The sequence below is a fragment of the Agelaius phoeniceus genome, chromosome 3, assembly GCF_051311805.1.
Source record: "Agelaius phoeniceus isolate bAgePho1 chromosome 3, bAgePho1.hap1, whole genome shotgun sequence".
In the NCBI taxonomy this organism is placed as follows: domain Eukaryota; kingdom Metazoa; phylum Chordata; class Aves; order Passeriformes; family Icteridae; genus Agelaius; species Agelaius phoeniceus.
The window spans coordinates 100,871,082-101,012,838 of record NC_135267.1 but is presented as its reverse complement, the minus strand read 5'-3'; the positions used below and the strand labels follow the sequence as shown (position 1 = coordinate 101,012,838).

Sequence of the window (141,757 nt, the reverse complement as noted above, 5' to 3'; positions counted from 1 at the left end):
CAAAAGCTTCCAGAATAAAAGCAAAAAAACTTAAAAGCTTTTATAAAGTTCCCAGAAATCTCCCACGTGTGCCAACAACACCTTAAATAAACCATCAAAAGTAGCCAGACAAAAACTAAAAATATTCACAGAAGCCAAAGTAGTTCTCTAAGTGTGGATCAACTTTGGACAAATTATAGCTACTGTGCTTGAAAAGCAATTTTTTTTTCCTACACAATAACAAATCCTCCTTTTTTTTCTAATTTTCTATCAAGACATGAAAATTTAATGAAGAGATTGATTGAAAACCCGCCAGGCTCGACACAGATGGAACTCTGACCTAAGCAGTTTTTATTGATTCCAAACTCTGAACTTTTTCTAAAAATAGACCTATAGGAAATCCCTGTGGATTGGCAGGGTATGTTTGTGGTTGGTGGGAGGCCTGAGCTATACAGGTATCTTGAATGAACAAGACCTGATGGCGAGAAAAATATTAATATTATGAATGAATCTGAACTGGAGCATTCCAGCTCTGGAGCCTCATCCCATTTTGTGTTTGATCCTCTTCAGTGTCCAGGACCAGACAGCTCATAAGGCTGAAGCTCCTCCAGTCACTGGACTTGGATTTCTGAGAAATTCAGTTGAAAAGACAAGTTAATTCAAGGCCAAAGAGAATATTTCTCATTTTCTATATCCCGCTTCCCTTGTTTTGTGAGTTGTAAGGAAGATTAGACAATTTCCTGTCGACCTATACAGTTGAAGAGTTACTTGATCACTTATTACCCAGGCACTTGCTGCCTGCTTTTTCTATCTAGAAGGCATTAAAAAAATAAAAGTTTTTGCCCAAGTAAGAGGTTAGATATTACTTTAACATTTCTTATATTCAAAATCTGCCAAGTTGGGTCAAGCTGTAGGGTTTATCCCTGCATCTCCTCTCATTCCAGACACTTTTCCATCAGAAGAAAAGGAGGATATTAAAAGCAAAGTCCACAGGTTGTGCTTCTTGTTTGCTCTGCAAAAGGAATTTCAAGTGGGGCTGACATCACAGAACAACCAAGGAAGGATTCCATAATCCATAGGCCAGGAGTGAAATGAGGACTGCAGAGCAGCATGTCTTTCTCTTTGGGCTCCTTATTGAGCTGAGGTTTTTGTCAAAGGCACAAACCCTCAGCCCCTTGCAACGTCAGACATTTGTTTAAGTCATGGTGGCTGCCAGAAGAGAATAGCTGTCAGTGTAAAATTACAAATCATTCTGCATAATGCCGTGCTGATTACCATGAAAGCAATGGCGGGACTGGAATTTTACTTTTTTTTTTTTTTTTTTTTTTTTTTTTTTTTTTTTTTTTGCCTTTGTTGCTCAAGGAGGCAGCCTCACCAAGGCAGCATTTTGTGCTCAGGTCTGCGTGGCTGGCCCGACACCACTTCTGCATCTCCCTTTTGCCGTTTGACAAAAAGGTTCAGCAGGTACCTCAGGGCAGGGGGATGATCCAACAGCAAAGCATCCTTATGGAAAGGGTTCCTGCTCAGATTCCCTTCAGCAACAGCATGGGGAAAGCAATTTTCACCTTCCTCTTCATGGAGAGCCCAGAGAAGGGAAACACAAAAGCCCAAAGACACTTGCCCTTGCCTGCATTCACAAGTGGCAAAAAGAGACTTTGCACTTGGATGTCTGGAGCCATGGGGAGTGACACACCCAGCCACTCACCTGGGGGTCCCTCAAGTGCCTGTAGCATCCAACAGAGCTCAGCTAACATCCACCACCTCAAGTGTTTACCCTAAGTATTACTCCGTAGTCGTGGCTACCCTTCCCACAAAACCTGATTTAGATTGTTTAAGATGAGCTCAGGTTAAACCATGACATCAGTGTCATAGTGTTTTTGCAGTAGGAAGGTCCTGGAAATTTTGACCAGGGGGATAATTAATGAGGGAAGGTGGTTGGGAAGGTGCTATTTTGTGATGAGCCTTTATCCAAAGGGAATCCTCGGCCCACAGAGAATGTTTTGTAGTCATGACAAAAGCTGGCACTTAATTCTACTTGATGTGAAGAAAAAAAGATCATTGTCAACATTTATTTCTCTCTGCTAGAGAATAAGAGACTGCTTGACTCGGGACTCTGCTGTGGGGAATCATCTGGATTTAAAAATAATTAAGAGAGATGTAGAAATGAAGTATGACAGGGGGCATGGTTATGAAACAAGAAGCAAAAGATGACCTGGTCTTTTCACCTTAGCCATCAGTAAACCCAGCTAATCCAACCACAAACAAAATGTGTTTCATTGCCTCTCTGTGCCTGGACAGCTGCAATCATCCCTCCTGCAAAAAGCAAGAGAGTCCCTGGGGCATCAGCATAGTGCTTGTCCCTGGGGCAGTTGTGCCTGCTGGCTCCACACTGAGCCCTGCCTTGGGCAGAAAGGTTCTCTCAGAACATTGTGGAGCTGGAGGTGTTGTGCTTGCCCCATTTCATGCAGCTGGACTCTAACCCAAATTTGTTATATATGTGCTCCACTCAGTAAACATATACATATCTTATAGATGTCTCCTTCCTTCTGTCCTGTAGCAATTTAGGTGGTGAAACTGCAATTCGTGTGTGTTGATAAAATTCTGTCTTTGCTGCACACAGTGCTGCTGATGTGAGGCTGGGTCTGAAGGGGAATTATAGATGGGGTTTAGGGTGGTGCTCAGGTGCTTTGCCGATCCCCATTCCCAAAAATTCTTCTCAAAGAAGTCTGAAGGGTCTTCGTGAAGAGCCTGAAGATGAGATTTTTGGACTTCGTGGGGGGGCGCTATGGGTCACAAAAGCATATGGAAAATGTGACAAAAATGGGGTCCTGTAATAAATAATAATAAAAAAATAAAAGGCATCAGGCCCTCAGAAGAGCTGACATGTCACCCTCCCACGCAGGGTCCTGCTCTCTGGAAGTGGAATTCCTAAAGTGGAATTCCTAAAGTGGAATCCACCACTGGTTCACCTTTGGGCTTCCTAAAGACTTAGAATACACTGTAAATGAAGCTCTCTGCCTTTTAACCCACCCCTGGAAGTGCTGTCTTCCCTCTTCCTGGCACCACAGAGTTGCCAGCAGCGCCATTTCAGAGAGCAGAGAAGAGATGTTAATCTTCTTCTGTGACACCCTCAGTTTTTACTTAGGTCAAGATGTGCTCATCTACCATTTTCTGGTGAATCACAAGCCAGAAAAAGATTCTAGATGCTTCAGAGAAGGGCTGCATGAAGCCCTCAGTCACCATGAGTCACTTCTCTGCCAAATGCTAATTTTGCATCAGAAGCGTGTTTTACTTTTGAGAGGACTTTTTTTCTTTTTTTTTCTTCTCATTTCAGTCATTTGAGGACACATCCTGCCTGGGAGGTGGTGAGCACCCAAAAATCCTGTGAAATTTGTGGGTGCCAGAGATTCTTATGTGGGATTTGGGACTAGAGCTTCTTTGGCTGTTACTTAGTGTAGACATCCTGATTTCAGAGGAGCAACTTAATTTTGTAATCTGTACAGTGGTATAAGCAGGACGTTAAAAACTAATCAGAAAAGGGGAAGCTTCACATAGCAAGGAGGATGATTTCTTATGGAGGTCCTTGAAATCACATCTTTCAACTATTTTCTGCCACTGTGCTTGAAAAAAATCTTATTCCAAATGGCAGCAATAAGGATGCCTGGCAGGTTTTATGGCATTTTCAGGACTGTTCCTCTCTCCCAATCTGTATGCTTGTGTCCTTCTCCTTTTCTCTTTCTTCATTTCATCAACCTAAAGCACGTTCGTATTAACTGCCATGGCTAATACATGTCAATGAGTTCAGAGGAAATAGAGCAGTGGTACCATCACAAGCCTCCATTTTCCTTGTGGATAAAACTTGGTAGGTCTTGTTGGATCCACATATGCTGTCGTGTTTAAATGCTTCAACATCAGCCCTCAGTGGGCAAAGCCTCCGGAAGCCATTGTACAGGAAGATGAAGCTTGTAGAGAACATCTCTCCTCAGAAATGGAGTCAGTGAGGATGCCAGAGATATGACCCAACAAACAGGATAGATGCTGCACCACAAGCAGCCACATGGAAGTTTCTCTTCTTTCTGTCTTTCCCATCCAGTTGGAGGTTAGGGGTTTCCACCTAATTGAGTGTTGGGGTGAAGGCTGCAGATGGAGGACAACCTGCAGAGCCAAGCTGTGCTTGCTTGGTAGGGCAACGTGGAGCAGCTCCTCTGCAGAACAGAAAGCCAAGGTGGACAGGGAGGCAGACAAAAAAAAGGACAAAGAGGAAGCAGAATCCAGAAAATTCTTTGATCCCCCTCTCCCACCATGAGCATAATCATTGTGCACTCATACAAACAGTTAAATACCTGCTAAAAAGCCTGAAGCACCAGAGAAAACACAGGCTGTAGCCCCAGAGGCAGAAGGAAGAACGAAGCGAGATATCCACCCTCCTCCAGGAGGTGTGGGACATAACCTGGCACAGGGAAACATGCTCTGCTTCTTGCTTGAAACATGCCTAAATAATGTTTTCAGTGCTGAGACCCTGAGTGAGGGTTTCTAATGATTTATTTACATCTGGGGCTGTCTCCCCTTGGTGCTCACATATCTGTGTGCGGGGCTGGAGCTCACTAGTGAGAGGTGGGAAAGCTCTATTAAATCATTAAACCTCTCCCCTGAAGCGTGGGCCTTGTGCTCTCCATCTGATAGAGACTGATACTGCAGTTTATCTCTGTCAGAAGTCTTTGAACACTTAGCATCTGTCTCTTAATCTAGTTGTTTTCTTAAAATACCAGATCCTTGGGCTCTGCTGTTATTTCAGCAGAAAAAGGGAAAGGCCAGGGGGAAATTGTGCTTAACCAGCTCGAAGGAGGTGACGGGGTGGACGTGGTGGGAGTTGTGGATATTCTTTACCTCAGCTTCAGAGGGGCTTTGACACTGTCTCCTGTGACATCCCCCTGGACAAAGTGCAGGTTAGAGGAGGGGATGGCAGTGTGGGTTAAAAAGCAGCTGAATGTCTGGGTCCAGAGGGTTGTGGTTGGTGGCACAAAGCCCACTCGGGGGAAAATGGTGCAGGCAGGGATTGACATGGAGCCCTCCAGTGCTGCCCCACATCTCTGTTAAGGACCTCAAGGAGAGAATAGGGATGCATCCACAGGGAATTCACAGATGATACAGGACCACATGACCTCCAGAGGTCTCTTCCCACCTCAACCTTCAATTTCCTTTCTGACTTTTTTCCCAATGAGGAAGCCTTCTCTCCCTCAGGTTGCCTATATTCTTCTGGGAATCATCATCCAAGTCATGTGGCATCATCAGCCAAAGATTTCCAGCATGGGGAAACTGAGTCTTATTCCCAAGGTTTCAAAGGCAGATATTCAGCAAACAGTACTAGCTTTGATCAGGTATTTCACTGCTCTTTCCCAAAGAGATGATATATTAATCATAATCTTTGGAGGGTTTCAGCAACTATGGGATTTTTTAATCCAGTAAACCAGAGCTGTGTTACAGCTCTGTGATATTAGCAGAGTCTTTCTGCATTACACCTTGCCTATTTCAATAGGGAAAACCATTTGTTCCCTGCCACCTCCTGAGTTGGTCAGACATTCACAAGTCTATTGCTAACCTGCTTTCTCTAATGAAAGCATCAATTCCCAGCAGCAATAGTTGTCATTAAATCAATAAGACACACAACCCATTCTTCTGGTGCCTCACAAAAATGCTCAAGCAAATTGTTAACAAGATTTGCTAATGCTGAGGTCCCATGGTCCGGAAGTCTCTGCTAAAAAATAATGGTATTTGGCTCACAGAAGAACTTTCCTGGTTTGCTTTGTTCTCTGAAATATTTTAACCCTGTTTTCCCTACAATTTTTCAGTGTTTGAAACCTGTGGAACAACTTTGCTTGGGTGGAGGCAGTTCAGGCTGGAACAATGCACTGACAGCAAATATCAAGGATAGTTTTCTGCAGGTAGTCAAACACTGCCTCAGAGACTGTCAGTTCTTGGTTTGCCCAGCAATTTATTTTTCCCCCAGGAAAGCACTAAACTGGCTCCTAGTAATCCCCAAGGGGTTTCCTTCTCTCCCTGGGATCTATTCCTGATATTTTTCCTAAATCACTTGAATGTAAAAGTATGGCCTCTTGTCATCTCCCAACACTCTTCAGGGTAGTAAAAAAACCCCGTTCCTGGAAATCTGGAGGCTGACTAATGCCTTAAGGATGAAGAGATGACCCAAAGGTTGGCAGGTTGGCAGTTTTGCCTCCTGAATATTTCTGACATTAAAGTACAGCTGACGTGGCTTTTCTCTCAAGCACTGGGCACAGCATATGCTGACAAGGGAGTGCTTCTATGATAAGAATCAGCCTTTTTTACTGGTTTTACAGAGTTTTGGTGTCCGGGCCTGACCATCTCCCTGAAAGATCTTCATCCGTGTTTGTGTGTGCATTGACATAGTGGGATTGAGGGCTGCAAAAATAAGGATCCTACTGCTGACCTTCTGGCTCGCAGACCATAATTAGTTTATATCTGAAAAGCATGGCAACAGCAAAACACATCATGTGTGTCTGTTCAGAGAGGCAAGCAGGGAAGCAAGGAGGGTGATGATACTCGAGGAAGAAGAGAAATATCAAAGGAGTGAACAAGCTGGCAAAGGGGCCAGGAGTGCTCAAGAACAAGGGCACAGGGAATGAAGCTGATTATGAAGAAGCAGAGGCTGTGCTTCAGAGCATAAAGGGGAGCAGCACAGAGGGACAGGAAGGAGCAAGACTGACAGGAGATGGATCGGATGGGCAAGCTGTGGATAGAAGGCAAAGGCACAAAAGGGCAAGGACAAATACACACAGCTTTGCAATTAGCAGCTGTGATTTATGGTGGCTTCTTTGTCTTATCATGCTCCCCTGGCAGATGTCCTGCCAGCAGGGGCAGTCGAGGGGTGTCTAGGAAGGGGACAGAGGGGGTTTTAAATAGTCAGACTAACAGAGAGATATGGAAGGGACTTTCTAGTAATCTGTACAGCCTACCCAGGCAATTCTCATTAGCAATATCTAAATTAAATAGTAGCTGATTTTTGCAATTTTAGGAAATTTTCCATTTATCCCAACATCTGGGCTTCCCACAGCAGGTTTCTGTTCCCTCAGACAGAGCCTGAACACTGAAAGCTGGTTTTGGACTTCAGCTGGTGGCTCGTGAGGGGCTGGGGGGAGTTAAACAGGAATGAAAGTGACAGAGAGGAAAAACATCCTTTGTTGGCACAAATCTGCTGCACTGCTCTCTGATCCTTTCTCCTCATCCTGATCATCCCCTTTTCTCTGTAGATACACACACAAATTTCTGTCCTATCCCTGTGCCAAAGCTCGAAGCATTGTGATGGCATGGCCATCATGCAAGGTAAGACCATGAAGCTGATGGAGAAGTTCCAAACCCAGAAGGGGGCTCAGATATTTAACTTTGATTTACTTTCACTGAATTGTTTACATCTCTGGAAGATGAACACTGTCAGTTGGGAGCAATGGGCTAACCTGGGGCTGCCCCAAAGGGAGCTCCATCACTGCCAGTGCCCGCCACATAGGAAGGGGCATCTGAAGGAGGAACTGGGGCTGCACAGAAGGAGGAACAGGAGACAAACAGTGAATTTGGGAAAGGAGGGGTGCACTCCCTTGGGAGCAGAGGTCAGAGAGGCTCCAACATTGAGAGGGAGCCAGCTGCAGCCACAGCAAAGGCGAGTGGTGGGGCAGGAGGGAGGCACGGCTGACCACAAGCTCCTCTGCTGGGTATCCCTCAGGGAGTGAGTCAGGACATGTGGGCTCACTCTTTCCTATAATAGCTAGGGCCAAGGGTGTTTACCCTGTCTGCTTGGGCAGCTTGAGCACAGGCACCCTTTGTAGTCCTGCAGGAACCCACCTGCAGCTCCAGGCTTAAAGGCTTCATGCCCAGGGCACCTCAGGACTCGTGTCCCAGTCAGGGGAATCAAGAAATAAAGCTCCTGGTATTGACTGTGTTAATAATGACACCATAGACATTTATGTAAAGGCAACTACATGAGCATATTAACTTTGCTTCACTGTTCAATGGCTCCAGGAAAGCTGAGGTTTGGAATGAGCACACTTCGGTAAATCACTCCCAAACACCTGTGAGTGAAATGAGATTAATGCACTTTTTTTCCTCCCTTAAACTGCTTTTGAAATTTCTGTTGCTGTTTTTCTCTTATCTGCAGGTCCTTTAGATGAGCTGCAGATACCTGCTTGTCCAGCTTGACTGCTTTTTCTTGATATCCCACACTCTCCCTCATATTCCTTGGAGTCTGTAACAGCTCCCATGCCCATAGAGGAGCTCAGGAGGAGATTCGCCTGGGAAATGGGGATTTGCTGCCTCTTAGGCTGAACAACAGCACACGCTGTGGTAGTAAAGCATTAAATCTCCTCTGGCATTTTGTGTAAGAGATACAACCCTGAGGTTTTCTGTCTGGTCTGGGGAATCAGGACATCCCTGTTTCTCCTCTAAGGGAATCTATGAGTGGTGATTTAAAAATGCAAGTCAGGTGAAAGTCATTATCTGAAGTCAGGTAATCCCCATTTTGAGTAGACGCTCTTAAAAGAGTCAGAATACCCAAAAAGGGTGCAAACATCTGCAGGGGACAGTGTCCCAGGCTTGCTTCTGACAAGAGCTCATCCCTGTGCTTGGAGGTAACTTCTACCAGCTGAGTCCTGCATCCTCCTGGAGCCAGGAGCCTGCAGCATACTCTTGAAAAGATGCCTTGTTAGAGGACCCTCAGTCAAGCATCCCTGGATCTCAAATTAAGAAGGAAAAGTAAAGTGAATCAATTTTTATCCTGGAAAGCAGAGGTTATTGGCCCTGCCTGGCTCAGTGGGGTGCTTCCAGCTCTCCAGAGGAGAGCTGGCATTTGCCCTTTGCCTGCTTGGAGCAGTTTCGACAAGTTCAGGAGAGAGGAAAGCAGTGGGAAAAAGGATGGGAATAAATAAAATAAAGACAGGAGAAAGAGGAATTATTTATGTTAATACTCACTGCCCACCTGCAGAAAGGGAGAGAAACATGCTTGGGTGTTTGTTGCCCTTTCAAAAACACATAGAAATGAAAGTGCATAAATCGTTTAAAAAAACAACACCTGCCAAACTGAAGGGGAGGAGGAGGAGGAGGGGAGAAAAGAAAAAGACATCAATTGGAGGGAGAGTGGAAAATATTTTGATTGAAAAATGTCAACAAGCTCCCCTAGAAGCAACAACAAGCAGCAGTGATTGTGTTTGTAGAAAACAAGCCCTTCTCCCTGATGTAGAAGATTGATTTTAGTTTTCCATAGGAAAGCCAAATAAAGCCCCCCAGACATCCCATCTCCATCCGCTGAACTCCCCAGAAAACTTCGGGTTGCAGAGAGGAGAAAATAAGGGGAAAAACCCTTAGGCACAAAATATGACAGCAAGGTCCAGATCCCCATTGACCTAAAAATAGCCCTGAGGGCTGGACTCTGTGTTGGCAGTGACGTTTCAGGGGAGAAGCTCTTCCCGCACATCCTGGCTCATAGCTCAAATCCAGGCACAGAAAGGGATTTTTAAGGTGTTTGGGTTGTTTGCAGGTTTAGTGCCTCGCCAATGACTTCTAGGTTTTTTTATTCCCTAATCCTATGTGAGCATTGTAGGCCAAGAGAGACATTATCCAGACTCTTGAATGAATCTCGCAGAGTTTTGTTCTTAGACAGAAAATGAATTAGGTTAAGCGGGGATTAGAGCAGACACACCACATGCCCACTTGACCCCATGCAATCACAATTGTTTATGTGTGAGCTGGAGGAAAAATTGGTTTGGGAAAAAGAGTAAGTGAAAAAATTAATGGGTTTTGCAAAGGAAAAAAAAAGTAAATAAAAAGTAAGTTGGAGGGTTGGCACATTTCGTGGTAGTGAATAGGCCTGGAGGTGTGGGGGAAAATGTATCTAAGATGGAGACAGTATCCATGGAAAGATGGAGGTTCAGTGGCTGTGGATAAGTCTGGGAATATTGAAACAAAGCTTCCCTGAGCTAAGAAGGCTGGATAGGGAGGGGATACCTTTAGACAGCAAAAATCATGAAGATTCAGGTGGTGTTTTACAAACTGCAGCAGGGGGTGGTGATGGCCTGTGGGTCATCTTCCTTAACCCTGGCATTTCTCTGGCCCTGTGAGGCCAGATCCTGCCCTGCCTGTCATGCTGGAGCTGGGCTTGCTGAGCATGGAGCACAAAGCTTGCTTTCTGGATTTTCTATTTTAAGCAGCTTCCGTCAGAGGTGAGGAGTTGAAAGTTGCCATGCCGACAGGGAAATTTCAGGCCCTAAAATAGTCAAAACTTGCTCCTGCATCATGTGAGTGTGTGTGTGTGCTTCCTGCAAGGGAGGCGAGGACCCAGCTAGGAGGGTGTAGGGAGGCTGAAAGGGTGCAGGGAGGGAAGCCATCATCTCAAGAAAACATCTGTAGGATGCTATCTGTCCCCTTTCCTATACCTATAGGGTATCTGGATAAATTAAGCAGCAGTGGGAAACAGACTGCATCAGCAAGGGGGGGGATCTAAATGATCACAGTATTAAAAACAACAGTTCTTCCAGTTTTTACTGTTACTGACACTGCTGGAGGTCTTAGGCACTGGATCTTGATAAGGAATTCAGTCCTCAGGGGGAGACATAGAGAGAAGAAGAAAATGAAAAGGGTGGTTTTTAAGAGGGAATATGTATTTCTCAAGGAGTTCTTGCAATGTGCTTGTGGAGCATTAGTGGTTCATCAGGATGTAAAAGATTTGCAGCTGTGTGCTGGAGATACCCAAAGGCTGCACCAAGCACTCAGGTGCCTCCTGTTGATCGTGGGCCTGAAGTCTCCTGACATGCTGGGCTAAATGGTCACAGATTTGCCTTTTCCTGCTGTTCAATCCCATTTCACCAAAAATTCCCAAATGTGGAATTTTTTAAACATTCTTTAAAACTGGAGTAGACCCTGAAGAAATGCTCAAAATATTCAAACCCATGACACAGATCTGCCAGTAGTTAGGGGGCATTTTTGTCCCTTGTACATGCTTGGGTGAGGTTATTATCCAGCCTCAGAGAAGCACGAACACAAATGCTGTTTAGACATCCCAGAATGAGGAGAAAATCTATTCCCTACACATGCCCTCACAAATGAACCCCGGAAGAGCCCACAAAGCTCCTTGCTGCATTTTGTCAGGGAGAAATCACAGTTCACCTTCCATTTCCCACATTCTGCTTTTTTTTCCTCCCTCCCTCTCTCCTGTTGTTTTTCCCTGCTCGCCCCTCCAGCCAGTTGTCGCTTTGCAGTCCACGCTTACAAATGTAATTTCTTCTGATGTATGAATATTTCACAAGCACTCCCTCCCTGGGGATGCTGCCTGTGAGGAGGAGGCAGCCTCTGTGGAGATGGAAACGGTAGCAAATGACAATCTTAATGAAAGATCTCTTCTCCAAGGGCGTCTCTGCAGAAGAGAACACCATCCTGCAAGAGCTCTCTGTTCACCAAAGCACGCCCTGCTCTCCAGCTGCTTGGATTGCCTTTGGCCATGGCTGGTGGATGTATAGAAAAATAGAGCTCAGTCTTTTCCCAGAATACACAGTTCTGTAGGCTTGGAGGGTCTTGGGATGCTCTGGTCTGAGCTCCTCATAAAACTGTTGGAAATATCTTCCCTTCTGTAGATGCAAAGTGGCATAACCCAGAGAGTGACATGGTGCTTTGGGTGAAATATTTTCCACTCAATGTTCAGACAGAGGATATTCATCACATAATTCCATCTATCCTGATACACATAAGTAGCTGATAACCAAATATGTATCTATTGCAAACAACAAATTAAGCATCTTCATTGAAGCATGCACATGGGTCCCTATTTCCCTGCACCATCACATCTCCATCCCCTCCCAATCTCCTTGACTATCCCTTCTAATCCTGCAGGCCACCCAGGGGGGTTGGCACCCACCTATGTATTTTACCAGACACTTGTGACCTCCAGACCCATCCAAAGTCTTTCCAGAAAGGTCTCCTCCTCACTGGATCTCCACTCACTTCAGCTCAGCTTTCTGTGACCCATCAAGACTCAGAATGGTACACAGACATAGATTGATGTAGACAATATTTATATCTCTATCTATATATATACACACACAGCTCACCCCAGCAGTATGTATATATCTGTGTGTATATATCTTACTGTATGTAGAGAGCTGCCTTATAGACGTCTGGCTCTCTTAGATCTCAGAATGGTCGATCTCAGATAAATATCTTTGTTACTGATGGGAGCAGCAAGCGCCGCCCATCCCGCGCAGCGGCCCCTGTGCCGTCTGTCTCTCCGACAGTGGGTGGCACTGTGCAATCAAAATAGCTTGGCTTTCCCTTTATTCCACTGCCTTCATCTTCCAGCCCGCTAAGGTTTGAGCCTGCGGGGCTCTGCAGGGACAAGGGAGGTCAGTACCGACAGCATCTGAAAGCTGAGGTTCATAGGATGGGAACTGGAGGATACTTCCTTATGAAAACCAGAAAGGGTAAATTTTCTCCAAAAGGCTGAGCTTGGTTTGAGCTATGCTCTTCATTACTTCTTCTATTATTTAAGAAACAGTAAGTGTTTATTAGGAAAATCAAGTAAGATTGCTGCTTCTCCCTCCCCTCCCCTTTTTTTTTTTTTAATGTGGAGAATAATTTCTAGTCTACTTTTCCAGGATGATGTTATTTTTTGACACTCCCTATCTTATGTACAACTTCAAATATTGCTCCTGATAAGAAGACGTGGAACTTGATTGGCATCTGTTGCAATAATTTTTATTTGGGTTTCACTTCTGTTAGAGGTGCAAGGGAGGTGGTTGAGCCTGACTTTTGCCTGCCCTAGTATTTTCTCATCAGCAAGCTTTCCCTAATTAACCCCCATTGCAAAAATTCTGCCAAAATGAATGGACCTCATGTGAAAAACAGTAAGAGTGTGGTTTGTGAGTCCCTGAGCAATGGCACAGTCACGTTTATCATGAGGGCAAAGGACACAGAAATGTTTGCCCGGACTGCTGGGCTCACCAGCTGGGCTGGACTCATATGAAAATGTTGTTCTCAAAAAAATTAAGAAAATTTCTGCAGTAATAGCAAACACTAAGCTGTATGGCAAACTGTATTTAAAAGCTGAATGGATTTTTTTTAAGCTAAACCACAACCTTGGCAGGGAAACCACAAGTTGATAAAGAAACAATGAGAAAACAACCATGTATTCATGACAAAAATGCAGAATCTCCTGACACTTCAAACCAAGACCAGGTTCCAAGGGGGCGCATGCAGCAGAGTAAAACCCAGTGTGTCGTGTTGGGTATAGCCCAAAGCAGAATTTCTCAGGCAGTGGCTGGTGAGTCTTTTCCCAGTGATACACGATACCAGGAGGTGTCAGTGTCTCCTGCCTCTGCTCTGTGTGCTTGCAGAGAGTTTATGGTAGGAGCTGCTCAGAGTTTGCAGCTCTGGGACTCTGGGATTTGTTCAATAGAAAGCTGCCCCTGCCTTAAGCAGAGGAATGGGACCAGCTTTCAACAGCAGCATGGTCCACAGAGAAAAGCAGCAGAGTTTATAGGGGTCAGTAGGGGAATTAAAACTTTTCTTTGGCTCTTCAAATAGAACAGGGGGGATACCCACCTGGGGGGATGTAAGTCCTGGCCTCACCCTACTGAAAATGATCCCAAAATAGGAGCAAAACACTTTAGTCAGGTGGCCCAAGTTAATGTGGTACCCTGCTGAAGGAGGGTTTGTAAAACAACAATGCATCATCTCTCTGGAGGGTATTTTATTCAAGGGCCCTTCCACTCTGTCAGTCTTGGCCAGTTCAACTTCCCTGAGGCAGATGAGGACCCAAGTGAGGAAACTGCAACACAAACATCTTCTGAGCAAAAACTGCTGTGTGACCCCAGGAGCTGCTGGTTGTGCCCGCAGCAGCTTGGGCTCAGTTTAGAGGACAGGCTGTGCCCAGCCTGGCACACTGACTGTGGACAAATCCATCAGCGGGGATATAAGCCATGCCTGGGCAATAAAATGCAAACAAAGTGAGACTGCTGAACTGGAAATGCTCAATGTCATGCAGTGGGGCTGTGCTGGTGCTGGCAGCCAGGAAGGCTTAGGGTGACCCTGCCTGTGGTGGTGACATGGGACCAAGCTTCTTTTCCCAAAGAGAGCACCCCCAGGACCTCAGAAAGCTACAGTTTACTTTGGAGATGTGCAGCAGCTAATGATTCTCTTAGATGTTTGGAGGAAGCCTTTGGAAGAATAACAATGCTCCTTTTGGAGGCCCAGACTAGAGAAAAGACTTTCATAGGGACTCAGAAACCCAGTCCCTACATGCAGGGAGAGTAGCAGATGGTCGTAAAATCCCTCTGAGGTGCAGTGAGAGGCTGGGCAAGCATACACAGGATTGGTGCCACATGGTGGACACTCACTGCAGACCCCAGAAGTGCGACACCACCAAAAGGACATGAATGTGCTGGGAGAGTCCTGCTTTTTCCACTTCCAGAAGATACCTCTTTGGCAACTGCAAAGCACACTCCACTTTTGCAGACTACAGCAGGTGACTTTTGTCTCAATGTCCACCTCAGGGGATGACAGCTGCTATGATGCTGGCTCGTGACCAATCCCAAACCCTCTGTGCACACAGTGTGTGTCTCCTTTCACAGCCATACCCTGCTTTTCTTTATTTTAAAGTAAATGATTCCGTGGGCTTTATACCAGCACTTCAGACTCTACAGTGTCTGTACATCAGTCAGATCCCAATGCAGTGTAGCTCCAGCAAGTTTCATCTTAGTGGGACTGGAGGGAAAAACAAGAGGCTCTTGTCCCAGGGGAGATGCCTGGGTGTGAGAAAACACCAGTTTCCCTGAGGCAGACTGACTTTGTACACTGCAGGATCCAAACAGGCAAAGACCTCACACAATGTCAGCTCCCCTGCTCCCTCTTGCAGAGGACCTGGGGCTCAGGGGGCCAGACCACATGGGCCAGACCTTCATCCTCTCCTTCACAGCATCTTCTCTGCTTGGGAGGGCAGTGCAATAGAACACTGAGTGACAACACCTGCTGCTGTGGTTGCTGTCCATATGCTTATGGGTTTTGTATATGCTGGTGGAAAAGCCAAAATCTGCACTGGTAGTGAAATCTGTGAGGTTTTATGGCAAGTCAGGCAAGTATGGCCCTGTCATCTATGTCAGAGCTGGAGGTGTCCTGTAATTTTCTAGAGTTTCCCCTGAGATTCCCCCCACCAGTCTCCCATCTTTCTTACTCCAATGGGAGCAGAAGCCCATTGCCCAAGATCTGTCCCCACCATCCCCTTCCCATACATCATGTGCCTCAGTTCCACGTGCCTTGAGTGGCAAAATGAAATTGTGCTTCTGGAGCTGGGAACTGTCAGGCTTTGCCCAGACCTGCGCCTGTCCGGTGCCCACACAGGTGGCAATGCTTGGAAAAGCCCAAGGCTGAAGCGCTTGGCTCAGACTTGTTCTCCTGGCTTTGCTCACCACCACTCCTCATCATGTGTGGACATTGTGGTTGGTGTGGCAGAGTCACAGCCCTGGCCTGAAGTCCTTGCCATCAATAAGATGCCCTTTATGAAACTATTTCAGCCAGGGTCATTTAATGAGAAGTGCTTTGCCCTGTTTTACCTCAGTCAGATGCCTCACTGGGACTGGCGGGAGCTTTGCTCCAGCGGGGCCAGTGTCTCATCCAGGAGCCAGAGGCTCTCAGAAGTGGCTTTTCTGAAATTAGTCTGCTTGTGACTCACAAACTTGTGTCTTGCTCTCAGATGAGAAAGAGAGATAGAGGAAGGATGGGTAAATAGGCAGACTGGTGCAAGTTTCATTCCAGGCTCTGCAAATTGCTTTAGCTACATTAGAGACGCTGGTGGTGGCTTTAGACAAGCAATTCCTGCCTGCTCCTTCCCTCTGAGCAGAAAATGAGAGGATTTCATTTCCTTACCAGGACCAAGGCACAGTGCTAGGAAGGGGAAATGACTCCTCCCTCTTGTGTGCTGTGGGAGCCTGAGAAGCAGCATGGCCATGAGAAGTGCACAGGGCTCCATCACTGGGGCTCCTGGGTTTGCCTGGGAAACCTTCACCGAAATCTGTTGCATTTCTCACCAGCTTTCCCACATGCCTGAGATCTGCAGGAGGAAACTCTGCATGAAGTAAGCAGCCACAGGGAGGAGTAGGCAAGGAGCCAGCAACAAGAAGCTGGGTAAAACTTCTTGTGTCCCATGTCCCTTCCTGCTGGATACCTGCTTCACACATGGTGAAGGAAAAGGTCCCAAGAAATTATTTCAGAATATGCACACGATTAAAAGAAAATTGTTGTTTTCCTGCTGGCTACAAGAGAGCCAAGAGTACAGCTACACACCTGGCTGCAACCTTTTAATTACTGGAAATTTGATTATTGGAAATTTGTATTTCACTGGATGCATTTAGAAATAATAGCTATATTTGCTAGTGAGGCTTCTGATACAGTGACAAGAGAAGATCCTAAGATACTTGTGGGGTTTTCATTTCTGGAATTGGTTTATCTGGTGTTAATGAAAATCTAAGTCCCTCCATTGCCAGTTGAAATTGTTTTTCATCGATTCCAGGTCCTGGGGAAGGGCCCAGAGTCATGAATATGGCATTTCCTGTCTGGGAGTTGGACCCATGTACCCTAAGTATGTGTGTGTACCCTCACGCAAACTAACACATCCCTTCTTGTTTATCTAGTTCAGCCTCTTGTGAAATACTTCTACCAGATTCTGTGCATTTTCAGCCCAATTGCTCTGAATTTAATTACCCAATCTCGCTAAAACTGTTTAAATGCAATTAGCCAATGCAATTATCCAATAATAGAATAAGTCCAAAAATTAAAAGCAGCAGAAAGAAAAAAGAGAGGAGGACAAACAAAAACAGAGGCATTTGCATCAGATTTTTAAAAATTAATTTTCCTCTTTTACAGTATGGTGGGAACAACACTCTGCAGCTAGAAAAAGATTGGTTTCAGAGTGGGAAAAAAACCAAACCCACCTTATGACTAGAATTCATTCTTTGAAAACAGTTTCCTGTCTGAAAATGCTAATGCAGGGAAGATTCTGTGCCATTTTCCCTGAGGTCCTCTTTGGGCCGCTGGAGGATGAGAGATGGTGTTGCCTTGTTCCACATGAGTGGGAACAACAGTGGTCAATGTCCCATGAAGAAAAATGCATCCAGAACCTGCTGGAGCTGGCTGGTGATGCTCTCCTGTGAAAGATGCTGAGGTCTGGGGGAACCATTTGGGGTTGAAGTGGGAACTTTGCTCCAGATGTGCGGACAAATGCTGTGTCATGCACAGCAGCAGCACCTCAAAAGTTTGCATCCCCCTTCACCCAAAATGGCCCTTCCAAGGACATCATATGGTTACTGACTCAGCCTTCCCTGAGAGGCCCTGAGGTTGAGGGCTACTGATCAGCTCAGTCCCTTTCTTTGCTGATTCCTCACCATTTTTCTGAACCATGTGAACAACCACATTAAACATCCAGACACCAAATGAACACGGCTCTCCCAGCTCAGTAATGGAGGTTATAAGCCAAATTAACAAGTCAAGACTTAATTCTATGTATTCACTTTTCATTCTTCATTTCACTAATTAAGCAAGAAACCTGGGTCATAAATTAATATGGTTAAAGCAATTAAGCAGCATAGAGTACACCCTTAACTGTACAGCGCATGTAACTGTGCAGATCATAGGTTGCTCCATCTGTGCTTGTTTGCTTAGCCCACTCTGGACAAAGTCCTAGTAGATTTTGAGCATTTAATTGTCAACTCTTCTTTTTTTACGGTTCATTGCTTGCAAGCCCAGAGATTGGACAGACATCTAGAGACAAAGGGCCAAATCCTGCCCCATCCTGTCCCACTGGGAATGAACTGAATCAACAAGACAGGCGACTGTGCTGCCAAGGGTGGGACATGGCAGTGCCCAGCCGCTCATGCTGCACTTTGGATTGAGCAGAAGTCGGAGGGATTGGTGTTTTATCATGGAGGAATTTCCTACTTCCAACCTACCTTGCAAGACCCACTACAGTGATCTCATGTCCCCATTAGTTTCCCCTTTTCAGCTCAGGCTGGATATCAAAATTTTTCCTGAACACTTTCTCTGTTTCCAGTTGGCAGCAAGGGGTGGCCAGTTTCCCATCACAGGACTCACAGGAGTCATCCCTAAGTATTATATCCTTGAGTATTACCCTCACATAGTTCATCCTTTTGCACATCCTGGAGAGCCCTTGCTGCTCCCCTGTCTTCCTGCTCAGTACCAGATCATTAAGGGACCAACTACTACCCAGCCACCACTTGCATAGATGTGCTGCAGCACCAGGGGGATCTGAACCCTTCCTGACAGTGCACACAGTCTCCTGACAAAGAAATTTTAAGAACACCTTCATTTAATTCTGGGGATGTAAAGCAGAGAGATCAAAGTGACTTGCACTTCCATCTCAGCCATTCATCTCCAGGTTGCACTGGGGTGAAAATGCCATGAGGCTTTGGTAGGCGAATCTCTGACCCTTCATTAGCTGAGCCCAGCTGAACATCTCCCTTCCTGCCTTGTTAGGTGCTGTGGCCCTGCAAAGGTAAGTCAGGATTTGAGATGAATGCAGGGAAGGAAGGGCAAACCTCCAAACACCAGTATTTTTCTGAGCCCCAAGGCTGTAGGTGAAGCAGTGCATCTGCTGGCTTGAGGTGGATATTGTTATTGGAATTTGGGATGCCTTTTGGATTAAGCATCACGCAGAACTCACAAGGCTCCACTTAGCTGACATGTCTGAGCTCTGCCTGAAAATCTCCCTGTCATTACTCCTAAAGCTGTCTTTGCCTCTCCTTTCTTTTCTGATTATTTTCATCCTGGCCAGTTGTAACACGCACCTCCCCGTTATGTTCTTCAGATGTGCTGCTCTGTTTTTACTTGAACTAAATAATACCCTGTGCTCTTTTCTCCCCCTTTCCCAGTGTTGGCTCTTCCCCCAAATTCCTTGTGCAGGCAGTTTGTTTTCTATGGTTTTGCTTCAGTTGAGTTTGGTTATTAAATGTGCTTTCTTCTTTCCAGGGAGACTCCTGGTCCAGCCTCTGAGCTGCTTTTCCAACACATGAAGTATTTCCGTGTCTTTCCTCCGCTCCAAAAAGTTTTCATTGTAATGTTTAAAAGGTAGCAGTAACTTTGGACACCTCTATTTCTGTCCCATTTTCTAAGAACACAAACTTTAGTTAAGGGTACTATGTGTGGGCATAGTTGCTGATTCCCTCACCACTTGAACTCATCAATGAAATTTAATGAAGTTGGACAGAGGGTCAGAGGGCTCAAAGACTTCAGGTTCTGAAAAGTCTCATGAATACATCTGAGTGAGCAGACAAGGAAGATGCTCTGTATTGCCTAACCAAATGGCAGAATAAACACTGATTTTTGGGCTAAAACCTCAAAAATATGATCCAAGGGTTCCAGTACCAAAGGCAAATTAGGAGCATGCACTTATTTTTCTTTCAAACCTCATGTTTTTGAAGCCATAAAGTCTCATGCTTTTAAACCCTTGGGTATGGAAATAGCCATGTTGGAGTCTCCTTGAAGCCAGGAGTAGTTAATAGATCATCTCAACCCCCAGAAGGTAGAGCCTCACCTCCTCCTTCCTGCTGGTTCCCTGCCATGCCATTCCTAGAGGCAGGAAAGCAATGCTCCCAGCCTGGAGCTGTGCTATTGCAGCCTGATATGTGATACAGGTGCCAGAGGGGACAGCATGGGACAAAGCAGATGAAGGAGCTGGGTGTACTGAGTAATCCTGGGCACGTCTCTTTACCTTCCTGTGCCTCCACTTCTCTACTCATCCTGCAGAAACTTTTGTTGGGTGGGGGTTTCCCTGGTGTGTCTGTACAGCACCTACTACTACAAGACTCCCACCAGGCTGAGCGTGCAGGGAGGGAGAACAACAGGTCCTAAAACAAAATAATTATGGGCACCTCAACTTCACAGGATCAGCTTCACTTTAGAGAGCAAAGAGCCTGTGTTGTAGGAGACATTGCTCTGGGGCTTTGTTCCTTGGATGGGTTCCCCTTGGCTAGGGTTTGTCTCACAGGCACTTGTCCCAAACAACACTGAGGAGATAAAAAGTTAAGGTGTGGTAAGAGAAAGAAATGTAAGAGCAGGCAGGGAAGGAAGGCAGAAAATGGGAGAGAGAAAGCAGGAGACAGCTCTCAGGTTTGCCAGAACAGATAGTTGCTGATTCAGGGCAAGACCAAAGCCCCAGCTTCCTGTGTGCACAGCCCCTGCGCAGGCAGCCAGCCTGCAGAGGGTCAGAACCGCTCCCCACCGAGGAGCACAGCTGAGAACAGCCACGTTTGCTACCTACAGTTCCCACACGAGCAGGCCCCTCAGCTGTGACCCAGCTCCTGCCTCCATGCAGACAGCTATTTACAGGATTTCAATGGGTAGGGCCGAAACGACTCCATGTCCAGAGCTGCCACTGCCAAAGGAAGGAGACGGGGGTCTTTGCAAAGGGCTTTAATAATCTCTCTGTTGCTCTGGCTGGCAGTTTTCGGCAGGCATCCCACATTCTTCAGCAGCCCTTTCCTTAGCAATGAATAGGCTTTTAGCACACTCTTATAATGGTTTCTTTTCCTGTGGCACTCAGAAAAAACTTTCAGTGTGCTCCAGCAGCCGTCTCTGCTGCCTCTCCTTATCCACCAGAAAGATGTGATGGCTCTGCTCAGCATATCCTCTGCTGCCAATAGAGCCACTTTGTCACCTCTGAAAAAAGGTGGTGTGTGAGCAAGTAGTGGAGGGTGGTTTTGCCCCTCTTCACTTTTCTCAAAGCTCCTTTGCAAGCTGAGGGTAACAAGGCTCTTCACCTCTTCACCTTCCCCTCAGAAGCACATGTGTCCCACAGATCAGCAGCCCCAGGGCAGGATCAGGGACTTCACCCTGGGGCTGCCTCCCTGCTCTGTGGCTGCACTGTGCCAGAGGTGAATTGCACTCCCTGATGCAGGTCTTGGCTCTGACCTCAGGCAGGTGGAACGTCCACACTCCTCCTGCCTTGTTTCTTTTATCTTAATTCCCAGCTGGGCTATTACTCCAAAACCTGCAGTAACAGGAGTGTTACATAGTCACAGTGGTGTGTAATGTACTCCACACAGGTATGTTGTTGTTTGTTTTGTTTCACCTAATATAATGATTTTATGGTTTTGATAATGATGCTGCTTCATTAGAGAGCTAAAATTGCTTCAGTTCAGGCAAGTAAAAGGGCATTTGGAGCTCCCAGCAGGTATCCCACACACCTACAGTAGCCCAGGCAGCTTTGAAAATTGTACAATAGATAAAGTAAGCTCAGATTTTCAAAGGTTTTGAGATCACTGAGAACTACAAGCCCCAGAAAAACATCAAGTACCTATGTACTTTCCTAGGTCTAGCTAAGAAATGTGTCCGAAACTGTGGAATTCAGCAGCAAAAAGCTCATTTTCCACAATGCAAACATGTTGGGAGAAAAGGGAGAGAGTAGCAATGCAACACCCTGCTGTGATGTTGAAGACTTTGAGGTTATTTTCATACTAACCTGCAGACTCATCACACACGTTTCTGTGTTTCTCCTTTCTTTTGAATATGCATTTACTGTTTGCCTGAGATATATGTGACTGCCCTGTATCTCCACATATTTTATGGGTCTTTTCAGGATTAAAGGGAAAATCTGCATCAGCCCTTTCTCCCAGATCAGGAGAACTACTTTGTGAGTCACACAGAGAGTTGGGACAGCAGTGAGCATAAAGGTAAGTTTTAGCCAGGTACATTGGCACATCCACTGGGAGATGTGTCTCTGCTTGACTCCATATAGTCCCTCATTAACAGCACTCGATTCCAACATGCAATTCCACTGAATATTTTGCTGAGGGGTAGAAATCGCACAGGAAGTGTACTACTGTGAGTTTCCAAAAAAATGGGCAGGTTGGCTGAAGAGCAACCTCGCTGAGGAGCTGCCTGAGATTATCTCTGAGCAGAAATTCAAGGACTGAGCCTCAGAGACCTACAACCTTATTAGACTCATGAGCCTAATAATGTCTCCTGAGCCAGAATGCCAAATTCCTTTCTTCATGAAGGAGGGAATTGCACTTGGTGGCTGAACAGCAGCCTTGGATGACAGAGGCAAAAGGCTGTAAAATCTTCTTAAATCTGTATCTCACGGACTGTAGCAAACATGGAGATTTTTAGTGGATGCAGTCCTGGTAGATACCTGTCTCCACCAGGAGAGGTGCAGAGGGTAACAGAAGCATACAGTGAGCTCTGCAGAGGGTTAACCACTTCTCTGGAAAAGAGCTGATGGTGTTAAAAACCACAGCAGCCAAATTTACTGGTGGAAAATTAATGGAAGGCTTTTAAATCAAAGGACCACCTGGAATTATGCAGATTGTTGGATACTTGGAAAGTATTCTCTGAAAACACCACTTTCTTGCTTTGCTTACCCTTGTGTTCTTTTCCAGTTACTTCTCAGATGTGCTTGGTCCCCACATGGGCTCCCACAACTCCTTGGTGTGGCCACTGTCACATCCTGCAGTGAACTGAGGGCATGGGAAGGCAGCCTTACAGTGGACAAAGGGCAGCTGCCTGCTCCCCTATGTTTCTTGGCAGAAGTTTTGTCATTCCTGTTTGCTGTCATCCCAGTTTACTGTCACCCATAATCAGGGATACAGTATTCATTGTCATACTGTAATCAGGGATAAAATATGTAAGGATAGAGATTCTCCTTGTTGTTTCTAGCCACTGAATCACAATCAGCGTTCAGAAATTGCTCACGCTTTTTTTTTCCCCCTAATGTGGCTTTTTGTAGCATATGCCATACAACTGATGTGAATCAATGCATGCTCTGCTTGTGTATGGATCCTTGAATGCCAGGCAAACCCTCAGATGTCCAACTTATCCATCTCCTGCCAGTGGCAAGGCACTTTGTCAGCCCACTACCATGGGAGAAATCAGCAGGCACTTGGAGCATTTTCAAGCTCTTCATTCAAGCACACTTCCCATGGCTGAGACGCTCTGGTCGCTTCCCTCGCCTCTTCGGTAGCAAAGCTTCACTGCTTGTTTTCAGATCAGCTCAGCTTGTTTTGAAAAGCCTGACCCTGAATTTCCCCCACCAGCTAGAGGCAATGTCCCCTGCTAGGACAGGTTGTCACATATCCAAGATCTTGAATGTCTCTTCTTGTTCTTGCCCTTTTTTCCTACTTTTCCCTACTTTTCCTTGATTTAAACTCAAAGAAAAACCTCTGGGAGAGCTTATGAAGGAAAAAAAAATTCTACTATTCTTGGGGGGTGGCTGGTTTTTCTTCATGTTTTCATATTATAATAGTTTTGAAAAAGGGAACAACGCACACAGTTTAAAAATTACTCTTGCCTCAGTATAACTTTGTTTCCAGAGCCCTCAAAGGATCCTTAGAGTAAACAAGGTATGTGTGTGTGGGTATTATTCTATATTTTTCATCTTCTTTCTGGTAAAACTGCATGTACCTTTGAAGGATAAAGTTAAATATTTACCCTAGGTCAACCATCCCTGTCTGCAGAGTTTATATTTTGTTGGAGTTTGGGCAAGCAAGTGGTATTTGCAAAATTCCTTGCCTGCCTTTGCTATTAAAAATGCATTTACAGACGACATTTTTTTTCCTACTCAGAATATTTTTGATCAGGTGTGAGCACATACCCAGCCTGGAGAAATGCTGAATCAACATGTGACACTGTGGTAGGATTGTGTTTGGGACCGTGTTATTTCAGTTGCTGGCCAAGAACCTAAATGAAGCAGGACCAGAGCAATATTCTTTGGTTCTGTCATCACAGGAGGCCAGGGGTTTTTTTCTGTGGTTTCAGATGTCTTGAAATCTGGCTCATTCTGGTAAATCCAGGTAACTATGCATGGGTGGCTAGTCCTGCATCCAGCTTGCAATGAGGTGAGCAGGCCAGGGGCACTGGGAAGAGCTGAGGAACACATCTCATGTTCCTCCCAGATGCAGACATAGAGGATTTCTGCAACGGGGCTGGAGTCGCTCCAAATTGCTCGGCATCCCAGGCCCAACAAAGTCTTCTTGCCAAACTAAAGTCTGCATACCAAGAAAGTGCTCTAGGCCTTCCTGCCTCAGCTCACGTGCTGTGCCTCTTCTGAGGACTTCATTTTGCTCAGTAGAAAACAAGAACTCTTCCATGTGCTCTTCATGAATCCTCCTCAGAAAAAGGCCACATTGTAATATAGCCCCTTAGGACACTGCAGGCTGCCCAGCACATCTCTGTTGGGAAGTTTGAGAGCACCTTTACTCAGACTTGTCTTGAAAAACACGGCTACAAAATACAGCCCCTTCCTGCAGTCTTCCCTTTCATCTTGTTCCCTCCTCCCCGCCATGCCTTTGAGGCATCAGTCTTCAAACTACTTCAAATCAAAGCAGTTGCAGGAGATGACTGATGGATGACTTATCTGGAATCCTGCTGATGTTTCTATTGGGTCTCCCAAAAGCAGAGAGCAAACAGCAGCCACAAAAAGATGCAGATGACCTTGCCAGTCTTAGGAAGAGGGAAATAGCAGCAGGAAGACGGGGAAAGCAGAGATGGCACAATGAGTGTTCTCTGCACTCCTGCTGCTATGCAGGTTTGTAGGAAATGTGGCCTGAGGGCTACTCTAACCTGTGCTAGCTGCTGAGACTTGTATGTATCAGGCATGAGACTCAGGGAGCTGCAATCAGCTCTTTGAAGGCCTTCCTCTCTTTCCTTAGCAAAGAAATTCAAATTTGATTTCTTCCAGTCTTTGTGTTGACCTTCCACAGGTGTGAGAAACAATCACCTCTGTTTCCTAGGGGCATTAAAATCCTACATTTCCAGTGTGTTATTATCAGCGTCCATCTGCACTGATGTGCAGATGAAACATAAAGGGACCTGGTTCCCTTACAGCCATTAAGATTTTTTCATTCCTTTCACTGAGGCTGGAATTTCAAATACCTACCATCAAAAACCGGTATCAAGTTGAATTTGACTGGAAAACAGCATGACATCTTCCTTCTGGGCCAGTGGTGAAAACTATATTGGCTGTTTTTTCACTGAAAGTAAAAGGATTAAAAAAAATTTCTTTAAAAGTAACTGGATTTTTTTTCTGGTTGTTTTGTTGTTGTTGCCTGTTCATGATCCCTCTGCTGATTTCTGGAGGAAGCACCCTAGCCCTATGCAGGTGAAAGCCACTTAAGCCAAAAAAAAAATCTTCAAGTTCCAAGAGGGAAAGTCGAAATCCCTAATTTAGAAGCACCAGAGGGGTGGACATTGGGAACAGGCAGACTCTCACTGGAAATCTCCCAAGATCTACAAGCGCTGAAATGAAAACATGACACAATGGATCAGTCAACGATTACTACTGAATAAGCCAGCGGGCTTTGGGGTTAATCACTTCAGCCATCCATGAACTCTCACAGGATGGAAAAACAGTTAGCATTGCCTAGAACATCTTTGGGATGATGTCCATTTGTACAGTGGGAGGTTCATGTGCTCTGTTGTCTTCTTGTTGGCAAAAGCATTGTCATCTGGAGATATGTCAAGAGAGGAAGGATAACTGTTTGGATCAGTATTTGAATTAAACAGTCAAGAGAGGGGGAAAAAGGAAGGGGAAATTAGGAGGAATTCTCATGGTGTTATTGACGAGGAAGCTTGACACCAGCATCCCTATGTCAAAGTGTTGTTTTGGAAAGGTTTGCTATCACCAAACAGCCTCAGCATGGGTTCAAGAACTTTCACTGGGATCTACAGTTCTGGGGGTGTGTGTTCCTGCAGGCCCCCTGGCTGTTCTCATGGCACTGCTCTGAGCAAGGTGAGTCCCACAAGGACACAGGGGGATACACCAAGAGAGAAGGAGTCCACTGTCATATGGTGGAAAAGGTTTTGTGTTGGTTCTTGCACTGGTCTCATACATGTGCCGCTATCAATGAGTTTTCTGATTTAATACATTCTTCTTGTTTACACTTTCCTGAATTTCTCCCCTTGCTTTCAGTTTGCTCAAGGGAACAGCATTTTTGTTTGTTGTTTGGTTTTAGAATCTCTTCTTGTCCGAAACAAGGAATAGATTTCCATAATTTTATATTTATTTTATAATTTTCTGTTGTAATTTCTTTTCTGCTTTTCTCTTTCCCTTTCATGGGTAAATTGAAAGAAAAAAATGTGAGATCAGGAGTGAAGGACAGGGAAAAATGCAAGGATAAAATGAAGCATGACATTTTCACAAGGACCACTCTGAAAATATTAATTAAAAACCATTTTAGAAATGCTTCTGGTGGAGAAAGAAACAATTATGTTGGACAGTAACTTGTTCATTAATCACAAACCTATTTGCAGAAAAAAATTCAAACCTGATTTTAAAAGATCTTCGTAATTTTTTTGTTCTTTTTGAGGTTTGTGGAATTGTATGTCTTTAAAAGTGTTTGCAGATACTTGTTTTCCTGTTTAGTCTGTTTCCTATATCTGTTGATTTGATGGGACATTGATTCACAGACTTCCACAAACCAAGTGTTACTCAAAGGGAAAGTAATCAAGGAAAAAAATACAAAATCAATAAGAATGTGCTGTTATCATGAGTCTAATTTCAGAGCAAAAGCGAATCAAGAATTTTCATCAAGGTCTAAAGTGGATGGTTGTGGACATAGCTGCTTGTCAGTGGTGTTGTTACCTATTTACACACAAACAATTCCCAGGAGCTCCATGGTATAGCGATCTTCAGGCCTATCCATGAGATTGGAAAACAGAAAAGTCTTATTAAATCGGGATTATTGTTGCATCACACCCTGTCAGTCACCTTAATTAGTGCAGTCTACTCGAAAAGCAGATGTGTGGCTGGCTGTTTTCACAGCGTGTTTTCTGCTAGGCTGTGCTTTGCTGATGTCAAGGGAATGAGCTGAAATGGAGCTCCTGACAGAGTCCAAACACCAGCTGGAACTCCTGGAAATGCCCTTGTGAGCAAACATGACACTGGTGCACCCACAAGGCTCTTCTGGGTTTGAAAGCCCCAAGTGTCCTTTTTCAGCTCTGTGTATCATCACTGACATTGTCTGCTCCTCAGACAACCAGCTTGTGAGGTGAGACATGGGTTCCTCAAGGACGGGTGCTCAGAGTCCCTGGATGAACCCATGGACCTGCTGAATGGCTTCGACAATGTAGATGGGGACACAGACACAACCTGTCCTGGTCCAGAGCGGCTCCTGCCTCCATGAGAGATTCCTGGAGAGGAGAGGGGGACACTGAGGCCACAGGTGAACCCCACCGATGGGGACAATGTGTGAGTTGTGAAGAATTTGAGGGGGTCTCTGAATGGACAGGTGAGCTGTGGGAACACTGATAGGGATGTATGCAAACCATGGGGACACTGAGGGAGACTTGTGAGCCGCAGGCACACTGAGGGGATGTGATTGAACCACGAGAACACGGAGGGGGACATGTGCAAACTGTAGGGACATTGAGGGGGCATTTGTGAACTATGGGGACTGCAGGGGTGTGTAGGAACTGTGATGATACCAAGGGGGGACAATGAGGGGACACGTGTGAGCCACGGGGACATGGACACGAACAGAGGGGACACATGTGAGTCCTGGGACACTGAGGGGACAGGACTGAGGGGACACGTGTGAGTTATGGGGACACTACGGCGGTGTGTACGAACAGTAGGGATACTGAGGGAGGACAATGGAGGGACAAGTGTGACCCACAGGGACACAAAGGTGGACGGGAAGGTGATGGGGAAATGTGTAAAACGTCGGGAGACACGCGTGATCTCTGGGACACCGCGGGGACCCGGAGGGGCCTTCAGGCCCCGGAGGGGCCTCACGACGAGGGGACGTGGGGGAGGCAGCCCGGCCCCTGAGCCTGCGATGGCGCGGAGCCAGGCCAGGCCGGGCAGGCACGGGGCGGGTCGGGGGCTGCGCCCTCCCTCCCCCGGGCGGGGCCGGCGCCGCTCCCGGGCCTGGGCGGGGCGGGCCCGCCGCTCAGTCCGTGCCTGGAGCGCCGCACGCTAGCGGCACACGCGGAGCCGCTCTTCGGCGCAGCATGGAGGAGGCGGCGGCGGGTGAGGGCAAGGCGGGCCACGGCCGGAACGGCCATGCCGAGGGCCCGGCGGCCGAGGAGCGGCGGGGCGGCGGGGCCCGGCTGCGGGGCTGCCGCGGGTTCCTGCGGCGCAACGCGCTGGTGCTGCTGACGGTGTCGGGGGTGGTGGCCGGCGTGGCGCTGGGGGCCGCCGTGCGCAGCGCGGCGCTGAGCCCGGCACAGGTCTCCTACCTGGCCTTTCCCGGGGAGCTGCTGCTGCGGATGCTGCGCATGGTGATCCTGCCGCTCGTGATCTGCAGCCTGGTGTCGGGCGCCGCGAGCCTGGACACCCGCTCGCTCGGCCGCCTGGGTGGCATCGCGGTCGCCTATTTCCTGGGCACCACGCTGCTCGCCTCCGGCCTCGCCGTCGCCCTCGGCTTCATCATTCGCCCCGGCGCCGGTGCCTCCGCGCTCAACACCCAGCTGGGGCTGCCGGGCGCGCTACCCAAGAGCAAGGAGACGGTGGACTCCTTCCTCGACCTCATCAGGTGAGGCCGCCCCGCTCCCCTCCTTCCCCCGCCCTCCCGCCGCCGGAGGATGATGACAGACCCGGCAGTGTTGCACGCTGCAGCCGGAGAGTCCTCCTCCCCCTTCTCAACCTCCTTCATCTTCTTGTCCTCCTGCATCTTCTCACCTTTCTTTCTGCACCTTCCCCTGATTTTTCTCCTTCTCCTTAACCTCCTTCTTTATCTCCTTCATTTGACCATCCTCCTCATCCTAATCCTGGTTTCTCCAGAAACATGGCTCTCTGCCCAAGTACCCGCAGCCCGGTCAGGTGTAGGGCTTGGTGCTCTGCTTCTCTCCGCTTTGTTTTTAATTTTGCCTGGGTGGCTGTAAGGATGAGTCGAGGCTTGCTCAGAGTTCTGGGTGCCTAGGCCCGTTTTTGGTTCTGCCTGGAGGGCGAGCGGCTCCTGGGTGCCGGCTGCGGGGCAGGCTTTCCCTGGCACCTTCCCCTGCCCTGCTGCCTGTTGTTGCCTGTCTCCTGCAGGCAGGGCAGGGCTGGGCAGCTCTTCTCATCCCTCACACACACTTTTTTCTTTAATTCTTCAGCACTTTACCAAGTCTCCTCACCCAAATGACTGCCTGCCTCTTAGAGTGCCCTCCCATAGATGTGCACGTGGAAACGCAGCCCTGTAATTCCATGGAGGACATACCCTAAACATAGTCCAGTGTAAGGATGCTCTGTAGGTTCGTGAGCTTCCCTTCTTACCTCTGCATCTTTCAAAGACAAGACTTGCATTCCCCAAATCTATCTGGAAACAAGGCTTCCACTTCTAATCAGATGATAGTGTTTAGTGTATCCTTATTCCTCCTTGCAAAGTTGCGAACTTCACCTTTTTTGTTTTTCTCAAAGCCCATGTCTTGTTGAGATCTGTCTGCCTTTTTAAATAAGATAGGAGCACACAGACAAAGGAGGCAGTCATCCAGATGGTGCTTTGAGTATTGGGCTTCCAGCTGCATTTCCTTGTGCTTTGCACCCAGGTACAAACACAAGAATAAGGGAGGTGACCTGTGTGTGTCACACCGAAGTGGCTGGAAAGTTGAGCTTAGTCGATATCCCAGTAATTACAAAACTGAGTGGTTTTTTTTTTAATTATTTTGATTGTTTGCTTTGCTTTTATGAGTCCAGTTTTTCAGCTGAAATATGTTTTGGCTCTGTCTGGACAAGTGGATGTCTCAATAAAGATAAAAAAATTTCTAAATAAAAAAAGCCCGACCCCAAATCCAGAACTGTATTTACAAATTCAGGTTAATGTCCTTTTCTCCCCCTGAGACAAGTATGTCCCCTTTGGATAGAAAGTAAGTCTGGTTTGTTCCTTTGGCAGCCATGTGCTCAGTGTCCTCAGCTCACCTCTCCCTCTCTTAAGAACCAACAATTAAGGACCTTTCTTAAGGACCAGCAGTTCCTGACAGCATGTTAAGAAGGAATAGCAGGAAAACGGGAGTAGGTAGTCTGGCTGTGGTGGTGATTTGTTGTTGAATGGAGGGGAGGGAGGTGAAGGAAAATTGCCAAAAAAAAAAAAAAAAAGGAGTAGTTACACCTGGGAGAGTTGGGAAGATGCCTGTAGTGGTGGCTGCCCCAGTGCATCCTGGTGTTACATCCCTGTGTCACCTGGCAGCATGGAGTAGGATGGAGTTGAGGAACAGGCCAGGGATGTTCCAGTGAGCTTCAGGCTGTGGGTAATATCTAAAGTTCAGAGGAGACAGCTGTTTCTTGGTCTGGTCTGTAAATGCAGGTTTAGAATTCATCTTCAAAGGGGTTATGATGGTGATGGGATTGAGTCTCTAATTCCAAAGTAGAGCTCATAATGATGAGGCTTGGGTAAAGCATGGTGGGTTGCAGAGGAGTTTCCTTCTTGGAGGTGAGGGGACAGTAACTTTCCCTCAGTAGTGCATGTATGGGGGGCTGTGAATACAGCTTTTTCTTGAAACCCCAGAGAAGGGCTGTTGCAGCCACACTGTTGGGCTGTCAAGTTGTTACAGCAGTGACATTGAAATCCAGTCCAGAAAAGTTGTGTTTGGACACAGCCATCACTAAAGCTTTCAGTCTTAGCACAAATCCCTGACAGACTGAGGGATGGAGACAGTATGTGATTTTCAGGAAATAAAATCTCTCTGCTGTGTAATGTTTTTCTTTTAACTGTTCTTGAAAACCTGGGTGTTCTGGTTTGAGCACTGAACCTGGCCCCTGCTGTGATGAAGGGTAAACTAATTTTGAGATAACAAAGCCGTGATTCTATAGGGCATGGAGGGTCGAAATGATTGCTTTTTGTGTGGGTGGGTCTTACAGCATCCTCCTCTTTGCTTCTCCTTTTATCTCATTTGGCCATGAAACTTTCTGTTAGATGCAAGAAAACTTTGTTTTCAGTGTAGCACAAGACTGTGTCCTTCAAGGCTTTGCTGCTGCTTGGTTTCAGAGGAGAGGTAAAAATGAGTTGCAGGTGGGTAAACTGAGTCCCCTATCAGCACTGAAAACCAATGACCCAAGGAAGAAACAGCAAAGAGGAAATCACAACTGTGTGTCACTATTTGGTTCTGCAAATCACTTCTGCCTTTGGGAAGTCTTTTAGGTAATGATTCAAGGTGTTGCTTTTCGTTGTTGCAGTGATGTTTGGAAGCCAGCTTAGTTCTTGGTTTTCCTTTTCAAAGTCTAAAGCTTCCCCACAAACATGCATGTAGGCATGGACAAATGACCTCTGGAAAAAAGATTTATCTTGGGCTTTGGTATCAAATGAATGATGACTCACTGGTGAACCCAAAGGCTGTCTCTGTTTGGTTTTGTCCATTGACCATAACCTCCAGGTCTGATTTGTCTGGCTGGAGGTGCTGGAGCACCCTCCTGGTTTCCCTTCTGGCAAGTGCTAGAGGCAAGCGAGCCCTGAGCATGTCTGGTCAGGGCTTAGGCACACTGTCCTCTGCCCCAGCCATGGGGTGGGGACAGCAAAGCTGCCCTGAGGTGCTTTTGTGCCCCGAAGCAGGAATGCTGATGGCTCCTCTCAGATCTGTCATGTGGGCAGCTCCTTGGAGCTTCCTAGAAATGAGCATGGCCAGAGGCAGTGATCATGGGAGGGGATCCAGCAAGAGTTCACAGCTACCTCCACAAGGCTGATGGCTTTAAAAAAGGCACCCAGAAAGTGGGGTGTTCCCTGAACTCAAGGCAGGATCTTAGAATTCCTTAAGTCTGTCAGCAGAAGATGAGGAGAGTGAAGGGAAATTTTGGAATTTCTGGGGTTTTCCCTAACTCATGTATTTGGTGGAGAAGATAAAGCAATAGAGAATAAAGAGAGCTTATGAGCTTGATTTTTGAAGTGGTTGGCAGCTGGAGGAAGGGGCTGGCTGGGATGTGGTGGGCTCTGGGCCTCAGCCCCCACCTGAGAAGGTGACACTGGGGAGAGCCAGCTTGGCTGTGCTTGTGCTCTGCATGTAACCAGGGAGAGGGAGTCCCAAGGATGGGACTCCAACCACCTGCTCACACAGCCCACCTGCAGCTTGTTGGAAAGCAGTTGGAACAGCAGGATCAAATATTTTGCAAGAATCTATTGATCTGTTAACACTTTTGATGGACAATTGTCACGACTGAATGTTTCAATAAGGTCAGAGTTTTGTTCTAACTCTGATTTGTATTTGCTGATTCAACAAAATTGAACAGTTTCACCTATTGATCCTGTCAAAATTTCCATAGTGGGTGATTGTGGCATTTCATTTTGGTGAGATCAATGTTTTGCTATCATTTTATACAAAGGACTTAAGCAGAGAATCTCACTCATCAAAAAAGGAACATTTCAACAGAGTGTTTTACATTTTTTTTTTAGTGGAAAAAAGGATCTGAAACAGGCTTTCTTTGCCCAATTTTGGGATGAAAACATGTTTTGCAACTGTGAAATTGGCCTTGGAGAAGGAAATTCTGTTTTTAATCCAACCCTAACTGTAAGAATCTGGGAAGGGAAGGAGGTAATCCCTTTTTTTTAATAGGGAGAGTGCACAGAGGTCCACACATCTGCCCCAAGCAGTAAGGTCAGGGTTTCCCAGTTTGCCAGGCAAGTCTGCAAAAGCTGTTTCAATTTTTTTGCTTCTCAATGCCCTTTCTGTCTGTCTGCCAGATGTTACCAGCGGAGCTGCCAAAGGGAGCATCCACACCAAGCTCATGCCTTTGCTCCCAGTATCTTCAGAGCCGTAGGGAAAGCAGACATGAGCACAGGGAGAAGCATCAGTTGTGTTTTGCTGGCTAGGCTGCAGAGCAGGTGGCCAGAGTGGCAGTGACCCTCTCCTGGGCACCAGCTGCTGCAGTAGCACTTGTTCCTTGTAGCCTTGGTCTTCCCAGTGAGTTACCCAAAACCAGCAGCCATGAAAGCCATCTCTAAAATCCCAGTGTGGAAAGACAGTAAAATGTGGCTGTTAGAGGGGAGGGGGGAGATGCCACCTGTGAATTCATAAATAGAATAAAAAGTGTCAAGGCAATGGCTGCAGTTACCCCAGGAGACCTGCTGACCTCTGGGTTTGAAGCTGATGGCTGGTTCTTAAAGTGAAGATAACTATCCCACTTTGCTTGTATCACTTTCTGAGTCTGGAATGAGTTCTGTAGGAAGAACTCTGTTTTCATTCATGTGCCTGCACTTTCTGGCAGAGCTTTTTTAGTAAAAGCCTCTGAGCATTTCTGCTCCTTTCATTTGTTGCCTTTTACAACTGACTCCCCCCAGTTACATTTTATTTTCCAAGCATCAAAAATACAGACTGGACCATTAAGACAAAAAATGTGTCAAATATCTGCTAGAAGTAAACACATTTTCAAGTTTCTCGTGTTAAAACGAATGCACACACTCAGAAATATGAGTATGTACAGGGCATGTGTTGTGCATCCACATATCAAAAAGCAGATGAAGAAAATTGCTGTGTGATGTTGAAGGAAAATCTTTGGACAGAAAAAAACCACAGGTACTGGAGGAATTCGAACTGGGCTCTGGCATTTTGCCACAGATGGCAATAAAGTTTCTGCAAGTGGACTTGTACCATTGAAAAAAACCCTGCAAACTGGAGATAACCAACACAGAATATTTTTTTGTAGACTTCCTCAAAAAAGTATGTTTTTCAACACCAAGGTTTTTGGCTTCAGAAGTGGAACCTTTTTGTAAGAAGCAATGTGAGAGGAATGCATAGTATTTTAGGGTTTCATTCCATTTGCCTGGATTTCCCTTCACGCTTTTGCTGCCGGAGCAAAGTTGTTTGCAGAGCTCTAGCAAGCAAATAATTTAGAAACAGTTGTTAATAATAATCCCTTACACATACAATGGAGGAGTTCCTGTGTAATCCTCATCCCGCTGGTGGAAAGATACAGGCATGTAAGGAAGAGAGCAATTTGACTAGAATATCAAAATGGAGAGGGAGGAGAGTTACAGCCCCCCTTTTCTTCATTTGCCAGCTCCAGGTTCCCTTAGTTGTCTGGGATTCCCAAGAGTGGATGTTGCAGCTAAACTAAAGATTTCTATTACAGCAGAAATACAGTGGGATCTTTTTGGGGAGTAATGGTCAATTTCTGACTGGTAGGAGCAGCTTTTCACAGGAAGAAAGGTGCATTTATCTAGCTGTGCACAGGGAGATGGTGTGATGAGCACAGTATTCAAGCAGGAAATACACACTTAACACCTGCCCTTGGTGCTGCTACTTTCTTGTTCCTGTTTTAAGAGGATCTGAGAAGAGTGCTTTTCACCCACCCTGTGTTGTGCAGTTACATGGAGGTTTCTTGGCTCAGCCCAGCTGTTGCTTCAGCCCCAGGACACAGCTGTCCCTCTTGGCAGCTGTCAGATGGATTTCTGATACGGCTTTTTTGGAGGCTGTCTGCAACTTGTAGCAGGCAGAGAGAGGCTTTCCTGCCTGGTGCTTGGTGAGGGGAGTAAAGCCTCTCTGTGCCTCACTTTTGTTGCACAAAGGATTTGGGGGTCTGTGTGTGTGTGGAGCGAGGTGCCGGCAGCAGGGGAGCACATGGGGTATAGGCAGCACATCTGTCCCTTTGCCATGGTGGTGTGTTATTGGCCTGTCTGGTTTGTGCCACGTGCAGCAAGTTTTGTCTCCCTGCATCTGGGGCCAAGGCTGTCTGATCCCACAGTGCTGTGCTGGGCTCCTTATCACCCAGACCCAGGGTCTGGCCAGCACCGTGTTCTTGTGATAATCCACATCTGCTTCAGAAAGACGACCGTGTTCTCTGGCACAGGGCATGGGGATGGGGCCATCAGAAACAGTTAACAATCCAGCCATACAGCCAGGGTGATTTCCCTACACTCCATGTTCACATTTGCTACAGGCTTTCAAAGCACAAAAACCTTCTAAACCTTTGGTCCTCACAGAAAAAACAACTGGCAGACACCCAAATTTCATTTGCATGCCCAATTACCCAGTTCATCAGCTTTCCTGTTTGTTGGTTCACCCTCACACGAGGGATGTCCACACTTCCCCACGCAGCTCCTCTGCTCACAGGGACAGAGCTGTGTCTGTGTTTCTGTGATGGGTGAGCTTCACCTTACCAGGCGTGAGGAGCAAACCCTGCAGGCACAAGTCCATGATGGGCCCAGGCAGGTCTCCAGCCAGCTTTTATCTCTCCCCAAAGCAGGCAGCATCTTGCCCCGTTTTTCAGGCACTGCAGTGGTGTTCTTGCACAAATCCATCCAACGGTAAGAACTTGTGATCTGACCCACCTGTAATTAAAGTTTAATTTAGTTCACATGCTGGCTGATCTTAGATGAGCAATAAGTGTAGCCTGTGCAGACCTCGTGCCTCCAAGATAAGCCATTTATTTGTAGATTGCTTTTTATGAGCCGACACATTTTGTTCTTAAGCTTTGGGATTTGAAACAGAGGAGCTGTTTTTATTTTATGTGGTTTTGGTATTTTGCAGTCAGGTGTACTTAGAAGTTGGATTGAACAGAACATAAAACTCCTTATTAGCTGCTTAAGATCAAAATTTTTTACTTGGCAAATTGTCAAGTTCCGCATCTGGTGCTGTGTCTACTCTAGGTTATTTTTCAGTACTGTTCACACTTGAAGTAAGAACCTGCCCCTTGCCTTGCTGTACCAGGGTTGCTGGCATCACTTAACTGTGTGCTTTAAGTATATGCTTGGAGATAAGTTAATGTTTAGTTACTGAGGCCCATGCCTGACATACTGTGCAAATTATGGAGGGTTTGGTTTCCTGGCCACATTTAAACATTGGAGAACTATGTTGTTTAGGCTTTAGTATTGCTTCCTTTGGTTTTGTTTCCATCAGGATGGAAAAGCTGATTTAAAGAAAAGAAAAAAGAATTGATTTCTGGTTGGTTTTCAGTCTTTTTTAATCTCTTTGCTTCTTCAAAGTCCAGTCAGTTCTTTTTTTGAAGAAAAATAATCATCCTGCTATGAAAAGCTGAAAAGAAATACCTTTCTTTTCCCAACAGCGTGAGCCCATTTGTATATGTGATATTTTACTCCTGATAAAGGCAAGTTTGCTTTTACTTTACTCAAGGTTTTTATCCACCAGAGAGTTCCAGCTGTGCAAGAACTGATGCATGTTAGCTGTTCCATTGATCTTATTTGGCCAATTCTTGAGTGTCTTTGCTGAATGGGAGAGAGCTCGCACTCCTGCTTTCAGACAGACAGCTGTATGGTCAGCTTATGAGGAGAAAAAGTTGCTGTTTCCTTCATGCTTGGTGGAATGTAGACTCCAAAAGACAAAATATTCTTGCAGCAATCCTCCTAATACAATTGTAGTGCATCAGAGAGAGAGAGGCTGAATATTTCACAGCAGACCGGTGTTTGACAAAGTTCCATGTCCTTTACAGTTGCTGTCAAGGCTGTGGGAAAACTCCCTGTGTGGCAGGAGAACAGAGCCATGCAACCAAAAAGGCCAAAGTCCTTATCTGGGCCACATTTTAATCTCCCTCTTGCTTTCAAAGATTTGACTCTGCTGCTCCTTTCCTGGCTCTGGTTTGGATTTGCGCGTTCCATGCCATTCGTGGAATGACCTGGTTTAATGTTTGCCTGGGTAACTGTGGCAAAAATGGGGGGAAGTTAGCAGGGCACAGCCTGGAGGGAGCTGCAGCTTCCTCAGAGCAGCACAAAGAGCAAAGGGTGGGGAGCAGCTATCCAAATGTTTTTTACCACAATTAACTGGCTCTGGGTAAGGTCTTCTGTTTCCTTACCATAAGAGTTCTTGTGCCTCTGTGATGCCTTCTGCTGGCAGTATTTTCAGCTGATACCCATCACATTCCTGCCCTTGCCAGCTGTGGTCCTACCATGATCCCAGATACCAGGTTTTATTCCTGTTTTCCTTTCTGACACAGAAAACCAAGAGCTGTCATTTGGCTAGGGGAACACGTGCTCTTTCCCCTAAGGTGAGAAAGGAATTAGAGCATTAAAACCAACTATAAGATACCACAAGAAGCTTGGAAGAATGCCCTGCTCGGTCCAGTTCATGATTTTAATTTCCTGTATGTAGATACATACTGGATGGTCAGAAAGAGTGTACATCACATTGCATGCTGTCCTCTCTGCACCAACTTGATGCTAGATTGGCATTTCTGTGTGAAGGCATTACTGGATTCAGATGTTCCATAGGAGTTGCCTGTACTTTCCACCTGTGTTGTCTAAGTTCTTGCAGAGAAGTCTGGCCTGTGATGTTGTTCTACTCTGCCTTGGTGATCAGGGAAGCTAGCTGTGCTGTGTTGAAGGGTTAAGCCATTCTCATAAGTGGATTTTGCTGATTGGATTGTCCTTCATGTTGATGCTGTGAGTGAAGAGTAATCACATGAGCAGTGCTAAAAACCTGCCTGACACTGGAGGCCATAAGCTGGTGCTGCAGGTGGTGTGGCTGAACCAGTTTCCATAGCCACTGGGCAATGGGTGTGTAGAGCCAGCATTGTGTGTGATTGCCTCTGGTGGCCCTGCCCAAAAGGTGAGGTGTGACAGCAAGCATCTGTCATCTCTTTCATGTGAGCCAAGGAAGATGTCATCGACACCTCTGGACACATAGCAAGCTCCATGCTGCTGGAGAATTTTCTGTGCTACACGCTTCACCAGTGCCAATGTGCTTGCCTTTGAAAAAGGCATTCTGTTTGAGAGAAAGATACATTGGTGCATTAATTTAGAAGTTCTCCATGACATATTTCATTTTCTTTTTTGTCTTTTACAGAAACCTGTTCCCTGCAAATCTTGTTGCTGCAGCTTTTGAAACGGTAAGATCTGTGAGGTCTTTGGACATGAGCTACAGTGCATAGGCTCATTTATTGGAAGAGGACTAGAAAGATGGTATAGAAAATATCAGAAGTTAATTTACTTACAGAAGGCATGGTTTTTAAAAGCACATGATATAGTCAGACATACAACTTCCTTGGCAAATTATTTGAAAAATATTCCTCAAACAAAAGCATATTCAAAGCCCATCTTTTCTACCTTCACCAAAAATATTCTTTAAACTTTGGGTGCCATGCTAGGCAGCAGTGGCAATCCTGTGCAGGCTGCTGACCATGTTGCAGTAGCTAGCTGGGAATCCTTTGGCTATGTAGTTTAGAGCTGGGTTTAGAACAGACAAGGCTGAAGACCTTTAGGCTCCCATGTGTACCTGTTGCCTGATGGTTTTATTCAGTAGTTTCCATTGTATCCCTTGCTGGATTAATTACTCAGCCTGGTTTCCCTTCCAACAGAGACAGCGTGGTGGGATGGTAACTGGCACCAGAACATACTGTGGTTTAAACTGATGGATGGGAGCTGTAGGGCTCCAAAAAGATTTTGATTTAGTTGTCAATGCTAATTTTATATGTCAGGATAGAGAGTATTGAGAATATTGTCATACGGCAGAATGATTCTTTATGATATAGGAGCAAAATAACGGCTTTTGCTTTCATAGTGGGTTTGCTTTTGTATCAAAACCAGGGGCAAACTCTTAAAATCAAGTTCCATATTGCATGAATATATAATACAGTACAAGTCAATATTCCGTGAGTAAAACCAGAAGCAGTACAAAAAATAACACCTTGAAAAGGATATTTTGTGATGCCTCTAGTGTCAGGGCTGTGTGTGTTTAGGGATGAAATAAAGCAGTCCTCTTTTCCTCTGTGCTGCTGTTGTCACAGGGAATTGACAAGGACAGAGGCTTTTCCTTCCCTCCTTTCATATTGAAAGAAAACAAGCCCAAAGAGGTGCCCTGATTTTGTGAGGTGTCTAGTTTGTTTATCAAAGTAAATTGTTGCCCTAGTTTTTAGATATTTTGCTGACAATTTTAATGCCTGCCTCACCATTTTTGTTCGGTTGTGTTTTATTTCTAACCTGCAGTATGCGACAGACTATCAGCTGCTGCTCAGGAACACAACCTCTGGAAATATCACATGGGAAAAGGTAAGGTCATGGGGAAAAGGTAAGGTAATTTCTTAGGTTTTTAAACAAATTGTTGTCAGTAATATTTGACGACTTTACAGCCTTTAATCCTTTTCAGCAGTCTTGAGAAAGAAACAAGTGCTTTTATTTTCCTGGAACTGAGATACGCACAAGCTGAATGAGTACCCATGGCCACAACAGAAAGCCGTGTTTGAGAGGAGAGTTGAGCTCAACTGATGTGACCCTTGACACTTTATTTTTCTAGGCCATGCTTTCTTAGACCTGGTCTCACTTGATCTAAATTTTAGTCAGTCTACATAATGTTTCCAAATAACTTTCTGTAGACTTGGAAATAAATAGCAATCAAGCTGGCTGACTATGTCCCTTAAACCTTACTCTTCATTAAGAGTTTGGAGAGAATGCGGGTTTTTTTCCTCTACCCAAGGCTCTTTTAAAAAAAAGAGATTTGTTGGGTTGAGAATTTTTTCTCGTTGCTGAAATTTTGTTTGAAGGAGTAACAAGTGGTCTGAAGGAGTAAAAATTACAGACAGGCTTATTATTAATATTATATATTAATATTACAGCTAGGCTACTGTTGCAATGGTGTCAAAAAGGGAACTGGTGTGTGGGTGTAGACAAAGTAGAGTGGCACCTTCCATATGTAGATGGTAGGACTTCCAGAGATGCTCTGTATCCTGCTAAGTGTCATTTCTCCAGCAGACAGGGCTATAAAACATGTTTATTATTGGCCAGAGCCAACATGTTGCAGGCCCAGCAATAATTACTGTTGTCTTACAAGCAGCATGCTGTGAAACAGACCCAGGGACCCAGCCTGCAAGGTGTCACCTTGCTCCAAATAAAGTGTCTCATGTGCTGCCATGGGATTTTTGGGAGACTGGTCTGAGAAATTACTTTCAAGGTGATTTTCTCTTCCTCAGGCTCATTCTGGCTGTCTGAGCTCAGTATCAGATGTTGGGTAAATACGTTTTTAATATGATTTGAATTCCCCTCGGGCAAGAGACTTGTAATGTTTGCATTTGTCATGGAAGGGCTCAGCTGGGGTTTGCCCACCAGTTTGTAAAACCATCAAAGAAAGAGCAGTTAATGCTCACCCAGAGGGACTCTGGAGCCTATCCCTGAGCACAGGAAGCATTGGCTCCATTGCCTTCTCCTCCCCATGCGTGGTGTGTGAGCAGGTGATGCAGAACAGTGTTTGTGAACTCTGCTTCCAGCCCTGACCTGAACTTTCACCAGTCGGAGACAGGGTGACAGGTGACTGGGATGGCGCATGAACCCGAGCAAAGCTGTGCCTTGCCTGAGAGCCTGGCATCACAGGGTGGGCAGCTGCACTGGGGAGGAGGCAGCTCCCCCTGCCCGTGCCTGCTGGATGGCGTTAGCCCGGCTCTGCGGTCACCCCGCGTGACACGGATGTGTGACACGGATGCAGGTCACCGGGAATCCCAAAGGAGCACTTTGTGTGCCCTCGGGCAGGGCACGCCCCTGCAGCTTCGTGCGCAGCACGCTCGGTATGAGAGGCTGTAGGAACGTGCACTTAGATTTGTGTGTTTGTTGCGGAGTGCTGAGTTATTTGACATTTAAGCAAGGGTAAGTGAAATGGGAGTAAGTCTTTTATTTATCTTCACTGTCAGGTTTGATATGGACTCCGTAGCAACCAAGCATGGATTAAGGCTAACCATATCCATTGAAAATGGTGCTGCTGTCAAGTACTTTCTAAATGCTTGTTCAAGACCATCACTTTTCCTTAAGAGATAAGAATGCATCTTTTGGCCCTTTAAAATGCAACATTTATTTGTTTCATTTTTCCTCTCTCTTTTTCCTGCCTATCGGTCTCCTGTTTGATGTAACATCAGAAAAAATATTATGAATATACCAGTGGTGTCTGTTTTTGCCAACAGTTGTGATGATGTAAAGGTTATTTCTGCTATTATTTTTCCAAAACCTTTTTTAAGTTGTTGGAGCAAAACCAGACTGAGCTTCTTTAATTCCAGAAGACGCCCTACTGTCTCTAGGGAAGAACAGACCAAATAAAAAGAGAGCATCATCTCAGTTTTGTTAGCTCAGTTTTAGTACTGGTCTGGCCATAGTATTTATGGATAGACGAGGATTAAGTTTGGAAAGAAGAGTATGATTTTTGGATATCATAGTGACAGAAGTTTGGTTCGTTAGGAATAAGATCATATTCCTATCTACTTTTTTTTTTCTTTCATCAGCAGAATATTTGAGGGAAGAGGAGTAATATTTTCCTTCAATTTTCCATATGAATAATGTAGAGCAAAAATTTCCATTGATTATATCCCCCCCACCCCCCCCCGGTTACTAGGCTCTGTCTTCTCTCACTGATGAAGTGAACAGTGGGACATGTACTTGTTTGCTCAGCCATGTCCTTTTTGTTGTTTCACATGCTCACCTCTTGTTTACCCAGCTTTTATGGCTACATCCTCTCTGTCTCATTGGCAGCAAGACTTCCTGGGGCACAGACTATCTCAATTTACCATCTGCAGAACAGGGAGCCTGGGGGGGCTCTGTTCCTCTTTGGACAGGAGTAAAAATACACAAACCAGTGGTTGCTCTTCTTCCTCACATCACATGGCTGCATTTTCTTTTCAGCCACCTACTACTGGGACTGTTCAATGTCAGCAGTTGTTTCCTTGATAAGCATTTTGTTTCAAGAGCTAAAAAACAATGGGATCTTCAGAGAGATTCAAGGACCAGAAGAGCTCCATGAATTTTCCTAAGAGAATGCATAATTTCAAGCAAACAATAACGTGTCCCGTAGTTTGTCCAGGAACAAAGTTCTCATTAAAGCTGTTTTTGTTTGGTGTCCACAATGCTGCTTGGTTTGGCTGCCCCTTTGGGGTGATGCACTCTTGTGTGAGAGTACAAAAAGGCTGTTCAGCATCTGCCAGTTTTAGAGGCTGGGATTGTGAGGATCTTCCGCTGAAGATTTTCTGCTGGACTTGTTCTGTGTGGTGTCGCAATGAGGTAGAATTCCCTGAATGCTGAGGATCGTGCCCTGGATTTGCAGGGAGAAATTTCTTGCAATAAGTTACTACTCTAGGCAAGTGGTGCATCTCCTGCCTACATCTGCAGTGTTGGGAGGTGATGGTGAGTATTGTGTGTTGTAAAGAAATCAGTGAGAGACAAGGGGAGAGCAAGGCCTGAAAGTAGGGACAGGATGACAGCAAATAGAGGGAGACAGCTCACAAGCTTTTGGCAGTGGCACACACAGTCATCTTCTGGTCACCAGATCAGGGGTCCCCAGATCTCAAAATCTAGGCTTGAAGTGCTGGGTGAGTGTGAGCACTTGGAGAACAGCAGCAGCAGTTACCACAGTGCTGGGAGCAAGGTGGACAGAGACTTCTCCAAGGGTGAAAGAAGACCATGTACTGTCATTCTGGAGGGTACAGAGTTTCTCTCCCAGCAACATCCAGGTCTGAATGCTGGGCTCTTAAAGCATTGAAACACTGAATTTCTGTTTCATGGCAAAGTTTTATACCATTTTTTTTTCACAATGGGAACCAAAACAAGAGAGTATTCACTGTTTTTAGGACTTTTTTTGTGGAATGGTTTGGGCCCATTATGGTAAAATTCTGTTCTAGCTGAACTTTTCATATTACCCCTCTATCAAACAAACCCAGTATAGAATGATATATGTTATAAAATAACATCCCATGTACACAGATGGTTTGTTTAATTAATAGGATGGGGTCATTTGTTTTGTCTTTACTTTTCTAGCCACAGAAGAGTTTAGAACTTTCAGTCAGAAAAAACAGAATATAGCCAAAGCTATCCAGACAGAAAAGTGTTAGTGTGTGTGACAGCATGTTTCCTCAGACATCTCTGGAGATACACTGTGCCTCCTGCTTAATATCTGTCTGTGTTCTCAGTTCTCTCAATCAGGTGTCAAATAAATAGTGGCAGCTTAATCCTGAACAAGCAAATACCATAAAAATTGCAGATTCCATATCTAATTTTTTTTTACCTAGTGAATAAAAAAGCCAGCACCTTCACTGTTTGTAAACACTTCCCTTAACAGCAGTTTAATCTTCCTGCTTTTGTGTATAATTTACATTTTACCCATTTCCCTGCAGGACTTTTTTTCCACCTGCCATTGAGAGAGTTCAGCAGTGTACTTCCAGAAAAAACATGAATCTTAAGCAGGCTGGTTTTATCAGATTTAGGAGATCAGTATCCTGAGTTCTTTAGTCGATACTAAATTCAAACTTTTAGCTCAGAATGTATTTTTCTTTCCTAATGTTGAGCTAGTGTCCACTTAAACTAGCCAAAAGGCCAAAACTTGTACACAAACTTCATCTGTTGTAGAAAGTCTTCCAAATAAAACAACGATTTGACATGCTTGTACTGCCAAGTTGGAGAGAAAAAAACCCAGTTTGTCAAAACAATTATATTTTTATGTAGCCACAAGAGTACTCATTGAGTTCATATGATACTACATTGCCAAAGAGAGCTCTGGCTCTCTTTGAGAAGCAAACCGTGAAGGACTAACCACAGAGCAGACCTGTGGGTAGACTAGTTTTTGTCAATAGGTGGATCCTGTTTTTATTCTCTTTTTCCAGGCAGTGACAGATTTCTGAGAAGGGGAACAGGTATCTCTCTTCTGTTTTGTCTCCCACAGCTGACATGGACAGATGGAGTAGGTTGCCACAGTTTGCTGCCTTTCTCCCCTCCTTCTGCTTCATAGCATTGGTTGTTTTCTCATGGTTTTCACCTTGGTATCATCATTGCACTAAAGTCCTGAGTAAATTGGGGAGTTTTCTTGTTCAGGTCACTGAGAGCACAGCTATTATATTGAAGGGCACGTGGGCAGGCCCTTTCCTTCTCAGTGAATCCATGCCAGCTCATAACTAGGGAGGTTTGTACCTGAGCTGCATCCAGATCTCCTTGATTCCCTTTGACAAAATAGGCTCTGCCTTTCCAAAATAGGTTCTGCTTGTTGATTTCAGATCAATCAGACAGCAACAAAATGACCCTTTTGTTTGGTTTTGTCCTTTCTCACATGTAACAAGCCTTCTTTTTTTGTCTCTGCAGGTCCCTGTAGGTACTGATATCAGAGGGATGAACATCCTGGGACTGGTGCTGTTTGCTCTGGTTTTAGGAGTGGCACTGAAAAAGCTTGGCCCAGAGGGGGAAGATCTGATTCGCTTCTTTAACTCATTCAATGAGGCAACAATGGTCTTGGTTACCTGGATTATGTGGTAAGTGTGTGACTGCAGAAACACCTGCACTGCAGTGTTATGCACAGATCAGCAAACTCACATTTCATCTCTCTGTCCAGCTCTTTCCTGTGAGATCCCTCATCACAGCAAAAGTGAATGCTGTGATGTCGCACCATGGGGTGTTTTCTCCTTGCTTGTGCCCTGTAATGAGACAATCACTCATAGCTTAAGGTATCAGGCTGGAGAACTTCAAAGGGTTGCCCATAAATCCTCTCCAGAACTCCATTTTCATTATTTAGTGGAAAGAAAACTCAGTATTTCCTAATGCTGATTTTTTTGCTCTTGCCTATTAATAAGCAAATACATTATTTCACTTAATTCCTTGGAGTCTGGAAAAGTTTGTGGGCTTACTAGTGCTCTGATCAATCCCACAAAGCTTTTGATGCCAAAAAAAGTCTCTTAGTTGGGAGCTGGAGCACACTAAACTTCCTCATTAGGCAAGAAACCAGCTTTGGAGGAGGCAGGCACCTCTAGAGAGTGGTTCAGGCTACCTAAGCTGGGGTAGGAGCAGCCTCCTGGCTGGGTTTTCCATCAGGTGGGATGAACCTGGGTCTCAGAGCAGTATCATGGCTGTCCTTGGTAGCTGTATGGAGTTAGGCTGCTCCTCTGAAACCAACAGTACTAATACCTCACATACAAAAGATAAAGATAGCTAGCAAACAAATTAACAGTGGGACATTTCTCACTCCCTTTCCAAAGCTGGTGAAAAAGCTGTAAATGTACCTAATGTATTAAATGTATATTTAAATGTATATTTAAAATGTATATTTAAACATATTTCTTTCTTCCTTCATTCTGCATTTTTCATTCCTACTGTTTTCCTCTCCCTGAGAAGTAGAAGGGTTTTAACAAAATACCTGATTTTACACAGGCAGATCTCTGTGTTAGTTGCTATCATAAGGGATTGAAAAATTCAGTCTCCAAGCAGCTTAAGCTTTTTGCTCTTGAGTGTAATTCCTTGGACACTGAATACTGATAAGAGGCAGTTCATGCATTCAGCTTATTACAGTGCTAGCACTTCAAGCCAATCAGTTGGTATGTAATCCTTTATTTTGTGGATTATAGGGACCACTGCTGACCCTTAACAGTGAAACCTTTACTTGTTCTCTTTCCTTCTTTAAGGCTCTTGTGTAGTCCTGTTATTTGTTCAAAATCTGTAAAGCTGCATGTGCTTTCCAAGGGATACCATTGGAATGGTGAAACCATACTACCAGGGACAAAGGCAGCTTGAGCTCATATCTGGTCCTGTTCAACAGCCACTCTTGTGCTTTAGCAGCACTTGGTTCTCAACTTTCAGTTCTTTCCTCTCCAGCCTCCCTCTTCAAGGGGAGGAATTCAGTGTTCAGAGCTTGTGCAGGACCAGGGCTCAGCTGGATCTGACTAATCAGGGCCCTCATAAACACAGTTTAAAGGCAGAATTGCAGAGGCTAATTGTGGGATGTTCCACAGGCTCCCCTAGAGATTTGGTCAAGGGAGGACAGAGGATGCTCACATGGATCTGGGATATAGGGAGATGCTCTCTGCATGGAACAGAGGAGCTGCAGAACTACTGAGGGAGAGGCAGGCCAGGAAAAAGTGAGTGATTTTAGCAGCCTTAAGGCTTGCCCACCTTTCCAGACCTTTGCATGCTTAACCAAATCTTCTGAAGTTTGTCCTGACTCCACAAATCAGCTTCTCTGAACATGGGCATTGGATTCTTTATTCCTGAGACGTACAGGTAAATCTTTTTTAGTCACACATTTTCCTGGGGCAGGATTTTAGGGAGCTGGGTGGTCTTTTAGTATTTCTTAATCTTAGAAGAAAGGGATGAAGTGTGGACAGCATCAGCAGAGGTACTCAGACACAAACATCCCAGTAAAGCTTAGGAAGGAGCAGGCCCCAGGCCTGCAGTGATTCACAGTTTGTTTAGAGCTGCTGTGTTGTTGGTGCAAGGGCAGTTCAGTCTTTTCAGGGCTACTGGGACCAGAGGTGTGGCTGTAGCGTGCAGGTGGCCCTTCCCCTGGAGCAGCTCCACGTGTTCTTTACAAAGGAAACTTCAAACAAATGCTGACGTGGCATGTTTCTAGATAGGAGGCATGAATGTGGCTTGGGGGAAGCTCTGGGAGCCTGATCATTTAACTTAGTCCTTTTTAGGCAAATAGCAGAGTTAATTGCTGTCTTTGGCAAATGCATCAGCAGCCTTTAGCTGAGCTCTCTGGTATGTACACAGCTTTTTCTTAACCTCCACAGAGCTGGCACCCAGTGTGTCTGTGATTTTAATGACCTGACTCTGTACTCCTGCTGGCAGTTTCTGCGTGTCTGAAACCCAACTTTTTGACCCCTGTCTGTACTCCAGTGATGTGATGCTGCTCCCTTCCCTTCCCTCCTCTCCTCACTGGTGTCTTGCCCTGGTAGCTCCTGGCAGCATTTCTGCTTCCCACTCACTTTCCCTTTGGCACTCTCCTTGCCTTGTGTCTGAGGGCATAAGTGAACAGACTTTTTAAAATTTGACTGCTTACCATCCACCAAACAAGAGTCTTAGAAAAGCCTTCCAAATTTGCCTAACCTGAGCGTGTGGTGAATAAAGAATCACCCTTCAGTAGGAGCAGCAGATTGTTTAGGGGAATATTATCTCTAGGACAGAAAATGTCATGTTTTCCAAGGCTTGTTGTTTTTACTTAATGACAGCCAATATTTCATTTACACAGGTATGTACCTATTGGCATTATGTTCCTTGTTGGGAGCAAGATTGTGGAAATGGAAGATATTGTGCTTCTGGTGACCAGTCTGGGAAAATACATCTTTGCCTCTATCCTGGGCCACGTCATCCATGGAGGAATCATTCTGCCACTTATTTATTTTGCAGCCACACGGCAAAATCCGTATCGTTTTCTCTTAGGACTTATCACACCACTTGCCACTGCCTTTGCCACTTGCTCCAGGTGGGTTTCTGTGCCACTTCTGAGACTATAGCCTGGGTATGTTTGTCACCCTAAACTGGCTGTATCCAGTTTTATTTTAAGGTGTGACTGTTGTTCCTGAGATTGCAGAAAGGAGAGAGTTCTGAGTCTTCTGAGCACAGAGACGCTCACTGCTGTCGTCAGCCTGATAATCAGCTGTTGAAAATAATTCCTCAAAATATGGAGGCCATAGCATGATACCTAGTTGGAAATATCTTGGGGGAAAAAATTGCCTTTAAATGATCCTGCCAGCTGTCCTTTTTAGTGAAGTGAGGGTCAGTAGTGAGTGACTTTGTCCTCAGAAGTTTACTTTTTAAGTTCAGAAGGACCTGGAACAAATTTAGACTAATTTTGTAGGAGCAAAGAAGACTTGCTTGTTAGTGTAAAGGCATTTAACATTATTTATTTCAAAGATCTGGCCTGATCAGCTTTTATTTGTCATAACCAAATGATTGAGCATGTCATTTACACTTTTCTCAAATACAAACACCTGATCAGATGACATACTATATAAAATCATTTCAGGTCGTCCCCAAAAGCAGTCGCATGTCTGCTGATGGCGCTGAAGTACTATTTATAAACTCTCCTTCTGCATAGTAGGAGAGGTTTATGAATAAAACTATCTAAATTATAATGCGAGAAGTAAATCCAAGAGTGATGTTTTATTTTTAATTATTTTTCTGTTCATTTGAGAAGGTACTAATACAGCATTAACAGAGATTGCTGTTGCATCTGTTGTGTTTATATTATCATAGAATCATACAGTGGTTTGTGTTGGAAGGAACTTGAAAGATCATCTAGTTCCAACCTCCCCTGCTATATTTGCATCTGTTACTGCATGTTTGTAGTTTGAGACTTGTTCATTCTACAGCCATGTAATGCTGCATACTGTGTTAAGTCATGAGTTCTTGCTTCTGGGAGATTAAAGTCCTTATCAGCTATTTCTGGATGAAAGCAGATTATTAAATACCTCTGCTCAAAACTGAACCAGGAAGGCCCCTCATTGCCATCATGCCAGAGAGGGACTGTAAAATGGCATTGTTGCCTTGACAGTCCTGTCTGCAGCATACCAGCAACATGGAAGCTATGAGACAGTGATGGGACATTCAGAGCACCCTGGTGCTCCGTTTCATTTCTCCCTGTTCTGTTTCCAGCTCTGCCACACTCCCGTCCATGATCAAGTGTATCGAGGAGAACAATGGAGTTGACAAGAGGATCAGCAGGTTTATCCTTCCCATTGGGGCCACTGTAAACATGGATGGAGCTGCTATTTTCCAGTGCATGGCAGCTGTGTTCATTGCTCAGCTGAATAATGTCGACCTCAACCCTGGGCAGATCTTCACAATTCTGTAAGTTGTTTGCAACCACATTCTTCTGGCCCCCAGACACATTCAAGCTGTGGTCTCTCCGTTAATAGCTAACAGTTAGCATTCCACATCTCTGACATAAAGCTTACAAACTGCTATGTAACATAATTATAGGGTGATTAAAGGATGGAGTCTTTAAACCTTTACAAGATTTGCCAGAGTCTCGATTTAATGAAAGGTGGAACCTGGTAGGGGTAATTGAATTCTGAAACAGTCCTTGAGCTGTTTAAAGCTCTTTCTCACATGAAATTCCTCTCCTTCCTTAAGCATCTCACTCCTCCATCCTTCAGTCACCATTAGGCTGGGTAATTGAGGCATTCTGCACTGCTCAGAAAGTATCCCCTGACTCCCCCTCTGGATGTTTTAGAAAATTCTCCTGCCAGCTCCTTGGTTCCTTATGCACGAATTTTGTTCTAAAGACTCTGTTCCTGCTTATCTCTGTTCTTCCTACCATCACATTGCTGGCTTTCCTGAACAGATCTCTTGTTCTTCCCCTCCTAACTGCTTTGCTCCATTATCCCCTCCACCTCCCCAGTCCTACCTCCTTCTCTAAGACTCTCTCCCCTCTATGCCTGGAATATCCTCCAATGGCCCATATCCCATGAAGTGTCATTATCTTCATTTCTCTCCTCAAAATCCCTTAAATGAGGATGCTACAAGCAGTTCTGTAAACTCCTCGCTGTGCCCAGCAGCCACAGCTGCATCCACCACATGCCTCCTAGGGCTGGTTCCTGGCATTTTTCACCCTTCCTGGCCAGGTTTTATTTTCTTTTTGATTATGTTTCCCAGTATGTTGTTTGTCTATTTAAGGCAGGGCTGGGCACTGTGTTTTTTTTTGGGGTGGGTAGCCAAATCAGCTTTTCAGGTACTCTCAGTGAATCAGGTGTGAAGACAGGTCTGAGGATGATGCAGTGATAGCCCAAGGAGAGCTCAGTTGCAGACATCTGCACACAAAAAGGTGTGTTGAGCACAGGCACTGCAGGTTTCCAGCTCCTGGTTTAGGCTCTGTGTTGGGATGCAAATGAGACACAGAGAAGGTGCTGTGCCCTGCATGGCAGAGTTTGCCTTTGTACACTTGGGGTCAGGAGCTGTAAGTCCCTCCGCATACTGGAGCTGGGAGTGTTAGTAAGGCAGCAGGATACAGTTGTGTTGGTTGTTTGTTATCCTGAGAAGGCAGTCCTGGTGTTGACCCCAGAGCCATCGCCACGGTAACTGCTGCGGATCCCTGCTGAGCCCGTCCTCTGTACCCGTTCCTTTGCATCAGCAGGCAGGAAGGGGTTTGCCTGGGAAGCAAACGCTCGGCGTGTCCCATGCTGGAGCATTTGTTTACAGTTCCCATGGTGGGGAAGCAGGTGGCAGAGTGCAGCAGAGGAGAGCTGGGAGTCCTCTAACCAGGCATGGACGTTGCTTTGCAGCGTGACGGCCACGGCGTCCAGCGTGGGAGCAGCCGGGGTCCCTGCCGGAGGCGTCCTCACCATTGCCATCATCCTGGAGGCCATCGGGCTGCCCACCAACGACCTGTCCCTCATACTGGCTGTGGACTGGATCGTGTGAGTACTGCAGGCCCCGCCTACCTGCTCTTGGGAAGCATGGAAACATGCAATTTCACAATGGCTAAGGCTGGAAAAAAAGTTCAGATTTTGTCAGTGTAGCACCACACACCGTGCTCCCCATTAAGCTGTGTCATGGGGACTCCGCCACTTTCATAGGCAGTCTGTTCAAATGATTTACAATTCTTCCCATGAAAAGAATTTTCATAATATCAAATATAAATCTCTTCTGGTGCAATTTGAGGCCATTTCCTCTCATCCTGTCACTTGTTACATGGGAAAAGAGAGTGACATCCACGTCACTACAGCATTCTTGTAGCATGTTTAGCTGGAAATGTGGTCAAAGTACAGAATATAACCCAGTAGAAAATAAGACCCCATGGGACAGGTAACCTGTGATGGAGAATGGAAAAGGTGGTGCCTTCCCATTTAAAGCAGTCAGCATGCTGAAATCCCTCTTCAGCTTTTTTATTCAGGCTTTGTAGAAATGTATTTCTTCTTGGCTTTAATTCCCATTAGAATGGTTGTTAAAAGTCCATTTAGAAGGTGTTGATATTGCTGGAAATTAATTGGATGCTAGAAGGGCAGGGGAGGACAAAGGAAATTGAGTCTGAACATCACTTGTGGAAAACTTCCTAAGTCATGTGTGCGAAGCAGTTTTCATCAGAAGCTCTTGTCAGCTATTGTTTGAACTTTTTTAATAGTTTCAAGACTGTGGTCAAAGCACCCACACAAGTGTCATAGAGGGGTGCTGTCCATTGGCAGGGTAGGGACACAGGGTTTGTGACACTTGGGACTGCCCTGGGCACTGTCATGGCTGGAACACACTGCTGAGTGTCACAAGTTTAGCAGACAGTATTACCACCTTTCCTTTCCATCTTCAGGGAAGGAGGTTAGAGGTCACATGGGTCAAGTGATCTGAATCCTGCTTAGGTAATTTGTTTCCATTTGGTGAGTTATTGGGCAGCTCCTGGTTTGCACTGCACATAATGCCTCAGCACTGCTTTTTGGAAACACCAGCCTGTCTGTATAGATGGTGCATTCCCACAGCAGATGTGGAAATTAGGATGCTTGAGGACACCCTTGAATTTCAGAGACTGTGGGATGTGGCAGCTGTATTAGCTTCCCTTCCCACACAACACGTGTCTGTGGAGCATATTCCTACAGCTTCCTTAGGGTCATCACTCTTTCTTACTGTAACCTCTTGGGGATCAGCCACCTCCAGAGGACAGGAGATACAGGCAAAGCTCTGGCTAGCTGTTTTTATCCTGTCTTTCTAAGGAAGTACAGTAGTGGCTGAGTGTTCCACACCTATACTTGCAAGTGCTTCGAGGCAAGAGTGAAAAACTTGCCTGTCCTTCCACTCAGGGCTGCTCTTAGCCTGTGTTGTGCTGGTTGCCTTCCTTTTAAGATAGGTAGCATCCCTCTGTGGTCAACAGTATTCAAGTCAAGGAGCTCAGCCTTGTAACAAAAGGGGAAAAGAGGGAGGAAGGAGTCCCATGTCTTGCTTTAATGCCAGCTGTTTAATTACCAGAGAGGACCACAATTACACGTAGAGCCTCTGGTAAAGTTAGGCTGCAGAATGACTAGCAAGTCTCAAAAGACACATGAGAATGTTGTTCATCTTTATGACTCATAAATCTCTTCCATTATACCCTGGCACATGAGTTTTGTGTTGTAGGACCAAAAATTAGGGCAGGTGCTATGGGGAACAAATGCAGAGAACACAAGTCATTCTGCCTGCTTTTGGAAAGATCCCTTAAGTAGGTGCTTGGATTAAGATATCAGTCACAGTAGTTAAAAAAGAGAGCTGGGTGTTCTGAGTCACTTACTGGATAAGCCCGAAGTAAGTTCCTGCTCTGAACATGCATTTGAAAAATGCTGGCCTGCGGAAAGGGAAGAGGAAGGAGGTGACCTGTGAAAAGCAGAATGCCTGAGAAAGAGTAGTACCATTGCTGCAACCCACAGAGAGACCAGAACCAGCTGATAGTAAGTTTGACTGACCTTAAACCTGCTCTGGTGCACATTTTTAGTTCTGAAATAGAGATGATACTTCTGTGGAAAAGACCTTTGATAACTACATCTCCCTTGTCTGGTTCCACTGATGTTCATGGTTCTGCAGGGGTGAATCAGCTCCCCTTATTGTGTTATAACTCTCTTAAAACTAAAACCCTGCTGCTTTGGTTTTTGTTTCTGATCTTCACCAGGGACCGAACCACCACAGTTGTGAATGTGGAAGGGGATGCCCTGGGAGCAGGCATCCTTAATTACCTGAATGAAAAAGACAAGAAAGAGAGAGAGCAGGAGCTCAAGGAAGTCACCGTAGAAGCAGTTGCTAACAGCAAGTCTGAAGCAGAAACGTCACCCTTGGTAACCCACAAAAACCCAGTCTCCAACACAAGCAGCACAGCAGACCCTGAATCCAAGGAATCAGTATTGTGAACTCGAGGCCGCTCGTCAAGACCAGTCCTCGAGGTGGCCCAGGGACTTGGCAACGCCCCCAGACCTTTGCAGTGCGACCTGGGGCTGGATGGCTCTTGGAAGTGCTCAGTTCCAGTCTGCTTTGAAATATGCTGGCCTGGGGAAGGGGAGGGAGGTGGGGTGGGCAGAGAAGGGGTGTTGAGGAGGAACACTCACTTTATAATAGTATTTTGATAGTTTATGTGTGTACATGTATACATGTTGCACTGCACACTTGTGTACATGTACGTGAGAACTGCCATCGAGGCTTCTGGTTTAACAAGACTGCCATTAGTGAAGGCTCAGATGGGTTGAAGATAGGGAGGTAGACAAACCCAGTATGTGCTTATTGTAGGGAAAAATTTTTGCTGCTGTTTGAATGGAGAAGCAGTCTAAAAACTCCAGAGTGGGTGAAAATGTTGCTTGAATTTGTTTTCCAGCCTGGAAACACTTACCAACCATTACAGCCATGATATGAAGCAACATTTTTCTCCCACTCCCCTTCCTCTCATGTTCTCCGATCCATTAAAAACCTTGAATATGTCCTTAAAACTAGCTGTTTTCCATTTTTAATTTTTTTTTTGTTTCATACCTAAATTAATAGCTTACAGGGACTTGTTTTATTCTCTCTCTACCTTGCAGCTCATAGCAGCTTTCCTTCTTTAGTAACTCCCAAACTGTGGGACCAAACAGAGGAGATCTTCGTGCAGATCAAGGATTGGTTTCCTCCTTTCTTCTAACCAAGCTGTTTAGGAAAAAATCCAGAGGAAGAACAAATTTTGTTAAAGTAATCCCTTTGGAGCTGAAAAAAATGTAGAGTCTGTTCCAGCATTAGTATGTCTGAAAGAGGCTTGCCTGTGACAACATCCATAAATCCAAAAGTCAGTTCCCTTCATGAAAACACACATGATTCTCTGTAAGCACACCCCATCCTGCTCATGTTTATTTAATGGGTCAATCAAAACAACTTTAGTCATACTCTCTTTCAGCAAAATTGAATAGGGGAAGAAAAATTCTGAACACACATCATGTGAAAACTGATGACAGGCAACTCTGAGTCTTGGCTTGAAAGGGGAAGAGAAGAGGTGAGTTTATAACCCCAGTGATCTCTGTGTGGGAGCTGGCTACCTGTTCCTGCTAGGAGTTTGGTCCTGCATAAATGCTTTTCTGGCAGCAGTTTACTTGTAGTAATTCTGGGTGGTGCTGGGCCAGGATAATGCTTTCATGGCAGGTGGTAACCTTTGCTTGAAGCTCAGCAAAATGCTTCTGGATTCTTACTCCTCCTTTTTGCCTTTACTTTGTCCTTCCTGAATTTACATCCCAAACCTGAACAAAGTCAGGCAAACTCATTACCAAGATCCTGTTGCTTTATCTTGGCTCTTTGGATGCTAATAGTTAGAAAATTATGACTACGCATGCCAAGATTTGCCTGGACTTGTGATGTTTTCCCTTGGCTACTTCAACAAGAGATTGCATACTGTCCATCTCCACACTGTTAGTTCAGCAATATATATTTATACTTAGCTTTGATATAACGTAATGCTAAAGTCTCCCTTTTACTTTCTCCTCTCTTGCTTCAGAGGAATCTATCTTGGAAAGATATCAGTGCTAGGAAGAGGAAACTCCACTTCCATAGCAGCAGCTGCCTTCCTTTGCAAAGCATCCCTCCTGGTAGAGGGACACAATGAATTTTGCAGGAGGACACTCAGAGTGAGATGTGGCCACCCCTGAGGGAGAGCACCGTGAGTGTGTCATGACTGGCGGTTAATCCAGTCACTGCAGCCATGCAGACAATCCAAGTAGGAAAGGATTAGTCAGCCCTCTGGGAACTGCAGGTGGAGTTTCTTCTTAACCAGTTTATTTGTAGCCATGTCCACAAAATTTGGTCATTCCTTGGCTCACCTTCAAAATGGAAGGAGACAAAAACAGTTCTGTAGGGATGTCTTTTGCCCAGCAGATCAACTTTGCATTTCTTCCTGTTAGAATCATCCTAACTCCTTTCAACTCAGGAAACCAAAAGCACATTTTTAGGTCTAAGTATCTCTTTGAAATATCTGAGTGCACCAGAACCCCAAATACTTAGATTTTAAAATAGTATATGGATATCTCAAGGAAGCTGAAAATCTTGACTGTCTCCTCTGGGCTGGGTTCTGTAGTTTAATTTTATCCCTCATCAGACGTTTAGCTCCTATGCTTTTGTGAGACCCCCTGGAATACTGTGTACAGTTCTGGTGTTCCCAACATAAGAAGGACATGGAACTGTCGGAGCAAGTCCAGATGAGGGCCACAGAGAGGATGGGAGCACATCCCCTGAACAAACAGGCTGACAGAGTTGTTCAGCCCAGAGGAGAGAAGGTTGCATTGCAACCTTCCAGTATCTGAAGGGGGCCTACAGGGAGGCCAGAGAGAGGCTTTGTCAGGAACTGTAGTGGTAGGACAAGGACCAATGGATACAAACTGAAAGAGATGAAATTTGGTGAGATACTGGAACAGGTTGCCCAGGGAGGTTGTAGATGCCCCAACCCTGACAGTGTTCAAAGCCAGGCTGGATAAGGTCTTGAGTAACCTGGTCTTGTGGGAGCTGTCTCTGCACATGTCAGGGGGATTGTGACTGGATGATCCATAAGGTCCTTTCCAACCCTTTAACATTCTGTGGTTCTATGCTGCTCTCCCTCACTGTGACACATGCAGCTAGGATCAGCACACGAGGGCAGTACTAACCTGACAATTCTTGAAGCATCACAGCACCATTTCAGAGAAGAAATCACAATTTTAATTTTTTTCACCCCGAAGATGTTGTTGCCCACAGGAAGAAGTACTGCCCTGGGCAAACCCAAAGGCTGGGCTTCCTTGCAAGGCACTACTTTGCCATATGAACCTTCTTCCCTATGGTACTGCAGCTGGAGCTTGCTTCATCCTTGTAGCAGTGTGCCATAGGCTGTTGCACATTGTTCCTGACAGGGGATCCCAGGAAATGGAGAATTGAAGCAAATACCCCAGTATTAGTATTTCCAATAGCAATGCAGAAGATCAGTCTTCACTGAACGCCTCTCCCAGTCCCCACTATGGGTTGCCCTGTTTTGCATCGATGTGAATGTCTAGTCCCATGTAAAGCTTATTAGAGCAGTTGGATTTAAGGAGGTCAAACCATTCTCATAGCAGGAATTTAATCAAGGAAATCTGATATTAATTTTCTTGGAGATAGGTATCATAAGATTTATATGAACCATGAGTATTTAGCTCTTAACCTGCCAGAGATCTGTAGTCTTACAGAAGCCTTACTTTAGACTTAAAAATGTGCCAGGTCTTTTGTTGTTTGTGTACAACAAGAGGGATCTATGGAAGCAGTAGTGCTGGATAATTACTGCTTGTCAGAACATCTTCTTGGTAATTTTTTTAATCATTTGTGTCAAAATTTACATTTCTTGTTTTTCTGTGATGTTCCCATTCCTCTTGATAGCAGTGATGCATTCTAGAACTCTCTACCTGGATTGTTTTCTTAAGGTAGGAATATGAAAGATCCAGTATTGCACTCTCTGAGACTGTAAAAAATGTGATGCATTCCAACAACTGCCACTCTAATGATGTGGATCCTGGTGGTAAGCCTGATGAGATAGAAGACTTGGCATTTGCTCTGAGTGGTCAGGGTCTTCAGGCTGCTAGGAGAAAAATGAAAGGGCAGTTGATGTATGTACATTTGAGATGCTGTTCTTGACCTGCAGTGTAATGTGTTACACTGGGAGCTTCCTATTCCAGGAGGCTGTGAGCTGGGAAGATGCTCAGGAGCCTTGCAGGTGCAGCCAGGGGTATCTGCTCTGCTCTCACCCAGGCACTCCACAAATCTGGTGCCAGTGTGGTACTTAACTCCAGTGTCTCTTGTCTGGACATATATTTCTGTCCTCCTGGCATAATTGTAAATTGGAAACCTTTAGTCAGTTGCTTTTTTTTTTTTAAGAGGAAATAAATTTCATATTGAAAACACTATTTTCAGAAAACACTATTTTCTATTTGATTTTAGGTTGGGTTTTTGTTTTTTTTTTTTTTCTTTTTTTTTTTTCTTTTGTTTTTTTTTTTTTTTTGTTTTTGTTTTTGTTTTTGTTTTTGTTTTTTTTTTTTTTTTTTTTTTGTTGTTTTGTTTTTTTTTCTGGAAGGTACAAGTTCTCTTCTCAGCTCATGTCCTACCCTCTAGTACAGGAATTGCTTTTTGAGAGAAAGATATGGAAATTACATGGTGTGTTTCTTCAGGTGTCCTGTGCAAGGCCAGGAGTTGGCCTCCATAATCCTCATGGGTCCCTTCCAACTCAGTGGATTCTATGAAATATTGAAGAGTCTGCAAGCCTTTTTTTTCAGTGAAGTTTCTTTGACCATTTTGCGCCATCTTTTATTTCTTCTCTAGGATTGACTTTTCACTCCATGCTTTATTTATCACTGCCTGATCTCATCCTGTTTCCTGGGATACCCTGTGTTCTTTTTATGTTTCAGTGGCTCAGGAATAAATGGGAGAGTGGACAGAGTTTTGAGGGCTCCGGTTTGCATTCTGCCTTGCTCCTGTTCTGGACTCAGCAGAGGCTTGTAAGCCTTGGTAATTTAGAGTTGCTCTGAGAGTGCCAAGCAGTATCTGTCTCTCATATTGAGAAAGGTGCTTGTTCTGTGCTGTGAGATATGGGTGTAGATGCCTGAAAAACTTTAGTGAGCAGTGGAAGATGCCAAGACTTGCTGCTTGTAGCTTATTTTCAGTAAAGATCTTGTATTCCAAAGAACTGAGCTTTAGCTGAGTCTTGGTGTTGGTAATTGCTCTACAAGACTGGGTAATTGCAAACCCCTTCAACCCCTTCTGGGGATGTCTCTTGCAGTCAGGATGGCTTTTGTCTTGGGAACAGACTAGAGCCAATCCCAGGGCTTCCTCTGCCAGGATATGACAAATGGGACGGTGTCCCTCAGATAGAACAGAGATGTGAAGCCAGCCAAGTACCACATGGGTTGGTGAAAGAATCTCTGCTTTGTCTTTCCTGGGCAGCCCTGTGGAGGCAATGGCCCTGAGGTGGTGAGAGACTGGGGGCAGGGTGTGAGGGGCAGGCTTTCCTGGTGCTTGCTGGTGCTTGCTCTGTTCCCATACTCTTCCCTGGGCATTTGCTGTGACCAGTGCCAGATATGGACCTGACGCAGTGTCACCTTTCCTGTGGTTCCTCCTTATTTTGCAGCAAGAACAATGAAATCTGAGGTGTTTACACAGTTCCTCTTTCAGTCAAGTCAGAGTCCCTGTCATCTCTGTGACTGACCACCCGGCCATAGGGTGGTGTCCTCAAGAGCTTGCAAAAGGGCCAAAATCACCACCTCTTCTGCAAAGATTTGCAGCATTGGTCAACAACCTGGGCTAAATCTTCACTCTGGTCTTCTGCTAACACAGAGCATTTCTGCAGCCACTGTAAAGCATCATCCTGTTGGAAATAATAATTTTTTAATCCTGACCCTCCCACAGGCAGTGAGCAGTGGGCCTCAGGTGCCAAGTCAAAAGACCAAAACACAAACTCTCACCAAAGAAAAATTGTTACATCTTCACTGATTTTAACAGAGCCTTGGCAGTTCATAATGACAGAGCTGCCTGTAATGACTGATCTGGTGACAGATGAACAGCACAGAATTAGGCAGGTTGCATAAGTCCTATACCTGTGCTTCCTTTTCTGTAAATTAGGTTTACAGATACTTAGATGTCTCTCACAGGCCATAGTATGGAAGATAGTGAGCTGCAATATTTGGAAAGCACTCTTAAGACACAGAACAGTAAATCTTGGAGAATAATGAACTTTTCAAAAATTTTAAAGTAATCAAATAATGAAAGTATGCAGAGTTGCATTGTGCTAGAGGAGGAATGACTGATGGAAAAGAGATCAGGTGGATGCATTTGCTGGGCTAATTCGGGGGGAGCTGGTGTCAGTGTGAGCTGCAGTTCAGAAAAGGGATGTGACTTAGTCAAGGACAACACAGTGCCCTGTTCTATCTGCCTCCTTCCATCTCCACCTGACATGCCATAAAAGCTTAGGCTCAGGTAAATTAACAGACATCACCATGGATTCAACATCTAAATTGGGAGTCTTGACAGCTTAGTTCCTGACTAGTTTCAGTGGGAGAAAGAGCTTTTCAACTCAAAGAACAAGTTGTCTTGGGTGACAAAGGTGGAGAAAAAGAAGGAAGAGCTGGAAGGCTGCAGAGGCACAGGGTAAGCAAGAGGATAAAGAAGCATCTTTTCCTTGGCGTTTTGATATGGATAGGATCAAAGAGGTTGCAGGCATTTGTCTGGCACGTAGTAGAGACAATGCAAATCCCTGCCTGCTGATTGGGTGGGATTTGCAGGGAGAGGCAGGAGTGCTGAAGTTTCTGAAACGCAACAAGGCAGCATGCAGAGGGCCAGCATGGAGCTCTGATAAACTACTGCTGGCTGCTGGCCATGACCAGAGGAACAGCAGTACAGTTCTGGATCAGGGATTGACCCACATTCCTCCTTGCAGGATAGCTAGGACAAATGCTCCTCAGATAAATGCATGGAGACCATTATTCTCCAAGGACAAAGACCAACTTGTTATCTATGGGAGCATATTGATGAAAGCCATGCTCAGTTGCTGCTTCAGTTTTCTGGCAGGAAGAAAAAGGATCATTTGACAAATGATCGAAAACTTCTTCCAGACTTTGGGCAACACATTGAAACAGTTGCCCCTGAATATTTTAACTCTGACAATAAGTGATCCAGAGTCTTATTTGGCTCACGTAGGTCTTCACATCTGAGCACTGTCTTGGGAAGTTAATGTTAACACAGAATTCATTCTCTGCATGGGGTCTTTACAGGCACTTGTGACCAGCAGGCATCAGTTCACCTCTGCACAAGTGAATGAATACAGAAAAAGGTGAAAGAACTCTCTCTCTGAAGAAGTTGCCAAGCTGGCTAGGAGCAGACTCTGAGTCCCCAAGCCAGGTTCATTGTTAGCTAACAACTATCACCTCCTTAAAAGAATCCACATCTGAGGGCTTATAAATATATTTGATTCTGTACAGAGATTTTGAAAAGAAAAAAAAAATCTTTCATTCAAGAGTTCACAGGGTGGTTGCTTATCAAATTATATCTCAGTGTCAGCAGATGCATCATCCTTAACAGTTGTGAAATCTCATTTCGATTTAACCTCAGATCTTGGTGCCAGCAGGAGGTGAGGACTGTGGACATTTCAGCTGGCCCACAGCTTTTATGTAAAATCTTCCTCAAGAAACATTTATACTTGTCTCCCAAGGCCACAGATATTGCTTGCAAGGCAAGCAGGGCTACCAACAGGAACCAGTATGAGGAAATGGATTTTGAGCCAACTCTGTTGTAATACAAAGTTAACGGTGTGGTTTTAAGCCACAGAGACCAAGAAATTTGGTCTTGGATGTTCCTTAGGATAGCTTTCACTTGCTCCTTCTGGTGAAACAACACTGAGAAAGTAATGCTCTTCCTTGCCAAGCATGTATTTAGTAATTGAAACTAAACTGCATATGGCATGTGCATGCAACTTAATTGCAGTTACATGTTACAGAAGGAAATTACTTAGGGAACTGTTCTCTCAAGGAACTGTTTACAATATCTGAATCCCCCAGATTACATTCCCACAGGAAAAGTTGTGCTTAACTATAAAAAATACTCTGGATACTAACTGGTTTGGATTGTAGCTTTTTTTAGAACCAGAAGGAATGCTGCAAAAAGGACAGGCCAGGGCCTTCACTGATGTGCATTGATGTAATTTCCTGAGCTTTCTGTGGTTTCTGGATTTCTGATGAAGATACCTCTGTAGCAGCATTAGAGGATTGGTCTGGGCCTTTTAAGATGATCATGATCAACAAAGCAGCAGTAAAGCAATGTTTTTAAAGCAATCTTTCTTGGCTGTAACTAAAGGCATTTTATGTGCTCAGAGTATTCTTATGATGTGGCCTCTAAAAAAAAGTGTTTTCCTAGTGGTCAGTGTTGAAGCAGAAGGAAACTTCCTCATATTTTGTTCAGTTTGCCTTCTCTGTATCCCTCCTGCAGAGTCTGTTTGCTCCTTGGAGTCTGCCCAGATCCCAGCAGGATCAGGCTCCTATAGTACATAGATCAAACTTAAAGATATTCTGGCCCCATCTGAGGCCATGGACTGTTTCTTGTCCTGTTGGCAGGGGACAAAGACATGTTTTCAGCTTTGGAGAGCATCTGACTGAACAAACCCTGCTTCATTAAGGCAATACCTTAATGACATTTTACACTTAATTAGTCAAATAATTGTGACCAAGGTGGCCCAGCTGTCGCTGCCTCCCTGCTCTACTCCACAACAGATGCTCTGTTGACTTGTCTTCCCTGAAGCCCACTGTGGGAAGATATCATGTGTTTCACACATGTGTTTCACTTCATGGTGTGTTTGCCATCCATGAGAATTCCATTCTTTTAAGGACGTAATCTTATTTAGAGTTCCTCAGTTCCTATCCTGGCTGCACTCTTGTAAGGTTGTGCTGTATGGGATGGAGACCATGTGTAGCACTGCAAATAGCTGAGCAAACCTCTGCTCCTGAACAGCTTCTTGGTTACAACAAACTGAGACTGACTCACTCACACTTTGTGAGGGTGAAGACTTTGATTAGATTTTGATTAATCCCTCAGATTCAGGGATAGCAGGACCACCCCTGCACATGAGGAGTCCCCTTCTGCCTTATTATCCTTAAAGGTGCCTTGTCCTGGCTCCCTTCAGGACAAATTCCAAGTTGCTGTTTGGCTTTCAAATATAACTATGCACCAAAGCTGAAAGACTCCATTATCCCTGGAGACAGGAAGGAGAATGGGATATCCTGGTGTGAGACAAGAAAAATGGTTTTCTTTTCTTTATCCTGTGAGCTCTCTGGCAGCAATCCTGAGGTGTGTATGTGTGTGTGCTTTTATTTCTATCTGAACACAAATTGCTCTGATTAGGAGGAAGGATTATTGTATTTTTATATGCTAAACCATTTGATTAATTACTTTATTAAAGAGAAAGATGAACTCTGAAATTCACTGCCATCCACTCCAGTACAATCCAGTATCACTGATACAAACGTATCTGCCTTGTGCTTAGAGTAACCACTCCTTTGAAGAGGTGTTTGTGCCGTGTGGGTGTGTTGATCCTTGTGCCCATCAGTAGCTGTTCCTCTTTCAAAGCTGTGGGTTTCTCCCATGTGACTCTGTATCAGCCTTTCCAGTGTCTGCCAGGAAGAGATGTACGTGCACGTACGCAAAGACAAGACCATACCGCTGTGTCTGGGGCTGTGTGACCCTCGGGCAGATGTTACAGATGTTTGTTGTGTGCTGTACCCTTTGGAGTAAGGACTCCCTGCCTACCTGGGGAGCAGCCAGTCCTGTGGCTCAGGTTGGGATGGTTTGTTGTATTAGGAGGGTGACACAATGGGATACTCTCTTTTTCCCTTCTCTCATGGAAATATATATTTGTTCTCTCTTTGTGTAGCTTCTCAATCTAAAATAAAACCCACCCCAAACAGAATTCATGTTTCCATCTTTGTTTGGAGAAGACCTGGCCTTTTAGTTGGATCAGCCTTGCAGAGGCAGTGGGACATCCTGCTGGATCAGGCTGTGTCACCTGAGGGAAGACTCCTTTGGAAATGCCCTGCATGAGAATTGTGCAGTTTGGTGTTTGGTTCTGCTTTCCCAGACCCTGCCCATTGTTGGCATGCTGGTGTCCCTGATTGTCAGCATTTAACCCTTTCCCTGCTGGAATTTCTCCAAGCCTTCTGCACAGGTACTGGGCTATAAAGGGTCTTTGGGAGAGCCTGGATTAGCAGTTATGCAGTGGTGGGGTGGAAGGGCTGACAGACACACCTGCTGCCCTTTGGCCAAGCCAACTGACTTAGTTCCTTGGAGAAGGATTGAAGAGTGGGAGTAATCATTAGGAAGTGCTTTTCAATAGGCAGCCAGGCTGGTAAGTTCAGGGTAATTTTAGATTTGCCACACAGCCATCCAAGCAATGTGCTGGTCTCAGAACTGAGGGCCTGGGTTTGCCCTAAGTGGGTTTGATACAGTTTTTCCATTAAAAGCTTACATATCTCCAAACGGTGGAGTCTATCCTGAGATGCACACACATAACATCACAAATACAGGGAAAAACATCTACTATGTAAGGGTAGGTGGGTTAGCTTCAATTTTTTATCTCCCAGAATAAATAAACAAGGGGGCAAAATTGACAAGAGTTGCAAGCACCAAAAGAAAGAAGCAGAATTTGAAGGACCTGCCCATTTATGATTTACAAATTGTGACTGGTGTTATGCCCTGGAATATAAATCTTACAAAACCACCAATGTGGTGGTTTCCAAAAAGCCTGACTCCATGGTTGTGTCTTTGACTTCTCACTTCCTAGCTGAACTAGCTCACTTCTGGTCCTCTGGGACCAGAGCCTGGAGCCATTCGCATGTCAGCTTCTTTGCATACAGGTTTTCTGAAGTCTTCTGGGATGGTTGGCAGAGCCATAGTGATTTGCCATATGAAACCCATGCAGATTTGTGAGACCTGTGGAAAAGGTGGAATGATTGCTTGTCTTTAATGAGAGCTGAGCTAAGCCTTAGACTGAGTCCCAGGTGCCTCCAGCCAGACATTATTAGCCCTTGTTAGGCATTATTATGGATAAAGAGATGGTTTCCTATGCTATTTCAACAAAGATATAAAAGATGGTGAAGTTTTAATTAAAGTTTATTGATTTTATTCTGGTTTTCTACCACCACCTACAAATCTGGCCACCTGCTTTACAACTTCTTCATTTTGTTGGGTTTTTTTGAAGCATTTTTTGGGAAAATACTCCTCACTTCTTTCTTCTAAGCTCTAGGCAGGCAACACACATTTCTCTTGTTCACATGAAAAGCATTTAAAAGTAAATTTATTACAAAAGCCACTGCTATTGTTCTAACTTAATATTTGCAGAGGAAATGCAATTATGGCCAATGAGCAGATTAGTCCTTTTTTAAAATCCCCAGTTTGTTTGATTAAGGTAGATAGAACTATAGGAAAGTGCCTTGTGAGTTAAACAGAAGACAATATCATTTATTCTGCCCTGAAATGAATGGTTTGATTCACACAGGCTGTGTGGTACAGCTGCACTAACTGGTCACCTTTAAAATGTGTAGGTTTGTTGGAAGTCAGAACTCTGCTATATCCCCATTATAAGTCTGAATTATTGTAGGAGGTATTACAGAAGGGCACCATGATATTTATTTACATTCTACGCTCATTGTAGCCACCTGCACTGGTTCTCTTACAGATTTCGTTCACTCTCATGCAACAAGTTCTGTCCAGCCCCAGTCATTTGTGTGCAACATACACCACAAGGGGTGATGCCTGTGAATTCTTCACTAAATATGCCCTTGTGAGGCAGTTGTTTAATAATCCTTAATAATCAATAGTTGTTTTGTGATGATCCTTTGCTGCAGTCTCTCTTCGTGCCTGGCTGCAGGGGAGGGAAATGGGAGATGTCTATCCTCTGCTGTCAGGGAGGAGACTCTCCCTCAAGTGAGTTGTGTGTCCTGTGGTCTTAGCAATGGCTCAAATTATCAGTCCCAAATTTTTTCTGGTGTCATTTGTTATAAATTGAAGCCATTCTTAGTCACCCAGCTCTGCTATTTCTTCTGGCACTTACATAAACAGATTTTAATCTGTGCTAATCCCAATATTTCTTTTACAAATCTCTGTGCTGATGACTGGTTCCTGCAGATGCCAGCTCTAGTTTTGAAGAGCCTCTTGGTTCTGCTCAGAGAACATACAAATGACAGAGGGCCAAGACATCCCAGCAATTAGAATGAAAAAGAACTTGCTCACATTTTCCCACCGAAAGCGGAAATAAATCTCACATTTAGTAAGTAAACTTAATTCCAATTATTCACTGCCCAGTGAATAATTGGAATTATTGATGAAGAGTCAATGATTAATGAAGAGTTGCCATTGTCTCTTGACCACTTAGCTCCTATTTCTTTCACAGCGCTTGTCACCTTCCTCAAAGGCAAAGCACCTGGACCACACCAACTCCATCCCATTCACCACCTTCTGCTCCACGGCACGGGCCCTGATCTGCAGCTGTGTGAGTGTTTTAGGGGGCCTGGCTAGAGGTCAGGAGGTGCTGTGAGGGAATACAAACCCCTGGAACCCCCTGCCTTTGTGGCTACGTCTGCAATTGCAGGCGGGCTGGCCGGGCTGTGTTCGCGGTGTGATGGGCACATCGTGTGGCCAGAAAGGAGAAGTGCACTTTCTGGTTTTGACCTTTTCCCTGAGCTAAATCCTGCCACTCGGTCCAGCTGTGCAAACAAGTGGTAAAAAGACTCAAATAGCCCAGCTGCTAGCACTGGACAACACACCCAACTCAGCACTTCCATGCTGACGTTAAAATACTTGTCACTCCAGTTTTCCCTCTGTTCTTCTTTAATCCTGCCTTACATATTTCATTTGTCAGCTGCCACGGGTGTGTTTAAGTTGTATTTTCAGGTTGTTCTCCAAAGCCAGGAATAAAAAGCAGTAGCTACCTTTTTTAGGAAATATTCGGTAATAGTGCAGTGCTGATCTAGAGGAGCAATGGGAAGTGTGTAGGCTTCAGGCAATTCTTCTCATGGCTTTATAAAGAAATTAAAGCAACATGGCTGAGCTTGAACCTGCTTATGTAGGCATTACCAGAGCAGCTGTCCAGCTGAATGACTGGATTCCTACTGAAGTTCCAGGATCATAAGTGGCTGATTAGTGACATCAAATGTCAGAACAGAGAAAATCTGGAGGCCTTACCTGGAGAAGAAGGTCTGGGAAAATGGAAAAGTGCAGGGCTGAAATTCACAGTAACATCAGAAAAATTGAGAGAGAGTCTGGGAAATAGAGGCTGGAAAGAATTAACCTAGATAAGAGTAATTACCTGCACTTCTGCTGGTGGGAAACGGTAGGTGAAGGAGCAGGATCAGGAAGTTAAGGGCAGTCAGAAGTAGGAGTCCTGTGCTGTGAATAAGGCAGATCCTGTTCCAGGGTGTGTAAGCAGGATCACAGCCTGGAATACCCCACCAGTTCTGCCTAAGTACAGCTCCATGCTGGAGCTTTGGATCAGTGTTGAGCTTCAAAGAAATGTGGTCCAAAGAATGAGAACGAAGTAAGAACAGAGAGAATGGTCCAAAATGTGGAAATCCTGACCTCTGGGGAAAGAAAAAGGCTAACAAGCCTTGAGAAGAGAAGGACAGACACCTGCAAACACTTTTCAAAGAAGGGTTAGGCAGCCCAAACAGAATCCTGAGCAGTTTGTACAAAGACTAATTAATATTGTTATCAGTCAGGGAAGAGATAGGTTAGGTCCAAACCCTGCATTTGCTGACGTCTCATCCATCCCAAACATTTGCACTGCGAGACTGAAATTTGATGCTGAAGATAGTGCAGATGCTATGCAAGAACATATGGTGCACCTCCAGGCTTCAGGTTTCATCCCAGAGAGCTGACTGTCTGCCTTGTAGCTTGAAACCCTTCAGGGCAGAAGAAGTAACTGATGTGCCAAAGACGCTGGATAACTGCAGGTCACTGCAGTTAGGGGCATATTAAAACTCTGAATACATACAGCTGGTGTTCATGATGGGTCCAGTTCTGTGCAAAAAACATGCATATTCTCACCACAAAGGTAACTTCTCATATATCAGAAGTACACTGCTTTCAAATCTGATCATCATAAGGAAGCTCTAGTTCATGTCATAGATATGGAGATTACTGATGAATTGTTGCATCCACAGGTGCAGGGAAATCCATTATCTTTGCTGGAAAAACCCAAGTTTGAAAGAATCCTGAGGTCTCAGATCAGCAAGAAAATATCCGTGTTATTCTTTGCCAGCCTTGAGTGAGCTTGGGTGGGAGTTTGGCTGGGTTGACCCTCTACTATAGATCAAATAAGCCAGTTTCCCTTCAGCAAAGTTCCTAACAAAGATGGCCAGATGCCAGCAGAAGAAAATCGGTATTGTCCCCCTGAATTTCTTAAGAAACCTCTCCTTTAGATCACCAGCTGATTCCCCCGTTGTTTATTGACACCCACTCAGCCCAAGGCCAAGGGGAGGGGAAAGGTTTCTGGGCTGTTCCTGCAGACATCCTGGCACTTGTTTGATGGGGGCGGAACAGGACTCAGACCTTTCCTGCCGGGGCCGGGTGCTATTCAGCTCCCAGAACAATGCCTGGCAGCTCCCGAGGAATTTAAACTGGCTAAAAACAGCTCAGCCTGGCGATGAATCATGACCCATCCGTGTTTGCTTCTGCTTTTCCACTCAGAGGCCTGAGATCAGCACGGCCCCTACTGGCAGGCAAGCGGCTCCCTGGAGAATGAGCAATAAACAACATTTCACAGGGATTTTCTTTCACAAGGGCTTTGCCTGTGTGAACGCCAATAAAAAGGCAACTCTAGAAAGTGTGCATCCGGGGCAGAGGGATGTGCAGCCTGCCTGAAAACTTGCTGTAACATTCATCAAAGAAACCCCAAATACAGAAATACTACACAGGAACAGAGATGATCCTGGATTTTTCCTGGCTGTAAGTTCTTCTGAGACCACCCACCATGTTCTACTGAAGACTTACAGCTCTGCTTCTTGAAGCAGCCCCGGAAGAGATATTCCCAGTGTGTTTCTCTAGGGAGAAAAATGTAAACAGCTCCTGGATGTAAATGGGGCTGGGTCCAGTGGGTGCAGCAGAATAAACCCAGTTCCGAGCCACTGGGAATCTGGACCATAACACTGGGATGGCAGGCCTGGAGCAGGCCACAGGGCCAAGGAGTGTGCTCAGGACCAAAGCACTAGCCAGGGACTTGGGATAGCTGTGCTGTTCCCCTCACCCTGCTGCCAAACTGATAAGCAAATCCAGGATGTCTCTTTGGTCCTTCCTGGCCTAAAGCTGGGAACAATATTGGCCATAAAGCGCTTTATCAGACGCTTGACCTCTAGAAAATCACAGCATTAGCTAAGAAATAATCTCCAGGAGCAGGTGACATGGACAAAAACCAGAATCAGCCAATGGACACCAACAAGGAGAAAGGTTTGTATTTCTGCATGACATGGGAACTTGTCAGGGTATGTCCACTCCAGCCACCATGGAAGGGTCTGGCCAGGTACAAACCTCAGAGCAGCCTGCTTTAAAGCGTGGCTTGGGGATCTTCCCAGAAAGCTGCCCCGAGGGGAGGGCATGGCCGGCATCCCACAGGGACCACCCCTAGGGGAGGCCTTGCACCGGCACCGCATCCCACAGCTGTGCCTGGAGGACACCGGGACCGCTTGACCGTGGCGCGGGCAGTCGCCGCCCACGCAGGGCCCGTTTCAGTCGGTTTGCAGCGCGGTGACGCTGCCGGGGCACAGCTCCGCCTCGGGAAAGTGAATACGGGGGTAGGTACAAGGAAACACCCTGTTGTTGACACGAGCTCCTCAAGGGCGTCCCGGGACGCTCCTCAGGTTCCCGGTGCCCGGCGGGACCCGGGCCAGGCTCGGCGGTGCCAAGGGGCGGTGCCAGGGCGGGTCAGGGGGCGGGGCCGCGCGTGTCGCTCCCGCCCTTCCCGCGCCGGGGTCAGCGCCGGCCGCGGGGCGGGGCCGCCTTCGAGCTCCGCTCCCATTCGCTGTCGGGCGGCGGGGCGCGCGTGCTGACGCACCCGGCGCTGCCATTGGCTGCGGGCGCGGAGGGGGCGGGGCGGGGCCGGCGCTCGGTGAGTGAGGGCCGGGGCGCGGCGTGAGGGGGTCCCGGGGGGTATCACGGGGGTCCCGGCCTCGTTCCCTTTGGAACCCCGGCACCCCCGGGTGCGGCGCCTCCTCGGCCTCTTTGCCTTTACTTCTTGTCTTTTTGGTTAATTTCCGTTTTTTCCCAGCGGCGGACAGAAAGCGGGTTAGGAGAGGAGCAGAAAATAGCAACCCTCGGAATCCCGCAGGCCTGAGGGGCGAGAGCCGTGTGGGTTTTTCCCCAAAACAAGCCCAGAAATGCTCCCCAGCCAAAGCGGAGCTGGCGGGAGACGGAAATTCCATCAGCATCCGCTGCGCTCAGTGCATTCCATCAGCCAAGCGATCCCAGGGGCGACGGGAGCCGCTCCTTGGACAGAGCCCTCCTTGTCCGGCGGCCTTTGTGCGGCGCCTTGGCCGGCAGGTCCCGTCTGACAGCCTGAAACAGCTCAGGGATCGCTTTTCAGGAGAGATCCCCGCGGACCTTCCCTTTGAAATGAATGAAGTAGCCCCACTGTCTTCTGTTATCTAAAACCACGACCACGGGTATAATTTCTGTGAGACAATGGAGGGCTTGGGTGTTCGGGCTGTTTTCCTGTGTTTTTGAGGCCAGTGGAAAGTTTCCACTGTGCCTATAGTTGTGGTCCTGCATCCCTCCTCAGTCCTGCCCGAGGATTTGGGATTGCTTCTTCCTGTCGCCAGGGTTAATCTGGATGCGTCGCTGCCACTGGCAACCTGACCTCTGAATTTTTTTGGGCTTGTTGGAAAATGGTGAGAAAGCTCCTTCGCTAGACGCTCGTGTAGCTGGGAGTTGCACTTAGTGGCAGTAGTGTTCTCGCTTTGTTGTTAAATATTACTTTTTTGTTGTTAAATATGACTTTTTTGCCTGATTGTTCTGTGTGTGGGGTGTGTGCGACATCCCTGTCTCGTTTGTGTCCGGGTGTGGTTTGGATATCCAGCTGCCTCTGAAGTTAATTGAAAGCAGCAGCCTGAATTAGAGACTTTGGAAAATGCAGTGAGATCTCTGGTGTCCCTTTAAATACCCTTACAAATCCTGCAGTAAGCAGATTTACTCTCGCTCCTGTGTATTGGCAGGTTTCCTGGTTTCTCTTTAGCATCCAATTAGCTTCTGGAGATTTAATGAACCTGTGAACCAGCACTTGCTCTTTTTTTAAAGACCAATGGCATCGCAGAAATGTAAATCACTGCATGCTGCCTCCATAAGATAACAAATGATCTTAACTTCAGAATATTTGCCCTCCTCCACACAGTCAGGAAAATAACAGATGGGTCATGGCCTGTAAGTTTTATTTTATGTTGCTTAACGCATGTTTTTCAGATTTAAGGTCAAACTTTGATGGTTTTTACAGTTGTTTTTACTGGGCTGACACCTGACCCAAACCACCAAATCTGGTGGAGGTAAAGATGTTCACATCCCTTTGAATTTAATGTGGCATCTTAAAAATAAAGCTGTCCTGAGGCCGACTTTTGGTTACAGCACATTCACTTTTAAACTTTAGAGGCAGCTTTGATGCCTTATTAAGCTTTTCTTTCTTATATATATATATATATATATATATATATATATTAAGTTACATAACAAGGGCAGATTTATTGATGCCATTTTTTACAACAACCCCACCTCTTTGTGTGGAGATACAGCCTTTCCGAGGGCAGAAGAGAGCAGTGCAATCCATTTCAGATACCGTGATGTGCGTTGCTTTGGCTTTGGCAGCAGTTTTAGGAGTGGACTGGGGGTCCAGCTGCGGGCCGGGGCTCTGCTCGTGCCCTGGGCAGCCGCTGCCGTGCGGGATCAGCTGCCGGCTCTGGCAGGGCACGGGCGGCCGCGGGGGCTGTGCCTGCGCCGGGGATTTGGTCTCCCCTGGAGACCCGGCGCGTCCTCCCGCCGCTCTTTGTTCCCGTGCCCGTGGGAAAACCCCGCTTGTCCGAGGGAGGGGTGGATCGTAAAACGAGACTGTGACAAAAGAGCTGGAGGAGGGAGTGAGTATCATCTTGTTTCCCACTTCCAAGTATTGTTTGGGAATTCTTTCTCGCCTCTTTTTTTTTTTTTTTTAATAATTTAAATTTCATTTTAGTTGAGTTTGCTGTTGTTGCTCCCTTGGCTGGTCTCTTTGCTGGCAGCAGCTGGGGGAGTACCAGCAGAACCACTCTGCTGACATTTCCCTGCTGCCAGCACCTTGGTTTGGGCTGGAGTTGCCGGAGGAGGCTGTGTTGGGTCCCCTTCATTTGGCTCGCGGGTTATCCTGCAGCAGCAGTCAGTGCAAGTATTTCCATTGATTAATTTCCCAAAGAGTTAATTTCATGAATTGAGGTAGAAGCTGCAGAGCTGAGCTCCAGGTTTGAGTTTTACAGCCTCCTACCTCCCTCTTTGACTTTTTATAGCTCCTTCTTGCTTCTGGGTGGCTTCTGCTTCAAGGTTTTGGGTTTGTATCTTTAGAAACCAGTCAGCTTTCCACCCCAACAGCCTTCAGGGCTCAGCCACGCCAGGAGGTGCTTCATGTCCTGGTTAATGATGTCTCACTCGAGCCCAGTGACCCCATGGGGCACAAAGTGTTGGGGACATTGGCCATCACTGCAGGACTCTGGTGCCTGGTATAAAGCCCAGGTTTGTTCTTGGAATGGCCAGAGCTGGAATGAGATTTTCCCTGTGTGCCACATCCTCAGAAGCAGAAAATGCTGCTGAGATGTGAGGGTTTGCTCTTACCACTGTCCCACCCGGTGTACCAAGATGCTCCTTTATGAATTTCGGGGTCTCACCCCGATCTTGCTTCAGCTCTTTGTTATTGGGCAAACCCAGTTTCTTGGCATGGAGACAAGGGGGGACGCTGAGATGCCATTGCTCTGTGTTCCAGAGAGCCCGAGGCTCAGCATTGTCCTGCGGAAGGAGCTCCGTGCTGATGGCCGTGGATGTGGGAAAATCACCTGAGGAGTCCCTGAGCGGGAAGGCCGAGGGCGATGGGAGGTGGGACAGCGCAGACACGGAGATGGACTTCCCGGAGCTGGCAGGGAGCCTGCACCAGCTTTTGGGGACAGAGGAAGCCAAGCCCAGCCTGCAAGGGACAGAGGGTGTGGCAGTGAGCAGACACAGTCACAAGGCCACTGACATTATCCACGGAGGCTCCAGCTGCCGCCCAGAAGTGTCTTCAGCATCTGCACCCACATTTCCCAGAGCAAGAGCAAACTCCTCAGGGAAAGGGTTGTTAGTGGATAGAGCTGCTGATGGTGGCCCTGTGCCTTGTCGAGTTGGCCACTGGTTCCTCTCCTCAGAAGAGCAGCAGGTGAGAGGGTTTGTACCTGCAGGTGAGAGGGTTTGTACCTGCAGGTGAGAGGATTTGTACCTGCAGGTGTTGCTGCACCACCAGGAAGTCCCAGGAGAGGTGGAGACTTGTTTGTCAGGGCTCTCCCAGCAAGGGCTTTCCATCTCTGCCAGACAGAGTGTGCCCTGTCTAGGCTAAGATATGTGGTGGGGAAGGGCTTGGGCTCCCCTACCCAAGCTGTAGCGTCCATTCCAAGTTGCCAGTGCAGAGCTGGGAACTTGCTCAGGACAGTGCTCTTTAGATAAGCCTCTTGCTGCTGGATGACCCATGCAGCTTCCAAAGGCCCTTGAGATGCCTTTCCTTAAAAGCAAGCCCTGCTCTGAGCAGCTGCAGGCCATCCCACAGAGGGAACAGGGTTCCACTTCCAGCCTCAGCTCATGGCAGGTCCAGGGTGGGGCTTTTATCTCCATATCCCAGAACAAAGGACCCTTTTGTCTGGATGCTGTGCTTCATTTCCTTCATGTCTCTCTCCCTTTCCTTTTCTGTCCCGCCCTTGAGCAGGTGAAGGCTTCGGGCGGTTGGGACCCGGTGTCCAGCCCTCCCAGCCGGCGCAGCTCTGCCGAGGAGAACATCCCTGCTGGCAGCCGCCATGATGCCCATGTTGGCTGTCGGAGACAAAGTCTGGGAGCTCAGTCCCCGTGTCCTTCCACGGCAGAGCTCCTGCGGCCCCAAACCCCGCCCAGCCCCGAGAGTGCCCTGCGGAGCCGCTCCGTGCTGAGCCTCTCTGCTCTGTCCTCAGAGGGAAACGGCCCCTCCGAGGAGCCGTCCGGAAGCTTGCCTGCCAGCACGGATGTCCCTTCTGCGGCCACCACGGCTGCCCAGGACCTGTGTTGCCCATGGGGGGTGGAAGGCAGGGCCCTGCAGAGGCGGGAGCCCCCCGGCGCTCTGCTCGATTACCGCAGCTCCGTGGGGCGCATTCGGGAGATCTCCTCCTACCAAGCCGATTACTGGGCCTGTGCCATTCCGGATTCACTGCCCCCATCGCCGGACCGCAGCTCACCCCACTGGAACCCCCACAAGGAGTACGAGGACTTGTTGGACTATGCTTACCCACTGAAGCCGAGGTACAAGCTGGGAAGGATACCGGAGCCTTTCCTCCACGACTCAGGAATAGGTCTGGACAGCTTTTCTACTTCTCCTGAGGGCGTGTCCAGGTCCACCAGCATCTACGGCCGAGCTGGGCAGGCTCAGGGAAGCAGAGAAAACGGACTTCGGGAGTTTGTGGCCTCTGCAGAGAGATTCTCCACCCCAAGGCCTGGAAAAAGAGGCTGCTCAGGAGCTGTCTCATGCTTTGAATCTTCACCTATTGCCAAAGCATCATTTGGAAGGAGTTCTTCCTCTCACCTTTCCAGAAGTTTTGCTAAGGATGTAAGGGTGGAATCATCTGGGCCAAGCCCACCTGGGCACCCTGCTGCCGATGGGAGAAGCTGGGATACCAGAGGAAGCCCCTGCCCAAACTACACAGGGCAGGTGAAAAGCACCAGTAGGTTTTTACCTACCACAGGAGTGCTCCCCCTGAGGAAGGAGTGGGAGACTGATGAAGAATTTCTTTCCTTGCCTCCGAGACTGAAGGAGCTGGAAAGGCTGGCTCAGTTTTTGTCCAATCTTTCCTTAACTATAAGGATGCCTGGGCATGACCACCATAACCTTCCACATCACAGCACCAGCAAGGAGCCCCTTTCATCTAGGTTGGCTCCTTTTGAAGAAGTGAGAGGTGGGGATGACAGAGGGAATATTGAGGGTTATGCTGGGCTGTGGCAACACTGCAGCTCCCGAAAGCCCAGCTGGGAAAACACAGAATCGTACGGCTGGAGCCACAGGGATCCTCCCTGCAGGCTTCTTCATCTGCCAACTGCTCTCAGGGACACATTGGATGGGATGTGCCTGAATGAACCACGGGTCAAGGGGCATCCAAAGAAGAGCCAGCAGAGCGAGTCCCTTATCCAGTGTCTTAAGGTAGGCTGAGACCAGAAATAAAGTTTATTCTGGGAAGATCTTGCATAAAATGTGCCTGTCTTTATGGCAGGATTAATTAAAGCTTCCCGTTCTGCATGATGTGTCCTGCCTGGCAGCTGGTGGTAATTTATGCAGGGGGGCTCACCAGAGCAGATAATTCCTTCTGATGGAGCAAGAGCCCATCTTGCTTTCCCCTGGGGCTCAGTGTCACAGACCAGGCCGGATGGAGATGTGGCACTCAGCTGGGTCCCCCAGCCCACACGTCCTGCAGTGCTGCTGCACTGGGCAGGAGGCAGGAGCTGCAGCAACTCTTAAGGGTTTCCTGATTGTTTTGTGGATTATTAAATTCATCCCAGCACTGTGCTCCCACCCTCCTCTCCATCTTCTTCCCACCCCAGTGCTGGGATGAATTTGGAAACGATGCTAGGCTGTGTGCACAGGAGTGTTATCATGCACATAGCTGCAAACTCATCTCCTCCTCTGGTATGGAAATAACTCTGTTGATTTAAAAGCATCTTCTCTGTATTTGTCATGCCAAATTGCAATGCCAGGGAAAAGCACTGCTTTATGGCAAACTCCTGAAGAGCAGGAACAGGTCTTGAGCCTGATTTTGGTGCCAGCAGAGGCCCCTGGGTTTCATGCAGCATCTTACAAAAATACACCCTTACCGAGACGCTTTAAAAATAAATGAAAGCACTTAATTGAACGAGACAATCCCTTGGGGAAACCAGATGCAAATTAACTGTATGGCTCTGGTGAAGAGGATGAGGATACCTCCTGGGCTGGGAGGCGGTGGAGGCCAACCTCTCCTTCAGTCTGGGTGCTACCAGCCTCCAGCACCTCTCCATGCAGACATTTCATGGTGGCCCTCAATTCTTGCCACACAGTGGGTGCTGGAACTGTTCAGGAGTTTAAGGTATTTTTGCCTTTTTCCCATTGGACTCTTGGTTTCCCAAGCTTAGGGATGTTTGTGTTCCAGGGTCAGAGAGAACAGGGAATAGGTGCTTTCCAAAACACCACTGGCTCACCTCTTCATGTCCCTGCACTGTCTCTGTTGCAGAAACAGATCAGTGACCCTTTTTTTATGCTTTGTTGAGCAGATGTTTTGCTGCCAGCTGGAAGAGCTGATCCACTGGCTGTACACTGTGGTGGATGTCACCGGCAGCTGGGTGCCACCCTCGCCGGATGCCCAGAGCGTGTTGGCATCGCTGCACCGCTACCTGGTGGGTGTCACCCTTGCTCTGCTTCCTCCCCTCTCCTGTGCTGCAGGCAGCAAGGAGTGGGAAGCCAGGCATCACTGGAATGGTCCAGGATGCTCTGCGTTTCCCAAGCCAAATTTGGGAGCACCAGGAACCTGCTTGGCGGAAACTGCTCCCTGGGCAACCTGCCACAGGTGTGTGTTTCAAAAACCCTTCTAAGAAACGCTGCTCTTCTCCTTGCCGTGCCAGGAGTTCAGGAAGGATGTGGCTGACCACCGGAGCCTGACTGAGAGCGTGCTGGAGAGGGGAGAAGCTCTCCTGGACTGCATGGCATCGAATTCACCAGGTGAGGAGGAGCCCTTGTGTGGGGCTGCTCATGGACACAGGTGATGCTTGCCAGGGCATCAGCCCCCCAGAATCCCTGACCCAGCCTGGCCAGCACCACAGCACACACAGAGTGGTTGCTCTGGTGATTTGGAAGAAGGGATTTCTAAGGGGTGGGCTGTAGCTGCAGTCACCAAAGGGGTTTTAGAGGTCGAGTGCTGCGTTATGGATGGGCTTTCTTGCACAGTTCCAAAGGTTTTCTCTAAGACCCCCTATTTCTGCATCTTCATGATGAACCTGGAGCCTCCTGGGTCAGTCCCCTCCCCCTGCCAATGCTGCGTCACAATGGGGATGGAATGAACAGCCACAATATTGATTTTTAACACTTAATTTCCTTCCAAAGTCTGCCTGGACGAGCAGAACTGTCAGCTCTGACAGACACTGAATTATCGCATTCCTGTCACCTCCATTCAGGCATTTTTGCTTTCCAGCTCTGAAAGACACGCTGGCTCTGATTGCCAAACAGTCGGAAGAGCTCGAAAGCCACGCAGAGCACCTGTACAAGTCCATCCTGGCTGCTGTGGGCCCCGTGCGGGGCAAGGACGCGGGGCAGGACGAGGGAGGTGCAGCACACGGCTGCTCCCTGGGTAAGCAGGGGCAAACCAGCCTTGCTGCAGCGGGCAGAGAGGGGAGGAAGCACAGGAAGAGAAACTCTCAAATTAGCAAACACCAAACATCAGGCTCCATTGTTATTTCTTTGATTCTGTTTGGAAAGCCTGAGAAGGCAGCAGGGAGACTCAAAATAGATGCCCCGTCGTGTTTAACCCTGTCAGGGAAAGAGCAGTGCGGGTGAACCAGCTGCTGAAACCCAAGAGCATGAGGGGAGCGATGGCAGCTCCGCAGGGACTGGGCAGGCAGGTCCCTGTCACTCAGGTCTGGGGCATGGCAGCAGTCCAGCACAGACACCTGCTCTGCCCAGATCCCTTGCACAGCACAGGGGAGATGAGGAAGGGATACATTCTGGTTTTTTATTTTCTCTGGTTTCGGTATAATGGTGGGGAAGGGAAGCAAGTAACTTCAGGTATAGGGGCTAGAAAACTTGTTTGCTTATTTCTTGACCATGTCCCTTCAAAGAAAACTGGAGGCAAGTGTTTCAGTGGTGCCAGCCTCTTAGAAGAGAAAAACAGTGTCTTAAGTAGTGTTTGGTTTGTTGTGGTTTTTGAATTGCTGCCTCTACCCAGCTGTACCCTCTTGCACCGGTGAGATGGGGGAATAGAGCATGGGGGTTTCTTTCTTTGTGAGACTGCAGGCAAAGCACAGCACCAAACACCTCATTTTATTTCAGGTGCTGCCTCTGTCAGACCTAGGCTGCGTTAGCCCATCTCAGGAGGGCTCAGAAGAATTGCAGGAAGCACCAAACCACTTCCATCACCTCTCCAGAGATGCCAAAATCTGTGTCCAGTTGCCCATGGGGCTGATTGCAGCGTGGGTTTGTGCCATGGCTTGAGAAAGGTGCCCCGTACAGCAGGTGTGCTGGGATGTCCAGAGTTGTGTAAGGAATGTACAGCTGGCCTTTTCTGGTTTGTTTTTTTAATAGCTTCCCTTTTTTATTGAAGTGGGCTGTTCTGTGTTAGCAAAACATCAGGAACAGTTTTTTAACTGAGCAATCCATAGTGTGCCGTGCGCTCGCTAAGTAAAGCCGTGTGATTTTAATAGCCCTGTTCTCATGGTTTGTTTATGCTCGTCAAAAATAGGTGTGAGAAGCCAAGAAATAGCAACTCCTTCTGGTTCTTGGGAGCAAACTGAAGGCCTGTTTATAATTACCACTCCCTGCTGAAGCAGAGCCTACTTAACTTTCAATTTTGTTATTCATAAACACAAAAAGCTGTAATAATGAATCCAAATAAAATAATAAACAAGCAAGTTCAGGCAGGGAGGAGCCAGGTTCCGTGTAACCTGTTGCTACCTGCTGCTGGCAGGAGCTGGGTTAGTGCTGTGCTGGTTTCCTGGGGTGAAGTTTTGCCTTCCCCCCTTCCAGCTATTGCAGTTAAGTCACTGCTGAGAACATTCATCAAGGGTTTCCACACCCTTTCTCCAACAGAAAAAGGGCAGCTCTGAAGCAGGATAAGGTAAGTGGCCAAAAAAAGTTACAGAATGTTGGTACTTGGCTTTAATTAACCTTTAACCTGAACAGCAATGATGTATTCTGCACAAGAACACGATGATTTCCTCCCATTCCTATGAACAGAACAGAGAGAAGTTTCTGTTCTGTACAAGTAGAAGGTGAAAGCAAAGTTAAACTGAAGCAGTTACAGCAAATTGTTGGGGTTTGTGGGGGAGGGTTGGTATTCTCCCATCTTCTAGATCCTTGGCTTGAAGGGCAAATTTTTCTGGCCCATTGTGGCAAAAATATTCAATATTTCAGCTCACAGGTAAGAAACAACAGTGCCTTTTCCCAGGAGTTGTAGGCCTGCTCTACCCTTATCACACAGCTCAGCCTGAAAAGCCCAGGCTTCAGCACAGAACAGGACCAGCCCAGTGACCCACTGGTGATTGAGGGGGAAACAAAGAACCACCAAACACCTGGTGTAGCCCAACTGGTTTTGCAATGCTTTTATTACTGTATATATTAACATTGGTTTGGATAGTATGTAGCAGGCATCTCGACATTGAAGTTCATTTGTGCACTCTCTGCAGGGAAGATGTTTTACCCTCAACACACCTTCTTCTGCTTCACTTCCTGATCTCAGCAGCACTCACTGCTCCTCCTGCTCCTGAGGAGCACCAGGTCACATTTATAATGAATTATACCAACAAGCACATCTCTACTAGAAAGCACATCACTTTATTGTGAAGGTCTCAAGTGGAAGAGTTCAACTTAACCATGACAATACTTTATGTATTACAATTGCCTGTTGATTTATGCAACTATGTTGAAGAAAGCTGTTAGCCAAAGTCACCCCCCCCCAAAAAAAATCAGAGGATATTTGCACCAGTTTTAGTTTATACCTCACAACATACCTAGGCTATATTTTTACTATCACAGGGTGTATTTACTACTAGGGGAATGTTACATGGTCTTTCAAACATGAGACTATTTACAGAATAGGCTGAACATTTGAGTTTAGATAAAGCTGAACAATTTTACATGTATAGGAAGTGTTATAGGCTAGCTTTCCTGTGGCTTTTAGCTAGACATCAGGCACTAATGATTTGATTAGCTCTGTACAAAGAATCACACACCATCCAAAACCTCTTGGCTGCTGGTTAGTTCCAAATTGAGAAAGCGCCTACTTTGAGCAACAGTATGGTGGGGGCCTTGCTATCCCCATGTCACCCTCCTGGTGCCTCACTGCAGAAGGGAATAGAAGCTAAGCTGTTGCACTAAGTCAGAAGGTACTGATTAAAAGAGGATGGAATTAACAGTATATAGAAAAGACATAATATACTGGTAGAAAGTCATACCTCCTCAAGGTTTCGCTGAAATCATTAATGTTAGGGAAATACTGTTCTCTCCCCTGCTATGCAAAGCTGATGGCAATTCCCTACAAAGAGTCCTTGAGAAATAAATTAAGTTCCAAGACTAAGTTAGGGAATTGTTGTACATTCAGAGTGCATTATGCCTCATGAACCCTTGGCTGGGTGTTTCTGGTACAGCACTCATGCCTTGAGCACCCTGACAGCTCAGGCTTTGGGGCCACAGTCACTGGGCGAGTTGCAGGGAAGGTCTGAGAGCCATGGCTGCACACACAGATATGTTGTTTTGTGCACAATGCAAGCCTGATTTCCCCCTTAGCCATACAAATTAAGACAATATTTATCACCATACAGTTTGATATTACTTCCAATAAGTACAATATTTATTAAACATTTCTTCAGTTTTGTTACATATTGTGCAACAAATTACAATATTCTGCAGCCACAAATTATATGCAGAGTATGAAGAAACTATTAATCAGATAGTGTGATCTCTCCATTTATAATTCTACAAGAAGGAACTAGCAAATCAGATCTTACATATATCTTACTAAATTTTATGCATGGAAAGTGACAGACACTGTTGTGCTGTTTGATACAAAATGGCTAAACTTCATCTTCAGAAGACTAAACCTGACATCTAAACATGCCAATAGAAACATCAAAACAAAAATACATCCTAACCAACCACAGGAAACAGTCTGGTATCAGGAAAAGCAACAAGGATTACACGTTTATAAACCAGCACACAAAGGTTTAAAACAGTTCTGAAAATGAAGTTAGCTGTCTTGAGTCAAGGGAATAAAAAAAGTCAGTATTGACCATTTACAATCTCTGACCTTTGTGGAGACGGTAAGAATCTGTTGTAGTGCAGCTACATACAGTACAATTCAGGCAAATTTTTTTTTTCACTTGGGTTCAGATTGCAAATTCATTGTTGTGAGACAAAAGGGGGGAGGCAAGTTTTAGCAGCAACCTCCACTAGACTGCTTGACTGGAGTGCTCTGAATTTTAACATTGGACTTCTCTGCACCACCAGCTGTCGCTCCCGGGCCCATTCGTTTTTTAATCTCGGCAGCCATGGTCATGAAAGACTGTTCTACATTTGTGGCATTCTTTGCACTGGTTTCCAAAAATGGAATTCCAAGAGAATCTGCAAATTCCTGCAAATTGAGAAACAGTGAACAGTAAGCTCATACACAGGTTCATACCTCACCTCATTTCCTGGAGCACCACTGGATAACTCACAAGTTCCTGGATCCCACCCCACACCCCCCACGTCCAGTCTAAGGATGAGTTGCAGGGCAGGAGGTCATTAAACTGCCCCCATTTGTGGCACCAGGACACCTCCCTGCACTGGGACCTCTGTGCATGACAAACCAGAGCAGGGGCTCAGCCAAGCAAACCCACGAGTCCCGACATACCTTTGCTGTTGTATAGTCTACTACTTTCTTTGTGGTCAGATCACACTTGTTCCCCACCAACAACTTGTTGACGTTTTCACTGGCATAACGGTCTATCTCCTGCAGCCACTGCTTGACATTATTGAAAGACTCCTACAAGATAAGAGAACTGTAAGCAAGGCCCTTGATGAAGGGGAAAGTTCAGCACTATCCCTTTGGTCATGACTAGGAAAGAGTATGAAGCACTGCTCTTATCCATGTGATGGGTAAGTGATGGATCCATATGATAGATTCACAACCATGGGAGAGGACTCTCTAATGCAGCCCAACTCCCCTCATGGCCCTGGGACAGGCTGGTCACCACAGGGGCCATCCAGCTCCTGTTCCCAGCCCTACACAGTCAGCCCTTCCTGCACTCTTCCCCATATTATTTTTTCCCTGCTCTATATATTGAATATTCTGCATCTTCTACCATCTGGGGCTCTTCTTCCTCCTCTTGTAGCAGAGATAAGAGATGTGGCACACAGCTGAAACCAGATGCATCCCACATATTTACTAAGCATCAGGTGTTAGATGCAAGCCACCTTGTTGCAGATATGCTGGAACAACCTCTGACTCCAGAAATGCTGGATTGATACTCCAGTTAGTGACTGAACACAAGTGTTCTTTTTCTATTAATTCAGGAAACCCTATACTTCCCAAGTGCCTTTCAAACAACTGCACCAGTTCTTCAGAGAAAACACTGGCTCAGTTGTATCTTGCACCCAGGCTGACAATTTTCTGTTCCAAATGCCAGTCTTTACTGCAGACCACAGTTAAAGTACATTCAGAAATCTTTCAACAATTTCCATCAGTAACTCAGATTTCCTGCTACCAAAGGCAAGGTGAGAGGTATTCACACAGGACAATTAGTTACCTGTTCACCAAGTTTTAGGTTAAGCCTAAGATACAATTGCTTAGGAGCCACAAATCCCACTGTTCTCTTTATTTCTGTGTTTTATTTCTGCCAAACCAGAGGCAAACACATATGTTTGGCTTGATAAGCCTTAACACAGCCTGTAGAACTCCGTCATTGTCTCCCTTAAGAGGTGCCCAGCTGTTAAATTCCCGATTTACTCATCAGCCTGGAGAAAGTCTGCAGGCACAGGTTTAACACATACCTGATCTGTAACATCATACACAACTATGATGCCATGAGCTCCTCTATAGTAACTGGAAGTGATAGTCCGAAACCGCTCCTGTCCCGCTGTGTCCCACTGCAAGACAAGTGACAGGGTCAGCTCCTGCAGTGTGGCTGAGCAGTGCTCCACATCAGCTTCCAGAAACATGGCTCAGCAGAGCAGCCATCCAACCACAGCCACAGCAGGGGCTCTGAAGCTGTACACATCAAACAGGATTCGAGGAGATCGCGTATTTTAACTGAGGATTACACTTCGTACGTACTTTTCTAAAGTGCTCATTTGTTTGGTTTTAGCCAAGTGAAGTCAAGAGATCTCTCTGGGGAAAACATTACGCAGTTTTGACCCATGAAGAAGCCATGGTTCAATGGTTAGAAGAGCAAACACAAGCCAGGACTTGAAAACCTGCTAGGAATAAGGTCAGAGAGCTGCAGGTCTCTAACATGACCACTCCTTTCAACTTTCTTGGCACACAGGCTTCAGGAAAGGTATTTAAAGGCAACAACTCAAACTAAACTTGATTCCCTTCTCCTGCTGGGAGAGTTACGAAAGGATATAAGGCACTTGACTTCTTCTCCCACCCAGGACGGGAGCAGGACTCACCCAAACATTTCTCTCCCTGGAGCTGTGTCAAGAATAGGGCTGGCTGTGTATTAAAAACAGACTTCACAGACAGATTTCAGCAGTGACAGCATTCCTAGTAGGCTGCTCTGTACTCAGGACAGTTACATTAGAGACTGGAAGCTCAAGCTTCTGGCTGTAAGCTGGACTCTGCTCCACAACACTGAATCCCTGAGTCATTGCCTTCAAGTCCTGAGAGCCTCAGCTTGAGCTGGAAGCAGTGGCTGACAAGGATTGTCTGACCTTGCACAGATATTAGATTTCATCACAGCAGTCACCCTTTTAGAGTGCTTCAAGATTAAAGAATTGCCAAGTCTCTTCCCCTGTTTATTCCAAGTGAAAGGCCAAAAGCATAACCAGAAAACACCACCCAGTGCTAAGGCAGCCAGGCCAGTTACAAGCCTTTGTGTCAGTTTTTCCATTCAGGTTAACAAAAGCAGTTTCCAGCTTAAGACAGCGCAGCCTGGTAGTAACAGCTGCTGTGGAATTCAGGCGTCCTGGACAACTGTGTGGTATTCCTGCACTTACACAAATCCTGGCAAAATACTGCAGAACTACACCATTTTTGATATGAGAGCACTTCAGCACAGAATCTCTTCTTCCAGGCAAATGGCCTTGATAATAAGCACCCTTCCTTAAAGACAGGTAAGTCTTGCAAAAAACTGCCTCGCCTCTTGTAACAGGGAAAACATCCCTTGTATTTGAAAGTGTTTTACAGTACAAAATGACCGCCAATAGCTGTGGATATAACTCGAGCTCCAAGAGACTGAAGCACACAGGAGTTGAGAAATACTACTTACTATCTGAAGCTTGATTGTTTTTCCATCTAGTTCTATAGTTCTGATTTTGAAGTCCACACCAATCGTGCTGATGTAACTTTCTGTGTACGTGTCATCCTAGGAGAGAGAGTGAACATAAGTCAAGGCAGCTGCACCTCTTCTGCAGTCACATACTTCATTATGCACCAATCAGACAAAGATACTTAATTTCCTGGTAAAACCAGCCTGATCTCTCATGGCAAAGTCCAGAAGGTGGCCAAGCATTTCCACCAAGTATTTACTTTTCAAAAATTCTGCAGCTTTTAAAAGCACCAATCAGAACCAGTCAAAAAAAGCCTCTTTTCTGGAAATCCTGTACTGTCAAGTCCTGTGAGCTGCAGTGTAAAAAACAGTCTTTGCTCATGGTGGCAAACTGAAGAGCTACTTAGAATAGCCACTCAAGTTATTGAAACACATCACATTTTTATTTTCCTTTGATGGTTTTTGATCTGTGTTACACAGCAGCTACCTAGAACAAGTCAGAGGCTCTGTCTCAGTCACACATGAGTGTCAGATCCTCTGCTGCTGCAGCTGGTTGCTAAGGCAGGTTAGAGTTACAGCTGGAGTGCTCCTGCTGAGGCCTCTGCTCTGCAGCCTGTGTCGATACAGGAGGGAAAGCACTGCCTCAGCAGCTTGCAGGGACCTGACTGCAGCCTCCAACAGGCCTTAAGGCACACAGAAACCGCTGGGTCAGTCTTTGCTACCTTCTAGTGACTGTCAGCTTGTCAGCATGAAGGAGGTTTCTACTCCTAAAGTACCCAAAGGGTAGAACTTCACATACAATGTACCACAAAAAGCTTTATGCAACCAGTAGGTATCAGAAAAAGCAAGGGATTCCTTTGGGCTGTGAATGGAAGACATCTTAGGTAACATATCCAAGTAAGAATAAAGTATTAAGCCTTTCAGAATGACATGACATTTGTTTCCTTAGCATTTCAATACTCCAAAGGGTATGTCTGAAAAGCCTGAAGAAGTTTAACCTACAGCAGCAAGAAAACACAGGTGTGGTATGCTGTGGTAATTCCTTATGTCAGGGTAAACGGTTTCGTTGGAAAAACTCATCTCAAAAACAAAAGGCTACTCAGCTGCAGAAACATCAGATAACAGAGCACAAACTTAAGCTAGCTATCAAAAAATAGAAGTTGGATTATTCACATGAAGCCAAAATTAATTCAAAAGTATCTGCAAGAGAAGCAGGTTAGACCACTCTGGGAGTACTGCTCCAGCTGTGGTGTCACTTCCAACCCACTGCCTCCATCCTGTGAGCAGAGCAGGTGACATCCTCCTACTATTTGTCCTGCTACCAACATCAGCCATAATGGCTTTAACTGAGGCTGTTTGTACACACCAATTATTAATTCACATTAATAATACCAGGTACAACAGGCTCATTCCAGAGGTGCCCAGAGGAACTGCTCAGGCTGTGAAAACAAAGCCATCATCTTGCAGTAGAGCCACACTCAAGTTTCTAAGTTCATGCCCCATATCCTGCTTCCCTTCCTGTCCTCCCAGGGACACGTAAAGCTGACCTTTGGCACAGAGATAAGAAGTTCACTGGACTTCAGCTTTTTCTACTAAGAGCTATCAAACCCATTTTACATTTTCTTGCTGACAGGAAAACTAGAGCCAGAACAGCTCACCACCAATTTTAACATTCACTATAGAAAGCAGAAGGCCTTATTATTCCTAGAGTATTATTTACATTACTTCTCTGACTAAACAACTGGTAGGTCTTTTTACTGCAGATATCAAACGTCATCTGCTTGAAATGTTCTTATCAAGTAGTAACTGATCAAGGTCTGTACTCCTCATGCCTAAGGGCACACCCCCAGAATTCCTTCCATCCTCAGCATTCTACCACTACTGTAATGATGGAAGTTAAATTAAGGTACCTCATTCTCAAGTAACAGGAAAATTAGAATTAATCTTAGCTGGACATATCATTGATATTATTTCTTTCCAATTTAGTGAAACAATTACATCAGATAGACACAAATTTAAAAGACAGGAGGAGTTTGCAATACTATACTTATTCTTGGGTATTACCAGTCCTGTCAGACATCAGCCCTGCTACCTGAAGGGAAGCTCTTGCTAAGTACCTCTTTTACACAGTTTCCAAGCATGATCACTTACTGCAAACCTAAGTAGAAGGCAAGATTTCCCAACACCGGAGTCTCCAATCAGAAGTAGCTTGAATAAATAGTCACTGCAGAAGGAAAAAAAAAATTAGGTCACTTAATGAAAAACACTGTCAAGAAAGAAGTTCCTTACAGCCAGTATATTATAACTTTTGGGACGGGTAAATTAATTCACTGCTAGGGAAATCACCTACAACTCCAAGCTCCTCTATTCAGTTTAGAAATTCACAGTTTACTCGGTAAGGGTAGTGTGAGGTAGATGCTCTGAGCATAGCATTGTAGTGTGGAACTGTGGCTCCCTGGGCAGTTACTCTGAGGATAAGAGAGGGACTATCAGCAGGAGTAGCACAGTCCTACCTCAGCCTTTGTGGTCTAGCTGAGATGAAAACCATGCCTGCAACTGAATGCAAGCGCCCCTGTCTGGCTGAGGAACTCGGAACACACAGGTGCTGGTAACAGCCTGCTGCCCTCCAGGGCCATTATCTTTGCTTCTCTGGACTCAGAGGTCTGATTCCACTGCCCAGCTTCACCAACACCAGGGAGCTGCCAAATGTAGCCATTTCTTTCCTCAGTTCAAGTTACTCATATTTAGTTCCAGCAGAATGCAACAGCACAACTGAATACCCACCTTCCACAACAGACTATGAGCAGTGACCAATACCACACCTGCCTTCCAGGAATTAAAGCAAAGCTCAAGTCATTTCCAGAGGAGGATACATCTCTGGGGGATGTCAGGTGTGGTATTAGTAATTCTCAAGATACACTGGAAGAATTGACAAATCTTGTGCTTAATGCTGAGTTTTCCCAACATTAAAGAATAAGCACAGAGTCACCGACCAGCCTATATTTACACTTCAAAGAGTAGAGAAGATTTCACTGTTGGCAAAATATGAGGTTTTGTGTTAGTCCTAAGACTAATGGGGAAATTTCATACTAGAGAGCAAGTAACAGAGAAAAATAACAACCCACCACTTACACAAGTTATTTTGCTTCTCAAGTACTACACTAACTCATTCTCAGTTGACAACTCTTCGGCCCTGTAATGGCCCAGGACAAAGTCCTCTTCTCACTTAACCACAACAGCCATATTTCTATGTCCACTTAAGCAAGGAGAGGTAAAGATTAAAGATATGTGGAGTGCCTGAAGTCCACTGTCCCATCTATTATTCCCAAGAATCGCCACTGCCTCTGGCTGGCAGGAATCCAGCCAGGAAACTGCATCCATCCCCAGCTGATAACAGCCCAGCAGATGGCCAACCCCAGCTTCTCACCACTCCTCTGCTCAAGTGCCCCTCACCTGGCTGGGCCCAGGCTGCAGAACATGCCCAGCTGGAACCTCCAGTCTCTGCAGCACTTCTGCCAAGACTAGAGAGGAGTCAGAAGTGCTAAATGTAGCAACTAATAACCCAATCCTTAAAAATGTACAGCTAAAAGCACTAAAGGGATGAAAAAAAAAGTCAAAGGATACCTAGCAGTTTACAGTCACAGAATTCACCACTCCACCTGTCAAGTCATGTACTACCAGAAGGCAAGATGGCTTTAGGAGAATGACAACTAGCCCAAACTGTTCAGGGGACCTAAGGTACATCACCCCACAACCCACACATCTCAGTAGCTTTGAGTTGGCTGAAGAACTTCTACAGACCAGAAAACTTCTCACCCCAGTAATAGTTTGGTCCCCAAGAGCAGGAGAAACTCTGTAACCTGGAGAGCAAAGCAAAGTATGAGGGCTCCAGGATCTGCTCCACTGTTACACCTTGCCTTGCCTTCTTCCCCACCACTGTGCCTCAGCTTTCACTCAGCTCCTTCCACTCCAGCAGGAAGTTTGTCTTGCTCAGTTCCCTACAAACACAGAATTTTCAGCAACCCTGAAGTCAAATTATTACTTACAGCTTGTAGCATGTTATAATATCCTTGAGAATATTAAAACAAGAATATTAGCACTGTATGGCCTTCAGTAAAATTAATTGAAAAAAAGTAACTCCTTCCTGATAGAGGTAAGGCTTCAGCTGTGGGTCTGAGATCCTCATAAAAACTTCCACTTGCTTCCACTTGCAATCCAGGTTTCCCCAGGCCCCAAACATGAAAACTTCTCTTCCTCTGCTACTCCTCGTGCTAAGAGCAGCTCCCAGCCAAACGTACCCATTAGATCTCTCACCCTTCAGCAGCAAACAAGAACAGTAACAGTGGGTACGCAGAACAAACGTTAGGCTAACACAATGAGACCTCAGAAGCCTTAAACACTGGATCTGGTATCTTTGCTATTTAGCTGTCCCCTCACTTTGGGCTGCAGTATTTCCAGAATCATAGAGACGTACAGTGGTCTTAAGCCACCTGCCTCAGCCCCACCAAAACCAGGGCCAGCACCAGGTGCACAGCTGGAAACAGCCTTTACTGAGTTAGCTCTGTCTCTGACCTTAGGAACAGGTGTTGTGTCACAAAAACCCAATTTTGGTGGGAAGACTTTCATCAGTTTGGGAATAGTGTAAGTAAGACTCTGGGAACTTAGGGTTTTAACTTTTTAGAACAATCCATATTCCAATATTGTAGTGCCTTCCTTTCCAAGTACAGCCTAAAGTTTTAAAATATACAGCTCCTAAGACCTTTTAAAATATAGCAGGTGCCTATTTAGGGCCATAAGAACCAAATGTGCAGTTTGTTAGAGTGTGATGCTTGAGACAGCTCTTGGGTACAGCAACAGTTTAAATCAAATGAAATTTTTAAAAGCTATAAAACTTTGCAGAGGCCTATTTCTAGACTGAGCTACACCAATAGAATATTTGGGTAAAGGGGTTCAACTGTAGCAATGCATCCAACAAGCCACTCATGTTATTTGGTATTTACTCCTGAAGAGCCACACAAACACTTCTGAAGCCACTAAATGTTGCTCTTTAAATCTGGAAGCTTAAAATTCATCAGCTCCTCTGGTTTAGGGAGCCTACAAAAAGCTGGCTGAGCTATGCAGCACAGCCCTCTCCATGCTCCTTGGGAGACAGTGGGAATTCAGGTTAATCATTCAATTATTTCTCACCATTTACATAAGCCAGTCATACTTGGGTCCTTTACAAGAGCACACTGGAAGAGCATGTGCAGCAAGGCAGGTTGGTATGGTGAGTAAGAGTGAGGCTTTCAAATCCTGCCCATAACTTCCTCTTGCCAGAGAGATAAAGGACAAAGATGTTAAATGTAACTGCCTCTTGCCAAAAAAGAAAAAAAAAAGGCATCTCCAAATCAAGCTGAGGAAAGACCTGGCCAAAGCTGTGTGGAACAAGGGACCTGTGGGCCTCTAAGATAGTGCTGTTTATCTAATTTATATAAGGAGACATGTGGGGATTTTTTAAATGCCAGGAAGGTTTTATGCCAAAACAGACAAGGCTAGGTAGTCACCTGTCTGCAACAAGAACCACTGGAATTGGCTTTAATCACTGATGTCAGCTGCAGGTTTACTGTAAACAGGTACTCACAGCAGCCTCAAGCCCCACTCTTTGTTCTACCACCCCAGACATTTTGAAGAGGTGCATGACTGTCACTCTGATTACACTCTGTCTGTGTAAGTAAACAGAATCCAGAAGACATGATGCCACTTTGCATGGCAGATTGCTGCTTAGAAAGGTTAGAACACAAACACTTTCAGATTATTCCAGCAACCTAGGAGCTGTTAATCAATTGTCATCTACTAACCACCATCAGCCAAGACTGAAACCACCTCACTGGTATTCCCAAGCACTTCTGAAGAATGCAGAAAGATCCCCCCCAAGATGTGCTCCAAAACCCACTGAGCTTCTTCATCTGTGCTGGAAGGTATCTAGAACAAGGTCCAGGCAGAACTCTGATCTGATCAAGATTAACTCCTGATCCCACTTGGCTGCTCTGACCAGGCACCCCCCAGAATGTTTATGCTACATGCAAGCGGCAGAAGGGCAGGAAATGCTGAACCTGACACGATCTAGTCACAACAGAGTCAATATTGACATTCTGCTCACTCAAACACCGGCAGGGAGGGAACACAGGGAACACATCCCAGTGCTGGGTGGGCAGATGTTTTCAGAATTTAGCTTCCAAACACTAATTTTAGAATCACATCCACCCCTCTTCAGCTCCTTCACTATATCTAAAAACTAACAGTCCACTTGGCTGTCCCACAACCCTGAAGCTCCAAGGAAGCTCTCAGAAGCAGAACTCCCCTTCAAACCTTTGCATGAGCAGGACCTAACCCTCTAACTTTATCAGGAAAGCTGAAGGAAGTAGGTCTTTAGTTAGAAATTTGAATTAGCTATCCCACTGACTTCTGATTGAGTTCTGGCCCAGGAAAGAGGATTTGGGGCTGCAGCCTGATCTGAAGCTGTGACAGGGAAGTGAGAATGTCTTACATTATAGGCAAGGCACTTCTGAGATGGTAAATGGACGTATCTCTTTACAAGGAACAGAAGCAGCAATGTCATAATCCCTTAAATTTTATTCCTGTTTTAACAGGGATCCAAGTACACACATCACAGTGACAGGTATTTTCTGTCCCTCTCACCACACCCTTTCCATCTCCTCCCCTCATCCTGCTGACACCACCCTCTCAGGAAGTGGCAATTTAACACTTCGAGTTAATCTCCAACTCCAGCTTTTCCTCTTTGTTTCACTTTCAAGAACTCAGCTGTGCTCACCACCAGGACCAAGCACTCTTCACGGAGAATGAGTCTCTCTGAAAACACTGACCTCAGCACTCAGTACCTCACTGCAGGGAACCACCCTCTGCATCAGTCTAGAGGGCAGATGGACTGCAAGAAAGGCAAAAAAAAATCTATGGTAAAAACCCCCTCCAACTCATTTCTCTTAGTGGCCTAACACTCTGCAGGCAGCTTTCCCACTACAGAACTCAACAGTCTGCAAGATAAATTTAACTCTTGAGAACCATTAGGACCATGGAGCACCAGCAGTTTGTTGGGTTTTCATCCACTTCCCACCTCCAGTTACTGTTCTGGTGTCTTCCAAAGCTACAGGAGCAAGTTTGTGATGTCATCTTGCCAAGATGTAACTCGAGTTCCTGGCTGTACCTCCTGGGTGTCACCAACTCCCTCACTAGCCGATGACTACTTGTTTGCTCCTCAGGTGATTTTCATGGACTCAGAGTGCTTGCAACCAACCCCACTGACGTAAGTGGAGAGCACAGGAGCCATGGCTACACAAGTCAGGAGTCTCAGCTGCGAGGACAAAATTCCGGGTGTCTTCCAAGAGCAGCGCCCATGGATATCCAGAGCAGCAACGTCACACCACAGGTGGATTTTAGTACCAGAGCCACTCCAGTGGCATCAGATGTGACAGTGGCTTCACCACCCCAAACTGGGGTGCCAGCAAAGCCAGCATCAGTGAAAGGATCCTAAACACAGTGAAAGGATCCTAAACACAGTGAAAGGATCCTAAACACACCCTACAAGGCTGAAGGGTTGGAAACACAGCAGCTGACTTTTTTAACTTTCTAAATTAAGCTTAAGTCCTTCCTCTAGCTCACACAAGAAAGTCTTGAACAAAATAAAGTTTATTCTTCCCGACAGCCTGGTGACCAGGACACAGCTCCCCGAGTTTCCAGAAGAGACAACCCCGGGGAACAGAGCTCAGACAGCCCAACTAAAGAAAACGGCCATACTCACACAACGACCCTCCCAAAAACCCCTCGTGTCATGACCAGGCTTTCTAAGCAAGTGCTATTTCAGCTGGAAACAGCCCCAAGAGCGTTCTATTATCAAGTCACAGCGTTGCAAAATCTACATAGGCAAGAAGTGTTTTGCAAGAGCCATGTGACACACACATGACTTGCAGCTAAAGCGAAGGGTGGACCCCTGGCTACGGAGCCGCCACCGGCCGGGGGATCGGCTTTCACGGGACGCCGGTGTCCCCCCGGTCACTTGTTGGAGTCAAGGCCCCACTGTGCCTTCCCGAGGTTCGCGAAAATCGTCGCGGCTGCGCCCCACGGCGCTGCCGGGGCGGCGGATGCCGGTTCCCCGCAGGGACCCCATTCCCCCCCCGGACCCACCCCTGGGCGGCCGCGCTGCCTCCCGCCCCCCCACCCTCCTCCTCCTCCTCCCCCGCCGCCGCTCGGGCCCGGGCGCGGCTCCGCGGGGACCGGGGGGGGGGAGGGGGGGGCTCGGTCTTCGGATTCGCGGGCCCAGCGCGGTCTCCCCGCGCCGCGCGGCGCCCCCAGCGCGGCCCCGGGGCCGCCCCGTCCCGCACTCACTATTCGGGGTTCATGCTGGACATGTCCGTGGGGCCCGCGGCCCGAGGGACGGCGAGCGCGCTGTGAGGGGGCGGTGCGGCGGCACCTCCCGCCGCCGAGGCAGGCGCTCCGCGGTGCGCTGGTCCGAGGGAGCCGCGATCGCCCGGCGCTCGGCTCGGCCCGTCCGCCCGCGCCCGTTCCGCGGCCTCCGCGCTGCGCCTCAGCCCAAAATGGCCGCCGGAGCCCGACCAGGAAACGGGGCGGCCGCTCGCCGAGCAGCGCTTACATGGCCGGGGGGCGGCCGAGGGGTGCGACGGGAAACCGAGTCCGCGCAGCCGCCTCCTCCCGGCCGCGCCCCCTCCTGTGGACTCGTTCTCCCGGCGGCTGCCGCGGCGGCGGCAGCGCATGCGCGGTAGCCGGCCTTTCTTCCCTCGGCCCCGTCGGCTCGGAGCGGCGGCCAACGTCGCTGATTGGCCGGGAAGCACCGGCCGGGGGTGACGTCAGCGGGCAGACGTGGCAGCTCGGGCGAGTCAGCGCGCGGGCGGGGTGGGGGAGGGGTCTCGGCGCGCGAGGCGGGGCCGGGCCGGGCCGGGCCGCGCCCAGGCTCCATCCCCGGCTCCATTCCGGCTCCATCCCGGGTTCCATTCCCGGTTCCATCCCTGGCTCCATCCTGGTTCCATCTCGGCTCCATCTCAGCTCCATCCCGGGTTCCATCCCGGGTTCCATCCGGGCTCCATCCCGGGCTCCATCCTGGGTTCCATCACCGGCTCCATCCCCGGCTCTATCCCCAGTTCCATCCTGGTTTCCATCCCCGGTTCCATCCCAGGCTCCATCACTGCCCCAGTCCCTCCTCCCATCCCTCCTCCCGTCCCTTCCTCCATCTCTGCCGGCAGCCCTTGGTTCATCCCGGCAGGGCGTTCTCTCTCCCGACGGTTCCCTTTGCGAGCCCCAGCCCCGCGCGGGGCCCGGCACCGCGGGCTGCCCGTGCCTCAGCCGGGCCCCCTCCTGTGCCGGGGCTGCGAGGGCCGGGGCCGGCAGCCCGGAGGGGACAGCGTGCGGAACAAGGCTCGCTGGGAATGCGGGCAGGGCAGGCCTGCGGCTGCGGGGAGGCGGCGAGGAAAGGGAGACCCCTCCAGCCGCTCCCCTCCGCACCGGTGGCGGGCAGCGATGGAGGCTCTGCACTCTGAGGCTTTCCCACTTTGAACGTGGGAAACGCATCTGGAGCAGCACAGGGCATCTTTAGCTCCTCTAAGGCCTGTGTTCTTCACGTGAATTTATAAGTCACTCTCCCTTTTTGCATCTTTTATCCAAAAAAATCTGCCATCGCATCTATTATCAAAACTTCTTTACAAGCATTAATCACATTTCACTACATTCTTTAGGCACAGTAAATATCTCTACGCTCTAGTGACTGCTGGGAAGTGGGCATGGAGAGACTGCCACGTGCCTGGGATCTCCGAGCAAGCAATGTGTAAAAGCTGGAAGATTTCACAGTATGGGAGACTGGTTTCTGGTCCACCACTTTTAATAGTCTTGCTGAATATCGAATTGCATTGCTGACACTTCAGTTGTTGATGTTCTTAGGTTTGTTCCTAGCAAAGCCCTGGCCTTTTCAACAGCATCAGAGAGGGCACAAGCACAGAACAGTACACATCACTCCAGACTCACAGTGCACTGCTAAACCTTACAACAGCTCCTTGTAATCAGCTCGGGAATTTAAATCCCACCACTAATACACATTACCCGATGTTATTTCATTACAAAGGGCATAGTATAATACATGACCAAAGTTTATCTTCCAACCAGCTCAAAGGACAGGAGGAACAACCTGCACATGGACTGTGAGATCACTGAAACACCTGTGCAGGGGTCTGTGTGCAGGACTTGGGCTACAAGCTGGGAGGTGTTACTGCAGACATCTAGGTGTTAAATGTGCTCCGTGCCCAGGGACTACTGGAATAACCCACAGGAATGGGTGTCTTTCACTTGTACAGCATCAGACTAGAGCTGAAGCCCCAGAGGAACTGAAATTGTGCTCTAGCCCCTTTTTCTCCCCACAAGAAGATGAAGAAAAGCCACTCACGCTGCACACATCTTCGAGGTTTTAGTTAGGTTCAGCTCCTTACCCGAAGTCAGCTGAGTGTGGTGGCTGCAATAGGAAACACTGAGCGCTGGTTGCACAGGGTTTGGGTTTCCTCTGCTCTCTCACTCTGCTGGGTGGGTAATGCAATCTGCAGCTGAATCTACCACATAACTTGCTGTATGTTCTGTTGTTTCTGTGGGGGTCATTGCTGAAATTTCCACTTCCCTTTCTCCATTACTTTGTGTATCTGTGAAACAATGCCAGTTTTGTTTAATGTTTGCCATCAGATATCCAGCGAGTCCTTTGAAATGTGCTCTCCTCTCTGGTACAGTAGTTCTCTTTAGGCACTCCATGGAAGGTGACCAGATGCGCAGGAATACCCCAGATGACAAACGTCATTTAGCAGACAGCAATTCATTCTCTGCTCAATACAGGAAAAGTGGTTTCACAGGGACATTTTAGACATTTGTGCTTTAACTTTTCTCTGCCCCTATGAAACAAAAAGCTCCAACCACCCCAATTCCTTACTCTGTTGTGAGGAATAATGCTCACAAGCCACAATAAATAGGACTTTGCCACATATGGTGCTGTTAAATGTACCCAGACAAATCAGAGAAGACACAGGGACAAACCAATATCAGCAACAGCTAACTATGAAATTCCAAATTAGATTTATTTCTGAAGCAGGGCACAGGTTAATAAGAGTGTGGGAAGCTGTTTAATTTCAGAGAAATAACAGCTTCCATGTCTAAAAGTGTATTTAATCCGTGCGACTGTCCGGGCAGCATGGCAGCCATAGCAGCCCATGGCTGCAGGGTGTAAGGGCAGAAAGAAGAAGTGGGTCTCCTCCAGCTCTGCAGGAGGCGCAGGGGGGGCTTTCTGCTTCCCATGTGGCAGGCTGAGGTCACCTGGTGCTGTTGTGTCACCATCTGCAGCCCAGTGTCTGAAAGTGTACCTGTCTGACTGGATGAGCAGGCTCAGGACCCCTGCCTGGTTTCTGTCTGGGATCACAGCGATGATTTATACCCCTCTACCACATTCTGTCCTGTCCCTCCTCCTGCCTTCAGGGGTTATTTGTGGTTTGTCCTGAACACCACCAACCACTGGGAGGTCAGAGTGGCCTCGTTTGTTTCCCCGCTAACAGGATCTAATGCAGGGAGCAGTATCAGATGCCAGTTCAGGGGACATTCTTCATGTACCTTCAGGGCTGAATTCTGCCTGTGAAAAGAGAGGTTTATTTCATCCTGTTGGTAAAATCAGCTGCAGAATTTCCTTCAGCTTGGGCTGTAGTGCTCTAGCAGAGCAGCCAAGGAAAGCCATGAGCACAGACTGGCTCCACCTGTACCCAACTTCCTCAGTCCTGTCCACCCTGGGGCAGCATCCTGACCCACTAACTCGTGTTTCTGAGGTTGAACTCTGCTGGTTCCTGGTTCCACTCAGGTGATCTGCCCTCCCTTGCTCCCATCTCTCTCCTCCCCAGGCCACAAAAGGCCTGTGCCAGAGAGCTCTGAGGAATGAGGGCACAAGTGGACAGAGGATGGGAGGGAGAGAGAAAGCAAGCTTCAATGGCTGCAGTCAGCTGTAAGGGGGGAAAGGAAGGAGGAAAATAGCACAAATGATGGAGGAGAAATGCTACAGCTGTATGAGCACAGGTAGCATTTACTCTGTACTTGCAGTACAGAGCCCCAGTTCCCCCCCTGCCATGGGGTTGGCAGTGAGACTGGGATGGCACCACCTGCAGAGAGCAGCAACCTGCACAGGATCCATTCTGCCTTTCTTTTCTGCCCTTACTTTTTAGGAAATCATCCATATTTTTAAGCTATATAACCACACCACACAGTCACAGAGCAAAGGAAGGTTTCAGGTGTGCTATCTGGCACCCTACCACAATTTTACCCTGGAAATGTCTTTCTTTCCCCTGCATAACAGTTCTTGAACCAAAGGTAGGAGGAATTGACCCAGAACTGCCTCCCCATAAAGCTGTTGTCATGTTAGCACAGCAGTGCTCAGAAATCATTTGCCCCCTGCTAGGTCCTTTTCCCTGGACTATGTATAAAATCAGGAAAAAAAGTAATCCAGGTATTTATTTGCCCTCCTGCCTTTCCCTGCCTTTCCCCTCCCCCTTCTCAGTGTCTGGTCTGTGGAGTGGGAAGCTCTCAGGCTGACAGAGGCACAGCAGCCTCAGGAGAAGGTCAGGCACCAGGAGCACACAACATTGCAGCTGGCTGTTTGGGTGCTGGGAGTGCTGGGGAGCAAACATTGATTGCAGCTTATCAATAGCAGCATCTCTCTTGCCTCGCTCAGCCCTCCCATGTGCATCATTTCTCTACAGGACTTGTCACCTGCCACTGGTTTTTAGAGAATAGAACCAGGCCATTTCAGATGTGTTGGCAGCACAACTAAAATGGTGTCAACAAATTCCTCCTATTAATTCTTGATTTAGGAACTAAAGGAAAAGGGAGAAGTTGCTGATGGACGTGTGGTACCCCTGGGAGGGAAAGTACAAATGTACCCATACTCAGATAAAGTAAGATGTCTGGAAAATAATTATGGACAGAAAAATGGTATTCTGGAACTGTTTAACAGAGCTGGTCCACTATCACACATTGCTTTAAGGGAATTTAGTGGTTTATGAGTCACTAGGAACCAGCTCATGTCCAGCTCTACCTCTCTGGCTGGACATCTGGCCTGTGCTTTCATCTCCTACAGCGAGGGGAATGGAGCCCAAGGTTTCACACTGGTCCCAGTCACAGGCAGGAGACAAGAGGTACTGGCAGGGTGGAGTGTCAAGAGCACTTGGATGTGAAGTGATAGTAGTGTAGCCCCACATTTATCTTCACAGAGAAAAGCAAGGCACACCTTCCCAAGAATATTTCTGAAATTCACATTCTCTGAACCTCAGAGAAAAGAAAAACAATTCTTATCATTTGCTGTGCCTGTGTTTGTGCAAAAGTAAAACGCAATATGGAGATTGTTTACCCAAAATCATGGTGTTTTGTTTCCTTGGCCTATCAGGGCCAAGTTTGTGTGTGTGTGTGTGTGTGTGTGGAGACTGTCAGCGGACAGTCACAAAATGAGTACCGTTGTGTGCAGGGTTGAGTGCTTAGCAAATTCACTTTTAGATGTATAAAATAATATAGTATAATAAAGTAATTAATTAACCTTCTGATATCAATAGAGTCCTCCTCATCATTCCTACTTTGTCAGAGTCCTCTCAGCACAGTTATATAGCAGGATGCTCTGGGAGCAGATGTCCAACCGTGGTGAGCTAAATCTCTTTAGGAAAACTCCTAGAAGGAGATGTAGCACCTTGTTCTGGTTCCTTTCTTCAAGCCTAGTTTGCTTCAGTATTGCTGTGAGCACATTTGTGTTTTTAGGGCAACTGTCAGCCAAATTTGAAGTAGAAAATTATGTTGAGCAGGTCATGAAACTCTGTAATAAGCAGGTTACCTATTAACTTTGATATCTTTCTGTTTTACTTGACACTGTTGCCAAAGTACAGATCTTGATTTCACAATATTTTGCAAAACTGACAAAACTACATTTTCATTGTATGAGTAGCCATGAAGGAAGTAAAGGGGTTTGGGAGCTGGAGTTTCTGGGACACAAGCCTCTGGAAGCAAGGTAATATTGCCAGCTTAGGACAGCAACTGAACAGATTTGCTAAAATTATGAAAAAAAGAAGGTTGGAAGAGACTCCAGGAGATGTTCTACTCAAGTTCCTCTGCTTCAGCTGCATCTATTTGAATCTCAGTAGTGATATTCTTGAAAATGTCCAGATATGACAATTCCACTGTTCCCACAGGCCATTTATGGCAGCACCCACAAGAAAGGTAAAAAAAGCTCACTGCTAAAATGATTCCAAGGATAAATTAAGCAACTTAGGCTTTTACTTAAGGCTGCTGGTAAATTCAGGACACTTTACTTCATCTGTTACATCCTGGGCATCTTTTCAATCATAATCTTCAGTGCCCCAAGCAATAAAGAAGACACAGCTTGAGCTACTATGCTGTGTTTCTGTGGCTTTCTGCCAGCTGAGGATCTGGCCTGTTTGTTTTTATAATGACAGCTCAGACTCTGGACCACAACTCTGCAACAGGAGGTTGGGCTTTGAGGGTGCTGTCTCCTGATGTCCTGCTGGCAGCACTCATCTCCTTCCAGGAAATGGACTTTTGTTCCTGCTGCAGACGTTGGTTCACCTCCTCACAGACATCGGGGCAGAGTCCTGCCTGGAAGCACACAGAAACACAAGGTTTGCCGAAGTGGGGGTCAGAGTACTCCCTGCAGGTACTGCCCAGGGCTGTCTTCTCCCTCTGACTCACGGATTTTGCAACACAGTGGAGATAGCAGGGCAGTGCTCCCTGGAATTTGGCTGCTCTGCTCTTTGCCTAGGTATCTGTTTGTTTAGAAGTTCCATTCATCAGCCAATTACCATCCGAATGCTCTGGCACTGTACTCACCCAGCTGGGCTGGCCTCTCCCTGCCTGGCACCGGATGTTATTGAACACTGACACTGATTTCATACTGAAGGTTGTTTCATTGGGTCTTGTAGGGGCCTTTGACACCAGAGTTCTGGAAGGCACTTTCACCCTGGCAAGCTGAAAAGCTTGTATGTTCTTACATGTGTGCATGGCACCCAGAGCCGGCAAAAGGATACATTTCCAAGGAAAAGCAGCAAATTAAAGCCATGGCTGTGCTTTCTTTCAGCCTTCATTGTGCTGTCATGCCCCTTTTCTTCCCTGTCAGCTTTTGTGCCACCAGGCTCTCTTCTGACCTCTTCTTCTTTCAAAAACTTTCTTCTCAATTTTTCTTTGCTCATGGTACTCCTCTGTTTGCTCATCCTTTTACACACCTGGCTTGCACAATATCTTCAATACTTTCTGTATTGCATGCTTACAGGGGCCTGCAACATGCAATTCAACAACAAAATGCTTCCCTTGTCTCATGGCCTGACATTGACAATATCATTTCACACTTTCCATGATCTAAACTTTGAATCTCTTTATGCTTTTTTGTCTTTCTTGGCCCTTGGCACGTTGTTCTCATCCTATTCATCCCTTGAAGTCTGTCTAACTTGGTTTGGGGCATTTATGAGTAGGCTTGTGACACTGCTTTCACATGCATGTACAATTTAGCTGTCAGGAGATGCATGTACAATTTAGTGTCAGGAGAGAGAGTCTCAGACCTCTGTAAGGACATTTGGGTCTGCAATTGCATTACTAGACCATCTTCTGGAATTATCTGTTTCCATGGTGGCTACAAATGCAGGAAGGAGGAGCCACCTCCCACACTACCCAGGAACAAATGCATATCTTCAGGAGGAAAGGACAAGCAACTTTTGCCAAGCTCCACAGCCACTTTCCTCTCCCCACAGGATTAGTCTGGAGTCCTGCCAAGGCAATGGTTAGACACAGGGTTTGGGAAATACTATTACAGCTCAAAGATGCAGCACTAACTAGACACTCAAGACACAGAACATACTGTTCAGGGCTTGGGCCTCCACAGCCTTGCAAGCGAAGAAAACTCTCAAACCTTTTTGAAAACTCTCAAAATTCTTTCTTACAACTGTGTTTTTCTTGTCCATACTTTCTTTTCAGTTTGATATATTTCATACCTAAAAATGGCAACAGAGAAAAAAAAAAAGCAGCCAACAAGGCAATTAGTCTACCCAAAGTTCTGAAGGAAACCTCTATTTGATGTTGTACCTTTCTGTAAAGAGGCACATTTTAGCTCAAGGGTTTTACTTGGTTAAGTATTTTGGGATTTGGGGAGATTTGAAAATAAGCTTACATAATTGGTTTATCCTATCAGTAATGTTGATAACTGCATACCTTCATTGGCTGGCAGACTAAACTTTGAGTTGTCATACACTAAATTAAACTAACAATCAACAGAAAACTAGATGAGATTAATCTTTTATTATTGTTATTCAGCATGAATCCTTAAATGTAACAAAAGCTAAAGGTAAAAAGCTCACATTCTGCTTCGATTAAGACATTCAAATGCCTTTGTCTTCACCCTAACACAGGCCAGACAGAACTAAGTGAGGGCAGCTTACAGGCCTCTCAGTGACAACCTTTACTTAAAATCCTTCTGATGTCTGTTCAAGATTTGGCATAATCCCTAGTATTTCAAACAGAAGCTCAGCATTTGTATCATATGAGGTTACACTGCTACAGTCCTGTGAGGAGCATGGGACAGATCAGTCTAATAAGTCTTTGAAGGAGAAAAGAACTGTCTTTGAATGCTGAAATAATGTGATTTTTGATAGCAGATTTTGAGAAAAATAAAAAAGGGCTTCATTCTGCTTAGAACATTAATCAGTGAATTCAAGAGGTAAAACTCTTCATAGTAGTAAAGCCAATATGAAAATCAAGCATTCAGTGGGTTCACAAATGGAAAGGAACTCAGCCTCTGCTTTACTGAGACAGGTACCCCTCTGGGCTTCAACAAACAGGCAACACGTCCTAATTTACACAGCTTGACACTTACAAATTTTGAAGACCCATCTGTGAGTAAAAATGAGTCCAGACAGGAAAACTTTATCTGGATAGCACAAAGCCAAGATTAGGAAATTACACCCAAGATTCAGCAAAGTGTAGAAAATTTCCCATGCAATTCAAAGTTTTAATGATTTGTTGAATTTGTTTCCCTTCTCTCAATTTCTTCTTCTCTCCTTTCTCTCTTTCTACTCTTCCCCCTTCTTCATTTTGCTTTTTTAATTTATTATTTTATGACTGCACTGTGCCTGCACTGACTTGGTAAACCTACCCCTAAAATTTAGACATGCCCAACCTAAATAAAGCAAGAAACTCTTAAATTCCATAGAGATGTTTCATTTTCAAGCTGAGAGGCAGCAACATTTAATTACTAGCAGGCTAATCCTGCAATCATCACTCACCACAACCACTCAACACATGGAAGGGTGCTAAATTGATTTTAAATAGTACTGTGTAATGACTGACAAACATAAAAAACAAACAAACAAGAAAGCAAAGCTGTTCAGATAAAGGATACATTCTGAAATGTGGTGGAAAAGCATTAATTAAGACTAAAATATCCACAATGGCAGGTAATATAGATCTAGGCTGATTTCCAGGTATACCACAATGTTTCTCTCAAATCTCACATGCTGCTTACCACTATTAGTCACCTATGGATTTTTTTGTATGAGGTATTCTTCCATGTCTGGGAGGGTAGCTGCACTAATTCATCAATAAGATCCTTTTCATGAGACCAACCACAGTCTGGATTGGCACTGATGAAGCAGCTCTCCAGTTTCTTCCTGAAAGCAAGCAAAAGAGAGAGAACAGATATAATTTTAGGAGCTATAAATTCACCATTACCTATTTACATTCCATTTGCTATTGTGAAAAATAACTACAAATAGTATTTGAGATAAGGTATTGAAATTATTTGATCCTTTTATCTTAAGAAAAAAAGCTTTTCAAAGATCAAGTAATTAATAGTTAAATGCAGTCACTCCCTACACACTGCATGCATTGCCTCTATTCATTAACTGATGAGATTCCTTTTGTACCCTGAAAAAAAAGGTGACAGTTTGAGTACATGAGATTAACTACTTAATTTTGCCTGTTTTCTAACACAATATTGCCCTGTGTAATACGCATTCCATATCTGGGCTTTAATGTCCAAATACAAAATCTGCTAAAATGTGTGGTTCAAATGCCATAGCAACATCCTACCTAAATCAAGAGCATCAAAACATAGTGTGGGGCAGAAAGCCACAGAGGATTATTGTGTGTGATGGGATTTGAAGAATCAAGAAATAATCAGGACAACTACATTTGCTTTCGACTTTGGTATCCATGAGACCTCCCCATAGAAGAGACAGAGCACACAAGGGAACAAGGGTGACAGCTTCTGCAGTGATGACTTTTCACTGCTTTTTTTTTTTTTTTTTTTTTTTTGTTTTGTTCTAATACTTTAGTTCAGAAAGCACAATGGGCTACTGTGCTTTCCACCAACATATAATTAGCAATATCAGAGATCCCAGCTCTCCTTGTTAATTCAAAGCAGTGTCTGATCTTTTCTAGAGTGTACCCAGTGTAGCACGTGGTGAATTGAATGAGCATCCCACTCCAAGCAGATATTTTGAAAGGCACCCAGTTCTACAAAACTATGACATATTCTACCCCAAATCCTGCTTCAACTACTCATTCAGAATTGTGCAGAAAAAAACATCTGCCCTATTTTACTGGTAACATTTTATGCTGTAAGTCATAACTCTCAAAGATTACTGAGGAGGATGCAGCCTATCTTAAATGAAGAGGACAAGGGGAGACTGTGCAGTGGCAACATGTACCATTGCAATGTTCATTGCAGGCACAGGAGCAGAGAGACCTAACAGGGTCTCACAACAGGGATACAACACAACTTGCCACAGATGTTTCTTATAAAAGCTGAAGCAATGCACCTTCATTTTCTATTGGTGGGCAGTCACTGTACATGACAAAAAGAGCTTCATGAAACAAGCTGTGGACATGGCATTTAGTCCAGCTGTAACTTTTTCAGTCCTGATAAATGCACTAAACTGAGTCAGAAATTACTCATTCCTCTCCGTAACATTGCTCCAAAGTATTTGACTGCAGAGAACCGAGATACTGATCTAGGATAATAAGACAGGGGAGAGTATTCCACGAAAGATCCAACTGTACCTTTATGCTTATTGCCATTTTGCCAAGTTCAAACCCATTTCTCCTGCTCATGGGCTATATCCCAAAGGACAATCTGGCATGCATCCAGAAATAGGCCCTGAAAGAAATAACATGGGGCACATGCACTTTTTCTAGTAAGTAACATTTACTAAATGTTTGAGGCAAAGTTGATGTTAATACCCACCACTTGCTTAATAACTGAGAGTGATAACAGGGAATGACAGGATAAAAATGCTGCCCTCTGCCCTTCATTGCATCTAGACATGTATGAGAATCACTCAGTACTTTAGACTGTTTCCCTTAGCTGAGCCAAAAGCTAGTTCCTATTAATTTTAATAGTTTATTGTGATAGTTAATAGTTAATTATTAATAGTAGTTAGTTATTGTAGTTAACTTAAAAAAAAAAAAAAAGAAGCCATTGATATAAAAATGGAGACTGAACCAACACCATGACCATTTAAAGTTCCCTGAAAGAGTAGTAATTGCTGACACAATCTGCTCATCCTTACTGACATCATCACAACCAGGTCAGATAATGTTCCCTCTCATTAGAGCAGCATTGGTATGGGCATTATAATGCTTAGAGAAATTTTAATTTGGCAGTAGTTTGCCTTCTAGAGCAAGCAAAGGTTGTTGTGTACAAAACTCAGGAACTGTAATGCCTTGGTTTCACTTTTGTTTCATGGCTGCAACCCTATGACTGTGAAGCTGCAGGACCAAAAGGCTCCATCTTGCTGTGATATGGAAGTCTCTGTAGACAAGCTTACAAAATAGGTCTCTGAGGTATATTTTCTGATTAAGAAGGGAAGAAAAGTGATGTATAGATGGGCTATTAATTTAACTGGATTGGTACAAATGTGCCACTTCAGAGGAATATACTCCTTTTGACCAGAAATTTAAATACCAGGGATTTTAAAGGTAGGTGTGTTCAACTCTGAAAAAAAATCCTTAGGTTGCATCAAAGGGAAAAGTGACAAAACAAAAAGGAGGCATTTGAAGTTGGGCTTTTGAACATGTATAAATGAGATGTATGAAAGGGAGTAAGGACAAATAAGGAGCATCCAAATTTTGTGTGTGTTCAGGATGTTTTGGGAGACTTGGAGATTCCTGGTGGGCTGCATTCACATGCCAGTCCTTCATCACTACAGATCACCTGCTGAACAGACCTGAACTTGTCTAGGTCGAGTTTGAAATAAATGGTGTTCTGCATGCAAAAAGCCAGTCCTGTATCAGTCTATATCAGCAACTGGGAAAAGGGGAAGGAAAGGGGAACTTTTAGTGGGTTGATTTGATCTAATACATATTTTAAAAAAGCCCTTTTGTTTTCCAAAGAATTCTGCTCTACAACTAGATAACAATGGATTGTAAATTACTGGATATAAAGACAAATTTTTGATATATTTATATTATACTGGCAATTTTTGCTGCTTACATGAAACAAAAAAAAATATCATCCTTTTACTGACTTTTATACAGAATATTATCATATTCTGGCAGAACAAAGTACATCACCCGAGAAACTGTCGCCCAGTGAGTGATGTCTTGTATCTCTGCCAATATTAGCTTTATGGACCAAGTAACAATATTATGTTAATATCTGCTGATTGCTATTTGTGTACCAGACTGTTCCAATACCATGGTGATGAGCATGCTGTTGGTGTCTGGAACAGATGGACAGAACACAAGAGATCTTTGCCTTGATTTCAAGACAAATAGGATTACCTGTTTCATTAATAATGCTACATGAAAGCACAGACAAAACCACAGTTCTATCTCCATCTCCACTAACTGACAGGAGGAAGAAGATATATGGCACACATTGGATGCCCAAAAAATTTACCCTAACTTTAAGGGAGAGCAAACCTTTGAATCACTTGTAAAGCCAACATAGGTGCTTTATGCTGTTTAGATTGGAAACAAAATTCACCATCTTATTGTCAGCAAAAAAAATCCTTTGTAGCTCTCTGCAAAGGTGATATTTGAAGCTGGAGATGAGGCAATTGCCTGCATTCTGCCCAGCACCACTGATTCCCTATCTGCTGATTTAAACACTCCTTACAAAGAAGTCATTGCAAGAGCTTCCTGCCATTTGAGAAGAAAACTGAAAGCACTGTGAGTGACACTTAGCATCAATGCTTTTATATGACAAAGAAATAGGAAGAAAAGTACACTTCAATTCCATGATGTTGTTTCTTAAGCCCTACCACCAGCACCAGATAGACACTTTATTCTGCACTCTCTTCTTTCATAGAAATGAGGAAGAAAGACCAAGAGACAAAAGAAGGAGGACATCTTTTCACTGTAGGTTGTGCAATTCTATTTAGAATGAAGCCTGTGATATTGGGGAAAAAGTGATCTTGCAACAATCTCATACACAGTAGAAGATATGATGCTGTGTACTATTGACAAACTGGCTTTGAATGACTGAAAAAGCAGTTATGTGGGGAAGAGAACTTGGACAGAGCAGTGAGACCATAACAATAACAATTCCTTTCCTATCTCAGTGGAAATCGAAAAGAGGAAACTGGATACTATTTTCATAGAAGAGCTGCCAATTTCCTACTGATATCAGAAGCCCATCACGTTTGGAAAGGAAATTACCTATTCCTGCATGGCAAGGCTAGCAGGTGCAGACGGCATGTGAACAAATTTCCCAACCACTGATCTGTCAAGGGCACAAAACATAAAGTGCAAATGGTTTTATGGACAATCATTCAGTTCCTGCCAGGTCATCCACAGATTCTGGAAGCACTTAATTCAACTTGGCATCCAGAAAGGTTTGAAATAAGGCCACCTACAGAGGTGAGGTGTCACAGGAGCTGCCAGGGCGAGCACGACTCAGCTCACAGTTTGTATCTCGGCACGAAAGGAGGAACAGTCATGAAAAATGCTGAAAGTCTGAGGAAACGAGATTTAGCAGCTTCTGCTGAATGTGTCAAGCAAGGTCAGCTCTGCGGGTGGCTGCTCACTGTGGCTGCTGGCCTCCAGGCATCAAAGCCTCACAGCTAAAAGGAGAAAACTTTCTGCAGTGCTTTTGCTCTTCATTCCCTTTTCACCTGCGAATAGCACCCATCTACATCTGTCCAACCTCACACTGCCACAAACACAAAGAGATTTTGATTGGGTCCCCGTTTTCTTCTGAAATACAAAACTGGAGAAAATAACAGGAAATAGCAGAGCAAAGATGGTTTCCAAGAAGCACAGAGCCAAATCAGCACTTTGTTCTGAGTGGGTAAATTAAAAATCTCCACTGCTGCTCTGTGGAGCAGGGTGAAATATAGTAGAAACACTTATAATGCTGCAGAGCTTTGCATTTGCAAATATTGACTGAATTTTCATTAGGTTCCAGTCACAAAAACAGGTTGGATAAGGTTGTTAGTGTTAATTTGAAAGCTAAGCAGTGATAGCTGCACATACAAAACTACATCCCTTCCTTCTTCTGAGGGACAAGTTCCTCTCTCCTGAAATGGGTATCAAAGATGGAGAGAATAAATTATCTTCTGAGTTGCCTGTTTACTGCCTACTGACCATTTGGTGAGAGAAGATGGCTGGCCTTTAGAGGGTGGTTCATTTTACTTTCTCAATTACTTCTGTTCTCTTCAATAAGAAAAATGAATAGAATGTGTAATAAGAAAAGCAAAACTGTGTACAACACCATCTTTCTTGTCTCAATAATTCAGTTTGTTCATTTTCTTTAGGAAAAACCCAGAGTTTCCATGCTTTGGCACTAAAGTTTTAGTCTGGGTTCTAGAAGTTAAACTACATGCTTTTTCGTAACTTCACTGTGCTCACAGTTAACTTACATATCCCCATTTAGCAGAGGTACTGCTAAATGACTACGAGAAATTGGTCTGGAGTGATGAGGTCATAATTTAAGGCATTAAATCATAGAGTAAAAATCTCTATATTTGAAACTGTGCCAGCTTCAAGGGGGAAAAAATGGGGCGAGGAGGAAAAAAAAAAAAAATTAAATGAAAGACTGCCCTGTAGCCTTCAGATTTTCTTAGATATTCACCAGTGAAATCAGAAATATTCTTGGGCAACAGTTAATTTTTAAGCTGAAAATATTCAAAATACTACCCAAGGACCATTGAAAATCGCACTGGAAAATGTCACCTGAGGTGCTGTGACTTATATTGAGCATGTTAAGAGGAAGACCACAGCTGCTTTCGGTATGGTCTCTGCTCTCAGGCACCAGTGTCACACTCTGGACAGTGTTTGTGGTTAAAACTTGTTTTCCATGACACAGACACTTCCAATATACAGTGTCAAAGAAAGGCTATCCAGGATAGGATGAATGTGTAGTAATACTTCTCATAAGCATAATGTAATACTTCTCATAAGTAATACTTCCGAATTCCACAACCATTTGTTCCTCCTGCAGCCAGGAACACATACCCATGTTTGCTCCCAAGGTCACACAAACAAGCCCCTTCCCTTCACAGAATCAGAAGAACCAGTTTAGCTGCATAGTCTGACAAGTACAAAGATCACCTCAAACTATACTTAGATTTGGGTGGTAGTAGTAGATGAATTGTTGGTATTAACAGACAGAAGGCACTTGAGCTTCATGATATCTAAAGGAGGCCTTGTACTGGAAGACAGCTCGTTTCCCGTACCTACCCAGCACTCATAGATGATACACAAGGCTCAGTTCTAACCTGCTGGCAAACACTGTGCTCAGGAAAACAGCCTAAGGAGCCTGGAAAACCCCCCATTACTGCCTTTCTTGGCCCTGGAGCTGATTCAGATGTTGGCTAAGGTTATGCAAGCACAGATCTGAGCAGTGCTAGTTTATAAGGCCAGGACTGCTCAGGCAGGAGTCGCTCAAACCCCGGTCACACCACCTGTATCAGAGTGTTGTGAAAGTCATTTGGCAGGATTGACACCACCCTGAATTCCTTACAGAGGGAAATACTGCTCTCACTGCCTCAGTGATAGTCAATATTATAAACTGGGACTGTTGGAAGAAGGGCTTGTGCCCTGCAAACTGATTGCCTATTAAAATGCGAAAAGTAAGGCCAAGAAGGCAGGAATTTAATCCATTAGTCTGCTATCTCATAGAGTAATATAAGAAACAAAATAGAGTAATATAAGAAATAAAAGCAGGGAATAGGAATTAACTTCCTCAGATTTAAGAAGTACTTCTCCCTGGATAGGAGCTGTGCTGTTAGACAACACATCCTAGGGTGTACTGTACATATAGTTCTTGTAGAAGCTTTATTACTTTCCAGAGCCATAAGTTACAGTTCATTTAATAGAAATATTATTCTGTTACAAGCCCTACTGAAGGATACATTTTTACTGAGAATTTCAGTGAGGCAAAGGAGGTTTTTTATCACACCTATCTATACAGATTCTTCCATCCTAGTTATGTCAACAGATATTTTCTATTTGGTGAAAAAACGTTTGCACTTGGCTAAGCACCTAGATAAAGCCCTTCTGTTTTCTGCAGTCAAGATGTATCTTTTTTTACAGGCAATGACATAATCTACATGAAACCCACCTTTCTTTCTTACCAAGGCTGATACATGGTATACATTCCCTGTGTAGAATAAAAAGGTGTATATTCTCTGTGTAGAATAAATTTTCAGCTGGTGCTAGTAAACATGAGGTAGGTTATTCAAGCCCAGGCCTGGAGCTAAATGAAATTTTCAGAGACAGAGAGGACATACGCACAGCTGTTTATTCTGAACAGTTCTGATAGGTTCCTCTTTCTTTTTCCATTTAAGCTTTTGTGTTTTTTCCCTGGGAGAAAAGCATAGCTTGCCACTACCAGATATTTCAGCTACATGTTCTCAAATAGTCAAAGGAAGACTATTATTCAAGTCAACCAAAGCACTAACAAAACAATGGGGTTCTTACCTACTGAGATGAAGATCAAAGATGAAGGTGTTGATAAGAACTACAGAAAATTGTCCTGGTTCACAAAACATACCTATTAAACTTGACCTACATGTTCATGTAGATTGCTTTGTGCACCTGCTACTGGATTTTGTTTTCTCATTCATCCCCACTAGACAAATATATGTGATTTTGGAATGACTAGCAGGTTAAGCAAAATTAATCTTATCAGTAATACTGATGTAAGAAACAGTTAAAAAATGCAATCTACATATAGATATTGACCAACTCCTAGCATATTTTCACCAAATGAATAACCAACTTCCAAATAAATGCCAACAAAGCCCCTGCACAAGAGTTCAATATTGTAAACCTGTCCCTCAGTTCTCTATAAAACAGGGCTAACAAGATGAAAGCAGGTTTAAGTTTAGAAAGCTGCTTCCATTTGCCCTTTCTATGTCCCAATGAGGCAACCTTGCCAGAGCTGGAAATCACTAAATATAAAGGAAGTGCCTTCTCCAACTGTTCTGATTCCCTAAGGAAAAAAAAAGGCTTTGTCATCATATTTTGTGTGTTAATGCCTATTCTGCTGTCTTCACTTCCTCTTAGAGTAACTTTTTAATCCAGTACTGATTTTCAACTAAATTTGAAAATGAATCAGAAGTTTCAAGACACAAAATCATCCCAAGTTTAGTGAAAGTAGGCAGCTAGCTGGAAAAAGAGGAGATCCAGATGGTGTCTCCAGCCATGGAAAAGAGTGTAGCAAAAGCCTCATTCTTACCAGGCATCAGAAAATCCATCTAAGACAAAGACCATGCAGGCCAGAGGGACAACTTGCATGAAGCACAAATCCATTCGAAGTGAGGCTTCAATGATTCCATTATTCATGGACTTCTTGCTCATTTCTTTTAGACTTTTCTGCCACACACAAGGCTAGGGCTCCCCAAATACCTGTTCATGCCATTCACAGTCATAGTTCTGAGAACTACGCTCTCAGAATAGATCTCCTTAGTGCCTCAAACCACTAAATAGTTCTTCAAATACCTTTTCCACATATCTACATTTTTTCTCACCATAAAAAACCATTTTCACATGTGGCCCAATTTAAAATGTGACTCTGCTCTGGAACTGGCTTGTTAAAGCATATGAGTCAGTGTTTTTCTTTCTGTTTCAGATATTCAAATGGTACCCCAAATGGTAGTCACTCACCTTTTGTGCAGGCAGAAGTCCTGCCCATGATGCCATATGCTTCTGAATTACCAACGGGGCTTCAGGCTATGTAGAGGTGGTTTCTTCTACATCTAGAAGTGCCAGTGGGTGAGATTAACTACCTCAGAAGTTCCTGACCACTCATCAGGGTGCTAACAGAAGAGCTCATGGCAGTATTGCTAACTCAGGTGAGGCAAAGCCAGCTGCCATACCTCAGACCAGGATTTTAAACTGATTAAAATGATACACCTCTGTGCTTAGTATGAATCAGGGAAAACCCATAAAACCTTCTCCGTGACAGGCCAGTTTGTAGCAGCTAGAAGCACCCATTTGGCTGTGGAGGGAAAACCTCTTTCCTCTGCACAGCTGTATCTGGAACAAGACATCTGTCCATGTCCTAACCCAGCCAAGGCAGCAGCTACTGTAGTTTCAAGAAAGCACCAATCAGAAAGAGAGCCCTTAAGACTCCAAAACTACCTACTCAAAAAATAAAGAAAACCCTCTTTCTCCAGCAACACAGACATTATAAGGCCCAAGTTTATTGCACTTCCTCATAGAACAAAATGCTTTTTGGCACATTTTCCAATCCTATAAATGCTGTGGAATGAAAATTAAATTAATGCACAGAACAACTGTTATGACTCAGCCTTCAACCTAAAAGTAGTGATCAGTACTGATCATCTGTATCAAGCAAGTTTTGCACATTCTTTCACAGTTTCAGCGGCCAAAAAGAGAGGTGCTCATCTTGACTCCAAATAAATCTCAATTTTTTTGGTATTTTGGTATTCAAAACTTGGCATGTATCTCCTAAATTAACAACTACCTTAATACTAGAAGGTAGTAGTTGGCTCTCATTCCTCCCTCCAGCCATCCACTTCCATAATTGCTAGGAAGCTGGAAGACTGGAGTCCCCTGTTCCTCTTCCACATGAAGTGAAATGACGGTGGGGTTCCACATTATTAGTGTTGCATGTTGAGGGTTGGAATAGGCAGAGAATGATAACACAAGCCTTATTTCTTTAGGGATTCCAGCTCAAAGAATCATCCCCCACCCACTTCTTGCACTAAAAAGACAGTTATTAACTCCCTGATCTGCCTGCCTGTGACAGACAAAGGAAGGGAAGAAAAATAAAACAAATGAACTGAGGAATAAATTACTTTTGGTAGTCAGATGGAGGAGAAGCCTCTGAGGAAATGTAATCACCACACCCTGCCACTTATTAAAGGATTGTGTGGAAGCCATGGCTGGGCAACTGCTTATGCAAACTTAAGGAAATATTTGCTTAATAAAAAGATTAAACAGAAGGTTCCTTGACAATGTCTGCTGTGCCTAACAGGACTGGACTGTTACAGAAAACATGGTCTCTCATTGAGATCCATCCAGGCAATGGTGTCTGTGTGCAGCAGACAGATCTGTGCATACACAGGTTAACTGCAGGATTCAAGCCACAGGGGAAAAAGAGGAAAATGCTATTTTTTGCCTACAGACTGTGACAAAAAAAACAAGCTCAGAAAATTAGTTCTGTTATGGATCAATACTTACATGCATGTGTGCTTTCAAGGCAGAGCAGAGTTGCAAGCTGTTCTATTTGAAGGATTTGTTGCTTAGCAAACTTTCAAATGAAGACTTTTCACATGCATCTGAAGGAAAAAATTGTAATTTGAAATTTGGCCCAAAAAAAATTTTTTTAAATGTGGAGCTGTAGGGAAAAATCAATCAATACATACACAAAATTTACAAGTACAATTCGTACTATGAATATCCAGCAGAAATTAACAACACTGCAGAACTCTCTTGGTTACATTTTTTCCCAGTGAATGGTACTGTTCACATTCTTCAAAAAGATTAGAAGTGGGAGGTTGCATGGAGCTACTCTGATTCATTTAATCTTTTTTTGTCTTTTTCCAACTAAGCATTTTCACAGGGGAAAAACAATGATGTCATCAAGTTCCTCTGTCTGCTGAGACTATGCAGTTGCAAGGTTTTCTGCTGATTTATGGATTAGAAAATTTCAGTGATATTGCTAATAAAAGTAAGCTACTTTGGCATTACTGTGTGTTAGTTCGTGAAGAAGATAGAAGTACCTCATGACTTGCTTGTACACCATGACCTGCTTGTAGGGGATGAAGAATCACCCAACATTCCAGGATACCAAAAAGGAGACCAGAAATAGGCACAATTTTCCTTTGAATAAATCAACTCCATATTTTATTAGTTATTCTTGTCTGCAACATAATTTTCCTAGTTAGAAGAAACAGATCCAGAGGAGAATGAGACAGATTAAATTCTGCCTCTGCAGTGTGCTGTGGTCTTTCCTGCTACAACTACTCATCCAAATGTTAAAAAAATCTAGGAAAACTCAAAGCTTCACATTAAAAGTATTAAATTAATTAGCTACATTTTTAATTACCAAGCAAAAATGACAAAGCTAGTTGTTGCCATCTTCACTATCCAGGCTGCTTGCCGTAGTGATGTTTAAGAAATAGGGCTGAGATGCTGAGGTATTTGTGTCCAGCTCTGACTCCATTTGGATCTGAGCCTAACTAGGCAGAGACAGCACTGAGTTACTACTCAAGGCTGCCACCTCCTGTTTTAAATCTCCACTTCCTCACGGGCTGATTAATAATCTGATCAGGGTGTTCCTCCCAACACTGGCTTTGATTGTAAAGCTGATTCTGCATAGAAAGGATGTTTTCTCAAAAATAATTAGAAACAAATTTTACATAAGTTACAGGAACTTGAGCAACCATGCAGTATGTCATATCCATCTTAGAGCAGCTATTGATTTCCAAAGCTATGAGCCCTAATGAAAAAAAAAAGATTATTTCCTCCTAGTAGCACTAGGAGCACTACGCTGCGTGTCACTGTTCAGCATCTCAGCAGACAGGCCTATCCATCTTATTATGCACATTAATCAATTGCCAGATAAAAATGCATTACTGACATCTGAAATGTGCTACTGCATTTATAAAGTGTTGATTAAAGAGAGAAAGATTAAAGAGAGAAAGGCTGCATTTCCCCTCCAAGTATTAATACTAATTTAAAGTACAAGTGGCATTAAAACTGCCAAAGTTGAGAAATTAGAGGTCAGTCTTACACTTTGCACACTCCAGATGTCTGACAGTTCTTTGCTTCTAATCAATTAGGCAACAACCTCACAGTCTTTTATTTGCATCTGAGACTTTCTCTTCATGAGCCTGGCTACTGGAACCTAAGTAAATGCATGTTCCTCTCTTACTATCTAGCCTGAGACATCAATATCTCCCTAATCAAGAAGCATAAAAATTCTCATTCAAAAGTTTTAAGTACATACAATGTTCACCTGCAAAAACAAACAAATGAACAAACAAACAAAAAAACCCCCAAAACAAACAAAAAAAAAACCAACCAAAAAAACCCCCAAAACAACAACAAAAAAAATCAAAACATAACAATCCCCCAAATTCAGGGCAAATAATCTCAACAAAGTTGCTAGTTGAAAGTTTGTGATATTGAGTGTGACAAGGGAAGAGAGGTTTTCCTTATCCTACGCTAGTGGTGCATCCACATATTTGAGCTATTTCCCCATTTTCATTCTCAGTCTTGGTAAGTTTTTGGACTTGACCAGAAACAAAAGGCTTTAAAAATACCAAGCCTTTTGAGAAAAAGTGAAAGGTGCAATTCAAACTCCCAGCAATACAGATATTGAGAATTTGTATGCATTCTGGAAAAGCTTCTTAATGAAAGACACTGCAGTTCATTCCAAAATGTCTCTCTCATTTAGTCAAACCCTTAACACTCACAGAGTTGGGGCATGCACAGCTTCTTTGGGCAGCCTGTGCCAGTGTCTCATCACCTCTGTCATAAAAAATGTCTTTCTTAAGCCCAGTCTAAACCTGCCCTCTCTGTTTAAAACCATTTACCCTTGTCGTGTCACTGCAGCCCTTGGTACTTTTTCTGCCACTTTTCTTATAAAGCCCCCTTCTAGTATTGAAAAGCCAAAATAAAGTCTCCCCAGAACCTTCTCTTCTCCAGGCTGAACAACTCCAGGTCACTCAGCCTGCCTTCACAGGAAAAATGGAAAACCTCACTGCTTTCTTTCATCTAATATGTACAGCATTTTACAGCAACCACAGATACTCTCATGTAAAAGTATTTGGTAAGAATTGACTTTAGAAGTGCAGAAAACAGATAAAGAATGGTAAAAAAAATAAAATCCATTAATCAATTAATTAAAAGCAATATGTACCTGCATGGGGCTTAACTTCAGCACACTAAAGAACAAATTTATTTGAAACTACTTTCTTTGAAAATTTGAGATGCAAATTGACTTCAGCTACCAGAATTCAGTAAATTACATCAAAACACTATTTGCATGTGCTGTGGATGAGTTTTGAAAACTGCATTTATTCTTTTAACAAGTCAGTATTCGAGCTCACAGAATTAAAAAATCTGTGTTGTGGTTAATACACAGGATTGGTGTCAGATGATTTAGATTCTAGTCTTTACTTTGTCTCAGACTTCCCCTATGAGATCATCACTTACAATTATCTTTTCAGAATTGGCATCTAATTTTGGATAACCCAGCTTTGCCTGCCAGACTTTAATATCTGGAACTCAATTTTCAGAAAATGGTTTAATTCACTTCAGCTGGTATAAAAAGAACTTGAAATCTCTGGAAATCAGGTTTCTGAAACTCTGAAATTCCATTGGGTGCCATTTATATCTCTGGAGAGTGGCCTCAAAATGTTACCAGTGATGTAAGTGAAGAATTCAGACTTATTAATACCTTGCATCTGCTGCACATGTAAACAACTACAAAATATTTAGGGCAATGGAGAACAGGGAGAGAGAGCATCCAGGGGTTTCCCATGAGTCCAGTGTCCAACACATCACATCTGCACATTTTACTGCTTCATCTTAAGGCCTCAGAAATTGAACTGTTTCAAATAAGAAGCAAAGCTATAAAGGCAGACTTTCTTTACCATAAAACTATTTGTGTCCCCTAAATTTTAGTGAAATCAGTACAGCATATGCCCTGCATGAATCTGGGCTTTTGTGACAAAGCATCATCACATCTACAGTGGTCAAAATTCATGATGATTTGTAGTGCCTGAAGTCTATAAGATAACTTTGTTTGAAGTTGAGTTTTGAAAGTTTTGAATGGCAGATGGGACATATGCTATAGATACTACATAAAATGGAATTTTTGTTGAATTTAAAACTCAAAGTGACCTTTGCAATGTGTTCTTATGTTTATCTGGAAATGAGCCAACAAAAATAAAAGTTCATTTTCTGTACCCCTGTGATGCTAAAAAAAAAACCCATTTTCTCTGCCCTGTGAAGAAATGTTTGTGAAAAATACCCAACAATAAAAAAGCCTCTCCTCATAGTATTTTAATTACAGCCAAATATCTCACTCAAGGATCCTCATGTAACCTACACTGGATCATGCCATCTGTGTGAAGATGTTTTGCAATTATGCCAGTACTTCCAGCCCAGATGACTCAGAATGGGTGGTGCTTATAGGGAGGAGAATCCAGACCCTTTTGTCCTTCACAGAAATCCAGGCCTGCTCAGCACTCCTGGGCTGCTGCAGTTAGACAACCAAGTTGTCTTTTCTTAGCAGGAAAATTATCCTACTTTGGCCCCCATGGCCACACTGCTTCTGGCACCTGAGTGTGGTTGGCTTTGATAACCAGGAAAGTGAGATATTCAGGGTCTGGGGAAGGTCAGAGTCCCTTAATGCTAATGAGGTAGTCATACAATCTTGAAGGTGTGTCTGCTGAGGGCTTGTCTGCCCTTTAAACCATGATCTATTCAGAAGTATCCAGACTGTTTTAAACTTACTACATCCACAGTTTGACAAATCCAGAAAACTATCAGTGGTTACTGTTTAGTCAGGGGACATTTTCTGTGAATATTTCTAGTCTTCTATTTTTGGTAAAGTAATGAAATAAATCCAAGTCAAAGGTAAAATGCCCCAATAAGAAGCCAAACAGATTATTGAAGAGAAAAGATTAATGCTACTTTTCAGGTAGAATGTCTTTCTCCTGCCCTGCCAATACAACATTGGAACCAGCCTCACCAGCATAGGAATGAACTGGCCTCAGTTTCTCCAGCCAGCCAGAGTTTGCAGGTCCAAATTCCATACACCTACACTGGGAGAGAGGGCTCTGTGTGGAGTGGAGGAGGGACTAAGGAACACACTGTTTGCTTTGCTGCAAGCAAGATATCACTAGACCCTCCTTTCTCTTCTATACTGAGCAGAGCTGTAGGTCAGCTGTTGCAATAACTCATTTTCCCTTTTAAATCTGAGTATTTCCTGCCTCTCTTTGTATGCCTGCGCTATTAGGTTAAGCACAGAGCACTTAATTGGCAAATTCATAAAGATCTATCAAACTCTTTATAAAAGAGAGGTACTACTTTCTCTGATAAGCTTCAGCACTCTGCTTAGTCATCATACTTTATTATCTTCTATCACAATGTCTTGCTCACTCACAGAAGTCACAGCTTAGGACTCTTAGGAAACTGTGGATAGTTCTCTCCATGTCTGCTCTTCTTACAGACACTGCTTTTTAAAAAATCTTTAAAACGAGAAGTAATATCTCAGTTCAGCTAAATCAGTAAAACAAGTTTTAAAAGAGATGTCTGTTCAAACTACATTTAATTTCCTCTCCTTGCACTGTACACGACATTTAATAAAATACAAAAATCTTTTACGGCTATCCAGCAGATAACATCAGCAACAGTTGGTAGTAAGAAGAATGGTGAATTTATTGACTATACCATGCAGGATGCAAGTTCAGGTACTTCTGGTACAGAACCTGTATCCCTCTGATATTAAATCTTTATGCTGGGCTACAAACAGCAAATTAACCATTTATATTTGCCAGATTTCAGTATCACTATTGCCTGAGAGACTTTGAATACATCATAAATTCTGATGGCAATTATCAAACTAACCCTTTGTCATGCTGTGTTTTCTTTAACTGATGGCCTAAATTCCTGTCAGGAAAAGGCTCATCTGATAAAAGCTACAAAACAATATTAAGAAGGAGTTGCGTGTTATATTTAACCTATTTAAGGATCTACTGAGTATCTAACCTCAGAAAAGTTAGTGAAGAAAGTTTGCTCCTTTTTTACTTCTTTGCTGCCATATTAAAACATAGTTTGCTTTGGAGCAGAGTAAATGTTGCCACCACTGTGCATGAGGAGGCACAGCTGAAGCATTCTGTCTGACGAATAATTTGAACTCAAAATGAAACATTTCTCATTCAGAGATTGCAGATGCTTTCCACATGAGCATTAGTATGAGGTGCCATGGTACCATATCCAGCTTTGTGGGACTGAGGCACAGGTACTTAAGTGCTGTGTCCAGAATTACCCAGCAAGTCCAACAGCAGAGTGGGAAACAGGGTGTAGTTCCCCTAGTGAGCCCTCTATGCTGGGTCCAACAAGCTGAGGGATTTAAAACATACAGATTAATTCATTTTTCTAGGCAAAGAGCAGGCTTTTAAGGCAATTGCTTTATGCATCTGGCTTCAACCAGCAGTGTAAACCGTGCCATGCTCTCAAAAGCAGATTATAAGAAGATCATTAATCATATGTATATTAGAAAGCAATCCCTACCCAGGTAAAGCTGTGCAGAGTGACCAGGATGTCCTTCCATCACAGCTGCATGCCACTGGATCAGTTCATGTTTGTTTCCATAGTCTCTTCCTCCTACTAGGTATGACAACCCTGTTGTTTCCTCATTCTCAATATCTGGATGTGATTAAAGTTTAAAAAGTCAAATATTATGGCCTATATTCTGGTACTTACAAAATTTCTCATTGTTCTCACTATTCTGTAAAATTAAAGGTAGAAAAAAAATTACAACCATAAACATATACATCTATCCATATGAGATAGGAGAAATGGGTTTAAAGTGTTTACAAAAGACTTAATGCGAAAGGAGCTGCCAGGTTGTGGAAGAATGGGTGTGGGGGTCTTTACCAACATCAAGCCATGCAAATTTGTTGCAGAGAGAAGCACAGCCTGAACTTCTGAATTTCGGGGGAAATGCACAGACCTAATAGACTGATGAGTATTAACTTCTCAACCCAGGATCATGAAGTGCACAATGAGGGAGGGATATACATTCAAGGGGGAATATGTAGCAGATGGTTTGGGAAGGCTGTACCTGGGGAAAGGAGGAGGGCAACATACATCCTCCAAAAAGTCAAGAGAAACCCCACAGGGGTATGGCCCACTGGGTTCTCTCCCTTTATTCAAATAAAGTTGATTTTTGCAGGATTCCTCCGTCTCCTTTGCTGGAATTTCACAGCATGATTTTCCATGCAATATGTATCTCCCTTAACTATACAACCCCCCTCGTGGTTATATTGTGTGATACCCAATTGTATCAGGCTGCTGTTCATAATGGACCCACACAGCTCAGGGCACGGAGGGAAAAACCTGGGGTTTATTCCTGACTTCTTGTGGAAGTCAGTGGAATTTGGGGCAACACAATAAACAAATATTGGGCTGCCAAAGACAATGCAGGAGGTCATCCTTATCCTTTACAAATATTGGGCTGCCAGAGAGGAGCCAGGAGATCACACTTATCTTTTCCTTTATTCAGAACCTATCACACAAATGCACACTGTTCGCCAGGCAGACCTGGGCAAGGCCTCCTGGGAGGAGTAGAAGTTCCTCCGGGCTGTCGAGCTATGGAATAACATAACATTCATGGCAAACAGCTTTTAAGAGCTGCCTGATTTCGCCAGTGCGAGGAGAGAGACCCCCGCGGGGAGGGGAAGGCGTGAGGGGGGAAGGCGGGCCGTCCCCCAGGTGACCCGTCCCCGCCTGGGCATGGGTAGGAGACGAACACAAAGAGCCGACCTGGCAGGTTGGGGTGACTCGGGAGCCTTGGGGTGCCTCGAGGGCTCGGTTTCGGGGCCGCTTTGCCGCCAGAGTCCCCCCCTTCAGCCGCTGCCGCTGCCGCCGCCATGGCAACGGGGGCGGGGCCGGCGGCGGGCGGGGCGGTGGCGCGCGCTGACGGCTTCCGGCGTGCGCGCGCGGCGGGCGGCGCGCTCGGGGGGCCCGGCGGAGGTCGGGGCGGTGTCGGTGTCGCGGTCGGTGTCGGTCCCGGTGTGGAGCCGTGTCGGTGTCGCAGCGATGGACACGCTGGGCAGGAAGGTGGTCGTGTGCGACAACGGCACCGGGGTGAGTCTCTGCGGGCGGCGCCGGGACCCGCCCTGCTGCCGGGGCGGAGGGGAAGGGGAAGCCGGGTGGCTCCCCCCGGACCCGGCCCGGCTTCCTGCCGGCACCGCCCGCGGGCCGCGCCCGCCCGGCCCTGCCGCCGCCGCCGGGCCCGGCCGCCATCCCGGCGCTCTGGCGGGCCCGCGGAATGAATGGGCGGGGGGGGGCTGGCGGCCCTCGGCCGGGTGTCCCCGTGCTCCCGAACCGCGGGCACCGCCGGCGCTCTGCGGGGCTGGGGCTGCTCTGCCCGCCCCCGGCCCCTCCGCGTTCTCATTCTACCGTCAATATCCTGATTTCTCTACGTGACCTGAGCGGGTCTCCATGCAGCAACGCGCGTTTAGACGAAAATATCAATTTTTAAAAATTCTGAATGAGCGCATTCTGCATTGAGCAATTAGGATGTGTCCTGTGTCTGCAGGATTATTCGCTTAGAGAAATGTTTGGAGGCTTTGGTGGGGGTTTTTTGTTTGAATTTTTCTTTTTGGCAACTGATGTTCAAAATAGAGCATCGTCCTTTCCTTAGTACCTCTCTAATCTGCCACGTACCTCCAAATTGGCGTTCTTTAAATGAAAGGTTTTCTTCCCATCCTTTCCACCTTTTCTGGCCTCCGTAAGCGTGCAGGCACCCGCTAGAAATCCATCCTTTTGTCAGTCTGTGAGGCACCTTGGCAGGAAGTGAAAAAGATACCATTTTAAAGCAGGAAGAGATCAGATGCTATCGGGGGATATTTCCCCTTGGTAATTTTTTTTAGCGGTCTAGGGTTTCCCCTAGTAAAGCAATATTATGTGGAGAGTTACCTTAACTGGTGGTGCATTAAGATCTCTTGAATGGCAAAAAAAACAATTTTTTTTTAATATATGGATACTTGCGATAAATATATTTTTTTAATAAGCCTAGGAAAGAATAGTTGAGACAAAGGATTATTTTATTAGAGATTTAGCATCCTTAATTAGAGGGTTTTTCAATTAGTATCTGAAATTGTTAGAATAGTTCAGGAAGAAGAACATTATATTTGACAGTTCAGGGATTTGACAGTTTTGATGTCTTTGTTAACCCTCATATAGCAAAAATTATCTTTAATAGGGTTAGAGTTCAGAGCCTTTGGGTGCTTTTTGCACTATCATTTAGAAAAAGGAAAGAAGAAGAGATAGCATTTTCTTGTTACGAAGGGATATGGAAGCTGCTTTATGGTTTGTTTGTTTTTAGTTTGAGGGGGTTTTTTTGTTCTTGGGGTATTTTTGTTGTTAAAGTTTTTTTTTGTTTGTTTGTTTGTTTTTTATTATTCTTTAATATTCCTATTGGGAGGCCCAAATTAAAAAAAAAAAATCAGAGCTTCATCCATTGGTGTGGTCTTTTATATGGCAATAATGACTGAGATGTAAAATGTGTAATGTATTGGTGGTGGCAAGCAATGTTGTGCCTTGGCTGGTCTCAGGTGTGACACGGGGTAAAAGCAATTTTTCCAACCTGATTTCCCAACCTGGGTGTGCCACACACATTTCTTTACAACCTGGGTATCTGTGTGTGCTGTCAATTCCAGAGACATCTTGGATCCATAGAGTTTTTCCCTCGGTGAGTTGGACCAGCAGGATATAAATAACCACAACAGTGGAAGGTGCCTTCATGGTGCAAGAGGAGGGGCTTGTGTCACTTCAGCTTGTGTGGCTTTGGGTTGTCTCAGCCTTTGGGCAGAAAAACGTGTGTCTTGAAGCCACAGAGCTCCTTGGGTGGGAGAGCAGGGTGTCAGAAGTAATTGTGAAATCCATCAACTCAAAATGTTCACATTGATTTGGGGTAATTAAATGAGGATTGGGATAACAAAGCTGGACAAAAATTCCATTCAGTAAAACTTTTGAGTCTCAATTACATGTTGAGATATCAAGTAGTTCTATATTGTCATACCAGTATTTTGGTAATAATATTTTGCCTATGTGACAAGAGATGTCTTATTTTAGAGTTATTTCTAATATCTCACACTTAAAAGCATGATTGAAATTAAATCTCTTTCCGGGTGTCAGAAAACTTATAGATAAAAAATGGAGAATATCTTTGGAAAAATCAGATGAATTTTTAACATTAGGCTTGTCTTTGAAATTTACTGTTCTTGTTAGGCTGCAGTAGGTCTTCTGATGATAGGCAGCAGCCTATCTTTGAGGAAGAGGTGAGTGACTCGAAGGAAGTTCTTGCAACATGTGGTGTGGGAGGCAGGCAATGGCACCTCAAAGGTCTGGAGAGTTAGAGGTGGATTCTTATTGTTAGAGGCCAAACAGAAAGTTACTGATTGGCCTGTAAAATTGCTGTAACTGTATTTAGGGTTTTTGTTTGAGAGTTGTATCAGTGGAAAGGATCAAGCACAAAGTTGTGATAAGAATATTAGTGTTCATTTTAAAACCAGTCACGTGACTTGTTTGCAAGCTTCCTCATTCTTTTAGTTTGAAAGAACACTTATACATGCAAGTTCTAAGTGTTTGATGACTCAGTAGGAAGTGAAAGACTCGGTATAAACCACAGTGAAATGGAGAAGAAACTATATATGGTAAAAATTGTTACATACATGGTCTTGCACACAGGCAGGCTAAATAGCTGTTCTTAGAACATTCTGAATGTATAGCAAATGTGTGCAAAAACAGACGATGATGAAGTTCTTGCAGAAATGGGTAAATTTATGGAGTGCTTGTGTTATTGTTGGAAACATGAGCATTGTACTGAAATTGTTCAATAATTGGTTTGAGGGGTGTGTGTGGCAAGAGGTGGAAGAGAAACAAGTGCACTGTACTTAAATTAGAGAGTTTCAAACTGAGAGTGGCAGAACAGTGAGTGTTTAATGTTGGGCCTTAGAAAAGAGAAGCTGTTCCAGATTACTGCAGTTCATAACATTTACTTGATGATTTTGAAGGATTTTCTGTAAGGGACAGGAGGGAGGGATAACTTATGTTTCCTGTAGCCCTTCAAAAAAATCTAAGAGTCCAAAGTCTGTTATTGTGCAGATCTGTGCATTTTCCTGTTGATGGTTTTACTGAGCCTGTTTTTTCAGCCATGATAGGCAATGTTAGGTGATCACAAACCAACTGAACCAGCTGAATATTCAGGATAGTGTCAGGGAGAATACTACAGTGGGGATGTCCCCATTGATGGGGAAGCTGACAAAGAAGGCTCACTTGTTCTTATCTTCCCCAAATTTTTATGTAGACTGGAAGGGGAAATTTCAAATTTGAAGGCAAGTTAAAATTCTGTCCTTTCTGTCTGTGGCAGAGTCTATCAGACTTTGTAAAATGTAATTTTTAAGACTCTCTGTTCTGGCCAGAAAGAGGTGGGAAACAGACTGTCAATGTCCAAGCTTATTCTCACTCATTGTAGTTTGCATCAATTAAATCTGGTTTTGATTGTGTTTTAGGCTGGTTGGAGAAATGACAGTCTGCTTTTAAAACCTAGAATTTGTTGATTTCCTGGGAAGATGCATCAAGATCTTAATGCAAAAAGAGGTTGGAAGTTACTATTCATATCAAATAGTAAGAATTTTTGTGGTTTTGTAGGTCAGCAGTTTTTAGGTCAGTATAGTTGTATGTGATTCTGAGAGATGTTTTAAAGGTTGCCCAATAGAGGTGCTGATTTTTGTGCAGTAGTTGTTTTGCTTGCATACATCAGGGTTGCTATATAAGTACAGGGGGTTTAAAAATTTGAGTAGTGGAGCTTCTTGAGGGGGTGTTCCAGGAGTTTAAGTTTTAAAGATTTATTTAGATATTTCTTATCCCGTTACTTCTGATATACTGGTGTATTCAGGTATGCGATCCAGAAGTGCTTGTGGCTGCTCTTTGCTTTCTCATAGCAGCACTGCATTCTTGAATGCACAGATTAAATCTGTGCAACTCCTAGGCAGGTTTGGCCTTAGTATAACCAAAAAAATTGATAAATACTTGCCTTTTCAGAGTATTCTGGGTTTGAAGTAGAATGAGTGAAATGAGTTGTGTACACAGTGTCATTCTTCAGGTATTCCAAACAGCTCTGCCTTTGGAGGGCAACCACTGAAGGAGTGAAAGAAACTACGGTCAAAAAAACCAAAATTTTTCTCCCCTCTATTACCCTAGCTTTAATTAAAATATCTATTGGTTTTGTCTGTAACCAACTCTCTAAATTTCTTTCCACAACAGGTGCCCTTTTTTACTGCAGTAAGGTGAATAATTACGAGCAGCAGCACAAGTGACTTTTCATGTCACCGTTAGTGTAATGACAGAATTCCTCTCAGCTGCAATTAGCTGTACTCTTTGCTGGGATAATTGTTCCAGTGGCAGTCTTCAGACCTTGCTTCAGAAAACTCAGCGAATATTTGGAAAATTTTAGCGGATGGCTTTTAATACAACCTGCAGTAGATAATTACATTTTGGGACAGGGTCCCATGGAGTCTGTCAATTGCCTGTTCTTAAAGATTCCCAGCAGCCAGCTGGTACAAGCTCTGAGCAAGCTGCTCAGAATTCAGTGGTGACTGGTTTGAGCCCAGCGTTGGATGACACAGTTCCTAAGGGTCCCTCCAACCCCAGGGATCCTGGGGTGCTGGGTTACTGCTGCTGCACCTCAGTGCTTGGGTGATTTTGCAGATGAAAATGTTTTTGTTCTGGCGCGTTAATATAGCCTGGTATGCAAACCGTGCATCAGAGTAAAAGAGGAGTCTTCTCTGTATAAGCTGCAGGCAGAACAGTAGGGTATGATACATGAAAATACCCTATCAAAATAGGAGAGCTGAAGAGCACAACTTGCTGATCCCTATGAACTTGCTGGCACATTTAAAGTTCACATTTTACAACTGAACTTCCTCTAGCGACTATATATTTTTTTATTGTTCAGTAAATTGTCATTGTTTTCTTAGTGTGTATACTGTCTTGGAACCCAGTGATATAAAGCTTCCTTTTGTATATATTTGGGTAATAAACACTCTTTTCATCCTGTTTGGTGTGAACTGCCATCATCTGAGGTTTTGGTTGTGCTGTTGGTTTTAGAAGTGCTTGCAGAAGACTTTATCCTTAAAAGAAAGCTTCAAAATTACAAAAATTTGAGAAATCTGTCTGAATTGCTAGTTCACATTTGAGCACTTTTTACAAGAGTATAAAACTTGAATTCAACAAGCTTTGGGGCTTTTTCTGGTGTGTAATTCATTATGCTACCATGTGTTCTAATTGGAGAGGTGATTTAATTAGGTTTCATTGGGTACTCATTATAAGGTGATCCATTACAAAATTACAGATTTCAGGTTGCTAGAGGACTTTTTTAATAGAGTGGCAGGAAATCCAAATTCAGACACTGGACTTCTTTTACACCTTGCAATGTACCTATTAATTTTAAACGGTTTCTCAAAAATCTGATAGTCTTGATTCAGAAAACATTCTGGAAAATACTTTTACTCAGTTTTAAAAATCTATGCATCATCTAAAATGTGTAAAATTGATTTGAAAGTATAAATTAATTTGGTTTCCAGTGGAGTACATGCTCTTAAATTTGGACTTTTAATTTTTTACCCCAAACCAGGTTTCTATTTGTAAACAAAAATAATATTATATTCTAATAAAATTATTTCTTCCTTTTCAGTTTGTGAAATGTGGCTATGCAGGCTCGAATTTTCCTGAGCACATTTTTCCAGCTTTGGTTGGCAGACCCATTATAAGATCAACTGCTAAAGTAGGAAACATTGAAATCAAGGTAAATTTTTTTATTGTTATTTCTTTCTGACAGATAAAAATATTTAGGGCAGCTTTTGACTTGTGTAATGTTTGGAAATGTTTCTGCTTAATTCCCTTTTATGCTGTTTCAGTATCTCTTGATTCATTTCTGTATCGGATTTTAGCCTGTCACAAACTACAAAGTTAAGAAGAGGGTGCTCTAAAGCATTGGAGGCCTTCAGATAGTGCACCTGAGGAGGCAGCAGGTAGGGCTTGAGTGATTCTGGGCAAAAAGGGGCTTCAAATGCCAATAATGCAAATGGTGTCAAGATCAGAAGGCAGAAATCAGACAGAAGTGACTGACTGTCACCAAGCTATCATGTGGGATTTTGAGACAGTGCTGAAGAACTGCTGGAGCTTCCAGGTTTTTCTGTATGGTTCGCTTTCTACTCAGAGTTGATCATCTGTGATCTTGTATGAGATGTTTAACCTTGGCTGTGTTTGCGTTTCATTGTTTCTATGGTTTTTGTTTTCCTTTTGCTGTTGATGGACGTAGGTGCTCCACACTAGTTAGAGATGGAGAGGCTCTGTTCAGGCTGCTTTGTCTTGGGGCATTATTCCAAGGCATGGGGGGAGAACCACTGTTGGAGAAGTCATTTTCTGAAGTCCAGGGAGCTATAATTTTTCACTTATTTTGTAATTAGAGAGTAACACTTCAAATGTTATTAGTTGCTTCTGCTATATAGGCTTTGGTTAATGTCTTGGCCCTGCTGTGGTCACATCCTCCCTTCTTGCTTCTAGACACACAATTCTCACCTTGTGCTGGTCATGCTGCTTGTGCAAGCGTGTTGTGAGCTGCTTTAGTGAGCTGATCCAGCTGAAAAAGAGGGATTTCTTGGTCAGGTAAAGTAATGACTGCCTTACTAGACCAGGGTGCAAGCTCCAGTTGGAGAGTGAGGGAGAAGCAGGGGCAATGCAGAACTGTAGAAGTGCCCACTTAGGCCAGTGAAGGTTAGGTAGGACCACACATATACAGGATTTCAATTTTCCTTTCCTTATTCGTTCTGAGCAGCAGTTTAGGAAGAGGAAAAAAAAAATCAGTCTGGTCTTGTTCCTTATTTTCAGAACCCTGTCGTTGACAAGGAGAACTTGAGTTGCTGGATTTCTGCTTCTGCCTGTGAAATGGTTGTAGTATCAGCAGAAGGCCATAGAAGGAGGTCAAAAGGCTGAAAGATGCTAGAGCTTCCCAAAATGTGATTGTGGGTTTGTCTCGTTTCTATCTCAATAGTGCTTTACCTTGTATCAGCTAGGACAGTTTGTTTTAGAGGATAGAGATCTTTCCCTTTCACAGTAAAGAGGATTTTTTTGTAAGGAGACAGAAAACGTAATCCTTTCTTTAGTAAGATTTGGGGAGAGGTATTTCTTGGGTGTCTTCTTGAACTTAATGTGAGGGGTCTCCTTAAAGGAGGTCCTGGTAAAGTTTTATGAAATTATGCAGTGATTTATGAGTCTAAACTCCCCCCAGAATTTTCTTGCATGAAATCTCACTGTTGAAGTCATGTTTTCTTTCTAGCTGATTCAATACAGCCTGCCCCATCAGTTTTGGTATCCTCTGATTATCTGATAATTTAATATTGTTACAGACAACAGTGGTGCATTGAAATGATAGGATGTCGAAGTTGGTAATTGCTATGAGATCAGCAAAAGAACCTGTAAACAATCATTTTGCATGCATTGCTGGTCTTCTGCTTGAGCACGGATCATGTGGGTGTATTTCAAAGAGTATAAACTGTGTCTAGATTGTTTCTCGTAGTTTTATATGATTTGCCTAACAGCTTGTAACCCTTTCTTAAGGAGGCAGTGTATCAAGAGGAGAAATCTCTGCCACAGGCACTTTGGGTATCCCAGTAGGATAATACAGTAGAAAGACTTGATAAGTGTGAGTGCTGTTTTTCTTCATGAGAATCTTGCAGATTTCTTTAAAAGATGTATTTTAGCAGATGAGTTTTATGCCAAAATTTAATTCCATGCATACACTGTGAGTTCTTCCGGTATAAGTTTAAAACTGAGTAAGGGAAGCTGGCAAGGAGATTTTCAGTTTAACTTTTCAAAACTATTGAAGAAAACTACACTCCTGTGGAATTCAGAAACGCTGTGAAAGGAACCTGGAAGCTGATCAAAACAGTGGTTATCATCTACTGAGTTACCAGTTTCAAGTTGCTTTGACCACATTTTCCTTATGGATTCTCATTTCATCTAGCAGCAGGAATATAGCTTTTTTTCCTACTCAGGAATTCATTCATTACTGGGATTATTTTGCTTAAAATTGCAGCTAAATCCAGAAGCATAGATATTGCTCTTGGCTTTTCCTGACTTACTAGTCTGCAGCAGGTTTGGGGGGTGTTAATAAGTCAGTACTAAGGAGTAGTTTTCAGTTCTTGAATATATTAAGTGGATTTTTAAAATTAAATTTAGCAATTGTCAGAGTTAGTCAATTGTCCTGTGCAGAGTCTTGTCTAGTTCAGATATACACCTAGCCCAGCGTAAAACTCCACTGTTACAGAATATTTATACACAGAATCCTATTTATGAGAGATAGGCAGATACACTGATCTTGCTTGCAATCTAGGAAGCCTAAACATGACTTGCCACTGACATGTAGCAATAGCTTCCTTTAAAGAGACAATTTAATCCGATGTCCTGATAATGTTAGTTTGGCCCTAACTAAACTAACTCAGATCATTTCCTGCTGTACATGCATCTCTTTTCAGCCTAATTCTACTATGTACTTAAAATAATTTGAGAATTTCATTTAGGCCTTTTCTGACTTTCTTGCTTCTACCTTTTCTTCACCTTTCTTGACCTGTTGAAGTAGAATAACAAAATGATGGTAAGTGAGGTGCCCCTGTGCTTTTTGTTTACCATTTTTGCTTGATGAGACCTAGTAGCTGTTATGTTATTTTTTAAATGCTATTCATTGTTTTGTCTTGTCTTACATTTTACATTTGAATACATACTTATTTTGGACATTGTTCATTGCTTTGGTTTACTGGCAACTAATTAATGAGAATATTTTATGTATTGCTTTTAAATGCTACATAACGTGCAGTTTTGCAAGATGCAAGAATAACATTGAAAGATCAACATGAACTCAGTATCTTTAACAGTAGAAATTGCTCATTTAATATAAGAAACTTTTTTCTTATAAATATATAGAAACCTTCTTATAAACCTAAATTTCTTATAAATATAAGAAATTTAATATAAGAAAGAGTTTGAAGAAATGTTCAGATTTCAGTTAGGCAGATATTACTGAGTACTGAAGTGGTGGAAGTATTGAATGCCACAGTACTGATTCCTCTCTGCAAATTTGGTTGTGTTGTCCTTCTTCCTCTTCAACTGCCAACTGTATGTGTTTGTTAGTGTGCTAGTGCTGATGTTCTCAAGAGAGAACAATTGTTCTGCCCTTTAGCTTTGTTTTAAAAGGATGTGAAAGTTTTGTGCAACTTTCGCTTTGCACCTTTGAATAGCGGCTTTTCCTGGGCTGTGTCCTCTTGGGCAGCTTGGAGCCTCAAAGAGCAATGCACAAAAAAGGCTTCTGATTTCTGATTCTTCTAACTGGTGGAGTTTGTGTTGTCTTAAATTCTCATGAGTAATGTGGCTACATGGTGGAGTTCTCATAGTATGGTTTCACCAGAGTGCTTTGGATTGAAAGTGTTGGAGTCTTGACTTTTGTCTTCTGTACAGTCAAGAGCTGAAGTGTGATCTGCTGTGCAAGGGAAAACAAATAAAACACCTTGTCAGGGAGAAGGGATGAAAGAGGAATGGTTTCACTTAAACTATTTTCAATTCACTTCCTTTTTATATAGTCAACAGCAACTGCTTCTAAAATAGGAATTATAAACCACATGCCAGATTTTTTCTTGTGCATCTTTTTTTTTCCCCTGGCATTGAATAGTATAATCCTCACTTCCACTGTGCCACAGCAACTGCAAACTGTTGTGGCATATGTTTAGATTAAATAGCTGGCTTTTCTTTTTTTTTTTTTTCCCAATTAATATTATTATGGGCACAGAACTAATGGTACCTAGAAATATGTTTTTACAGCCTAAGTACAAGTGAGTCAGTTCAGGCTTCTTTAGAAAAGTATGGGATATAACGAGGAGCAAAGATAAGATGTTACTGTGCATACTTCCTGTGGGAAATACGTGGGAAAGGAGAAGATGTGATGCTACTAATTTGAATGTGCAATGTTTGCATAACTAACGTTAATAAACAGATTGCTTAATCAGTGTGAAATGACTATACAAATTGCATTAGTTGGTTGTGTTTGTGCAAGAATGCATTACTGGGGTTTCTGGCTTGGGACTTCTGGCAAGGAACAGATGAGGTTATATTTTATATTCAGATGTGTCTCTTCACACCCTATTGACACAGGTAATATGTAAACCATTGTTTCTTTTTATGTCTGGTGTGGAATTTATAATCTCTTATTTGCTTTTGCTCCTGTTCGGTATGCTTATTCACCACTCATTATTCCTTTTTTGGTATTGTGCACAGAAATTTGCAACATGCATGGAAAAATATTCTGCCAATCCCACCTACTACCCTTATGTGCTGTTTTGCATCTCGGCTCTTAGAAATTAGTATTTAGTAAAATAATTTTGAAGGTGTCAGTGGAGAAACACCTGTACTTAAAAAGTATTTGTAGTCTCTAGCTCTAACAAGGTTTATTGGTTTCTTAAAGTTAATTGAAAACAATCAAATTAATAATGTTTATTTTGGAAAAGCTGTGGGATGGGTAAGAGCCAAATTTAAATATTACATGAAATATATTCTACTTCTCTCCTAAGTACCTGCAAGTGATTCAAAAATGTGGGCATTGTTTAAGAACACATTGGACACAGGCTGAAGCAGTTCACTGTCATTCATGAGGAGTTTGGTGTTTTGTAAACACTGACATGTTTTTGTATTAAAATCTTACAGGATCTGATGGTTGGTGATGAAGCCAGTGAGTTACGATCAATGCTGGAAGTGAATTATCCGATGGAGAATGGCATAGTTCGAAACTGGGATGATATGAAGCACCTTTGGGATTACACGTTTGGACCAGAAAAACTTAATATTGACACAAAAAATTGTAAAATACTACTCACAGAGCCTCCCATGAATCCGACTAAAAATAGGGAGAAGATTGTGGAGGTATGTGTGTCTAGTAGGAGCTGATACACAGTCATTGGAGCACTGCTGAGAGATTCCTTGTTCCAGCCACACACAGTGACTGTCTGATGCAAAGCAGTTCTGTTCTCTAACCAAAACCCGTTCTCAGCCATAGGCATGAATGCTACTGTGCTTAAATTCAAACCAGCTGATCTCATTCACAAGCTGTAAGCAGGCTTCTTGTCTCAAGCATTAATAGCAGCATTAAAACACAGAATTGGAAATACATGTCTGTCTTCACATACCCAGGATATGTTGATTACTAGCTGTTGGATGAATGTTAATTACTTTAAATGACTTGGACTTGTATGAGCCAGTAATGCAGAGGAGATTGGAGCTAGATGATGCTTACCAGATGGAGCAGTGTTGTTGGAGGTGGTTGAGACGAAGGTGTGATGACAGCCAATGCACTAATCTTTAATTAGTGCAAGGGATTATCAATGAAAACCTTCTAAGAAGGAAAGCCTGGTTCTTGCATCCTTAATCTCAGAATGCTTCCCTGGGTGATCTAAACTCCAGCTGAACCTTGTATTCAATGTAGGTTGTCACATATATATTGTTTAGGTCCCCTACCTGTGATGAAGACTAAGGTTTGAAGAGCAATAATGTTTGATGAGAACAGAATGTTTAGTTTTCTGTTTTGTTGAATTTTTTTCTCATAAGCATCATAGGTATTTTCAATTCATATAAGTTTGAATATCAAAACTTGTGTAAATATATTTCCCAAAATCATTCTTTAGTCTGTTAAGAATTTACATTTATCAGCACCTTTCTTTGAAATCCTTTTGATGTCACAGCTACGGTAGTGCTTTCTGCAACTTGGCAGTGAATACATTTGCACTTATCCTTTCTTTCAGTGACCAGGGAGCAAATGAAGTCTAGCAAAGTTGGGAAAACTTAAGTGAAAAATAAATCAGACTGTGCAATCTAAATTCAGCATTTTTTTTAGCAGTTGTGGACATTAAGGTCCTATGACCTAAGTATCAGGTAATGCAACACTAGTAATATCATGCACTGTATATCAGCCAGCTGTGGTGTATAGGCAGAGCAGGTTATTCTGGGTGGCCTCCATGTAGCTGGAATGGCTCTATTTCCTGCCCAGGCTTCTTTGCTTTTTAGTTGTCAACAATAGTGTTCTTGTTCTGTTTTCCTGGTAAATACAAAAGGATAGATTTTAGTTATTCATGTGCCAAATAATTTTATACCAAAAATCCAGGAGTCTAGTACGGCCTCTGAATTGTGATGGAATATTTGCATTGCTCCATATGCCTTTTTAACACTACCCCAGAGACCATAGATACTTAACCTTGCAAGATGCAAGAATAACATAGAAAGATCATAATGCAGAAGATTAGTGAGAACTAGAATCTATTTTTGTAAATTTAAATTTGAGTTACACAGAAGCTCATTGTTTCTACTAATGTTTGTAATGGAACACAAGGTTATGAGAACTTACAATATTTAGTTTAACTGCAATTTATACTCCTTCCATTTTAGATGTAGCCTCCTCCTTTCCAGGGAGGTGAGCCCAGTATGAGGCAGAGGACTGAATGAAGATACTTCCTAAAGCCTGCAGTAAATATAATAATGTCTCTGCATTTTGGGATACAGTGCAGTAGTGTTTTAGAAGAAAAGCTTAGTCATCTGGACCATATAAAGATGATAGATAATTATATATGCTGTCCTTCATTCTGTTTCCAGTAATTCTCTCTCCTCATTCCATCACTTTGTCAGGCCCACGTGCAATAGTAAGGCAGCAAGTGTTCACATGTCAGCTATATTGTAAAATATATATTTAAAAAGTGCTTTTCCTTTCATAGCACGTAAAAGACCCAGGTTGCTCCTCAGCTTAATGGAGTGTTTACTGTTTGTCTTCATCTGCTGCACTCTCATTGTGTAACACCCTCAGAAGCAGCCAGACTGTAGTGGCAAATCAAGAAGCTGCAGAGATGCTCAAGCAGTCACTTCCATCTAAATCAACCTTGGATTTCTTATATTTTTTCCCAGTTTTTAATTCTTTCTGTACCCAGTTAGAACATCACTTTGTAGGTAATGAAAAATCTGCTGTTATGTGAAGAAGAATCTTTTCAGGGAAACATATTGCTCAGTATTTATATCTCAAGATTTGTTAACATAAATGCCCTGTGTCAAGGCATTTTCCATGTCAAATAAAGTACTGCAGAGGAGAATCCATTTCTTTTTTTCTTGAAAGAATGACAACACTCCCAAAGGTTATAAAAGGTTTTGTAGAAGCCTTTAGGGTTTGGTACATGTGAAGGCAGTAACTAGTGCCATTTGAATATTGATTTTGTTGTATGAAGGTGATAGTTTAGATTTTTCTTACATTATTTTTTGATTTAATAAGCATTCAGGTTGTTTGAAAGTATTCATTGGAATAGTGTTGGGTTTAGACAATGACTACTCAAAGGGGTTCTATTTTGAGTTGCTGCCCTTTCAGCTGTTCCCTTTCTGTTCCTTTTCACACTGTTCTAACGGAGGAGGTTCTTTAAATAGTTCAGAATTCTAAAATTGTCAGGCATCAGCTTTTTTCTTCAAAAATATTTAGATATCTTTTACTTGAACTGTGGGAGCACTTAGGATTCAATCAGTTTCTAATCCTAGAAGTTGCAGAAGGGTTCTGAAGGCTGCAGGGTAGCAAAAGCAAAGCTGTATTTGTTGGAATAATCAGAGTTCATCCATTTTTCCTGGTAAAGCTTATTGAGGGGAAAACTGCTGTACAGCATGATTTGTTTACTTGGCCTTTTCTTGTGTTTAGGAAGAAGACAAGATCCTATAAACTCTACATCTTTTAATCTAGTTCTGCTTCTTAACTGAAACTAGTTCAGTGATTAGGGAAACCTAGTTTACAAGACAAGGAGTTACGTTTCCTGTTTCAATATGAAATCTGCAAACCCCTAGTCTTCTCTCTGTAGTGGATTTTACACTAAATTTAAAAGTTTGTAATTGGTTGCCCTTTAAAGAAGGGAAGAAAGTGGTCCAGATCCAGAGAGCAGTTGCTACCTGTGATACTGGGCTCATTGTAGATTAAGATATGAAGGAGTCTGGTCTTTATTTGACATAGTATGCAGTTGTATAAAATCTATGGCTTAATATGAAGAATGAAAAATGCCTGAACTTTGTTTTAAGGCATATATCTTAAACAAACATTTTATTCCCCGGTCACGCTTTAGTAATGAACTGCTTGGCTGGTCTACAAGTACTGCCTCCCACTCATTAAGCACTTTGGAAAAGTAAAAATTTGTGTAAAGCTGCAAAAATTGATGTGTGGGTTTCTTTTGTTTGCTTGTGTTGCTTAATGGATGTGTAATATTTCACCTGGCTTGTCTGGTGTGAACAGGTAAGATACAGAACTGAATGTACTTCTTACTGTCCCAAAGCACATAGGTTTCTAATGTTCCTGTGGAATCTTGTGTGATGAAAATTCTTGGGAAGTGTTTTTGATTAGTAAAAATGCAAAATTCTAGAAATACAGTTTTCAAACACCAGTGAAATTTCTTTGAGGTATTTGGCCTGTTTTGGAAGCTGATTTTTGCCTTCATCTTACAGGTTATGTTTGAGACGTACCAGTTTTCTGGGGTGTATGTAGCCATCCAGGCTGTTCTTACTCTGTATGCTCAAGGTAGGCAAAATTAACCTTAAATTTCTTTAGTTTCCAGTGTTGCTGAGCCAAAGTACTAACATGGCATCACTGTGTCTTGGGCTTAGTTCCATGCTGTTCTCTAAGGAAGCTCGGCTCTGACTGACAGCTTGCTTTTTGTTATGAGGAACTATTGTTAGGTACCACTGTTGGTGTTATTTTCATGGATAAATGCAAAAACCCAGTTCCTCAAAACTCTTACTCTTTCAGGGTGTAATTATTTTACCTTTGGTGTCAAGTCTTAATGGCTTAATTTGAATTTTCTGAAAAAGGAACAACTTTTTACCATGAGTAAGAGAGTAATTTCAAGAAGGTGATCATGTGACTTTTACACTATTTTCAGGGGGGGAATAAAAAGTTGAGTCTTTTGCTATAGATAAACTAAATTGAAATGATCCTTAGCCTGAGCAGAAAATTATGGATTGACTGAATTAAATGGAAATTCTACCATCAACTTCAGTCCATCTAGGATTCTATGAAGTTACTCAAGCACATCAGTTCTAATACCATGACTCCTTGAATCTGTTTGTTGGTGACTTGGTGTGTTGAGCTGTCACATAGCAGGACACAAATATCCATGTCCATTAACGTGTCCCTGTAGTGTCTCTGTGCAGGACCAAAAGCAGTGGGGTACTGGAAGGGTGACTCTGCCATGCAAGTCAATATAACTACTTGAACCAAAACCACTTTTGCAAACCTGAATATTAATTTTATTTGCTGCCATCTGTGTTATTACCTTTTTTCCCCTTGAGTTTTCTTTGATTTGATTCCTTACAAATATTTAAGTAGCTGACATCTACAGTCTTAAATTCTGCTGTAATTTTACATTTACCTTACTGTGTAGTGCTCAATTACTTTGTGAGTAACAGAATGTGAGACAACTTTGAGCAGTCTGCAGTGTTGCTACATACCATCATCTAAAACAAAGCTGAAGACCTACTAAGATGTAAAAATCAAGGGGCACATAAATCAAATATTTGCTTTTGGAAATTTTTTTTAAAAAGTTCTTTAAAACACCTTACTTATTTATATTACTTCAAAAATTATAGTGGCTAAAGTTATATAGAGATGTGCCTCATTTCAGTGCACCACACTTCTAAGGTCTGTCCTTAAAATATGGTTTCTTGCTTTAGGTAGCTTGTGAGAAACTATAAAACTGTTTTTTGATCAACTTTCATCATTGATTTTTGCCCCCTAAGTATAGAAACTTCTGTTTCTACATGTTCATGATATCTGCTTTGTATAGCTTAGAGTTTAATATTTTGTGGTAAACTTTTTTTCGTAAGAGTTGATTTTTTTAGTCTAAGAAAGTGTATCTCATTCAGCCTAATGCCACTTGTGTGAAGAAATATTAGGCATGTGCTGTATAGTCCAAATATTTTCTACCTTATGAAAGTATTTGGTTTTTTGTATACCAGTAAAAATCAACAAGTCCTAAGAATTTAACAAGGTAAACTTGTGGCTTGAATATATCTAAATTTCTTAATATTTCAGAAATTAATATAAGACTACACAACTGAATCTGTGGTGGAATTTGTGCCCCAATAAGCATTTAATGAGTGTAGATACTTCCTTTAATTAGAATGTAATTTAAAGATGTTAAAATGCCACATAAAATTGTGAGTGATAGAGTTCTAATCATCTACGTAAAAGTAATAACTTTTTAAAAAAATGTATGAAAGCATTTGTTACTATGAAAACCTGAAGTTTAATATCTACTGATGACTGAGGGAAGAAAGGTTGTATTAGTTTACAGTGAAAAACATATCTTAAACTTGCTGCTGTTCTGCTCTGTTTATGAAAGTGCAGTAAAATTGTGCTTCCCCCCATTCTTTTAGGTTTGTTGACTGGTGTTGTTGTGGACTCTGGAGATGGTGTGACTCACATTTGCCCAGTTTATGAAGGCTTCTCCCTCCCTCACCTCACGAGACGGTTAGATATCGCTGGGAGGGATATCACTAGGTACCTCATTAAGGTAAGCTGGGAGGGAAGAGGGTTTAAGGTTGAGGTGATGGTATCTGTGGTTCAAGTCAAAATCCCTTGACAGCAAGAAACCACTGTGTATTTTCCCTTAATTATTCATGTTGATTACATTAAGAACTCTAGTATTCTCTGTGTTACTTCAGTCTATTCTTACTGTGTTTCCTCATCTAAATCAAAGTGATGATATTGGTGTTATTCAGAGACATCAATTTTCTTAGTGGCAATCTTGTAGGAAGGGAATTTATTCCATATTTGGGAAGGAAAAGCTCAAAAGTTGGCTTTCTCACCTAAAGTGGAAGATAAATTGTATTCTCTCCGCTCTACTCATCTGTTTTCAGAAAGAGCTCCTTGCAGTGTGGAAAATAGTGTAGTGATTTTTCCCTGATAATTAAATAAGAGAACATGTTTGATAGACAATTCATTTGTTTGGGAGTTTTAAATATAAGCAACATCTTAGATTGACAAATCTTATAGTTAACCTGGAATACAGGAATGTTCTGAAGTGAAGTTCTAAAGACAAGAATTATTTTGGGTTTTTTCATTTGTCTTTGTTCTTGTTATGCTGAAAATTGTAATGAAGAAAATTTCCCATTTGGAGTAATGCTGCTGTTTTTCTGGGGATAATGGATACACTGGGACGGATTTCTCTTAATACCCAAATTTGCCACTAAAAAAGGGAGGTGAACAGAGATATGTGTCTAAATGTACTACCCCTCTACTGAGAGATCTAGACTGTTCCTCTCATTTCCTGCTAACCTGCTGTGCTCCCTCCAGCTCCTCTTGCTGCGAGGTTATGCTTTCAACCATTCTGCTGATTTTGAGACGGTTCGCATGATCAAGGAGAAGTTGTGTTATGTGGGATACAACATTGAACAGGAGCAGAAGCTGGCACTAGAGACCACAGTTCTAGTTGAATCCTACACGGTGAGTGTCTCAAGACAGCTCTCCTTGTCCTAAACTTCCTAGGTTTAAATTCAGGTAGCATTTAGCTTTCATTCCTTCACAATTTTTCTTGGCAGTAGCTCACCTCTCAGCCTGTAGAATCAAATTAATTGGTTCTGGGAAAGTCTTCTATAGGCTTTTTTCTATAGGCTTCAGATTTTCTGTAAATCTTTGTACTCACTTTTGTCATTGTAGGTCTTTGAAGTTTTAATATTATAGTACAGGAATTTGTAGAGAAAGTGGACTTATTCTAGCATATGAAATTGTTTCAGCTTCATCCATGCAGCACTGAGACATGAGACTGATACCTGGTCTCAGGAAAGGTGAACTTGCTCTTAGTGGAAACTTTGTGATCACAGTTGGAAAAATGTGCAGAAAAGGATTATTCTTGCTGTAAGATAATTTTTAAAATTGATACTAGGAGTTGGTATGGCAAGGAAATATTTGGTAGCTCAGTATTGATGTATCTGGTCCCTGATGTCTCCAAGTGAATTGCAGAGTGATTAAAGAATTTGTATATTCTTTCAGTACTACTGAATGACTTCTTGCAGTGCTGACAATTATCAACAATTTCCTGTGTTAAAACATTTGGGAGCAATGTAGGTCATTTCCTCTTGGTTTTTTTTTTAGCATTCAAGTGGCTAAAAGTAGTCTTTTCAATGGTGTTGTTTCTTCCCTAGCTCCCAGATGGCAGGATTATCAAAGTTGGTGGAGAACGGTTTGAGGCACCAGAGGCTCTCTTCCAGCCTCACTTAATCAATGTCGAAGGGGTTGGTGTGGCTGAGTTGCTGTTCAACACCATCCAGGCTGCTGACATTGATACCAGGTACGAGCAGAACATTTAGAATCCTTTATTTGGGTGTAGGGGTGACACAGGAGCTGTCTTCAGAGTAACATCTTTTGCTTTAGACACTAATGTGTGCTCCTGGGAGAAGGGTGTATGCTGGGAATGGGGCTCAGGCTAAGCTCCTGGAGCTTAACCAGTTGTCTGGAAACTGTTTCAGTGAGAATAAGCAAAGATAAAATCTTGAAAGCACTTTTTGTTTTTTATTTCTGCTTTCTGGAAAAGCATAAGCAAGTCTGCTGAAATTGTGCAGTCTGTCTTTGCGTAGTGACTGGTTTTTAGATTTGTATTTACTCCCCTGTCTGTACAGGTACCTACAGGTACCTTTACAGGTACAGAGTAAAATGTACAACACTACAAAAACTGTATTTTTTGGGTCAGGTCTGAATTCTACAAGCACATTGTGCTGTCTGGAGGGTCCACCATGTACCCTGGGTTGCCTTCACGACTGGAGCGGGAGCTGAAACAGCTCTACCTGGAACGAGTTCTGAAAGGAGACGTGGAGAAGCTCTCGGTGAGTATGGGGTGGCTGCTGCAGCCGTGGGACGCAGAGGCTTCCCTGAATCCCCGCTAGAGGGAACCAGGGGGCCAGAAATGACGGAGGCTGCGGGTGGCCGTCCCCGCAGCTTGCGAAATCGCTGCCCCTCCTTCCTCACACCCCTGCCTTTGCTTTGTACATACTTGCAATAAAGTTACCTTCTAGACCCGGCTAGTAGCCGGTAATTCCCGAAGTCTTGGGTAAAATAGGCTGAGAAATACCAGGACACATATTGTAATGTTGGTTAAACAAAGCTAAGGAGTTTCTGTGCCTTCAAGTTGTCATTGAGTAAAAAAAAAAATTTTTTTTTTAGTCTGTGAAAATTTTGGTTCATGTTACAAGTGAAATACTCAAAAGTGAGAGAGGCTAGAGCTCTAACACACTTTCAGGTGGAGTAAGTTTCCTTTTTCCATTTGTTACTGTGATAAGCAGGCAACAGTTACACTTGTTACAGAGGTAACAGTGTGTTGTACTGAAAATTCCTTTGAGTGGAGTTTCTAATGGTGAACTGAATTGAACTTCACTGGTTCTTAATACAGTGTTCCCTGAAGGTCTTCTATGGAATGACTCAATTGAACAGAATGTTTTACATCTGAGACAGTATTTCAGTCATAGCTTTGTACTCTCTTTGTAGCTCTTGAAGTTAGAGCTTTAGCACTGAAGAAATTAAGGGAATATTAATTAGTTAAGCTGGTTTAGATTGTGTAAATTGGTATAATTCTAAAATATTTGTGATTTGATGATCTGGTTACTTCTGATAATTTCAGTCATCAAAGATTAGGAATTATTTCACTTTTAATAGTGTTCCTGAAATGCAGAAATTTGGTCTCTAATTTTCTGTCAGTATTCTGAATCCTGGGTTTTTTGTTGATATACTGAAAGTACAATTTTTGGGCAGTAGCTTGTGTAATTTGCAATGCAGAGTCATTATTTTACTTCAGCTGTGCAAGCTGAAAGCTCACAGAGTGCCCTGTGCTAACATTTCAGTTTTTTAGTTGCGTTTTTCTCACTAGACAATTTCCACTTCATTGTTGTGGTGGAAAGCCCAATTTTATTTTGCAAGGCTTTGTTTCAAGAATCCTAGTAATGATTTCTTTTCTTCTCAGAAATTTAAGATCCGAATTGAAGATCCCCCTCGTCGGAAGCACATGGTGTTTCTGGGGGGTGCTGTTCTAGCAGACATCATGAAAGACAAAGACAACTTCTGGATGACCCGACAAGAATACCAAGAAAAGGGAGTGCGTGTGCTGGAGAAGCTTGGTGTGACTGTTCGATAAATCCCAAAGCTTGTTCCCATCACATGTCTAAAGCTTTTTTCTTTCATTGCCAATCTCTGAACTCACTCAGCTACATGCTATGGAAGGGCCTGTCTGTGGCCTTTTGACCCAAACGTCAGGTTTTGTTCTGGTTTCTTGGGGTAGCTTTTGTTAAATGTTTCTTAATGTGGCTAAATTTGACTATTAAATTTGACCACTTCCCTGCAAACAAAACGGAGCAAGAGCAGCCTGTCTACTTCATTGTTCCCTCCCAGTAGGCAATTGGGTAATTCTGGTAGGCTTTTTCTTCTGGGTTTATTGCTGTAGTCCTGCTAGCTTTTGTCTCTAGTTCACAAAGGGTTGTGTGCCTTTTTTAGCATAAGAAAACCTTTAAACATGAGTTTTTGCTATTGGATCATTGTGGTGGTTATCTTTGCATCTTTATGCCTCTCTCTACATTAAGTTTGGGGTTTTTTTCTTTCCTGCAACTAGGAGTTTTGATTAAACATTGTTTAAAAACTAGTTGAAGTAGCTGGAATGACTTATACACACTGTTTTGATGTAATGTGGTTTCATATGCACTGCTGCCTAAACAGACTTCTGAGATGGTTCATCCTTCAAGGTGGTGGTGGGGCCTTCAAACTGTATTTCTCTAAGTGGGAATGTACAGTTGCCACAAATGGAGAAACACCTGATGTTCTGGCAAGTGTACATTTGTGGCCTTAGGTGTCTTTTTTCTGGAGAGAGGAGACAGGTTTGAGCTGTGTTTCTTTTTGTTAAGGGACAGATGGGGGGGTCAGCCTGACCAAAAATGCCTCTTTTTATAACTAAATTTCGGTATCATGTTGTCTCAGCATAGGAGGCAAGAATGTTAAATTAGCTATTCTGTAATTGTTGAAGAAACTTAGATATGCTGAGACAGGAGCTTCTGAACTTATTGAACAGATTTAATACTTTCAGAAATGCTTGTGAAAACTGTAACTATAAATATTTAAAGCCCCAGAACTAAGTTTTAAAAAGTCTGATGTTTTAAGTGCTTGTATGTACATCAGAAGCACTTCCATTAAACTTTGCAAGTATATTAACCTAGTGCCAAGTAGTTACTGCAAATGAATATTTCAATGACCAATGTTTATTGCAGCAAGCAGATATTTATAAACAACCAGTGGCAGTAGGTTATAAAGAATGACTTATATTTGTTCCAGTTAAGAATAATGTTGGAATAGAAGATGTTGGTTGGTAAATAGCCACAATTCATTTTATCCAGTCTTGATTTTTGATACTTAACATGGGATGGGGAAGGAAGTGAAAACCAGTGATGAAAGTGCTGTTTCCAGAAAGTACATTAAAGCTGAGTTGTTCTAAAAAATAGAAGTTGTCACTAGTAATTATGAGCCACCTTCTTTGAGTATAGTTGCCTGTGTTTTTTTCCTATAGCAGACTGGTAACTATTGTTGCAATAAAATCTGCCTTACATTAAGCATAGCAAAAACTGCTTGCATACAAATGCTAGCTAGACTTAGTTCTACTTTGCTTTCCATAGAAATATATTACTTCTTACTGGTTTTCGAAGCCTACCATAACATTTAAGGATAAGGAAGTCAAGATCTGCTCTTGACTTCCAAACCTTGGAATGTATGAGAGATGCTTTCATATACTTGCCATTTGTCTACATCTTTACATTAATAATTGACCCCAGAAACATGGAAATATTAAACTCCCTTGGACTCCTAAAATGTGCTTCCTTTCTAAATTGAGCAGACAGCTTCCTTTGGCTGAGCGAGCCAAAGGGGCAGAAACCATGTCTGCATTTCTTTAATAACAAGACAGTCACTATAGCATTGCTAGTAATGACCATTTAATTATAGGTGGGTGGGGTTTTTTGCAGCTATATTTACTCTTAACTTGAACAATACGAATTTACAGGCATGCCGGTCGTGCCTCAGTGCATGCACTTAAGCAGTTACTAGATTTTTGGGGACATGAATGTAAGGGGTACTCTGAATTCCTGTAGTCTTCTAAACATTTAATACACAAGACTTAAAAATGCTGTGGGCTTGCTTTAGAGCTATGATTTCTCATGTGACTGTCTCTGGGCTTTTCAGACAGTGTTGGGAATCATGGAAATAAACCAAAGAATGACTTAAAAACTTTTTTAAAATGACAATCTGTCATGTGGTTTTTCAAATCTAGATCTTGACCCTGCAACCCCTTTTCTAAACCATCTTCTCCCCTGACCACTGGCTTCAGTGAGGTATGTGCATGTTTGAGTAAAGGTTTTGGAATTTGGCCCCTTCACTAGAGAACTTCACAGCACCATGAGTAATAAATGTCAGTTGATTGTGCAGAATCTTGGGTTTCCATGGAAACCATGTATATATTAAAAAAACTAGCATTTTAAATTAACTGTGATCATGGATTCAGAGGAACACATTTGTAATCCAAATACTGAATGGGGTGTTCCAGTTGTGCTCAGTGTGGTTCTCCATGTATGTGTTTGCACACACAAGAGTGTTGTGTGTGTGTTCTCTCAGCTGACAGCTTCAATACTGCTATGAAAGCAATCTGGTTTTAAAGATTTTTTGAAGACCAAATAACTTGAATTGTATTTGCAAAATGCTTTAGCTCCTTTAAAATTAGAATAGAAGATGCCGCATCAGTTGTAAGTTTTTTGAGAACATCCTATTTTTAATGTTAAGCTGCTTCAAACCCTCCCCCAGTGTTCTAGGATGTTAACCAATGTAACACAGATGGCTTTTTATACAGTTCTGAATAATGTTAACACACAACACTGGTTGAGACCATGAATGGAAATAAACATCTATTTAAATTGACAGGTCTTTTCAATACAAAAATAAAATCAGATTTTTTTCAAAGTAGATTATGTTTGCTTTGTTTCCTTTGGGAAATCACAGTTCTGTCAATTTTTCTCTAACTTAACTTCAATCACAAAACCATCATGAGCTGCTTTTGCTGAGGAAATCTGACAAAATAACACATTGTCTACTGATTGCTGTCATACTCCATCCTTTAGCCAATACTCCACTCCCTCCATCCTTTTCTTTAAAAGAAGAAGAATCCTTATCCTTGGACAGGAATCCTTTTCTAGTTCAACCTCCATACTGCAAAGTGGGAAGGGCCCTCAACTTGTATTGACCTCAGCATCCTTGACTAAGCTCAGAAGCCATATAATGATGCCCTGTTTAGGAAGTCTCCTTGGCATTATGGCTTCATGTGCTATTTCACCTGAATCCTTGATTTTAACAGATAGAAAAAGTGCATGTGGGGTTGACCTTTTGTGTTTAGAAGGACTTGGTGGATTAGTGACTGGTCCACCACTCACGGTGCATTTATTTGGCTTTTGAAATGAACTCAACTAGCTTTTTCCCCCAGCTCATTGCACATGCTGGGCTGGAGGAATGTTCCCCAGGCATCTTGTTCCTGGTAGAATAACGGCTTTGCTTTTCTTAGATGGAGCTACTATGTGCAGTTTGGCTCTGGATGCATCTGCCTCAGTAGCTGGGTCAAACACTTGTCATCTTAGGGACAGATGCAGATAGACAGCATTTTAATAGGAAAAAAAAGTAAGGCCACCCCTTAACCCCAAATTTGTGTTTCATCACTTTGCATTCTTGGGAAAAAATAAATACATCCGGCTACACCTCTGCTTAGAACTAATGCATGGTCACTGCTCCTCCCCTTTCGCTTGTTTTGCCTGACATGGCTTTTGTGTGGAAAGGACTAAATACAGCCAGTGGACGTTTGCTAGTCAACTTTTTCAATAGTGAATTCCTCCCTGTGGGCACTTCA

General features: G+C 44.1%; 4 protein-coding genes and 2 long non-coding RNA genes across 10 annotated transcripts; 3 read left to right on the top strand and 3 right to left on the bottom strand.

The window, feature by feature from the left end:
- Positions 1-13,063: 13,063 nt before the first annotated feature.
- Positions 13,064-28,367, bottom strand: LOC143693619 (uncharacterized). Its single transcript, XR_013181515.1, has 2 exons — positions 28,231-28,367; positions 13,064-27,180 (listed from the first exon to the last, which is right to left on the bottom strand). It is a non-coding gene; the product is annotated as an uncharacterized LOC143693619 (long non-coding RNA).
- Positions 27,929-53,181, top strand: SLC1A4 (solute carrier family 1 member 4). Its single transcript, XM_054630606.2, has 8 exons — positions 27,929-28,526; positions 37,693-37,735; positions 38,832-38,894; positions 43,944-44,110; positions 46,819-47,052; positions 48,225-48,419; positions 49,853-49,987; positions 52,195-53,181. The coding sequence occupies exons 1-8, from the start codon at positions 28,003-28,005 to the stop codon at positions 52,427-52,429; spliced, it is 1,596 nt and encodes a 531-aa protein (XP_054486581.1). The 5' UTR covers positions 27,929-28,002; the 3' UTR covers positions 52,430-53,181.
- A 14,942-nt stretch (positions 53,182-68,123) lies between these two features.
- On the top strand, positions 68,124-76,694 carry CEP68 (centrosomal protein 68). Of its 3 annotated transcripts, none has more exons than XM_077175981.1 (7): positions 68,124-68,157; positions 71,038-71,463; positions 72,004-73,458; positions 74,559-74,681; positions 74,907-75,003; positions 75,473-75,628; positions 76,327-76,694. In XM_077175981.1, the coding sequence occupies exons 2-7, from the start codon at positions 71,083-71,085 to the stop codon at positions 76,356-76,358; spliced, it is 2,244 nt and encodes a 747-aa protein (XP_077032096.1). In that variant the 5' UTR covers positions 68,124-68,157; positions 71,038-71,082; the 3' UTR covers positions 76,359-76,694. The 3 variants fall into 3 exon arrangements, with proteins under 3 accessions (XP_077032096.1, XP_077032095.1, XP_077032097.1); XM_077175980.1 differs by lacking the exon at positions 68,124-68,157 and adding an exon at positions 68,173-68,935; XM_077175982.1 differs by lacking the exon at positions 68,124-68,157 and adding an exon at positions 68,945-70,165.
- Positions 76,695-77,579: 885 nt separating this feature from the next.
- RAB1A (RAB1A, member RAS oncogene family) lies at positions 77,580-91,240 on the bottom strand. Its single transcript, XM_054628627.2, has 6 exons — positions 90,840-91,240; positions 84,612-84,684; positions 82,461-82,556; positions 81,022-81,117; positions 79,883-80,014; positions 77,580-79,621 (listed from the first exon to the last, which is right to left on the bottom strand). Exons 1-6 carry the CDS (start codon positions 91,223-91,225, stop codon positions 79,424-79,426), a joined length of 981 nt encoding a protein of 326 aa, XP_054484602.2. The 5' UTR covers positions 91,226-91,240; the 3' UTR covers positions 77,580-79,423.
- Positions 91,241-98,800: 7,560 nt separating this feature from the next.
- On the bottom strand, positions 98,801-117,815 carry LOC143693618 (uncharacterized). The gene is made up of 4 exons (XR_013181514.1): positions 117,498-117,815; positions 116,244-116,378; positions 110,175-110,272; positions 98,801-100,186 (listed from the first exon to the last, which is right to left on the bottom strand). It is a non-coding gene; the product is annotated as an uncharacterized LOC143693618 (long non-coding RNA).
- Positions 117,648-140,826, top strand: ACTR2 (actin related protein 2). 3 transcript variants are annotated; one of them, XM_054629264.2, is made up of 10 exons: positions 117,648-117,821; positions 123,436-123,546; positions 126,382-126,396; positions 128,493-128,708; positions 132,294-132,366; positions 134,223-134,359; positions 135,142-135,291; positions 135,990-136,135; positions 136,535-136,667; positions 137,798-140,826. In XM_054629264.2, the coding sequence occupies exons 1-10, from the start codon at positions 117,774-117,776 to the stop codon at positions 137,966-137,968; spliced, it is 1,200 nt and encodes a 399-aa protein (XP_054485239.1). In that variant the 5' UTR covers positions 117,648-117,773; the 3' UTR covers positions 137,969-140,826. The 3 variants fall into 3 exon arrangements, with proteins under 3 accessions (XP_054485239.1, XP_054485240.1, XP_077032094.1); XM_054629265.2 differs by lacking the exon at positions 126,382-126,396 and having other exon boundaries at positions 117,649-117,821; XM_077175979.1 differs by lacking the exon at positions 117,648-117,821 and having other exon boundaries at positions 126,379-126,396.
- The last annotated feature ends 931 nt before the right edge of the window (positions 140,827-141,757 follow it).

What these genes read in the sequence shown, in the direction of transcription:
- SLC1A4 (XM_054630606.2), top strand. Translation starts at nt 28,003, where the DNA reads ATGGAGGAGGCGGCGGCGGGTGAGGGCAAGGCGGGCCACGGCCGGAAC. An exon ending in TCCTTCCTCGACCTCATCAG is followed by an intron (nt 28,527 to 37,692) that starts GTGAGGCCGCCC and finishes TGTCTTTTACAG; the next exon opens with AAACCTGTTCCCTGCAAATC. An exon ending in TTGGTTACCTGGATTATGTG is followed by an intron (nt 44,111 to 46,818) that starts GTAAGTGTGTGA and finishes TCATTTACACAG; the next exon opens with GTATGTACCTATTGGCATTA.
- CEP68 (XM_077175980.1), top strand. An exon ending in CATCGCTGCACCGCTACCTG is followed by an intron (nt 74,682 to 74,906) that starts GTGGGTGTCACC and finishes TTGCCGTGCCAG; the next exon opens with GAGTTCAGGAAGGATGTGGC. An exon ending in CATGGCATCGAATTCACCAG is followed by an intron (nt 75,004 to 75,472) that starts GTGAGGAGGAGC and finishes TTTGCTTTCCAG; the next exon opens with CTCTGAAAGACACGCTGGCT.
- RAB1A (XM_054628627.2), bottom strand. Translation starts at nt 91,225, where the DNA reads ATGCGCTGCCGCCGCCGCGGCAGCCGCCGGGAGAACGAGTCCACAGGA. An exon ending in GCCTTCTACTTAGGTTTGCA is followed by an intron (nt 82,557 to 84,611) that starts GTAAGTGATCAT and finishes TCTCTCTCCTAG; the next exon opens with GATGACACGTACACAGAAAG. An exon ending in TGTATGATGTTACAGATCAG is followed by an intron (nt 80,015 to 81,021) that starts GTATGTGTTAAA and finishes CTTATCTTGTAG; the next exon opens with GAGTCTTTCAATAATGTCAA.
- ACTR2 (XM_054629264.2), top strand. Translation starts at nt 117,774, where the DNA reads ATGGACACGCTGGGCAGGAAGGTGGTCGTGTGCGACAACGGCACCGGG. An exon ending in ATAGGGAGAAGATTGTGGAG is followed by an intron (nt 128,709 to 132,293) that starts GTATGTGTGTCT and finishes TTCATCTTACAG; the next exon opens with GTTATGTTTGAGACGTACCA. An exon ending in TTCTAGTTGAATCCTACACG is followed by an intron (nt 135,292 to 135,989) that starts GTGAGTGTCTCA and finishes TTTCTTCCCTAG; the next exon opens with CTCCCAGATGGCAGGATTAT.